General features: G+C 48.0%; 1 protein-coding gene across 4 annotated transcripts; it reads right to left on the bottom strand.

The window, feature by feature from the left end:
* Positions 1–25,484: 25,484 nt before the first annotated feature.
* CPLX2 (complexin 2) lies at positions 25,485–113,320 on the bottom strand. 4 transcript variants are annotated; one of them, XM_037823191.1, is made up of 4 exons: positions 113,061–113,320; positions 30,704–30,822; positions 30,392–30,567; positions 25,485–29,604 (listed from the first exon to the last, which is right to left on the bottom strand). In XM_037823191.1, the coding sequence occupies exons 2-4, from the start codon at positions 30,732–30,734 to the stop codon at positions 29,407–29,409; spliced, it is 405 nt and encodes a 134-aa protein (XP_037679119.1). In that variant the 5' UTR covers positions 30,735–30,822; positions 113,061–113,320; the 3' UTR covers positions 25,485–29,406. The 4 variants fall into 4 exon arrangements, with proteins under 4 accessions (XP_037679119.1, XP_037679120.1, XP_037679117.1 ...); XM_037823192.1 differs by lacking the exon at positions 113,061–113,320 and adding an exon at positions 57,444–57,653 and having other exon boundaries at positions 30,704–30,825; XM_037823189.1 differs by lacking the exon at positions 113,061–113,320 and adding an exon at positions 36,978–37,187.
* Between the last annotated feature and the right edge of the window lie 30,859 nt (positions 113,321–144,179).

Below are 144,179 nucleotides of genomic sequence, written 5' to 3' on the forward strand. Positions count from 1 at the left end.
CCCCATTAGATTACATTAAAGAACATGACTTTTGTAGGGGACATAATAGATTCAAACCAGCACAAATAGGTAGGCATTTTAACTTGGGCACCTCTTGGGCCATGCCAACTACTGTACTTCCTTTCTGATACTGTGCAATACTCCCCTGAATGCAGGCACATGCTTTGTTAAGCAGTCTACTATTTCTGGACACGCTAACAGGAGCTACCACTTAGTGGGTGCTTGATCCTGCTGCATGCCAAGCCGAGCACCATTCATTCATTCTCATTTAATCCTCGCTACAACCCCCGGTGGTAGGTACTGTTAACACTCCCATTTCACAGATGAGTAAAGCGAGGCTCAGAAAGGGGGAGGCAGCTTGCCCAAGGCCACAGTCTATAACTGGAGGAGTTGGAATGGGAAGCCACGTTGTTGAACCTGAGCCCTTTACACAATTTGTGTTCTTGTGGGTCTTCTGGTTCACATTTTACAGATGAAGAAAATGAGGCTCCGGGAGGCCAGTGACATGATCCAGGCAACATGGAGCAGAGCTGGGATGAGGCAGAATCCAGGTCTTCCAGTTCTGGATCTGTGCTTTCCTCCAGCCCATCCCTTTGCATCCCAGGACAGTGTCTGCATGCCTCATTTCTCCTGCACTGAGGACAGTAAGTAGCTGAGGAGGGAGTGGACTTCTAGTTTGCAGCCAATATAACAAGCCAAAGGCTCAAGGACAAGAGAAAAAAACTCATTGGTGAGCAGAGGAAACCTATCTCTACTCTGGAAACTGCTTTTCTTTCCCTTCCCCTTCTCCCCACTTCTTCCTACCCCCAAAGCTCTGTACCAATTAATCAGCAGACATCAGAGGCTCCAGCTGGGACCAAGTGGGCTGGACTCATTAGCGCAGAATGACTATATATATATATATAAAACAAATTGAGACACATGCAATGATTCAGGACAGGCGCCTGTGTGGGGCTGGCTCATAAGCCAGTGTGAGCAAAGGCACCATGATAAGAAGCTGAGACGGAACAGTCCAGACAAGGGAGAAGAACCAAGGCTGGGCCCCCAAGATGAGAGGAGCAAAGCAGTGTCCCTGTCCTCTTCTGCAGTCTGACTTGTCCCTCCTCCCTGCCTAGGAGACCTCCACGAGCCTGTGCCAAAAAATAATCCAGGAAATATAACAACCCTCCACCCCAATATGGGTCCCTGTAGCCTTGGACAAGTGCAAGAGGCAGCTCCTCATGGTGGCCTTTATTGTTGGAAGGTCTGGAGCCGAGTCCCAGCTCCCCCATGACTCATGGTGTGGCCTTTGGTAGATCACTCCATCTCTTTGGGCCTCAGTCTCTTCATCTGTACCAAGTGATGATAACAGTGGCACATACCTCAGGGCTGGCGAGAGGATTATGGATGTGGCCGTGCTTTGTAGAAAGAATGGGGACCAGAGGGGTGGGAATGGCATCTTCACAGTGGTCATCGTCATCAATCTTTTCCCAGCAGTGGGAAACATAAATGTTCTTTACCTTTAGGGACAACCGGAATCAAACCAGACCCTATGGGGAGCCTTAGAAATACATTTGCTTGTTTGCTATGCTATTCATTTCTTCACTCACTCACTCAGGCATCACACATTCATTCATTCATTTTCACACTTACCGAGCCCCTCCCATGTGCCCGGCCATTGGTGAGGGACTGAGGAAAAAGAGGTGAATGGGACCCAGTTCCCACCTTGGAGGGGCTCGCAGTCTAGCAGGAAAGCCAGTCAGAAGGACAATCACTATTACACAGGGTAAGGATGGCTGTCGATTTCAGGGACTGTGCAGTCCAGATTTTCTTTGCTTTAGGAAATGTGGCAAACACCCATGGAGTTCTTTTGTGACAGGGAAATGGGATCACTCAGGATAGGATAGGTGATGCTGGGGCAATGAACAGCCCCAACTCCTGGAAGCACAGCAGAGGGGTGACTTTCTCTGCCTGGAGGACACAGGTGAGAGCCTTATGGAGAAGGGGACAGTGGAGCTGGCTTTGTGGTTTAAGAAAGAGATTGCCAGGTGGCCTGGGGGTGGGGCAGTGGACATGATTTATTCAAAAGGTTTTTACTGAGTACCTATTATGTGCCAGGCACTACGAACAACGCAGATGAAAAATCTCTGCCCTTGAAGAGATGACCTTCTAGTAGAAGGTGACAAGTGCTATGGACAAAAACAAAGCAGAGTGGTAAGGGGGTGCCTGCCATTTTATGGTAGGGGGTCAGGCAGTCCTTGGTGATAAGGTGCCATTTGAGCAGAAACCCAAGCAGGGCAAGGGAGGGAAGCCAAAGGCCTATTGGGTGGAACCACTTAGAAGGCAGAGGGAACAGAAGTACAAGGGCTCTGAGGTAGGAGAGCACTTGCTGGATTCTGGGAGAAATGAAGAGCCCAGAGCTGCAGGGGAAGTGCTGGGAGACGAGGTTAGAGGGTGTTGTGGATCGAACTGTGTCCCCCAGAAAGACAAGTTCAAGTCCTGACCTCTGATCTGGTGGGTATGTGCCCATTTGTAAACAGGATCTCTGAAGATGCTGTTAGTTAAGGTGAGGCCAATATGATTAATCCAGTGTAACTGGAGTCCTTGTAAGCAGAGAAAAGCTGGGCACAGAGGTAGGAGACAGGAGACAGATGGACCTTGTGACAGAGGCAGTGATTGAGTTATGGATCCATGGCAAGCCACCACAAGAACTTGTGGCCTGGGCAACTGGAAATGTTGAGAAGATTGCAGGAGGAGTGTATGTGTGCTCGCATGTGTGCATGTGTGTACACGTTTGCATATATGCATCTGTGTGTACACGTGTGTGCATGCCCATGCACGTGTGTGTGGTTTTTGGACAAATTGTTAAGAGATACCTTCTAGACTCCCAGGAGGCGACACGAAGTAGACAGTTGGAACATGGGCCTGGAGTTCAGGGGAGAAGGCTGGAGTGGATTCCACTCGGGAGTCATCAGGATAGATGTCACTTAAAGCCACCAGACTGGCTGAGAGCCCCACAGAGGTGTGGTGTTTAAGAAATCATCCTACTCCAATCATCTGCAAAGACCTGGAGGCTGGAAAGTTCCTGGTGTGCTCAGTTCACGGTGAGGTGTTGGGTGTTCATCAAGGCAGTGTAGAAATGGGGCTGGGCTGGTCTTAACCAAGGAGGCTGATCTGGGTCTCTATCAGCAGGAAACCGTGGAGGGTTGGAAGCAGGAGAGAGATGTGGTCAGATCTCAGTGTCATAAACGTCCCTCGGGGGTAAGGGTGACCCCGGCTGGCAGCTGGGGGACGGGTTGGGAGACAGGGAGGGAGGGTGTGTGTGTAGCACTGATGAGACTGTGAGGCAAGATGGGGGTGGGGACCAGGAAGGTGGGTGTCCAGAGCCTTTGGGTGGCTCTCACCCAAAGCCTGTGGGGGATGGGGAGGGAGGCTGCTGTATTTGTCTCCGAGGAGCAGAGAACAAACCCCACCCCCACCCCGCAGCACCCCACGGCCGCTGTGCTTGTTAGCAAGGAACACTCCTCAGAGGGAACATATGTGGTGTTATTTTTAGGTGATTAGCCACACGTCGTGGTGGAGTGTTTGTTTGCCAGTCGTTGGTAAACAAAAGCCATTTGTCAAAATGAGATGTTCCAGCCTCGTCCTCCCCTCGCAGGCCAGTTGCTGTACTGTGAATTCCTGTTGCATCAGCAGCGAGGCTAATTAGATCCGCGACTCCTGAATAACAATGGCTGCATTTAGGGAGAGCTTTCCGCTTGCATTTAGGGAGAGCTTTCCACCTGCTAACTGGTGCAAATATGGTCTCCAAGAGGCCCCACGAGATACACGGGTGCATCTCATCAGTCCCATTTTGGAGGCTGAGAAACTGAGGCTCAGGGAGGGGGAGTGGCTTGCTCAAAGGCTCTGCAGCTAGGAAGTTGAGGCTCTGGGATGCTGATATCTCAACGGCCCCAAAGCCTGAGATGGGTCAGCAGCTGCTCTCTTCCTGATGAACATACCCCTCTTCCCCACCCCATGAGCAGGAACTCAGCAAAGTCACCATTGTGCAGCTTAGGTAATTAGACTGTCGCTCCTTATACTGAGCCCAGATCTGGCTGTGGTAGATTCCATCCAAGGGGTCTGCTCTGATTCTTCACTTCTGGGTCTTGCACATGCTGATCGTTTGGGTCTCCAGGTAGATGAGGCCCCTTGCTACAGAGGGAGGGTGGCAGTGAGTTTGAGGTTTGTCTCTGCCACTCAAGTTCAGTGTATGATCTTGGGCAGGTCTCAGATGAATCACACAGGGGGCTGACTGGAGAATGCTCTTGAGATCAGTGTCTTTGGAAGGGAGGGAAGAGAAGCAGAATTGGGCAAAAGGAGAGATCAAATTTTGAGACAGTCTCAGTAGAAGCTTCAGCCAACCCTGTGGGGAGTTCTGAGGATGGGATGGTTCCTTGGGGCTGTCCTGAGTTGAGGTAAAAGGACTGGAACTTTATACTCATGCTGACCCGTGATAACGTAGGTCATCCTGGGAATGGAGGGTGTGGAGCGGAGAACTGTCTGTGGGCCCATGAGCATGGGGTCATAAGTCCTTTATTCCTGAAGGCGGACTTGGGTGGTTCATCACAGCATCCACTATAGTCCACCCCTTGTGCTGCTTTCATCCACTTCATTTCGGTCTTGGGAGGAGTTCCTCTAGGATTCTGGTAGGAAACCTGATAGGTTAGTAGGGTGAAGTACAGTCCCTGCCTCTGAAGTATTTATGATCTCAGAACCACAACTGACACTCATCATCTCCCTCCCCTACTCACCACTGGTCATCTTCACCCTCAAGTGATATCTCTGTTGATGGCACAGCCCAGACCGTCATCCCTGAGGGATCAGAGTCCCCGGTCACCATGTCCTTTTCAGGTCAGGGTTGCTCTACTTTGTCAAGCCACCATCAAACTGGGCAAGGGAGTACCAAGAGGTAGTGGATCACCTGGGTGCCAAACATATTCCTGTGTGTTCCCACTGTGACCTCCTTCTGCTGACAGGGGTCAGTCATCCCAGCCAGGATGGTGACTCCTCTTCTTGCCTGCTGGTTCTTTCATACAATTAGCTCCCAGCGCCAAGGAGCAGCCACAGCTTGTAGTTTAAGAGACTCTTGCTGTGTCCACCAGCAGAAGTGTCCTCCCTTTGGGAACAGGGGCCTCAAAAACTACAGAGCCCAGAGTTGAGGGAAAGCAACCACAAATTCTCAGGAGGGATGGTGAGCCAGGACCACTCTGGCTTCCACCCCTTGGTTCCTAGGTCCATGCATTACCTACCGAGGACACAATACGTTTTAAAGTATTTGATTTAAACTGATTCTGCATTTTGGAGGATGGAACTAAAACCTTGTATTACCACTGAGCTGGCTTTTCAGCTGTGCCTGAACAAACCATTACAATGCTCCATTGCGGTCGCAGTTGATTTGTCTGGGGGGGGGGGCGGCCGGTTGCTGAACCCTCGGCTCTCAGGCGAGGGCGAGGCGGGGGACTGGGCCCTAGTCCCCGGCGGAGGCGTGCAAGGAGGGCGGCGAGAAGGAGCAGGCGGGAGAGAGAGAGAGAGAGAGAGAGAGAGAGAGAGAGAGAGAGAGAGAGAGAGAGAGAGAGAGAGAGGGAGAGAGAGAGAGAGAGAGAGAGAGAGAGGGAGAGGGAGAGGGAGAGAGGGAGAGAGGGAGAGAGGGAGAGAGGGAGAGAGGGAGAGAGGGAGAGAGGGAGAGAGGGAGAGAGGGAGAGAGGGAGAGAGGGAGAGAGGGAGAGAGAGAGAGAGCTTTATTAGGGGAGAGCACCAGCTTATATTGGGTGATTAGGGGGCGGGGTAGCTGTAGAGGTCAAAGGCTTGGATTGGTTCAGAGAGGGTGCAGAGGTTGATAGACAGGGGGCGGGAGTTGTTCCGGTAACTGAGCATGCTCACTAGAGGTGGGGGAGTTGCTCTGGCAACGAGGAGTGTCCGAGCAGGACAAGGGGGTGGGGAAAAGGCGGTTCCCTCCGGCAAGCCTCTCCCAACAGTGGTATTTTGGGTGAGGAAATGGGGCCTGCCTCCGGCCTCACTTTCCCAGGCCCGGGGGGCTGTGGAGGGCGCTGTCGCCCGTGCCCACCACCCTCCCCAGGGGCGGATCCGGTCCCCTGGCCCAGGCCCGCCAAGTTGAAGCACGTAATCAGTGTCCCGCACTCCACTGGGCCAGCAGCTTTTGGGTAATAGGGGATGCAATACGACCAGTGGGTCCCATGGTAGGGGGCTAGCCCACTCCCACACCCCACTGCTGCAAGATGGGATCAAACACTCCACAAGCACTTGAACAAAGGCCCTTGTGAGCAGGAAAGGCAAATCTATACCTGGAATATGTCTCTGTTCCTGGAGGAGTCCAGTGTAGAACCATCTATCACCAACTGACTGGTTGGTCTCCCTCAGGGATGGTGTTGTATCAGGGAGTCAGCATTGGTCTCTGATGTTTGGTGGGAGCAGTAGCTACAGCCTAGGTAAGTAGGCAGCTCATGCTGATAAGCCCGTGCTTGCTTCTGTTCCTGCCACCATAGCTACTCCATTCATGTGCTCATTGTGGCCAGCCCTGTGGTGACTGATAACAAAGGCTGGCTGGTGTCATCTGGCTGAGTCACTTAGTCTACCTGGTCATTCAGTGCCTCTTCTGTGGTGGATGTTCTCAGGTGAGCATTAGCACGTGAATCGAAGATCTCACACTTCATGCCTGCTCCCACATGTCCAACCTCATGCTTGTCCCACAGATCTCCTTGTTCCTGATGTTTGAGTCTCATTCCTTCCTTTGAATCCTGATCAGCTGCCTGGGCCTGTTGCCAATGTCCATAAATTCATATCTATTTTAACCTCTTGCCACATCTCCCCGCAAACAAACTAGATAACCAGATTCAATGTCCAAAGGTCTGCCCATTGGGAAGATTTTCTCCATTGCTCCTTCAAGGCCACCCCTGAGTAGCAGGGCTAGAGAGTAGCCACCATCTATTTTTGGCTTGTACCAATATACTGAGCTGAACCAATCTCAGGTTTCTTCCTCTTCTTTAGCTGGTGGCACAGGATCCCGTTTGGCCATCTGTGCATGAGCCAAGAGTGCTGGTGCAACCGTGGTGGATGGCCAGGGGGCTTGGGCTATCTGCTCATGTTGCTTGCTGGTGTCCTCAAGTCCTGGTCATGTTCGACACAGACTATACCCGCTTTATGACTTGGTGGGTGTGACAGAACCCAGTTCATGATGGGCAGTTCCGGTTGCATGATCATTTGGTGTCCCACTCTGTCTCTACAGAGGACTTGCTTTTCAAAAGGTGAATACTTCTTTGCTGCAAATTATATGGACTTGCTCTAAGTCATAGGGGTCTCCACTGTGATTTTCCCCGAGGCTTGCCATACTCCACATGGTGTCTTTTACTATCACTGTTACATCTGATGTTATAAGGACTGCTGAGTTATATGGCCCAAGGAATAGGGGTGATTGTATGAGTGTCCCAAGCCTTCTGCAGAATCCTTTCTTGCTCTGGGCCCTGCCAGGCTTCATATCACCTGACATATGAGGTTGAAGCAATACTCCCAGGTAGGCTGTATGTTGCCTCCAGGATCCAAAGAGGCCTATCAGGTATTGGGTTTTCCTTTTCACAGTGGGAGGTGAAAGATGCAATAATCTTTCTTTACTTTGGAGGGGAGGAGATGTCCTGGATTCCTAAAAACATTACTGATGTGGTGGGCCCCTGGATCTTCGTAAGTTCTCTCTTACCCTCTGGAGTGCCTGTGTCTCTGTTCAAGGCCACCAGCATGCTAGCTACCTCTTGCTTGTCTGGCTGATCAGCATGAGATGGTCAATGTAATGGATCAGTGATATGTCCTGCAGGATGTCTGGAGGCTCCAGATCTCCTTGGACTGTTATGACAGAGGGCAAGAGTGTTAACAGAGCCCTGCTCAAAATGATAAAGCTCTATTGTTTCTGTTCCATGTGAACATGTACTGTTTCTGATCTGCTTTCCAGGGTAGAATAGGAAAGAATGCATTCATCAAACTGATGGTACCATAATATGTACCTGAGTTCATATCAGTCTGCCCTAGCACCACCACCACATATGACAAGCAAGCTGCAATTTGGGGCTGCTACTTGTTGCTCTCATGGTAGTCTACAGTCATTCTTTAGGATCCATCTGGTTTCTCTGGAGGCCAGGCTGGTGAATTACATGGAGATATGATAGCAGTTACCAGCCCTGCATCCCTTAGATCTTTGCCATCCCCCAGGATCTAATACTGTTTTTGATTAACTATCTTAGCCAGAAGGAAGAGTTTCACAGGACAAGGGGGTTTGTACCAATTACTGTGTGTCTCATCCAGTTGTATATTTGGAGACCACTGGTTGGGACCATGGACCCAGTGGATCACTGTGAGCTGTACCTGGGCCAGCACTCCATTCATCACCTGGCCTCCTTGCTTTGGGCTTCCAGCTATTGATGAGAACTCCAATTCTGTGTCCAACAGACCTAGAAATGCATGGTTCTCTCCTTTCCCCAGTATACAGTTATCTGAGTAACTTGGGAGAAGGACTGGGGTTACCACTGCTGACCCTTCTTCCTGGGGATCCAGCCTTTCATTCAACCAATGAGATCCAGCTCCAAAAACTGGCTCAGGTATGGTAATGGGGTAAGGGATTGCTACTTTTTATTGTGGTTACTACTTCAGCCTCCTGATCATCCATCCTTGATCTTCCTTGATTATGCAGCTTGACAGTACTCTCCATGCCTGCCCATCTCATTTGCCCTAGGGATGCCATGTTCTATTAACTCCCTAATTCTTTGCAGGCCAGACTGCCTGGCTGCCCCTCCACCTCACCGTTCACAACATAATTGCATCTTCCTTCCTTCTGATGACTTCTGTTTTTCCGGGGTCCTATCACCCTCCACTGCTGTGACTGAGCCCGGTTCTGTAATGGCATGTCCTACTGCCAGCCCCAGCCCACAAAGAAGAGCCATCACTGAACTTCCAAGTGATGCTGGGAGCTCCTCCTCAGTGTATGCCTGGCAGCCTTGGTGAAAGTTGTGTCCTCTGGGTCCTCCCCTGGAGCACAGTCCCCTGGTGGTGCTTCCAGCCTTACAGAGTGTATCTGTCCCAGCAGGCCGACTTCTGAGCCTTTTAATCTCTTCTTCTGTCACCTCCAATGGCCATCTCAGTTGTGAGCTTGCACCATCTTCTGGGGCACTTGCTAGGATGTTAAATCCTGTATCCTGGGAGATTTGCTCCCAAACTGATGAACACTCCCTCATACAATCTTGTGTTCTGGCCCTCTTGATCGAACACTCTCATGTTCCTGCTGGTACGTGTTGACTAGGTCCTGCAGCTCCTTTATGGTAGAGCCCCCATCCTTTCTCACTTGGACCAACAAGGCCCCACTGGTTTATGTTGTGACTTAGCCCTAGTTATTGGCCTAATGGCCAGGAGGAGAATGGGGGCAGATCCTGAGCGAGGGGAGTGGGGGACATGCTGTCTTGTGGGAGAGAGGCCTCTGCATAAAGTCTTCAAGCAAGGAAGGTGTTTTGGTTTCCTGCCTGCTGAAACAAATACCATGCAATGGGCTGGCTTACACAATGGAAATGTATTGGCTCATGGATTTGAGGCTAGGAGAAGTCCAAATTGAGGCATCAATGAGGCGATGCTTTCCTCCCAATGACTGTGGCATTTTGGGGCTGGCTGCTGGCGATCCTTAGTCCTTGGTTTTTCTGTCACATGGCAGTAGCAGCCTCTCCTGGCTTCTCTCTCCATCTGACTTTCACTCTGTAATCTGGATTAAAGCCCAACCTGATTTAGATGGATCACACTTTAACTGGAGTAATATCCTAATGAGATCTTATTTACAAAGGGCCCACACCCACCAGAATGTGGAGCAAGCACATATCCAAATTGCGATACAAAACTCAGTCCACCCCAGGGGGAGTGCCACTCAAAGAGGAGGGACAGGCCACTTCTGCAGGCTCAGAGGGCTCAGGGAAATCTGGGGGGAATTCAATTACTCTTTTTTATTTCAACCCAGATGTTCCCATCCCATGTGTCTGAGTTCCATTCTTTCCCAACCAGCGCCCTGACCTTGGCCTAACACACTTGCCTTGGTTGGAGATGGGGCATAGTTTGCAGCTCTCTTTTCCCTCCCACTGCAGGAGATGAGAGCCTCTTTACATGCCAAGGGAAGTTCCTCTGGCTTCCGCATTTAGCTTTTAATTGCTGATTAATCATGCTGGGCTTTCTGTTATCTTTTTCAGATCAACTGGGTTTAACAATAGCTACCCAATTCAATTGTCCTTATGGTTACTCTTTCCCCTATATTCTCAAATGTCTTATTCTTCACACTGGTGAATGAGTTCCCTTTCACCGGTTTACATCCAGTTCATCATTCATGCCAGGTGCTCTCTGTGATGGGGTCCTCATTGCCAGTTAGGCAGCAGGTGCTCCAGCTCCAAACTCTCATCCAAACATCTGCTTTCTTGCCCCACTTGTTACCAACTGTAACAGCCTGGGTTCCCAAGAAGTGGACTCTGAGACAGAGTTTAGCATGTGGGATATTCATATTTGTATGTGGGGTAGTCTTTGGATCAACAGCTGTGAAGGAAAAGGAAAAAAGCAGGATTGAGCAGGGGGAAGCCTCAGTTGAACCTAAGGAGAGTTCTGGAGGTCAGATGACTCTTTAGAACTGTCCTGAGTTGGGGCAAGAGGATCTGGCCTTTATACTCCCAGGTTGATCAGCTGTTGGATGTTGGCAGCCCTGGCAACAGGGTGAGGTCTTGGGTGAAGTGGCTGTCTCCTGCTGGGACAATTCATGAAGTTGCTGAGAGCTGTCAGAAAGTGGCACTTTGAGGAGCTGGGGTAAAAGGTCCTTTATTTCTGAAGGAGGATCTGAGTTATATATCACTGTATATTCCACACCACCTATGAGTTCACTTATCTGTAAACAGGGATAATTAAAGTCCTTAGAAAGTGCCAGGCTAATGACAAAGACTCCATAAGTGGTATACTTAGGAAACTGGTTTCAGGAATGGATGGATCCAGGAGCTAAAAGGATATCTAAAAGGATATCATCAGAATGGGTCTCGATCCCTCTTTTTCCCTTCCTCTCTCCTTTTCTCTCTTCCTCCTTCCCTCTCTTTCCATCTCTTAGTCCTGATTTCCTCTGCATTGGCTTCAACCTCAGACAGGGTCTTCCTTTATGGAAATAAAGTTGGTCCCCAATAACTCCAGGTCTGCATCCTTCCAACTTTGCAACACTGGCAGAAAGAGTGGGCCAAGAAAACCAAACCACTGATTTATAGCTCTAGGAGAAATCCCAGGGACTGACACTCATTGGACAGGCCTTGGCCATATGCCCATTCCTAGAGGTGGGGGGATGTAGTCAGCCCCTCTGGACTGGCACTTGGGGAAAAGAAATTCCCTAAAGGAAAACTGAGAGGCTGTGAGTAAAATAAGGGGGAGCAGATGCTGGCAAAGAAAAAAACAGCCAGCCACTTCTTCTTGAACTTGGGAGACTTTGTCCGTTCCATCCAGAGGATGAAAGGGCATCAGACTGGCCCTGCCTGAATGGGGCATGTGCTAAGTTCAAGAATGTGTCTCACATATCTACATGTGACATGTGTCTGTATGGCTGCCTGGAAACATGCTGCATGGCCCATGTTATATATATATACATATATAAAGATTTTTGAGTGAGACAGACACAGATGAAATTCTGTGTGACCTTGGGGTTAGTTTCCTATTAACACTGAAGAGGGGAGCTGCTTCTCACTGTGAGAATGAAGTGGGAGCATGTGTATAAAGCACTCGGCACAGGCCTAGTGCACTGTTTGTTCTCAATACATTATCCAAGAATATTTTAAGTTGTGTTCCTTGGCAGGTGAGACAGCCCAGAGGGGAGGTGGTGGTTGCCCTGGAAACATGAGTTTTTTGCACAAAGGGTCAGGAACTCCATAAGGACTGGGCTCACTTCTCTGATTTCCCCTAGAGTGGGTTTAGTCTGTCCTAAACCTCTTTTCCTCCTTTGGCTAAAGCTATTGATCTCTCAAAGGTCTCAGTGGACAGAGTCATCGCCATTTGGCCCATGAATTATGAAAACTTGGTTTCTTTAATGACTTCTTGGCAGTGGAACTCCTTGCTGAGACAGCTCTAGGGCATGAATCCTCGTCCCTGGCTCTGAGGCAGAGTCCAGGCACATTGGCAGGTCACCTTTGACTCCAGTTTGTATCTAGATCATTCCCTCTGTCAGTCTTGCATCCATTTGATCACATCTAATAGCACCTACTTTTGCCAGACCCAAAGCTGACCCAGGCAGCAGGGGGCTGGTATAATAAGGGGGAGCCAGGCCCCACCCGAACCATCAGCCCAAGCTTATTCAGCCCTCAGAAGAACTCTCTGTGGTCTGTGAATGCTTAAAAACATTATTTTTTACATTACTGCATTATTTTATAAAATCTACTATGCCAATGATTGCAAGATGTGCTTCTATTTTATGTACCCCTAAAAAATGCTCCCAAACCCTGGCATGCCATTACTTATAAAATGTACCCTAACTTCAGTGATGTAAACATGTAAAAAAAGAGTGGGCTTCTTCATATTAATGAAATAGAGTGATTACCAACATTTAAAAATTGGGCTACTTCACATATTCCTGTATTCTAGTTTCTTTTGAGTAATTGCAAATTTGGGCCAACATAGAGCCAACATCTTTGCATCTTTGCATGGCAACCATCAGCTGGAGATGAGTGGGGCTTTCCTTTTTTGTTATTTACTTTTTTTTTTTTTTTTTTAGATAATACATTTGAAGGGCTCAAAAAGCAAAACAATATAAAACAGTAGAGAATTGAAAAGTCTAACTCCCACACCTACTGTCATTCACTCTGTTCCCAACCCCACTACACTTAAACCCTTTTTATTCGTTTCTTGTATATCCTTCCAGTTTCTTTATGCAAATACAAACAAATATGAATAGGTATTCCTTCAACCCTCTTTCATTTATAATGGATTCAGCCATTGCTTTGGCCACTTAATGATGTGCCTAGCAGATATTTCTAAATCTGTGGGGAAAGCTGCCTCCCCACCTCACAACCAGGGCTGGATTTTCCATTAGCTGCAGCCCCCACCCTCCCAGCTTTCCTCTTTGCATATCCAGTGGGCTCCTGAAGGCACTAGAGTTCAGCTCCCTGATATAGCCTGGGGAGACTCTTGGTGACTGCCAAGGCTTAAAAGGGGGGATAAGCAGGTTGGGGGTGAGGAGGTGGGATGAAGAGGAGGGGGTACTTGTGCGTATCTCTTGGGGGTTAGCACCCTTCAGTCTGGTGTAAAGGATCCTGCATGAGTGGAGAGGGATGCAGAGATCAACAAAGGCCAGTTCCAACATCCAGGGAGTTAATTGGCTCGTGGGGGAGAGAACAAAATGAAACAAAACGGACAATCCTGGGTAAGTTAAACTCTTTAGTTTCTGCTCTTATTTGCAAAATGGTATTAAACCCATTTCAAAGAAGATGCGACTGAATCTCGTACAAATGTGCCTAGCCAAGGTCAAGTATTCAGGAATGCAGAACACCCAGTTCTGTCTGACCCTGAGCCCAGTGGACCATGCTCACCTGAAAATGTGAGCGCTGTTGCTCATTCGTGCTGCAACCAGGGGTTTATTTAAGTTCAGTTGCAGAGAAATGTGCAGCGCCTTTGTCCTCTCAGTGAAAGGAGAAGATCGCCTGGCACTCAAGGGCTCAAAGAGGCAACTCACCACTTCTCAGCTCTGCTTCCCTCCCTATGAATTTCCCTCAGAGTGCCTTCTTCGCACAAGATGGTGTGGCAAGATGGCTGCCGGCAGCTGCAAGCCCTCATTCTACCGGTCCAGCCACTGCAGAGGAGAAACCGTGCTTCTTCCCACTGGTCTCAGCTAAAAGCCTGTGCAGGACTTCCATTGGTCAGGCTTGGGTCACATGACCATCACTAGCGTGTAGTCCTCTCACTGGTCAGAACTGGGTCACATGACCACCACAGAGCCAATCACTGTGGCTAGGGGAATGCGGGCCTCTCACTGGTCAGAACTGGGGCATAGTTAATCGCCCCTCCAGCTGAGGAAGCAAGGAATGCAGCTATGGATAGTGAGGAAGGGGGGTTCCACAAAGTACTATCAGGATTCTGCCCCCAGAAGAAGAGGAGAGAGCTGGCTGGCAAATCCAGCAGGTGCTCCTTACAAAACCTCCAGAGGAGGCCACAGCCCAGGACTGTGAGAGGGACACCTGTCGAATGGTCTCTTATGACCCTGGGCTGAGGAAAGGAACGTCTTGGTGGAGGAGTAGGAAAGCTCGTTCCATGGAGACATCATGGGTGACATGACAGACTTGGAGAGAGGAAAAGCTATGCAAATGGAGAGGGATGATCAGGATAAACTCCTTGGGTGGGGTGGCTGGGCCTGCCTGTCTCCTCTCCACCCCAATGAGCTTCTCATCCACGCCTCACACCTGCCGTGTGGAATAAGGAGGTGTGCTGGAAGGATCTGAGCTCCCACTGCTCCTGGGCCAAAACCTGGCTCTGTGTCTGACAAAGCCCTCCAGGGATTAACATCTTAAGCAAAGGCAGGAAAAGGGGTTTTGTGGATTAGTCCCAACCCTCGGGAGGGACAACACCAGCCCTACAGGAAGCCAGAGAGGTGAGCTCATCCCTGCGGCATTTGCTGACCCTTTGTGCAGAGAAACCTGTTTCCAGGGCAACCACAACATCCTGATTGGACCACCTCACCTTGCCAAGGAGTGCAATTTGAAACATTCTGGCATATAATTTATTAGGAACATTCTGTGCACCAGGCCCTGTGCCAAGAGTTTTACATACGTGATCTCCTTTCATTCTCCCTGCCAGAGGGGATATCGCTGTCCCCATTTACCGACGAGGGAACCAAGGCTCCAGGAAGTTAGGAAACTTCTTCCAAGGTCACTCAGTTGGGAGGCGGTGAAGCCAAGATTCCCCTAAATCCATTTGACTTGCAAGGCCCAATTCTTTCCATCTCTTCTGGGACGCTGGGGCTCCTTTGATGCTGGAAACTAGAGACCCAGTTATAGCCAGTGCACCCCAGAAGCGTGGCAGGTGGGCCATGCTGCCCGATTCCAGGAGCCACACAGCTAGCATTCTGCGGACATTCAGATATGCCCCAGACAGTTCCCTCATTTTGCAGCCTCTCCTACAATCTGGTGCTCCCTTTCTAATTTAAAGCCTGGCAATCTGGGACCTGGATGGAAGATCCTAGGCTTGATCGATTCAGTGGAGAGACTGGGAGGTTTAGGAGAGGGACAGGAGGGGTGGGAGTAGGCGGAGAGGGGCAGGGCCCAGAGTCCAGGGCCCCAGAAGAGGTGGGAGGCAGGGAGGCAGCTTCATTAGCCTGTCCCCAGGGGACTTGGCAGCCTGTTATTAAACGCTCTCCAGGATGGTGAGCTTGGCAGGCGAGGGAGGAAAACGACTGGTGGGAGTTGTGGGGGTTGGGGGTTGGCTCCACCTGGACCAGGAAATCCCTTTGTCTCATTTTGTGAGGAGGGCTGAAATTGGGGGCTCTCCAGGACCTAAGTCTGTACCACGGTGCCCACCACTTTTTGGTAACAGGGATGGTGTCAGGGCAGCCTTGGATGCAGGCAGGAAGCTGTGTGAACCCCAAAGCTGGCCCCTAGGATCCCTTCATGGTTCACCCTCACTCTGGGGGCTTCTTGGCTACCATGGTGGCTGGGCTGGGGGCTCTGGTGTCCGCCAGAACCTTATCCCTTGTTCTTTCTGTCACCAAGAGTCCTGCCAGTTCTATTTGTAGTCTTGGGCATCTTTCTGCTCTCCAGATAATACTGTAGACCATATCACGTTCCCCTTCCCCTGTACAGAGAAATCTGTTACCTGAGTGAGTTCCCCAGGCCTCTGTCCTGCATCCTCTTCTCTTCTCCCTCAACTCCCACCACTTGGGCCATTGGCTGGTGGGGCCTTGAAGCTCATAAGCAATGACCCGTATCCCTACCTCTTTCTTGAGCAACCGTTGTTCCTGGCCAGCTGCCTCTTGGACATCTCCCCAGGGTGCTTCTAGGTTCCACAGACTCAACCTGTTCCCCGAAGAGCTTCTCACCCTCTCCTCAAACCAGCTTTGCCTCCATGATGCCCCATCTCCAAGGAGGGCTGTACTGTCTGCCTGCTAGCCTGGGCCAGAAAACCAGGAATTATCCTCAACTCCACTCTTTCCCTGCCCCACCATGGGCAAGCCACCCCCCACCCCCATTGGTTCCACTCCTTCATTAGCTCTCGAATGCCTCTTCTGCTCCCTTCCCTACTTCCCCTAGCCTGGGCCACATGCCTTCCCTTCATTCCTGGACATTGGTCCCCAAGTCTCCAGTCAACCTTGCACACTACTTGTCTCTCCCCAGCCCCTTTGGATGAAATCCATACTTATCCTGGCATTCAAAGCCTCTTCCAGCCTGAGTCCTATCCCAGCCTCTGCTCTGCATCCCCCTCCAACCCTTTTCAGGCTGCACACTCCAGTTCCTACAACATGCCATGCTCCCTTCCTCCCATTTCTGGGCCTTTGCTCATACTGTTCTCTGCTTGGAATGCCTGTCCCCCTCCCCTCTGCTTTTACATCTCGGTTAACTGACTCCTCTAGGAAGTGCTCATTGAACATGCCTCTCTCCCCACTCCCAGCCGGCTCAGGTGCCTCAACATTGGGTTCGTGCTGTGGCCTTGTGGCATTTCTCACACCATATCGGCATTGATTATAGATCTACCATCTGCCCCCAGCTACCTGGAAGAGCCTAGAGGGCTGGGACAGACCGTCTTGTTTATCTCACTGTTCCTAGCATCCATCTCAGATTCTGGCTTGTGGTAAATGCTCAACCAAGGCTGCAGGAATAAATGAAATGCCAATCCATTTCACAAATGCCAATATCCAGCTCTTTCCATGTGTGTATTAGTTTCCCACTGCTGCTATAACAAATCACCATGAACGCAGTGGCCTAAACCAAATTTATTATCTTTCAGTTCTGGAGGTCAGAAGTGCAAACTGGGTCTCACCAGGCTAAAGTCAAGGTGTGGGCAGGGCTTTGCTTCTTCCAGAAAGTTCCAGGGAAGAATGCTTTTCCTTATTTTTCCAGTTTCCTTGGCCTGTGGTCCCCTTCCTCTGTTTTCAAAGCCAGCAATGTTAGAGCCAAGTCCTTCTCAAGCTGCCATTCCTTTGGTTCTCCTTCTTTCACTTTTAAGGACCTGCGTGGGATAATCCAGGATAATCCCCCCATGTTCAGGTCACCTGATTAGTAACCTTAATTTTATTGCATCCTTAATTCCCCTTTGCCATGTAAGGTAGCACATATTCACAGGTTTGGGGAATTAGGATGTGAATATCTAATATTATTCTGCCTAGCACAAGTGGAAGAAGCTAGAGAAGCCAGTGCCACGTGGGGAGAGGGACTCGATATAAAACTACAGGAGTGAGGAGAGAGACCAAGAGCAAAATCGGTGGGGATCAGAGAATGGAGTACTTGATGTGGGTAAAAGGGATTCTGGGGGAGCCGGAAAGGATTTCCCATCTGTACTTCTCAAGCCTGCAAGTGGCAAAACTCAGCCCAAACTGGCTTTAAGTACACGGGGGATTTATGTCTCATGGAACTAAATAAGCCTCAGGGAGTAACTCCTCCAGGTATGGCTTGGCCAAGGTTCAGCTTCATTTCTCAAATTTCCTCTCTGTCCTGGGTTGGCTTTATCCTCAGTTCACATGAGACAGCAACATGGCAATGGCAACTTCTGTCTCACAGGTTTAAGTGCTCTGGAGGGCAGGAACTGCTGGGCCTCAGCAGGTCTTGCTGCCCCCCTTGCCTCCTTCCAGTCCTGGTCTAGCCCCAATCAATCTCTGGGGTCAGGGGAATAACTTGTGCCCCGTGGATTGGCTCTCACTCAGATCATGGGTAGAGAATGGGGGAAGTGTGGACTGCCAAAGGAATTCTGGGAACTGTCTTAACAGATGGGTGACACTGCCTACTCTATCTCAGGGAAGCAGGGCAGGGTAGTAGAGCAGGCACTGAATCAGGAGGAGACCACAGTTCTGATTCTGGTTCCGCTGCTGTCTGGCTTTGCAACCTTGAGCAAATCACTGATGGACTCCTCTGGGCCTTGCTGTAAAATGAGGGGGCGAAGCTGGATGCTCTCTAAAGGACCTTCCAGCATCAACAACCTCACCACTCAGAGGCTTTTCCCATCTGTTTAGCCCATCTGTTTTCTTGTGCCTCTAGATCCTAGTAGTAAAAGTCCTTAGAAAACCCAGTGGGTATTCTGTGGGGAAAGTTGCGGAACTCAGAGCTAAGTTTGGGATCTGCGGCAGGCTGGGGAAGCTTAAGTTTTCACATGAAGTACTGGGGCAAGTGGGGAGCCCAGCAATCCCTGGGTTCATGGGAGCAGTTGGTTAGGGACTATCAAGACTGGTGGCTGTGTCTGCCACCAGGGTTACGGCTCATCCTGTGGCTGATGTCAGGACTTAGTGTGGTCAGGGTACAGAGTCACTGTGTGACCAGAGTTGGGGTAACTATATGGCTGAGGTGAAGACTCAGTGTGGGTCTGGCATGGGGGGCAGAGGCTCATCAACAGGAGATGGGACAGATGCTACGAACTGGCCTGTGGGGGACCGAGGTGGCATATGAAAGTGACTTGGGCTACATGTGACTTCTCAAGCACTCATTTTCATCAAACAGCTTATCTGTTTTGCTAACTCACTTGTTTCTTGGCTGCCTCCTTCAACTCGAAAGTCCATGATGGCAATGACTTTATTCTCTGCAGCACCTCCAGCTTCTAGAACAGTCCCCGGCCCATTGTAGATGCTCAGAAGATAATTGTGGCTTGGCTGAGTGAGTAATGCTAAGGGACATGTTTCCAGGTCTAGCCAGTGCTGTGTGCTTCAGGCTGGCAGATCCTCCACTTTGCTGCACGTTTGAACTACCTGGAGAGCTTTTAAAAGTCCTGATGCCCAGGATGCTGCCTGAGCTAATTAAATCAGAATATCTGGGAGTGGGAGGTAGGCATTGGTATTGTTTTAAAGATCTCCAGGTGAATCCAGTGTGCTGCAAATATGAGACCCACAGCCTTAGGCCACATAAAATGCAGGCAGGCACGGTTGCTTCGTGGGGACACACAGGCAGTGGGAAGGAGTGGGACTAGAGATGAGCTCCAGTGAGGCTTGGGTTCTGGGTGGTCGGATGGAGACTTTTTGTCACATGTCTCATCACATTCTCCGGACACCCGCCACAAAGGTGATTACTTCACTGTCACTGAATGGATTTGGGCCGAGAGTCAAGAAGTGCTGTTGCTTCCCAGCCAGAGGATGGCAAATCAGTTTGAGGTCTCGGCTGGAGCTGCTGATTAGGGCTGGCAGCCAGGGAGCCTCGGGCTGTTGGAGCCAAGGCAGGGCTGGGGAAGGCCTTTAGGAGGAGGGTGCAGGCAAAGCTGGGGGCTAGCCCTCTCTTGGGGTAAGGGGAGGCCTAAATGGGTTGCTCTTCAGGTTCGGGGATGCAATCTCCATTGATTGACTTCGTTATTTAGAATGGTAGTATAAGTGGTATATTGTCATTTATGGAGCACTTGCTATGGGCCAGGTGCTTTAATACATTTGTTGCAACAACTGGGTAGTACATGTATTAGTATTCCTTTTTTCCAGAGGCCTTGAGAGGTGAAATAACATGCTCCAAGGCCAAATAGCTCAGAACCTTTTCTCATTCTGCTCAGTTGCATCGTGGTTTCCAAGGCTGGACCATGAGCTCCTGTAAAAGTGTCAGATTCAGCTCTGAAAGGTAGTGGCCTAGCCTGGTGCTTGGGCTGGGGAGTGTTGCCAAAGGGAAAAATGGTTGGGGCAATGTTTGCTATCTGGATGGATAGGTGAAGGAGTGTTTGCTGCCTGGGGACTGAAGGGAGGGGCTGCAGCTGGACAAAGGGGTGCATTGTGTGGTGGGGTCCCCCCAGATGGGCTTCCCTCCTGCTAGTCATACTCTTGTGTAGGCCTCTCCCACACTGAATCGGAGCTGGTTTGTGTGACCAATAAAATAGTGCTGAAGCGAGGGAGTGTGATTTCCAAGGCCAGCATAGAAGACACAACAGCTGCTTCTCCTCTCTTGGATAACTCGGGCTGGGGGAAGTTGGCGGCCATATTATGAGGACACTCAAGCAGCCCTGTAGTGAGGTCCTGCTGGAAAGGAACTGAAGTCTCCTGCTGACAGCCAGCACCAATGTGCCAGTTGCCTGTGCCACTTGGAGGTGAACCCTTTAGAGGACTGAAATTCTGGCTGACTCCAGGAGAGACCCAGTGTCCAGAATTACCCTATGAAGCCACTCCAGAATTCCTGACTCACAGAAACTGTGAGAGCAATAAGTATTTATTGTATTAAGCCACTAAGTTTTGGGGTAGATTTGTTACACAGTGTTAAGTAACTAATACACATTGCTAAATCTCTTTTGAGCTGCGTGGCTGTAAGTGGGAGTTCAGAGGACGGAAGTGTCACTTGTGGGTCAGAGATTTGGGAGGGCTTCCTGGAGGAGGCAGTTACTCCCTTCTGTCTGCCTTCTCACTCCTCGCTGCAGTTGTGACCCTTGCCTCATGTTAGGGCTGAAAGATGTGAGCCGATTTGGTCTTAAATGCAGACTTCCCAATTTACGTGGGGATTTTTAATATATTTGTTATCCTTATCTTGTTCATTTCTTCTTTAAAAGTACTTACTATGGACCAAACACCATGCTAGGGGATCTGCAGATATTATTTTCTTTAATTCCTTAAGAATCCTGGTGTATGTGGGGGAGAGGGGTGGGGAGTGGCTGTTAGGCATCGATATACCCACCCATTTTTAAAGGCAGTTTAGGAAACCAAGGCTCAGAGCAATTGAGTTACCCACCCAAACCAGACAGAAAGAATCAGATTCAAAACCAGGTTCATCTGAGTCCAGAGGCTATGTTCATTCCTATTATATGCTCCTGCTTCTGGACCTCAGCTTTCTCACATGTAAAATGGGGATAATACCAACCTCACAGATCCCTGTCAGGATGAAAAGAGGTGGCGCCTTTAAAGTAATTAGCCCTTGTGCATAGCAGGTAGCAGGTGCTTGGTGCCACCCTTCTTCCCTCTCCCTCCCCTAGGTGCTTTAGCGCAGTCTGTCTTGGCCATCGGCTGGGCAGGCTCATGCCAAGTGCCTCTTGCAATAAGAGCTGCAGTGAATTGATGCAGCCGAGAGCTGGAGACCACGGGGCATGCTCCAGGATACAGTGGACATTCTGGGTCTGCAGTCTAAAGAGATGGGAGCCACAGCCCTGGCCCCACCCACTGAGTCTGCCCCACGTGGCAGCTCCATGCATGGAGAGAGGAAGGGCCCTGCACAGGTTTGCCCAGAGAGGAGGGGATGGGGACTACATTTGTACCCAGGTCTGTGCCTGCAGAGAGGCTGGGCATTTAGAGATGTCTCCAGTTAGAGAATCCCAGCTGAGAAAAGCATTGACCTCAGGAGGTAGTGAATCATCTCTCGGATCAGGTAAGAAGCCCCAATTAATTACAAGTGCTAAGTGAGTGGCCTGGAAGCAAGGTTTTGAAGTCAATTAAAGAGCCGCTGGGGGAGACTTCATTGACCCCCTGCCTCCAGGCAGCTTTTGGTTCAGGAGAAAGATGGAACCTGTCTGACTATATAATGAGCTTCCTGACACTGCGGGGAATGCAAGCAGTGGGGAGGGCCATCCACCAAAGATGGCACCAGAGAGATTCCTGTGTTACACAAGAGAATGGATTTGATTTTAAATCCTCTTCCCACTCCAGGTTTCTTGATTTCCTGCGCTTTGAGCCCTTTTGTGAAGCAAATGGTTAAGATACAGTTTTGAGGCTAGCCCATGAAAAGTGCTGTTGTGCTTTTCCTGGGTGAGCCAAAGTGGAGAGCAGACTATCCATTGGATTTTCTCCCCATTTGCTTCCAGCCCAGCAGCCCCAAACTGATCTCATTATCTTTCTGCAAATCTGTGTCCCACTGATATTCCAGTTCTTGGATCCACCCAAGATGGAGACACAGGCATTGGCCTAGACCCCTCCCTCCTCCATCCTCCAATGGGAAAGTGTGCCCATTTTCCTTCCTTTGTAGCCCTTCATTCTTCCTGCTTCTCTCCAACCCTTTGTCACTGGCCGAGGTCAGGCCTCACCATCTCTGACTTGACATAAACCAGCTCCTCCCTGGAGTTCTGGCTTCTAGCCTCTTACTCCCAGTTCACCCCCTACAGAGTCCTAACTGACCTTTCCTCGACAGGCAGATCTGATCAGGTCACACCCCTGCTCGGTAACCTTCAGTGGCTCTCCAATGCCTGTAGGAGAGCCCAAGCTCCATCACATGGACCTTGCCAACAAATCCAGTTGCTGCTGTTCGCTCTCAGCCTTTTGCCCGAGTTCAGTAAGTTCCTGCGGCTGTTGTCTTCTACTTCCCTCTCCCTTACTCCCACCATACCTCGGGCTACTTTTCTCTTCTCCATGCCTTTGCTCAAGCCAGTCTCTCTACCTGGAATATCCTCCTTCTCCATCATATTGACTCTTCCCTCTCTTTTTAAGATGTAGCTCAGATGCCACCTCCTCCAGGGAGCCTTCCCCCAATGCCTCTGGTTTACCTGTGTCACTGTGCATGCTGTGGTGGGTAATCAATTTGTTGATCTGCATGTCTCCTCCATCAGCAGGTAGATGCCTGCATGGAAGGGGCTGGGTGATTTGACCTAATACATGGTAGGAGCTCTGTAAGTGCTTATTTAATCAAAAGTGAAGACCTTCAGGACTAAAAAAAAATGTGCGGATGCTGACATTTACCAACCAGAGCACAGGACACACTGGGAATAGGCTGGTATTTTTGGAGGTAACTGAGTGGAAAGGAGAGGAGAGGGGAAGAGAGGAGAATCATCTGAGTGTCTGGGCCTGGCTTGTTTACTGAGGGAGGGACTTGGTCTTGGGAGGATAGTGCCTGGGGTGCTGGGAGGAGTACAAAGATGAACTCCCCAGGAAGCCTGAAGGCCTTGTGTTCATTTTCTCTCCAATCTCTGTCCTTAGGAGACCCTCAGAGCCCAGCCTGGGGGCTCTGGGAAAGATCTCAGCCTTGTAAAAGCCCTGGACAAACCTACCACTGGCTGCTGCCCCAGCCCTGGGCCACTTCCTTCACCATCTGGGGCCCTGGCTCCTCCAAGGTCCCACCCAACCCTAGCAGCTTTGTAGAGAAAGGGGAGTGTTGCCTCAGCCTCTGTAGTGGGAAGACTCTAAGAGGGTCCCCAATGATCCCCCGACTCTTGATATTAACATCCTTGTGTAATCCTCTCCCCATAAATGTGAGCGGATCCTGGAATTTGCTTCTAACCAATGGAATGTGGCAAAGGTGATGGGTTGCCACTTCTGTGCTTAGGTTACATAAGACTGTGATTTCCTTCTTGCTACTGGATTATTTATTGCCTTCTTGGCTTGCACACTTTGATGAAGCCAGCTCCCATGTTCTGAGCTGCACTGATGGAGAGGCCCTCAAGGCAAGGGACTGAGGGCAGACTCTGGCCAACAGCCAGTGAGGAACTGAGGCCCCCAGTCCAGGGGGAGTGCTGAATTCCTGCCAACAAGCACGTGAGCTTGGAAATGGATCCTTCCCCAGTTGAGCTTTCAGATCCTTCCCCCAGTTGAGCCTTCAGATGAGACTGCAGCCTTGGCCTGCTGCCCGATTGTAGCCTTGTGAGAGAGACTAAAGCAGAGCCCCCAGCTAATCCATGCCTGGATTTCAGACCCACCAAAACTGAGATAATAAATGTTCATTTTAAGCCACTAACCATGCGATAATTTGTTATGAAGTCGTGGATAACTAATACAGCCTCCCACTGCACACTCAGCTCCCTCTGACTCGGAGAGTCCAGGGACCTTGCTACCCATAATACATTAGCCAAGGGCCATGGGAAGATCTGGGAGGGGTCATGTTTGACACCCCTCTTCCGCCATTACCCAGCGGGTGCACAGAGCTAAAAGAAAAGTGACTGTGCCCACAAATAGATGGGACAGAGATTGATTGCTTGGTCCCTGAGTCAGCACTGGGGTTCCTCAGCTCCCACTGTGGGCCAGAGCATGTGCTGGGTGCTGGGAGGCAGCAGGGCCCAAGCCATCCTGCCCTTCCAGAGCTCCCAATCTAGTGAGCGAGACAGGTGCAGGGACATAAATTACAGTAGAATCTTCAGAGTGTTTGGCACACGGTGATGAGAGTGCATGCCAGCCCCTGTTTTGTCCTCACAGTAACCACCAAAGCCAGAGAAATTATGATTATCCCATTCTTGTGAGGAAACACTCAGAGGGGTTAAGTGGCTTGCTCAAGGTCACTCTGCTGGGTGGCAGAGCCTGGATGCAAACCCAGTGCGGTCTGAGTCCTCAGCTGTGGTGCTCTGTGCCAAGCAGCAAACTCTGCTTTGGTCGAGGGGAAAGGGTCTGTATCAGGGTGGGCATCATAGAGGAAGTGACATTTCACTTTGATCTTGAGTAGTTAAGAGGAGTACATCAAAGGGGATAAAAGCACCCTTCCTTCCAGGCACGGGGGCTTGAATATGTCAACATGAAACAGCATGATATGTTTGGGGAATGAGGGTGCTTAGTGGGGTGCTTGGCACAAAGTTGGGTGTGGGTCTTACATAACAGATTGGGGTCCTGTCATACAGGGCCATTTTGGCAATCTTGATATTATCCTGTAAGCAGTGGGAAGCCATGAAGGGTGTTGGGCAGGGGGGTGACGTGGTCAAGTTTGCGTATTAGATGTCTTCTGTACAGGGGTGGGGATGGTGGAGAGGGGACGGATGAAAGGAAAGATGCAGAAGCTGGGAGACCCATGTGTGGGGAATGGGGGGTGCCTAGAAGATGAGGCCTAACTTAAGGCAGAGCAATGGGGTGGAGCCAAGGACTTCTGGGCTGTTGGAAGTTCCCTTCCCTTCTGGGTTCCACCTGGTGCTGCCTCTTCATCAAGGCCTGGGAAGTGCCTATGGCCAGGGGGCACATGGAGGGGTGTCCTCTGTGTGTGTCCCACAAGCTGCCCATGGCCTGGCACACAGCAGCTCCTCCATCACTGTTAAGGATGAACGACTGACACTACTTTGCCCACCACGTGACCTGGATGTATTTCAGGGTGTTACACCCCAGGAGCTTGGTGGGGAGGGTGGTCAGAGATGGGGTGTGGGGCCATGTTCAACCTGGAACCACCCCAGGCCCTGTGGATGTGCAGCTGGCTTTGGAAGGCAGGGAGAAGGGGTGACCCTAAAACTCTGGGTCTAACCCTAATTCTGGCCTCAGGTGATTTCTGGGGTAGTTTCTCCAGTACCATGGCCAGAAGCAAGAGTGAAACCGAAGATTTTCTGGGGCTCTTGGGCAATGTGGGTTGTTTCCCACCCCATTCCTTCCCACCTGCTTGTGGCAAGCTGGTGTCTCCCATTGGTCCTGGTCGTGCCGATGGACAGAATAGGACAGACGGACCAAGAGCTGCTGTACAAGGTCTTTTTTCCTTTGTTGTCATGGTTGGTTTTGTACATCTGTAGTTAGCATTTGTGTCATACGAAGGGGGAGCAACAGCCATGGCTTTCGGTCAGGTTCAGGGGGGCATGAGGGGGTGCCCCTCCCCTCCCCCCAGGCACTGACACATTTAAAGGAAGCAGAGCGACAAGGACACAGCACAGATGTGGGAAAGGGGTTCCCCCGCGCGGGCAGGATGGCCGTCCACATCTGGGTCTTGCTGGAGTCCCCTCCCCGGGGCCAGCCCAGCACTTCCCATCTTCTCTCCAGTAGGAGAGCGGGGGGCAACAGGAGTGGGGAGGGGAGCAGGGGACATCTGGTGGGAGGCATGTCCTCAGGCTTGGGAAATGTCCCCTCATCTCAGCCTGTCTGCCCCCCCCCAGCCTTTCTGTGTAGTCAGGGTCCTGTGGGGCCCTAGAAGGATGGACCATGGGGCAGGGGCAGCCCTGTAGGCTGGATGCCAGGTTTCTCGGGACTGGGGAGTCCACCCCATCCTACTCTAACCACCTGAGAGGGACCTGAGTAGAATAAGTTTATTCTCTGTCTCTCTCTTTATCTCTCCCTTTCTTTCTCTCATACACACACCTGGGGGGGAGGGGGTCTCTTGACTTCCTGCTTCCTTTTGGAGGGGCTCTCCACACAGCTTTGCAATTAAGGACACCTTCCAGAAGCTTCTGGACCTGGAGTGGTGGGGCACTCACTCTTGGGAATCCTGGCTCATTTCCAGCTCCCAGAATGGGGAGATCCAGAGGGATTTCTGCAGCTCTTGTCCTTCTATCTGGTGGTGAATCCCCAGGCACACAATATGGCAGTGATCACCCAGCAAGTCTCATGCCACATTGGGTAGTGCACATACCCTTGCACCACGTTCTGTCTTCACCACGTGCAAATGATGGCTCCTGCTTATTCCCCTAGCTGGGGTTCCCTCCTTTGTAAGGCATGTGTGCATGCTGAATTGTGGGGCCTGCAGCCCCTACCTTCTGAGTGTGTTCCATGCACACTGCCCCATTGGTGTGTAACACACTCGTCCCCCTCCTATCCAATGGGTCACGTACACCTCATGCCCTGGTCACATCACACGATCGTCCCCTCCCCTGTTAGAGCTTAACACCCAGATTTTGTTCCTCCATGAGTGTGTTGCATACGACTTTCTCTCTGGGCCACCCACCAGTTTCTGTCCACAGTCAGGTCATTGTCAGGAATGACAGTCATCTTACTCCCCTGGACCTGAGAGTGATCACCTAGCAGTGGCTGGAAGCAGGTATACCCCAGGTGGAAATTCTTCCCCTGCTGCTAACCCCAGGAGGACAAGTCCTGCTCACCTAGACTAAGTCAGCCAGCCTGGAGGGCACTGGGGTGGGGCTGAAAAGCCCTGAGCCCACTTTGGGTGTAGGTAGAGGGACTGCAGAAACCACTGAGGATGCCCTCTAAGGACCTGGCTTCCCTCAGGTCCACCTGGGTTATCTGGGATGGCTGGGCCCCCTTGCTCATCTAGAACTCCCTGGGTTCCAGTCTCCACTGCCCACCTGGCACTCTCTGTGTCCTGGGAGCACCCTAGAGCTCTGTGGCCTCTGTCAAGGGGCAGATCTCTCTGAACACTCAGGATCCACCCCTGTGTCCAGGTGGGGCTCACACACAGGGTCTGGGGGGGGCCTGGGGCTCCCTGCCTGTGTCTACCCCAGGACCCCAGAGCTCTAGAGGATGACCATCCTGCCCAGGAAAACAGACACAGAAAGACAAGCAGACAACAGGGGTGCGAGGTGGCTCCCCCATTACAGACACAGGCACATACATGGGCCCCTGGGGGCTGGACACAGGGGCACAAAGGGATGGGGATGGGCAGGGGAGGAGGGTAAGTCCAGGGAGCTGGGGCTGGTTCCCTAAACATATGGATTGTTTTGTCTCGTCTTTAAAGTATTGCAGTCTAACCGATATGGCTTTAACTATTGGAAACGGACAGAGAAGACACACACGTCTCTCTGAAATAAAAGCATAAATCCACTAAAATGGAAAACCTGCAGAATGCAAACTGGGGCCAATGGTGCAGGGGCTTCAGGGGCAGGCAAGTCGCCCCCTCCCTGGCCCCTGCTTTGGGGTTAGGCCCTGATAGGGGCCCAGCATGGCTTCCTGGGGCACTGCCTGGGCTCATCCCAGTGGACTTCTGAGGACCTCAGGCAGGAACCCCCCAAGGGTAGGAGGACTTGAGGCCAAGGACAAGGTCTCCTCTTGGATGTGGCCCCCTATGACTGATGGTCTTGGAGCTGCGAGGGGATGTCTCACCCATGTTCCTGCTCCCCAAGCATACGTCCCTGCCCACAACTGCCTTTTTAGACCCACACACATATACACGACAGCCTTAGCACATTTGACAACTCCCTCCAAACCTCTCTCATACACATCCATCACTTCTGACACACATGCCATTTTGAAAACATGCATATACAAGCAAATACCTGCAATCTCTAACATACATGGGAGATGAATAGCATAAACACGACACAATCTCAACTCATATACACCACCTCAAACACATACACGTATGTAAGGCTGTCTAATATATACAATCCCTAACACATGAGCATGATGACTAACAAACACACACACACAATCCTAACATACATCTGGTCTAACACACACATAAAATCTTGCTGCACAAAATCATGCACTCGTGTGGGTCTGGACACATACTTTCCTCTCACGTTTGCTCTATCCACACCTACACCCTTGTCTTCCCACCTCCACCCCCAGTTCTCATACAATGGACTGAGTAGGCGGCCTTGACAATTTAGGGGAAAACAAATGCCAGGCCCAGCTGGGTCCTACACATCCCAGAGGAGAGTTTGTTCTTGGCCAGTGAGATGGATGGACAAGTGGGAACTGGCTTCTCCCCAAGGGTGTGGGGCTTTGGCTGGGAAGGGTCCTCCTGAGGACTGTGGGGCCCTGGAAGCACAAGGACAGGACAGGGTGTGAAAGGGGTGGGTGGATAGGAATGGGGGCAGCTTGGCCACACCAGTGGGGGGGGGGTCCCCATGGCATGGAACATTGCTGCCCAATGGCTCCAAGTGTTTTCTAGTTGGGGAGGAGGGGGGGCCTGGGAAGGCCCTTAGCTGGGCAAGCTGGTCCCAGTCTGGCAGTGGGGTCCCAGGACCTAAGTAGGGTGGGGAGGATGGGGAACAAAGGGCTACCCTACCCTGGGTCCCTCCGCAGATGAGCTGAAGTCCAAAAAGGATCCATTTGGAGGGACTGGCTTGGTTGGGGGAGAGGGATGCTCCTGGTCTGAGTGTCACCAAGGGGAGGGAAGAAGGAGAGCTCCAGCCTCCTGCCCAGAACTTGGCCTGGCCAGAATTCAGCAGGGCCTCTCAGGCTGTGCCCTCATGGGGGCAGGTTTACCCTGACTCCCTTCCTCAGGGCCAGGTCACTGGGTGCCCTTGCCCTGACCTGGAGGCCCACTGGGGGGCGGGGGTTCAGAGGCCAAAGGTCAGCATGCTGGGCAGGGCTGGAATGTGTCATTATTTTGGCTGGCTGGGGACAGTGGTCCTCCTGGCAGTGGGGAGCATGAAGGAATGTATGGGAACAGGGGGGCGGTTACCACACCAGCATAGACCCGAGGCCTCCAGGGCCTAACGCCCTGGCTTCTACACCCCCTGCCAGGGAAAAGCTATCTCCCCTTTCTCAATCTGCTTGGGAGAGGGATGGGGGGTGGGATACCCTGGGAAGAAGGGGGTGCAAGGGAGTACTGAGGGGGAGGAGCCCCTGGCCAGGGAAGGGGAGCAGAGGCCAACTGAGGTTTTCCCCTTCAGAACTGAGACTTAACTGAATAGAAAAAGAAAAGAAAGAACAACAACAAAAAAATCATAGGAACGAGTGGAGTGGGGATGGGGCAGGAGGGCCAGTTACTTCTTGAACATGTCCTGCAGCGGCCCAGGCAGGTATTTGAGCACCGTGTCCAGGATGCTCTCTTCCTCCTCCTCCTCTTCGTCCCCACAGCCTGCCGGGATGGCCTTCTTGGGCCGGGTCAGGCTCCCCTCACATGGCTGCTCCAGGGCCGCCTTCTCCTCAGCCTCCTTCTCCTCTTTCTTCTTCAGCCCGTACTGGGGAGGGGGAGTGGAGAGACGGAGCATGAAGGAGAGGAAGGAGCGGGGGCAAGGGGAGAACTGGGTCGTGCACACTTGGCTCAGGGCTCAGGAAAACTCCCTGAGACTCGGTTCCCTCATCTATAAAATGGGGACATGGAGACCTTCCTTGTAGGGTTGTACCTGGTCCTTAGCAGGTGCACAACAAAAGAGCGAGCCTGTGGGGGCTTTCCTCTAAAATTAATGCCTGCTCATAGTAACTTACCTGCTGTTTCGAAATCCCCAAAGATGTGAAAATTGTATGTTTTCCCATATGTTTGGAGCCAAATTTTGGTACCCAAACCTGCCCTGAACTGACGGGAGGCTATTTGGAGCCTTGATTTATGGCATCGCTGAGAGCAGACATGCATTAAACCGTGGCATAGGGTGCAGCCGCAGATGCACCGGGAGGGACGTGTAACACTAACAGGTGCTCCTTGCAATGCAGGTGTTTTCCCAAAACCCCAAATTTTGAATTCTAAACATATGTGGCCCCAAGGGTTTCAGGTATGAGATGGTGGACCGCAGCGGCAAACATTATGGAGCACTTCCTATGTACATTATCTCTTTGGATCCCCAAAACGATCCTTTTAGGGATGTGTCCCTGTGACACCCATTTTTCTGATAAGAACATCGAGGCTCAGAGAGAACTAGATTTAAAGTTAGAGCTGGGGTTCAGGGAGAGCCTGAGGCCGGGGTTTTCGGGGAACCTGTTCTACTCCTCTGACCCCCTAAGCACCGTGGGCCGGCAGGGGGCGGTGCTGACCTTGTCTCGGATCTGCTGCCGGACCTTCTCCCGCTCGGCCTCCATGCGCGCGTGCTTGGCCTTGCGCTCCTCCTCCTGCTGCCGCAGAGCTTCCTGCCGCTCCTCCTCCTTCTTCTGAGCGTCTGGGTCCTTCTCCTCCTCTCCCCCCAGCATCTTCCCCATATCCTTGGTGGCCCCTAGGGGGTGGGGGGAGGTCGGTGGGAAGGGAGAGGGCGGGATCAGCCCTGGGGCAGAGGCTGGGTAGGGGATGGAGGTCCGGGGCGCCTCGGTGACCTCTCCCACTGGGTAGGGACCCGAGGGCGCGGGCCTCACCTCCGAGGGCCTGCTTCATGACGAAGTCCATGCTGCCGGCTCCGGTTAGCGTACCCTAGCCCGCGGCGGAATTTGCATGCAGCGCTCCCGGCAGGCCCTGCGTGGGGAGATGTGCCAACCTGCAAAAGAAAAGTTAAGAGTCAGATGGGAGAGACCCCTGGGCAGGCAGGGCGGTGGCGTGAGGCAGCCTCACCCTGGTTCAGGCACCCGGGCATCATCAGAGGCACAGCCCCTGGGCACTGCTATCTAGGGGAAGGAAGATGAAAAGGGGACTATTAACTGATCACTTGCTATGTGCCAGGTGCATAAGTGTGGACAAACGGCTTCTGATCCCTTTTTAAAAAAATCTTCATCTTGACCAGGTTGTTCAAATTTGATTGAAGTCGGGATATTGGAAAGAGTGGAATTTGGAGTCAGGCAGAGCTGGGTTCTAAACCCATTCCCACTCCATCTATGTGAGCCTCAGCAAATCACTTAACCTCCTTGAGCCCCGGTTTCCTCCTCTATGAAACAGGAATGGCAGTGCTTCCTTTCCCAGGGCTACTGTGAAGACTGGAGAGAATTCCGGCCTGAGCAGATGACGGCCACTGAATCGATCCATAGACCATTTGAGCCTGTGCTTAGAACCCTGAGCAAGTCGGAGGCGGGTGAAAAAAAAATTAGAACGCCCAGCTTTGCTGAACATATCCAGATTTTGGAATTAGCCAAGTGGAGAAATCAGTTATTTTTATTGCTATATACATGTATGTTTTTTAAAAATCTTAATATTGATTTTTATTTTGAATTACATATGGGGTAGGGGGGATTGGAGGCATTAAAATCTTTATGGGGCTCAGGATCTATAAAATGCCTTACATTGGGCCTTGGGGGTGCTCAGCTAATATTAGGTTTCCTTCCCTCCCTCCCTCAGTCACTGACTTTCAGTTTTTATTAGATTTTTTATTGTTCTTTTTTGCCTCAGAAGATTTTCTTTTTTCCAAGTAAAAATCTTAATGGGAATCTCAAGACACAAAGTATGTAAAAGTGGAAATATTCTCATCATGTTCCCCCAACATCCCTGAGAATTTAAACCCTGATGCTCGAACTCTTATATCTTATATATCTTCTTTTTATTTTAACCCATTTGGTTTCACTAGATCTTTAATAGTCAAGCCACTACCAATCCCTTTTTAGGTGCTGATGGGGACATCCATGAGCTAGCCAAAGGGTGACATGGGTTGACAGTCAGCTGAGGCCAGACCGCTGCTCTCGAAGGCCTTTCTTCTCACAGAAGCTTGGGGGTCTTTATGACTTGCTAGGAGGAAAAAGGGGATCACAGGAAACGGTGGCAGAGAAGCTAGGCCAGGTATGGCAACCAAGCTGAGTTCAAAGTCATGGGCTGTTCACTGATGATGAATTTTCCTCATGTCTTTCAAAATGAGAAAATATATCAGTAGACTGAGATCTTTCTGTAATATGGGGCCCAAGAGCTCATCTGAGGACTTTTATGTGATCAGACCATCTGAAACACTGTTTTGGGGAGAGAAATCCACTGTGAAGTGGTAAAACATCTCCACGGGCTTTGGCATTAGACACACCTAGCTTTGGCATTAGACACAATCCTGGCTCCAATACTTACTGGCTGTGGGTCCCTGGGAAAGCTTCAGTGTGTCCCCTGCAAAATGCGAGGCTCTTAAGACCACCCTTGCACTGATGTTTGAAGGAAAAGAGAAGATACTGATCAAGTGCCTGGTTTGTAGCCAGAGCTCATAAAATGTTAGCCATTGCCGAATATGCATTCATGGAGACAAGCTAAAAAGAAGTAGGGTTTTTCAAGGAAAATGCAAGAGAACCCAACATGAGCCAGGATTCTGAGCTTGAAAGTTGCTCAGCTCAGTTAATCGAGATGTTTTCATTTAATTCAAGACACTGTGAAAGACTGTATTTCTAAGAACAGGAAATGAACAATTTAATAATCAAATGATTTCAGGAACCACTGGGTTCCTACTCCATGTTTACGTGGAGCTCAAGGAATTGCCAGGTGGTGGTGGAGGATGCAGAACTCTAATTTGAGATGCTTCAAATTGGTTGTCAGGACACCTGGGCTTTAGTTCCAGCCTGTTCCCTAACTTGCTGGGTGACTCTGGCAAGGCTGTTGCCTGGACCAGATGATCTTTTAGGTCCTTTTCAGTGCTTCTGCTTGAGGATTCCTGCAGCATTTGAACCGCTGACCACCATGCTATATCCTCCAATTCCTCTCCTTAGTTCTGAAGCTCACTTCTATTCTCCCCCACTCCCTATCTCCAAATATTCTCTCCCTGCTTTTTTGACTCCTTTTCCTCCTCTTGTTTCTTAAATAGGCTTATTCCCCAGAACTCTGACCTCAGCCCCTGCCTTTTTTTTTTTTTTTTTTTTTTTGCCTCTAACCTTTCCCTTGGTTAAGGACTTTAATGACCACTGACACTGATGACCTATATTCATTCATTCAACAAGTATATTTTGGTGTGTGTATGTATGTGTGTGTGCATGCAGGAAAATAGGCAATAAATAGGTCAAGAAATACATAGGTTTTTCTCTCGGACACCTCCCTCTGAATATCCCACAGGCAACCCTCAAACTCAACCATCTCTTTATCACCAAACCATCATCTTCTCCAGACTCCTCTGCTACCATGCATTCATTATGTCATCCTCTCCCCACCACCCTTGCCATATGCGGGGGCCGAGTCTTCTCTGTCACTCTAGGTAGCTCCTACTCCAGGCTCACTGGATTAATTAGCCAAGCTTCTTGGGTCCATCCCAAAGTCCTGCTGCTCAATTGCAGTGTGGCGCTCTCAGCTCTTCAGCAATCTCTCTGTTCACCCTGTTGAGACTTAACCAATTGCCTGTTTCTCAAGGTCCAACTTACCCCTTCCCCATCTCTTCCTCTTTACATGGGATCTACACAGGGTGTCCCCACTCCCTCACCTCCCATCAAGCCCTGCTGCCCCTGACCTGCCACTGTGACAGCCCTAGTCAGTCGCCAGAGTCCTCTTAAACACCAGTCCTGGTGGTGTTTTCACAACCGTCTTCTCTCTGCAGTGTCACATGTTGCTGCTGACACCCCTCACTTTTTTCAGTCTTCTTCTTGAATCTCCTCTTGAATTCCATGACACAGCACTCTTGTGGTCTTCATCCTGCTTCTCAGACAGGTTTCTCTCTCTCTCTCCTCTTCTGACTCCCATCCTTTTCTTTAAAATGTAGATGTTCCTCAAGCAATCTTACTCCTTCTTGTCCCACTCTGCCCTCTTAGGAATCTTATCTACCGCTATTGGTTCGGTGCCTTTCTTCAGCCACAGATTTCCCTCCATCCTACCCCTCTCCAAACCTGCACATTTAACTCCTTGCTGGATGTTGTCCCATCAATAATTTCAAATTCAGTCTGCCCAAAGATCAATGTCATCGTTAACTACCCCACGCAACGATCTTTTCCTTCAGCATGCCTTGTTCCAATTGCTTCAACTCAAAACTCCAGAGTCAGTAAATTCTTCATTCATTCACTCATTCGTTCTCTCACTCACTCACTCACACTACAAATATTCTTTGAGAACCTTCTCTGTGCCATGCACTGTTCTGGGTAATGGGGCTGTGGCAGGGAACAGGGGAGTCCCAGAACCTGCCCTCACAACATTCAGTCTGCTGGAGAGGCAGACACTGGACAAAAGATCACACAAAGAATTGGCGAGCTACAATTGGAAGGGGACTGCCACAGGAGAAGACCGGACACTATAGCTCTGCCATGCTTCCTGCATCCACACCCTTCTCTCTCCTGCTGCAGCTAACGCGTTAGTGCAAGTCCCCCAGGTTCTGGATTTGTGCATAACACAAATCAGTGTTCCTCCCCCAGCTCTCATCCATCCTCTACTTGACTGTCTGACTAATCTTCCTAAAGGGCAGCTCTGCTCATGCAAACATGCCCTGCAATGGCTCCCCATGGCCTTCTTAAATGGACTAGAGTCCTTGTGCTGACCTTCAAGTCCTGCACAGGCTAGCACCTACCTGCCTTGCCAATTCATTTCCCACCCCTTACCTTTGGATCTGCTTCTGCTAGACCCCAACACATACTCTTTCCAAACACTCCTGGGTTATTCTTGCTATTCATGCTATTCCCACAGCCTTGGAACCTGTTCATCTCTACCAGTTCAAATCTCAGCTCCACCACTTGTCAAGTGACCTTGAGCAAGTGGCTTAATCTTTTCCCATCTGTAAAATGGAGACATTAGCACCTGTGCCCAAGCTTTGTGAGGATTAGGTGAGATAATGCAATGAGATAATGCAAATAAATTTTGGCACATAGTGGGTGCTCAATGCATCAGCAGCGGCAGCAGCAGCATTAATTTTCTAAGATCCCTCTCAAGCATCACATCCTCCATGAAATTTCTCTCCATCTCCTTGGCTAGATGTGATGGTGTCTTCTTCCTCTGAGACCCCACAGCACTTTCTCTGGAAGCCTTGCCTGCCTCCAGCTTGTGCCTTATCTGTCCAGCTATGTGTTTTTCTCTTCCAGGTCACTCTCAGTCCTGCTGAGACAGGGGCCTGTTTCTTGCTCATTTCTCCTTTCCCCAGAGTCACTGTTATCTCCTTGTGCATGGTAGAGCCTCAGGACATATTTGCTGAGTTGAATTTCAGGGAGCCTGTGAGCATGCTCGAGTTCAGAGCGTCTAACTCTGAACTTAGACATCGTGTGAGTCTGTGCAGCGCGTTTGCAGCCTGGCCTGCAGCTCTTTTGCCATATGCCTGGAGGAAGGCTAAGGGCCCGCAGGTTGAGTGCTCTGGAGGATTTTGACTGGGCCGCCAGGAGGCGCTCCTCAGTGCTTTTGTAGGAAGCCCTAGTCGATCCCCTCGCGGGAAGAGGGGGTGTGGGCACGGGGATCCTAGGCTGGGGGAGGGGAGACAGCGTGGGGGATAGAGAGGGATACTGCAGCACCAGGTTTCCACGCCTCCAGAGTACCTGGGTCCCCGGAGCATCTATAGCTTCCCCTCCCCGACTCTCAGCCAGGCCATCCCTGCCCGAAGGCAGCGGAGACACTGCCGTCTGAGCCCCCAGGTGGCTTTCCGGACTGGGCCTGCCATCTGACAAGCAGACTCAGGCACCTGCAGTGTTTGTCCTTGTGGCTGTTTCTCTGTTTTTACTGGTCAAGTCTGGGCTATATACACCGCAACTCAACTCAACGCTCATTTTCTTTTTGTGGGGACCCTACCCTAGTGGCCGAGACAAAGATGCCTCTCTACCCCCCACCTTCATCCCACGCCCTGGGAAGGGAGAAGCACTGGAGGAGGGGAAGGGGCAGCAGGAGATGGATGGGAGGGGGTAGGCTTCAGCAGAAAAGAGGTAGTGGTGGGGGCTTCCCGTGCCAGAAGAGGGGACAGAAACCCAGGTGCCCCTCTCCTGGTCCCCTGCAGGGACCAACACATTCCTCTGGAGCTTCCGATGGCCACCGAGAGTGCCCCTCCCCCCCAAACACATAGCTCCAACCCCAAGACCCAGCCGGGTCTCAAACTTTGTTGGGGGAGAGGGCAGCGTGGGGCCGGCAGAGGGGAGCATAGTGGGGACCAGGACTCACCTTCTGACCCCAGGAAGCTGACACATGCTGCTGAAACTTCGGTTTCTCCAGGAGCGAGGACAAATGGTCCCCTTAGTACCCCGCCCCCAACAGACGCTAGGGTTTGAGCTCTCCTCCCCTTCACCTTCGGTCTGTCAGGCCCCCTCCCTCCACCCAGTGACTCACTCAGGGAACCCGAACTGTACCCCAGAGGGCGGCTCCCTCCTCAGAGGTGAAGAGGGCCCAGTTGGGCTCCGAGTCAACCATAGCCTGAAGTAGCTTAGATGGACGGTCCCTCACCCCCACCACCGCGAGCTCTAAGTTGTTCTCCAGGTTCAGACTTGAGTCTCCCGCCGCCCTCGGAACGGTCCTGCCTCCCCGGGAGCCTGGGATGTCTCGGGCTTCTGCCTGGGGGTCTCTGGCTAGGGAACCCACGACTTCTTCCCGGTCTGCTGCTGCTTCACCCCCTTCCTCCGCTTGCTAGGTTTCCCCTCGCGCGGAGCTGTCCTTTCAGCACCACGGCGAGAGCGCCCGGGTGGATCCCCGCCGTTTCCGCGCAATCCCTCATTCCCGCGCCCAGGCTGTCCTGGGGGCTGCCCCCCAAGACAGCCAGACTCCCCAGCTTCCAGGGCTGCCCTGAGGCCTCGAGGCGAGAGACGGGACCCTGTTGCCCACAGCCCGGCTCCGCCCTCCCGGCCCGCGGCCAGCACCGACCTGGCGGTCCCCGCAACCGTCTGAGCCACTGCAGGTCTCCGGCCCGACCCAGCGAGGCGGTTCCTTCTGCTATTCTAGCTCCCGCAGCCGCCTCGTGTAACTCCGCCAGGCGAGCTGGGGCCGCGGCTACTGCCGCGGGCGGCTGCCGAAGGCACCCTCCAATCACGCCCCTCGGCCGGGCCCTGACGTGCTACCGCTCCTCTTGCAGATGGGAAATTCAAATCTCTCTCTCTCTCTCTCTCTCTCTCTCTCTCTCTCTCTCTCTCTCTCTCTCTCTCTCTCTCTCTCTCTCCCCCCCCCTCTCTCTCCTCTGTTTTCCTCTCCCATTCTCTCCCCTTTCCATTGTTTCCCTCTCCCATTCTCCCTCCCTTCCACTCTTTTCTCTTTCCACTCTCCTTCCTCCTCCACCTTTCACTGCCCCCTTCCTCCTCTAAGACACCCCAGCCAATCACCCCGCAGCCACGTCATCCTGGCCACAGTTCTGAGGGGCACAAGCTTGCGGCTTCAATGTGCTGGGGAGCATTGAGGAGATGGGGTGGAGGAAGAGTTCTTTAAAGCAGAACTCAAAGGTCACCTCCCCTGGAAAGCCCTCCTTGATTCCTCCAGGCAGAATTGGTCACTCTTTGGTTCTACCACACCTAGCCACACCCTGGTTCCTGTCATCCATGTGCTTGCCTGTGAGTCCCTCCAGGACTTGATCACAACCAGATTCTCTTTTCTTCCCCTCAACCTAATGCTTGACCTCTGGGTACTCAAGAAATGTTGATTGATCAATATGGGGAAGGTTTGATCATGTGGACTCAGAGAGAGAAGAAGTCAGGCAGTGCTCCTTAGATGAGTCACTCACTAATCCCTTCTAAGAATAAGGAATCCCTCTGGCAAAGTTTATTCCAGAAGGTCATTTCTTCTCCTCCTATGTTCAGGAAAGCATCTCCCCCTACCCCCAGCTTTTGTTCCTCCTCTCACTTTCCTCTCTTCTCCTATTTTTTTTCCCCTTCCTCCTAATCAGCCTCTCCATTCTGCCTGCCATCTTTTGGCTCCAAAATGCTTCCTTTAATCAAGCCCAATGCGTAGGAAAATGGCTTTGGAGAGGAGGGGCCTTCCACCAGGTCTTTGAAAGATTTGCAGGAGTTTATGCTTCAGTCAGGGTTATGTCAGAGTGGAGATGGCTTCTGCTTCTGTAAGGGATGGCTCCCTTCCAAGGAAGGAATGGCAGAAGCTGCAGAAGAAAAGAATTGGGGAGAGGAAGGAGGTGGGTTTTTGTTCCAATCACACAGCTCATTCCTTTTCACCTGGTCACAAGACAGGCCTCAAAGAGAAGACCCACAAAATCAGAAGCCCAGGATGGTTCCCCCCTCATCCCCTGGAGCGTCACATTCTGAAGCTCATCTCTCTTCTCTCCTTACAGGCTGTGGGGCTTTGTGCAGGGAAGAACCTCCTTTTGTTTAACACTGTGCCTGGGTATCAGCAGTCTGGCTCTTTATTTTCCTTCCCTTTCCCACACAGACACTAAAGGGAGTGGTTAGGGGGAGGCTGTTTGATTATAGTGACTTAGACTTGTCCCTAAATCCTGAGCATCATGACATCATGTCATTGTGAGAACCACAGTCCCCACCCTCACCCCCTGCTTCTCCCTCCTTCAACCCTGCTCTGTGAGAACAGACGCTCGGTGAATGGGACCTGGCAGGCAACACTGTAGTTATGATTGGGGTTTTTCCACAACTGGCATTGCCTTTGATGCAGACTTCGACCGAGTTGGACCAAAAACACAACTCAGCTTTCAGAAAAATACTGAGCTAAGTTCAGGCCACTGCACTTTAAGGTGGACTTTGACAAGCTTGAGTATGCTTAGAAAAAAGAGAGGTGGCTTAGTGGTTGGTGTCTGGAAATCAGTTCAAATGAGGGAAGGTTGAAGGATTTGGAGCTGCTCACTGGAAAGAGAACATGGAGGGGGACATTAGCCCTTGAAGGACTGGCATGTCTTGCTCTATTCGTAATTCCAGCACTTAGCATGGTGCCTGTCAAAATGATGCCAAGGAAATGCTTGTTGAATGAATAAATGACCATCACAAGCAAGGAGAAGTACTATTGTTCTTGCTATTGCTGAAAAAAGAATTAGGGCAATGGAATAAAGGTAAAAGGAGGCAGATATAAGCTCTATACAAGGAAGAACCATCTATTAATTGGAGCTGACAAGCCACAGCTAGTCTCTGGGAGGTTGGGTGGGAGGATGGAGTAGGTGACAGCTAAAGCCCCATTGAACTCAAGCTTCTATGAGTCTATAAAAACTGCAAGAGCTGACATGCACCATGTCTAGCTGCAGAAACTCTTACTGGTGAGTAGCAGAAAGACAGCTCAGATCGAGTTTTGGTGGCTTCACCCTGTTGAATGGAGATGAATCGTGACATTTAAGCCATTGATTTTTCCCACTGAAGAAAGGTGGTGAAGAAATAAGTACTTGCTCCCTGTCCAGTGTTACCAGCTTAGACATGGTTCCCAAATACTCTTTTATCAGTGCAGAGAAGTTTCCAACTCTTACAAGTATTTCCTAATGATTACAGTGCTACTAATCACAGCAACCATCTCAGCTTCCATTATGTCTCAGATACTAACCCAGATGCTTTGTGTAAAATACATTCTCTCATTTAATTCACACAAAACCCTATTTCAGAGCATTTTTAGAGCAGTGACAATACTCTGCATGATGCCTTAATGGTGGACACATGACATTATGCGTTTGTCAAAACCCATAGACCTGAGCAACACAATGAGTGAAGCCTAATGTAAGCTATAGACTTCAGTTCGTAATAATGTATTGACATCGGTTCATCACTTGTAACAAATGTACCAATGAATACAAGATGTTAATGATAGGGGAACCTGTGGGGGTGGGGAGGGGGCATATGGGAACTCTGCTTTCTGCACAATTTCTTCTATAAACCTAAAACTGTTCTAAAAATAAAGTTTATCATAAAAAATTAAATCCTATTTTAAAGATGTGGTAGTTGGGCCACAGAGGATTTCCAGCCCAGGCCGGCTTGACCCTGTGCTCCGTGGTCCTTCCACCACCCTGGGCTGCTTCTCTTCCAACACGTCCTACAGTCTATGGAAATGTGACTTTTGCTCTGCAGATACTTTTTTTACATTGACATTTATAGTCTTCCCTGTTCTCTCCAGTTTCTCACTAAAAGGAAAAAAAAAAACCTGTCAGGAATTCACACCCAGATCGGGGTCCTCATGTCACGTGGGCTGTCAGCGTTTCCTTCATCTCCTGCATCCCTAATCCAGCTGCCGGCGAGCGAGCGCAAGAACAAGCATGAATGCAACCAGACCCAGCCTCGGGTCTTTGCAGAGCCTGCTCTGTAGGCAGCTCCTAAGAGTTCCCTGGTAAAATATGGATGTGGCTCTCCTTAAGACACTGTACCTTGGCTGGCACTGAGTTTCCATTTTATTTATGAGCCCTGTGGTTGGGGGAGGGGGCTAGATTTGAACCAATCTTTTAAAACGATGCATGCCTTGAATGTTCACCAGGAAGCCAGTCAAAAGAGCTAATGACAGTACTTTGTGTGAGGCTCGAGGAACAATGTGTGAGCCATGACAACTGTCACAGACTGTGAATGTGCTGATCAGTGAGGATGGCTTGCAGGGGGTGCTGGTCCGAAGCCCAGCCCGTTTCTTCCCTGCAATGGTGTCAGTCCCAAGGGCACTCTGGGTGACAAATGAGGGTTTGAGAAGGTTTCTAGGAAGTGTTGAGCAACCCCCACCCACCCACTCTGGATTTGGAGCTTGCTGGCTGGGCCAGCCCTTAGCTGGGAGTTTGGCTGGTGGGTGCAGGGAGAGATCTGACTGCTCCGGGCGCTGGCTCCACATCCTGCCATTCTAGCTTGAGCCTGGAGGGGCAGCGTTGGTCTTGGTTTGAGGAGGTGGCCCTGTGCCAGAGGCAGAAACAGAACTGCGGGGGTGGTACGCTGAGCAGGGCTTCAGGCCACCTTGCTCATCTGATGAGTGCCTCCCCCCTTGTCACCGAAAATGTCAGGGTGTGACGTGAGGGTCCCAGTCTGTCTCCTTCAACACGGAATGACACAGAGTGAAGACAAATCCATCAGCACTGTGTAACGGTGCAGGTGGGAGTGTGGCTGCACTTAGGTGGAGGGACACAGGTGCTGATGAAGTAGGACAGATGTGACTCTCCGTGGGTAGTGGTGTGAGGGTATCACTGTGTGTGATGGTGTCGAGCCAAGTGGATGGTTGTTATAGTGGAATATGCCAATGGCATTGCCTGATAGTTCGGGGGGTAAGGCAAGTCTACCCTATCCAGTTGTGCAGGTTGTGCACTGTACAATCCTAGGGGGTGCCATTTACATAGACCATGCAAGATTCAAAGGCTCTTGGGACACCTTACCATTTCTGTGTAGTGGTGTCAAGTCTAAGTGTTTCTGTCCATGAAGGTTGACACAGGTGAAAGTGTGTTGCCTCGGTATGAGATGCAGATGCACATCACATACTTTGTGTCACCATCAGTGGTAAGGGGGCAGACATAAGTGTGCCACATGGACTGGTGTATGTGTCACTGTCCTTGTATGGTACATTAGGGGTGTGAACGTGCAGCCAGGAATGTGTCACCCTACTGGCATGCAGGCAAAATGCCATCGAGAGTGACTGACCCCTCCTTTCCATTCTTCACTTACCAGAGAGTCTCTTAGCAAGCCAACCTGCTGACTTCTGCCCCACCCGGGAAGCCGCAGAAACTTCAAGGCCTCCACTCTCCACTTTCATTTCTCAGGAAGAGAGTACCAGGTTCTGAGAGTCTGGTGCCTGGAGTCTTGGTGGAAATTCCATGAAGAGCCCCTCTCTATCCCAGAGCCCTGCACCCACCTCAGGTTCCTGGAGCCCAGCATCCGCCTACCAGCTCCTCCGAGGTCCCCCGGCAGCCCTTCATCCTGTCCCCACCCTCCTGAATCCAGGCACTCATTAGCATGTCAAAGCAGTCCTCTTTCAGCCCACGCTTTGTACCCCGGGATATCCCCACACAGTCAGCTCCCTCTCTTCTGGAGCTTTCCTGAAACCTTACATTTTCATGTCTGCCGCACCAGTCTGCCGTCCCCCCACCATCCGTCACAGGGAGGATGTTTCGGTGATAAATCTTTCCTCTCTTGCTTCTGGTTCTTTTTTCAGCTCTCTCCCATGACTGCTGCCTCCCCTCCTCCAACCTTAGTCCTTCCAGCTCTTTGGGATGTGGATGGTTGATGTCCCCAACCATTGGGAACTCTTTTCTGATGACCCCAGATACACATATCACTCCAGAGTCAACACACCCAGCCAAGTACCTTCATTTCTGAGTCCTGGCTCTGGATTTGCTCAGGCACCACCGAGCAGCCTTGAAGTTGGCTTTCTGTGCCCTTGGGAGGCTCCCTTTCTTGAGTGATGACACTTAGTCCCTTCCCCCTCTCCCATGCTCAGAAAGGTAGTATTTACACCTTAGAATCCTTTTTTGGGGGCACATGGAGACAAGAAAGTAGAGCTGCAGAATACTGGACTCATAAGCAAAGGACCATTTTAGAATCACAGAATCTAGAATTATAGGCTCCCTTAGACACTTGATCCTAAAGAGTGAATCATTCCTACTCAGCCACTGGGGTGGGGGGCTTGTGAAAATATTGTAGACTCTTGGGCCTCATGCCACATGGACATAATTGAAATCTCTGAGGTTGGGGCCCAGCGATTTGCATCTTTCACCAGGCTCTTCAGGTAATTCTGATGCACCCACTATTGAAAACCCCCTGCCTTTGGGCCAATAGAATCTGAGAATCATATAATCTGGGACTCTGTGTCGCACAGAAGGACAGAATCACAGAGTCATAGAGTATTTTAACATAATAGAAGCTTAAAATCGATTAATTACATGCATTCACTCACAACTTCAGAATCTCAAATTCGACGAATCTTACACATCTAGAATTGTGCAGTTGGAAGTGACCCTGGAGTGTGATTTTTTTCCTGTTCTAGGAGAAAGTTTTATTTTTCAGCCTCGTTGTTCCTTTAGAATGGATGACTTTTCCCCCATCCCTTGAAGGGCTGCCCCTCCCAGGTTGCCCATATTTGTGGAGATGGGTGCTCGTTCCATATCGGCCAGCAGAGCCTCTGCATTCACAGAGCAAGCAAGCCGGATATGACTTCTATTTTCCAATGAAGACGGGTACACACTGTCCGGCAAAACAGATCTTGCTCTTTGATAAAATGGAGGCATTATTGCTGTTTTACTAACACAAGGTTATCTGAGGAACACGGAAAGCAGAGGTTAATAAGAATAAGCTCATGGGGTCTCTGGTCAAGGAAATGAAAGACAGAGGGCAGCCGAGGGGCATCGGAATGCTCTTTGGAAGATTGAGGGGCATATGTGTTGTATGTGTGTGTGTGCACGTGTGTTCATGTGCTTGTGTTTGGAGGAGGGACGGAGTGAGTGGGGAGGGTCAATAGGCATAAAAAGTCAGGGATGTCAAGGTACCTTTCTGGTCATCTAATCCAGTGTCCTCAATTTACAGATAGGGAAACTGAGGCCAGAAAGGGGGAGGGACTTTCTCAAGGTCACACAGCAAGTTAGTGAAACGCCAATCTCCTGACTCCAGAGTCAGTATGCTTTCTTCAGTCGTAACTCAGCACACAGCTCCACATTTCTCAAACACCTCCAGCTTGCCAAGCATTGCTCTAGGAACATCACAGATGTCAGCCCCTTTAGCCACAGGACAAATACCTCTGGGGTAGGTATTTTTCATTCACTCACTCATCCAGCCTCCATCAAGGGACTTTGACAGGCCAGACCTTCTCCCAGGGAGACAAAGGTGTATAAGTTTCCAGGTTTCTCTTCTCCCTCTATTCCACAGTGAGAGATGCAGATGCTCCACAGAGAGATGACACACAGGGCCGATTCACACACTCTCAAGATCCTTTCAGATCTGAGACTCTGTGATTTGAAGCACTCAGAAGCCAGCGCGTGGGGGAGCGCTGCCCACAAACAGTCGACAATAATCCAGCACGCTAAGTGCTGTCCTAGTGAAGAGGGCTCTCTGAGGAGGAGAATCAAAAACACACAGCTTGTGAGCCAGATGGAATTGGAAGCCTGAAGCAGGGAAGGGGCAGGGGCAGCTGGCACCTGCTCATGACACATGAAGTCTCTGGGGCTGCCCAAGCCATCTCCAAGCCATGGGCTCTGGGCATGGAGAGATGTGCAAGTTTAAGCCTCAACCTTCAGACCCCTGGTGACTATGTGACCCGGGCCAGGATCTTTTTTCTGAAATTTAGTTTCCTGATCGGTGAAATGGGGGGGATGATCCCCACTGCCCAGGGTGGTTGTGAGGCTCAGCTAAAGCAATGTTTGGGAAACAATGGCACAACCACAGGAAACATTAATTTTCACTCTCCCTCCAGTATCTAAGCCAGGAAGGGTATTCTTTTCTGGACTTTGGGGCAGTGTTACCATCAGCCAAAGCCTCTTTGAGCAATCATCTTGGTCAAAGAACTCTGCCTCATGATTTCCCTAAATTTAAGTTGGACTGAGAAAGAATTCAAAGCTTAGAGGAAAATGGGTGAGATGCTTTGTCTACTTCTTCACCCCTATTTTGACTTACTCTCCAGTACAGAAAGGGCTGGGATACTGTTTCCCCAAATGGGAACCACCTGAAGGAGGTACAGAGGGGGCTTAGACTTCAGGCCCAAGACCACGAAGGATTTTCCACCCACAAATCTAGAAATGACTGCTCTTTGCTATTCAACTTGCAGTTGTTTCTTGCCAGTGGAAAAACAAAACAGAACAAAATCCCTTTGATTTGGCAAACGAGCAAGGGCTGGGGGAGTGGGGGTGGTGGTGTGGAAAGGCCCTGGGAAGATGGAGCCAGGGAAAAGCTTAAAGGGCTAAAGAGGGAAGGGATTTTCATTCACTGAGCTTCTCACCACGGTTGGAGATTCATAATCTTTATCTGATTTAATCCCCACACCTACACCTCCTGTAACTTTGATGCCATTATGCCTGCTTTATTGATAGGGGAATTGAGACTCAGAGAGGTAAAGAGCCTTGCTCAGGGTGACACAGCTGAGCAGCAGCGGAATTGGCATTGGAACCCAGCTTGATGTGTGATGAAAGGTGGCCAAAACCCAGAGGGGTTTTGGATGGGTTTCCAGAAGCCACTTCAGGGCTACTTGCTGCAGAGTTTCGGTGACCCTGCCACAGGCTGGTTTGTAGTGGGACTTTGTGTTCCGGGTCTGAAGGTGAGCAGAGGTGATGGGGGCTGTAAGACAGGGCCAGAGGATGATGCCCTAAGAATTTAAATAACAGACGTCCCTCTTTGTGGCACCCCTTTGCCACTTTTGCTCAGTTTGGCTCAGTCTGACTCCTACCATCAGCCATCTAACAATTGCCCCTGCCTCCACACTTGCCTTCTAATTTACTCTCTAACTGGCTTCCAGATTGTGTAAGGGAATCATAGCTTTCTAAAACATGGATCTTATTACATTATTTTCATCCTGTAAACACATAGTGGGCACAACTGATTTTGCCACCTATAGCAGCCATCCCTTATGTGGCATTGGCTTTGGAGAAGCAGACCTGTGTGTTTCATTTGGACCCATGAATCTAGTGGATCATAAGACCTGGGCTAACCCAATCAGCACTCATCATCCTCCTGGTCCCAAAGTTTGATCCAGGGATAGGCACAAGATCAAAATCAGGCCAATCAAGACCAGAGAGACTTCCTCTCGAGCAAAGGGAAATGAAATCTCCTTTTGGATCCACTGTGATGTGAGCTGAGTTTCCGAGGAACCAACACATGGAGCCCCCAAAAGGGGACCAGCTCAGAGCAAGCATTGCTGCGAAAAGGAGAGCAAGAAAATGGACCTGGTGACACTGTTTAAGCCTTGGATCAAGCTGAGCCTGAAGCTCTCCTAGGACTTGTCATGTTGATGAGCCAATAAGACCTCTCTGCCCTTCTTGTTCTTGTTAAAGCCACATAAAGTTATTTTTTCTTTTACTTGCAACCAAAAGAATCCCAACTGATATACTGTCTTCCCATTGCCAAATGGCCTTCTAGACCCCCCACAATCAGACTCTCATGGGTCTTTCCAGGCTCATTCATAACTACCTATGCTCCATCAACCACAAATGACTTGTAGTTCATGGATACCCCATGACCTCCCATTTCTAAGCCTTTGCCCATGATATTTTCTCTTGGTGGAATACTCTTCTCTGCCCTTCATTTGACAAGCTTTAACACTGGTCATTATGGCTCAGCTAAAGCATAAAGAAATCTTTCCCAGGAAACAGGGCTGAGCAGTGTTTCTTCTGTGCTCACATGGCCTTTGTGTGGACCTCTTCATCATAGCGCCAAATAAACATTACGGGTAAGGTTGATTTGCTTGTCTGACTTTCCTCTTAATTTATGAGCTCTTTGGGGATGAGGACTAATGGATGATGAGGAATTCATTCACTCAACACACATGTACTGAGCATCTCTTATGTGCCAGTATTGTCTAGTAGGGGAAGGAGATACTACTCAGTAAACACAGCAGGCCAGGGTAACTTGAGAAGATGATAGGGCTATGACATAATAAGACAAGGGATGCCTGCTTTATATCTCTGGGCTCAGAGCCTGGAGTAGGGCAGGTCCAAAGCAGGCCCCCAGGAAATGATTGTTCAATGAACGATAAGGAACATCCCCAGACACCCTGGTGCCCATGGACCTTCTCTTATGCCTGTCACTCAGAACTCCACCAGAACCTCTTTGCTAGTGATTCATTCCTGATTTCCAACCTATTCCTCTGTTGGGGAGGTCATAGTTACAAAAATGACATTTTCGTGTGTGCACAGCACTCACTTACCTTTCCTGATGGTGTTGAACAAAGATACATTCTATTTGACTTCACGGTGCAGCCTCATTCCTGGCCAGGAAGTGGTGAGCCCGTCTGTGCTCCCCTGTCCGACTTTGATCAAGGCTCATTCGGGCCTTTATCTTCCCAGACTGGAGCCCTCACTCTTCCCTCTCCCCTGCCAGGCCTGTTGCCAGCCCTTTGATCATGTCCATGACTCTTCACTGGGTCTTATCTGGCTCCATTAAGGCGAGATGAAGCTTCGTCCTGCTCATGTCACCTCCCTGCTCAAAAGCCGTGGGTGATTCACCATTGCCTACAGCATCAAGTTGAAACCCAAGAGCTCCTCACTCCCTGCCTCCAGATCTGACCTCTGCCTCCCTTGCCAGAATCAATTACCACAATTTCTTATCTACACAGCACTCCCTGCTGCAGAGCACACAACGCTTCTGATACTTCTTCTGTTCCTTTATTCATTTATGTGACATTGGCTGTCTTCTCCCACTGGATCATAAGCTGCTTGGGGGCAAGGACCATGTCTTGCTCATCACTGGATCCCCAGTGCCAAACTCAAGACCTTCCCCAATGCAAATGCTCAACCAGTATTTCCAGAGGAGAAATATGGGCAAGGCATTGCCCCATCTGCTTGGGGGTTGAAGTTACTTTTCCTGGGCCATGAGAGGGCCCCTTCTCAGGAGTGGGACTGCAGATGTAGGCCTCTTGTTTGATCACAGACCACACTCGTAGCTCTGGAATCCTTGTTTAAGTCTTGCCCTTGCCCCTTCTGAAGCTATTTTCTTTTTGCATTTCTCAGACCACATATATAACACCACAAGTTGCTCCTATATTTGGGCCCCATCCCACTGGAATGTTTTTGATGTAATTTGTTGTGGTGATAGACCTTTTTGGCCTGTCCTGTATCTCTTTGGAGTCCCTCTCCTTCCCTAATCTCAGTCTTTATGACCCAGGTGGGATTGACTCCTCGCCCCACTTCCATGGGTGGACATTTGACCCAGAGCAGACTAGTTAGAACACTGGGCATCCCCTGGCCACAGTGATCGGCTCAGGGATGGTGAGTGACATGAGCTAAGCTAACAAGAGTCAGCCCTGGGACTTAAGCTGGAATTTGTGGGAAAGGGGCTTGCTCTTTCCATGGGATTCCCAGGACCAACAGAATGTGGTCCTGGAGCAGCTGGTGACTATTTTGCCACCACCCAGGGAGAGCTTGCCCAAGTTTGAAGCCAACACAGAGAAAAGCAGAGCCTAGAGAAGGGTAGGAGACAAGTACCTGACGATGGTGTTCAAGTGCTCAGATTCTGACATGCCTTTAAGCCTCATCTGCTCGTGTACTCTTCAGTTACATGAGCCAATAAATGCCATCTTTCTACTTAAGTGGGTTTGAATTAGGGTTCCATCTCTGCTACCTGGGAGAGACCTGCTGGAGTCTGAAACCTTGGAGCTGTGTGTCCCCTCCCGCAGAAAATTGCTAATAGAGCACGCCCTGATCTTGAAATATTCTCACATTCTAAGAAGGAACTCATCATCCTAGCCGAGGATGGTGTGTCTCTCCACTGCCTTTTCCCCTACTACAATATGGTCCCCACGAGGAGAGTAATTTAAGAAGTTAGCTCACAATGCTCAAAGCTTTGCCAAAGCCCAAACTTCCTACCCACAGATCCCTGTTCATATCTCCGCATCCCCTCAAAAATGCACATATTTTTGGCCAACAGGACCACAATTTCACCCTTGAGTGGCAATCCACTTTCTTGGGTGGGTGCCATCTGTTCCCTGCGATTTGTCTGCATCTAGTTTGTCAACTGGAGTTGGAACACTTGCCCGCCAGAGCAGTGCCTTCAGTGCCCCTGCTTCCAAAAGGCAATCTGGGAGCAGGAATTTCCCTGAGGTCCTCTCCAGTAGAGGCTGAGGCGGAGGCGTCGTCAGATCTTCCTGATATCTTTTTCATCTCTGAGCTCAGTCCCAGAGCTGCAATCATCAAGCATCTCACCTGTTCTTTATCTGACCCCTTTCCATTTGATGGATTTAAAACACCTCTTATTCTTGGCTCTTTGGTCCTTCACAAGGTGACTTTCTGAGTGTCTTTGGACTGTTTGTTTTTTTTGTTTGTTTTTTTTTTTTTGAGTTTTCCTCTTTTATTCATGTTTTGAATAAACATATGTTTATGTGGGAAAGAGATGGATGGAGTTAAGATGGAACAAAAATAGCAGCTTTGCCCTTTGTTCCAGTTTGCTAAAGCTGCCAAAATGCAATATACCAGAAATGTACTGGCTTTTACAATGGGGGTTTATTAGTTCACAAATTTACAGTTCTAAGGCCATGAAAATGTCCCAGTTAAGGCATCAATAGGATGATACCTTCTCTGAAGAAAGGCCGATGGCATCTGAGGTTCCTCTGTCACATGGGGAGGCAAATGGCCGGAGTCTGCTGGGCCTCTCCCAGGGTTAGCTTCTGGTTTCCGTTGCTCTCTCCAAAATGTCTCTGGGCTTCTGTCTTAGCTTCTCTCTCTCGGCTTCCGTGCATCCTTGCTTGTTCCTCCCAGGGTGTTTCTCTCTAAGCGTCTGGGAGTTCTCTCTTAGCTTTTCTGGGGCAAACTCTGGATTTCATCTCTTTGCTTCTCTCCTGGTTCTAGTTTCAACAGCTGTCTCCAAAATGTCTTTGGGATTTTCTCTCTAAATGTCTCTGAGCTCTGGACTGCCTGGTTTTGAGACTTCACTATCCTGGGTGGGCCTCAAGTCATTGGTTTTTAAAAATTCTCTGATAATGACTTTTCCTCACAATAGCTTCTCAGACTTCCCTCCTTAGCTCTTGTTGTTTTGTTTCTCATCATAAGGGTCAGACTGTGATGTGCTGTGGTTGGAGGAGGGAGGCTCTGTGCACGATTGGTGGGGAGGGGACTCCTGGAGGTTCCACCATCTCATGATGCCACCTTCTCCACATGGAGCTCCCAGGGTCACTGTGGCAGGAGGATAGAGCCAGAGCATCCCAGAGGTTTCAGCTGCCCCAGCTGGGAGGTGACCTTGTGGCCTACCCTCCGTTTGCCCCTCCAGATCCACCCTCCCCCTTCTCCACCTTGCTCTGTGCCCAGGAGGCTGACTCACATGGACCACAGCAACAGGCTTCTGGTTGGGGTTTATCAATGGGAGGGACTGGCAGGGATTTGAAGTCAGAGTGGCCCTGGGCTGAAGGCCATAGCACCTGTTGAGTGGTCCTTTCCAGATCGGTATCCTCTCATTTGCATACAGGCACACTCTCCTTTGCATACAGGTATGCTCTGCTCTCCATTGCATACAGTTACACTCTTCTTTGCACAGGTGCCCTCTCCTTTCCATACAGGTACACTTTCCTTTGCATACAGGTACCCTCTCCTTTGCATACAGGTAGCCTCTGCTCTCCATTGCATGCAGTTACACCCTTCTTTGCACACAGGTGCCCTCTTCTTTGTATACATGTGCCCTCTCCTTTCCATATAGGTGCCCTCTCTTTTCCATACAGGTATGCTCTGCTTTCCATTGCATACAGGTACCCTCTCCTTTGCATTCAGGTGTCCTCTCCTTTCCAAACAGGTACGTTCTGCTTTCCATTGCATACAGGGACACTCTCCTTTGCATACAGGTGCCCTCTCCTTTCCATACAGGTGTCCTCTCCTTTCCATACAGGTAGCCTCTGCTCTCCATTGCATGCAGTTACACTCTTCTTTGCACACAGGTGCCCTCTCCTTTCCATACAGGTGTCCTCTCCTTTCCAAACAGGTACACTTTCCTTTCCATAGAGGTGCCCTCTCCTTTCCATACATGTGCTCCCTCCTTTCCATATAGGTGCCCTCTCCTTTGCATACAGGTGCCCTCTGCTTTCCATACAGGTAGGCTTTCGAGGCTTGGCAACAGTGCCTCCCTTTCCCTTTGGGTTTAGAGGTGGTGATTTCCCACTGATGCTGACCTGGGAACTATACTGTCCCTTGGAGGGTCTGTCCCCTCCTCTTACCTCCTAATCAAGTTCTCCTTAAATTGCTTAGATGGAGTGTTCCATGCTCCCTGCCAGGACCCTGACTATCCACTCATCCCATCACTCTGCTCACCACTCATTGGCCAGACCTAGTGCCTTGAGCCAGTCGACTGCAAGAGGGCTGGGAAGGATGGTGCTCGTGCGTTCAGGATGTAACCTGGACGCATCTCGTAACTCCTGGGGCTCAGCACAGGGTCCTCCTGGCTCCAGGAGGTTCTTTCCAAATGACTTCTCACCCCTGCTTATGCATCCTGCTATTCAAAGCTCTTCTCTTCAGGGCACGGCAGAGTGGAAGGAGCTTGGCCAGGTACCTGCTGTGCAACTTTGGGCAAGTTGACTTCCCTCTCTGAGCCTAAGTCTCCTTTTTTACAAAGTAGGGGTATTGACACTTTCCTTGCAGGCGCTCAGCAGAGCTGAGAGATGTGTCTGCAAAGGCCCTGCCGTGTGGGAGACACATAGTCCCCGGCCACTGTTGTGTGCCATCGTGTCCCTGCCTTGGAAGGACTGGCACCCCTGAACTCACTGAACATTGCCCCGTGACCACATACTCTGTGCCAGGCATGCATTGCAGCTGGACCACGGGGTGAGCAACACAGACAAGCTCTGCCTCGGGGAGTGTTTCTGGTAGGAGCAGACAGGCAATGAACAAATAAATAGAAAAACAGACAATTCAGAGAGTTGCAAGTGCCCAGAAGAAATAAAACCAAGTGACATGAGAAAGAAAGATCGGGCAGGGGTGGCTGGGGGAGAGCCTCCTGGAGATGACGTGTGAGCTTTTGCTGAGCAACTGGAAGAGGCTGGCATGAAGATGGAGGGCAGAAGGTTTGGTCTGAAGGTCACTCCCCTGAGCTGGGAGTGAGCTTGACCTTCTCCAGGTACTGGGTGGAGACCATGTGGTGAGGACTGTGGGGAGCGAGGGGAGAAGGTGGGAGGTCATAGGGGGCAGGTGCCAGCCCTGGTGAGAGACCCAGGTATTATGGGATGTGTGGCTGTCAGGAGTTTTTAAGCAGCAAGTTGAGTCTGCAGTGAGTCCCTAGTTGAATTTTCCTCTGAATCCCACATTCTCTGATCTCATTTGCCTGGTCAATTTCTTGAGCAAATCAGCATTTTTGGAGAACTGAGGCCCTCGGTTAAAGATCCAGGCAGGTTCCTCTGTCACCTATGAGGAAACTGAGGCCCACAGTCCCCAGGGTCAGACCCTGGTCTCACTGACAAAAGGCCATAGCCATCCACCTCCCACCCCTGAGAACCTGCTGCTGCAATTTCATTTCATCGGCTCAATCTCCCATGGGACTGGCATCAATACCTCTACTTTATAGAAGAGGAGACTGAGGGCCCAGCATCTCCCACACTCTCCTCACCTCAGGACGCCTCTCTCTCTCAGGCACCAGCCCCCACACGGCACACGCATCCTGCAAATAACTGTATGTTCCCAACACCTCTCCTCCTTCTCCTTGGAAACCCGCGTTCTCTTTGGACTTGGACTGCAGTATTGTTAGATTCTCCAGCTTGGCTCAGCATGGAGTGCAGCGGGAGCACCTTTGAATCTGAGAGCCTGGGGCTGGGCACTGGCTGGGTGACTTTAGGCAAGTCACTTGACCTTTCTGAACCTCACCTGAAGAGCAGGGGTACAAAGAGCTAACGTCTGTGATGAAATGAGAATTTGTACATGAGCACTCCCTTCCCTCTTTTCCTTCTCTTTTTAGTTCTGCCTCCTAGATGTTTTGTTGGGGAGGGCAGTGTCCATAAAAGTGCGGAATGCTGCTGAACTCCAACTGGGGTGGACTGGAGGCATCTTTATTTGAAATCTCCTAATTTATAAATAAAAATTAAACATAATTAGCACTGTCCAGAGCAAAGAAAACCCACAACTGGGTCAGAATAGGGCACCAGATGGCCAAGGCTGGAGTATGAGGTTTTGAGTTTTACGTCAGGTGCATCCCAAACATTTATCTTCACTGTTTGGAGAAGTTCCTTGGAAACTTCAGGTTCAATAAGGGCATGGGAAGAAGCAGACTTCCTGGGAAGGACCACACAGAGCCTGCGATGTAAAAAACTCAATAGCTTAGCTGTTTTACCAGTCAATACTCTTTCAGATGCAAATGACAGAAAAATCAATCAAAATGGTGTAAGGGCCCAAACGGATTGTGTTATTTCAGGTAACTGAAAAATTCAAGGAGGGTGTTTGGATGTTAGGAAGGGTTTGATCCAGGAGCTCACACAGTATCATCAAATGGAAGGGAGAAGTCAAATGTGGCCTTTCACTGGATTTTGGTGGATGTTTTGGAAGAAGTGGGAAGGGGCTTTACCTGCGGGGAGGGATGAGTCAACACGACCTCTGACATTCAGAGCCTGGAGGGATGATGATAAAAATAGCAGCTAAATTTACTGAGTTGCTTTGTGCCAGCCAGTGCTCTACATGCTTTACATGTACAATCTCATTTAAGCTTCATAACAACCTTAAGAGGTGAATACTATTATTACGGTCATTTTAAAGATGAGGAAAGAGTTAAAGGATAGGAAATTTGCCAAGGCCACATAGCTAGATGGATTTGAACCCATCCTGTCTGGCCCCAGATCCTGTACTCTTTTTTTTTTTCCTTCTTAATTTGCCATTTTATCCATTTTTAAGTGTACAATTCAGTGGTATTACTTACATTCACAGTTGTTGTGCAACCATCATCACTACCTCCAAAACTTTTTCATCACCCCCAAAAGAAATTCTGACCCATTCAGCAATAACTACCCATTTCCCCCTTCCCTAGCCTGATAACCTCTAATCTACTTTCTGTCTCTATGAAGTTGCCTAGTCTAGACATTGCACATGAATGGAATCATAAAATATGTGTCCTTTTGTGTCTGGTTTATTTCACTGAGCTTAATCTTCCCAAGATTCATCCACATTGTAGCATGGACCTGCACTGCATTCCTTTTCTTGACTGAGTAATATTCCATTGTATGGATATGCCACATTTTGTTTATCCATTCATTTGTTCATGGACATTAGAGCTTGCACACTTCACCTCTGTTCTGCCGGGAGCAGGATGTCTAAGCAGAAGAAATGTCTGCTTGACCCAGGCTGTGGGGCACAAAGACGGGTGATGGTGCATGTGTTGTGATTGCACTGTGTCATTGCAGATGTAGGATGCAGTGGCATTGAGTGATATTTGGCACCATCAGCACGTGCAGGTCCCTCTGCAGTGTGCTTTCACTCACTGCTCCTACATGGCCACCTTGTATCTCTGTGTAATTGCTGTGGTAGACATGCATGGTCTAATTTTGTCCAGTAGCCTTTCTTCTGCACAGCACCTTAATATTCCTTTGGGGAAACACCCTTCTCCTGTGCTCTGGACATGTGGCTTGAATGGACTTGAATTCCTCCTCCATTAAGCTCGAGGGATTTGCACATAACCCAGATCTAAGATTTAGGGATGGACATATGATCCAGGATGATCCAGTGAGACTCAGTCATGGGGCTTGTCCTGGAAAAATTTGAAAAGGAAAATTTTCTTTCTGTTGGAGTTACTAAGTGGGGGAAGGTGTGAGCCTTGAGCTCCAGGGTCACAGGGAGGAAAGAGCCTGTCCAAGAGGGAAGTCAGCCCAGAAGGAAGCAGAGCTGAAAGACAGAGAGTCTGAGCCCTGATGATATTGTGTGAGCTCCTGGATCAAGCCCTTCCTGAAACCCAAAACTATCTCCTTGAATTTCTCAGTTACATGAGCTAATACAATCCCTTTGGGCCCTTACACCATTTTGTCCTTAGACCATTTTTGTTGCTTTTTCTGTCACTTGCATCTAAAACAACATTGACTGGTAAAGCAGCTAAGTTATTGAGTATTTACATGTCAGGCATGGGCTAAGTAAGTACTCCATGTATGTTATTTCACTTAATCCAATGAGGTAGTTGACATCATGCCCATTAGGCAGATAAGGCAACTGAGACTCAAAGAGATTTATTATGTTGACTAAGGTGTCACAGCTAGTACATGGGGGAGCTAGAATTACACTCCAGGAATTTTGACTCCAACTGAACTTTGACCACCTTCTAAATATCTCTTGTAATGCCTACTTCTCTTTTCTATGCTACACTTTCTTGGTCTCATCCAACTGCTCTCCCTGCTTCTACTCTCACCTCCTTTACTGCCCGCTTCTTTGGGGAAGATTCCCTGGCTACAGCCTCATCCTAGGTTGTTTCCTGGTGGACATTTTTGTGGTGTAACATACCTTTCTTCTAACTAGACTGAACTTCAATCATGACTTGTTCCAGCTTTACCTCCTTCACTTGTGGAAGTCCCATGGGAACAGAGATGACGTCTGTCTGGCCATTGTCTCTGCCCTTATGCCTGGTGCAGTGCCTGGCTGTGGTGGGTACCCAGAAAATGTTTGCTGAATAAATGAATTGTGCAATTTTTTGACTCCCACTGTGGCACTGGATTACTGTACAGCTATCTGCAGTATTGTATCGTTCTGATACAGTGAACTTCAATTGTTGCACCTCTGTCTTGTAGGATATCTTTGATCTTGGATGCTTACTTATTTTTTTATTCCTATATATGGTTTTCCATACAAGACGGTGAGTTCTTTGATGACGTGGGCAGTGTTTCCCACCATCATCCCTTGTGTAGCAGTAATAATAGTAACAGTAAAATACAAGTAAGAATACTAAATGAAGAATACTTACTCTCTGCCAGGCACAGTTCTAAGGCTTTGCATGCATTTTCTCATTTAATCCTTGCATCAATTTGGATGTACTTTTATGACCCTGTTATACCTAAGGGCAAACTGAGGCTCAGGTAGGTTATGCGAGCTCTTTTTGCCTAGCCAGTTTGAGTTGAGGTCTATCTTATGCTATCAAAAAAGTCCTTATTTTCCCAGTGCTAAATGAGGGAATGCCAGATTGGGTTGGAAGGCTGCAGGGACAGCAGGAAGGCTGACCCCATGGATGGAGCCTGCTGTCCTCTGTTGAAAGAATTGATGGAGGGATAAGCTGTGGAGTGGAGGTTGGGGGAGCTTCAGGCTTCTGGGGAAAGGGTGCTGGGCATGGAGCCAGAGAGCCTGGGCTCCAACCATTTTCTGGCTGTGTGTCCTGGGGTAAGGCACCATACCTCTCTGAGCCCATTTGCAGGGCCAATGCCAGGCTTGAGATAACACCTGGAAACTGCCTAACCCAGGGTCTGATGTACAGTCACGCAGGCCACCAGTGGGGACTCAAGTGACCCTCCCGAAAACCCAGTGAGGGGTCCCCTGACGATTCCACCTACAGGTGAGTGCAGCCACTTACTCAAAGTCGCTCCACCTGGAAGAGGCAGCTGGGAGCTGAACCTCAGCTATCTGGTTCCAGAACCTTCACTGCACCGTTCCTGTCTTCTCAAGAAGGGTAAGACTGTTTTCTCTTAGGGATTCCAAGTTTCCCTTTCTTGATTTTACCCTCGAGCGACCCTTTCCCTTCTCCCCAGCATATCTCAGTGGGCAATAGACAGAACTTTGTGGCAAATCTGTGGCACTGTGTGTTGTCAGCTCTGGGGCCTAGAGGCAAAGATGTTCAGCAGGGAAGCCCAGGTGGGATTCCCATCTGTAAAACCGTGAAAGACAGGGGCGCCAGGGGCAGCTCCCGGAGGAGGAGCTTTGGAGCTGGTTTTCTCGGGTTGTGGGTGGGGGGTCGTGGCTGCTCCTTCTCGGGATGCTAAGGAAGCTGGGGGCAGAGCTTGGGCCCAGGGCTGAGTAGCCCACGTGATCCCACCTCCAATCGCTGGAGTAGCACCTCCTCAGATTTCGCCACATCTGCATACCACCTAGGCTATTTACTTAACATCTCCCCCTAATTCCACTCACTTGCAAAAATAAAACCCTCCATTGCATTTATTTAGAAACTTGCACCACCACATTAAATGGGAAAAGCAGTATCGCTTGCTAAAAACAGAAGGTACCAATGCACATCAACTGTGTGAAAAGGAAATGTGGATTCAATGCTGGCTCCAGGCGTTTGAACCCCATTAAGGGCTGAGTCTGCAACTGGCCCTCTAGGCATTGGAAGGAAGATGGATTATAGACACGTTCCGGGAACACTGGCCTCAGCCCGAGGCTTTCTCTTAGACACACTGAAGTATTGAGAGAGAACTGAAAAAAGGAATGGGATCTGTGGAACCACCCATAGTAACCGAAGCGCAGAGAGCTGCACTCACCCCGCACTGTGGGAAACACCCTTGGACATCTGACGCCCCACCCTCCTCACCTTCCCAGGGGGGACCCAGTCTCACTTCCCCTCCCACTTCTGCAGTTCCTGGCACAGAGAGCTGGGACTTGGGCAATGCAGCCTTCCATCCTGAGCTGATCAAAGCTCAGGAACTCAGTTTGCAGCCATCTTTGCCTCAATTCCATTCCCTCTTTTATAGGCTCTTTCTTTCTACCTAGAGAGCCTGGTGACCTTGTGCTCAAATCTCATCCCCATCACTTCTGGGTCTGGTCACCAATCCAAGCCTCAGTATGTTCATCTGAAAAATGGGACTAGTAGCAGCCACCTCAAGGAATCTATGGGCAAGAAAAGGCTTTGTCATTTGTTAGACCTCATGCACACATAGACTTATTTTTCTTACTTGTCATCCTCTGGGGTTGGAGGGTTAGCCAAGTATCCGGAGGTTGGACTGCTTGCTCTCAGGGGAAATTATCTGAGTTTCAGCCCACACCGTAAACTTCCTGAGTTCATGACAGGCTGTGCGTTGATGTCTCTTTCTTGAAGGGGGATCTTGTGGGCTCCAGCTGAGGCAGCTTCTGTTTTTAGCTGGAATCACTTGCCTCTCAGCCCCCTGTGCGGAAAAAACGAAGTGGTGCAGAAATAGCCCATCTCAGGGGCTGCCCAAGAGAAGGGCTTATTTTGACTCAGGATGCTGCGGAAGCTGTGGCAGCCTTGTCAAAATACATCTGACTCTCCTCGGGCGGCCCACGGATCTTCAGACTCGCGCCAGGACCAAAGCATGGCTGCCAGATGCACACATCGGAACCCAGCCCCTGGGAGCAGAGGACAGCCCTGGATTTGATTCCAGTAATAACCATCCCAGGCTCCAGAGGGTAGGACATAGAAACCCCTTGGCAGCTGGCGGCGGCATAAAGGAGCCCTCCTTGGTCTCCAGGCTGGCACACGGCCTGGCAGGGTGCACCGAGTGGATGAGGGAGTGTCCATTAGTCATTCTCCCATGGATCTTGCAGAGGAGGCCATGATAGGGTTATTGCACCCATTTCATAGGTGGGAAAGCTGAGGCCCAGGCTGCAAAGTAGAGCAGATGGCCTTCCTGATTCCTGATGGTGAGCAATCACTCCAGCCAATGCAACTGCTTACTCTTCTCCCGGCACTCCCCAGGGCCTTTGCACTTGCCGTTGCCGCTGCCTGGGAGGCTATGTCTCCTCTTGTGACTTTTCAAGACCCAGGACCCACATCCCCTCCCCAAGTTCCCCGCATCAGCTTTGCAATGGCCCTTATTTCCCTTGGCACATGTCTTGCCCTGACAGAGGTTTATTGAAGGAGTGAAGAAGGTGGGTGCTGGACTCCCCAACTCAGTCGAGGAAGAGAGACCCCTGAGCTCCTCCCCAGTCCACAGCTCAGCCTCCTAATTGCCTTCCTCTGCCTAATTGCCATCTCCATTTGGCTTCCAACACAGGGCCAGCTCCCAAGTCCTCTGCACACCCAGCTCTGATCCTGCAGCTCTGACCTGCTCACAGCAGTTGGCAGCTCCCAGTGGCAATTTTCAAAGTGGATTCTGTGTGTCTCGGTAGGGGTTTGGTGAGTAAGGAGGTTGCTAGTCAAATGAGTGGGTATTGCTGGGCTAAATGAAGTCAAAAGCATTTTCCCCCTGCAGGACTTATCAGGACCTATAATGTGCTATTGTGCATTGTGATTCTCAGAGAGGCAGGTGACACAGAGGTGACATTCCTAGAACTTATTTGATTGTGGAAATTTTTTCATGTGGAGCACCAAGGGGTCCCCACTTTGGAAAATGCTGATCTACTGATCAGAGCCTGAATTTCTAAATTCAGTGGTCAAAGCCCTTTACAGCCTGGCTCCAGGCACCAGCTGCTACTCTGGCCAGTCTTCTAAACTACAGAATGTTCCAGCCAAAAACAGAATGTCTGGATGTTCCTTGTGCCTGCTGCGGCTTTCTCACTCTTGTCTCCTGTCCACGCATCTAGGTTCACTCTTTCCATAAACCAAACCCCCCGATTCTCCAAGGCCCAGCTCAAATGCCACCACCTCTGCCCCTGTGGCCCTGAAACCTTTCCAAGTGATAGCAGCATGCCCGCCTCTCGCCCCAGGGCCCCAAATCTGGTTGATGTTACATCATTCTGTGCACGAGCGAGTGTGACGTGATTATGGGGGAATCTTTGGATCCACTCTAATTTCCTCAGAGTCATTTGCAAGCTTTAGTATTCGAATTGGTATCAGTGGCAAATCTGTCATTCAGGATGCATCTTACCACAGCACATCTTGATGCAGGGGCTGTGATTCGCTGCATGGGCTGCACATTCCCCGAGGGCCACATCTGCATTTGTGTCCTCTTTGTAGCTCTGAGAACCCCCAATTCAGCAGCAAATAGACTCCTGCTCAGAGTCACGCTTCGTTCCTTGTCCCCTCACCCACCAAAAGGCAATTCCATTAGTGTTTGGGACAAGGGGGCTAATGTTTAATGGAAGATCACTTGGTGCAGGGGCACCGGGCTGGGTGCTTTACACATGTCGCTTCACCTGATGACAGGGAGCTTCTGCCCAGCCCTGCGCTGCCCCAGCCTCCTGGGCTTGTGCAAAGCCTCTGCTCACGTGCTTCTCTCCCCCACCAGGCTGGGACCCCCTCAAGGTCATGTCGTATTTGTCTTTGCACCTCCAGCATCTAGCTTGGGGTTTGACTGCACGCAGGAGTTGCATGTATGAGGGGAGGGACGAGTGTTTCTTAGCCCAAGTAAGATTCCAGGCCTTTATGGATATGATCTGAGGCCCCGTTCTTTGAAACTTAACATCCTACATTTGGAGGGAATCTGCAAATCCAGCTCCCTTTCCTTTGCTCAAAGGTGGCTGTCCTGATCATAGACTGCGGACGGTGCTTTAAGCCACAAACATCCAGCAGGAGATGGCTGGTGACAACTGACAGCTCAGCCCCACCCAAACAAGTGAACTGCCTAATGTTCTCTGCTTATACTCGCTAAAATGCGGATGTCCGTACAGCATGCACAGCAACCCCAGTTGGCATTAAAACACACACCAGCACGTCTTCTCCACAGCAGGCAGAGGCATCCTGAGAAAACATAAATTAGATCCTGGTATGCCTCTGCTGAAAACTCTCTGTTGGCTTAGAATAAAATCAACACACTTTGCTTGAAATCCAAAGTCACTTCTTGGGTCTCCAAGGCCTTAAGTGTGCTGAGCTCTGTCTTCTCTCTGCCCTCATTTCCTGCTGCTCTGCCCTTGCTCGCTCCACTCTGGTCATGTCGGCCAACTTGTGTTTCTTGAGCATGCCAAGCTTGTCCCTGCCTCAGGGACTTTGCACGTGCTGTTCCCTCTGCCAAGAATGTACCCCCTCCCCCGCCATCACCACACACGCACACACATCTTCACCTGCCTGGCTCCTTGTTGGTATTCACATTCTGGCTCAAAGATCACCTCCTCAAGGAGGCCTTCCCTGATTACTTTATTTAAACCAGGATGTCACTTTGTAGGACATTACCCTGTTAAATGGTCTTTAATAGCTTTCTCACTGTCTGAAATTATTTTACCTATACGTTTGCATGTGAGGGGAGGATCCCCTGTTCACTGCAGTGTCCCACCTCCTGTAACAGAGCCAGCCCAAGGAGGACAATCAAGAGATTTGTTTACGGAACAGAAAGTCAGAGAAGTGGTTTTGAATGCAGAGTCTGGAGCCTGAAGGCTGGCGTTCAAATCCCGGCTCTGCCCTCAGTAAGGTCCCAAATCTCATATCCCACATACTGGGTCCTGGTTTGTAACCCTAGGAGGATGATAACAGGGTCCCCTCAGAGGGCCACCAGGAGGATCAATGAGTTAATCACACAAAGCAGTATTCAGTAAGTGGTGGCTATTCGTCTCACTGCCAGCCCCACTTTACAGATGAGGAAACTGAGGCATAAGGAGGTTAAGTAACCCGTCCAAGCTCAGCTGAGAAGCGTGTTTGTTCAGAGTGCGATTTGCACAAAGTGCTCTCCTGCATTTGGGCCTTGCTGTGGCCCTGGAGTGGGGGCAGCGGTCATCTATCCCATTAGCTGAGGAGATGTAGAAGCTGGTTGCCCCCTTTATAGCCACCCCCTCCTCCACCCACCACCTGACTTGTCACCTTGTCCTGGTAGGCATCCTGCAACTCTGCTGCTTGCTCCCCTGCCACTCCCATGCGGCCAGACCCTCAGTGGCTGAACTGGACTGCTGTCCGAGTGCTCCAGCTGGACTCCCAGTTCTGATCAGTGGCACCCCTTAATCAAGAGCTCCTCACTACTCTGCCTTCCAGATAAAACCCCATGCTAGCTCCATCTGCAGCCACCTTCTTGCATCCCTCATCATGCCACAGCCTTGGTGCATGCCAGTGACACTGTCTGGGACCCTCCTCCCTCTTCCCTGGCTACCTGGCCCCACTCTGCTGATCTCCATGTAGGAACATCCCTGGGTGCCCCAGGCTGGACCAGGCACCTCCCTTGTGTCCTGCAGCTGTCAGCGTTTGCCTGCATCACAGCGTCCACCCCCAGTGCATCTCTTTGAAGGGTGGAGCCATGTGTGGGCATCATTGTGGCCCCAGGACCATGCCCAGGGCCTGGCACAAAGGAAGCATCAAAGATGGTTTGTTGAATGAATGAACAGTGGTCACCGAACCCAGTGAGGCAGCTGCCAGGTGCAGGGGGAGGCAGGAAGCAGCACTGTCAGCATCAGCAGCCAGAAAGCAGATGGCCAAGAAGGCTCGAGCCTTGCAGGGCACCACCAGTGGTATGGATTGGAGGAGAGAGGGGTTGGGGGTTGCCTGTCAGGGCCTCTCACCCCCAGCATGGTGGTTGCCTGTGGCTTTCTCTTCTCCCTGCTGACTGGCCAGGCCTGGGGAAGCCGGGGTTAAACTCAGTTGTGGTTGGTACCAAATAGTGGAGCCTGATTGTCACCTAGGCAAGTTCTGCAGCCCCTGATGACGCCAACCTGGTGCAAATCTCAGCTCCTCTGCTTTACTGCAGAGTAGGACGAGCGTGGCAAAATGATGCTTTATGCAAGCCGATGCTTTATGATCGAAAGGGGATGACTCTGCTCAGAAGGAGAACCTGTTTGTCATTCCCTGGAAGATCCCAAAGTCCCCAGGGTGGTGGATGCAGTCTGGCCCGGGGAGGGGGGACCTCTGGAGCCAGCCCTTGCTTCTCAGATCGTCTCAGATGCTGAAAAGCTGGGAGAGAGGGGGGCCTTATTTGCAAGCACATCTTCCAGGCCTAAACACTGCTTACACTCCTCCACACAGCTCCTCCAACCCAACCTGTACTCTGTTGCCAGAAAAATCTTCCTAAAATACTCCTCACATCACATCACTCCCCTGCTTAGAAACTTCCTGCAGTGGTCTCACATTGCCTGGGATGCACCCGAGCTCCTTTGCTCGGCCCCTGAAACCCTCCACAGCAACTTACTTCTTTGTTTCTGAATTCACCATCCAGTCTGGAGTCTTTCTTTGTTTCCTTGGTGCCACCACCACATTGATCCATCTCAATAGCCCCTCAAAGATGGGAACTAGTCTCCCTATTTGGTATATGAGGAAGCCGAGGCTCAGAGAGCCAGATGGATTTGCTCAAGATCACCCAGCTGGGATCTGTCTGCCCATGGGGACCTTTGGGGCTCCCTGAGCTCAGCAGGGGGTGGTCAGGGTTGACCAGAAGCCTTGCTGCCTGGAGGCCCTATAGCCGCCAGGTTTTCAGTGCAAAAGGCCTGACTTACAGGTGTGGGGGGAATGGGTACCGAGGGAATGCCCAAGGCCATAAAGGCTCTTTGAGAAGCTGGTGAAGATCTGTGGGAGTCCCAGCTCTGCCACTTCCCAGCTAGGAGGCCTTGGGCAAGTAAGTCTCTTTGTCTCCCTAAGCCTTGGAGTTCTTATCTATACAAGGGAATGAAGCCACAGGTTTGCTGAGAGAATAAAACATGATGATGGAAAACGTATGTGTTCAATAAATGCTCAGCATCTAAAAATAACCCCTGTCTTTTTCTTTGGAGCTGGAAGCTTCCTCAGACATTGTTCAGTCCACCCTGGTTTCATTATGCAGCTAAGGAAATTGAGTCCCCCAGGAGGAAGTGACTTGGCCAAGGTCATACAGATTGTGGACCTCCCAACTCCTCACCCAGCCCTCTCGCCTCTTTACCCCCCTGCAGGGCTGCCCACATGTGTCCTTGGGCTCCCAGGGACCCACAGGGCACGGAGCACCCATGTGTCACCCTCTGTCTGTGGACTCAGATTGAGATATTCTGACAGGACCCACCCCTCTTCCTTAGTGAGGACTCGGCCAGTCGTTGGGATAAGGCAAGATGTGTGTGTGTGCTTGTGAGTATCTATGGTGGAAGGGGTGTGTGTCAGAAGTGTCTTCCTTTACAGAGGGAGAGGAAAAGCCCCAGGAGCCACGAGGGCAGGAGGATTAACTGTCCCTTTGCTGAGCTCTGGCCCCCACTGATTTCGGGAGGGGACGGACAGAGGCAGACAAGGAACAGGTCACCTAACTTATCAAACTGCTGGAGATGAATTCATCAAGGCCAAATGGGGGAGGAGCACGAAGGATTCTCTTCTCCTGGGTCCCGGGAACACCCATCCTTGATTCCCCTCAAAGTCCTGGAGCCCAGGAGAGCACTATGGAGCCCAGGAAAGGCCTGGGTGCCAGTGACCTTGAGCCCATGACTCAGCCATCCATCCTACAAATAACCCCTGGACTCCTACTCTGGAGGTGTGCCAAATCCTAGGGACCAGCAGCAATAAGATCCCTGCCTTACAAGGCTCACAGCCTAGGAGGGGCAGCAGACAATACTTAAGCAAAGAAAACTTGAGAAAATTTCAGGCAGTGATAAATGCTCTGAAGAAAATAACACAGGGCAAGGTAATGGGGGGATGGAGTACTCTAAGTGGGAGCAACCACTAAGAAGAGGCACACTTGAGTGATGGAGGGATATGCCAAGGAGTAGAAAAGGCACGTGCAAAGGCCCTGGGGCAGGAATGAGCTTGGAGCTTTGGTGCAATGGACAGAGGCCAATGTGGTTGGAGCTTGGTAAGCCAGGGGAAAGCTTGGAAAGTGAGACCAGAGGGTCTGGCAGGGGCCAGGTCACACAGGGCCCAGAGGGTCCCAGAAAGGAGTGCAAATTTTGGTCTGAGGATAGTGGGTCCCTGTAGGGTTGTAAGCAGGGGCGGAGCATGACTCAGTTTCCTTTTTAAAAGACCCTCCTGGTTGCTGCATGGAGAATGGGTGGAGGAGCTGGGAGTGGGCAGACAGGCTGGGAGGCTTGTTTGCTACCCATGAGAGATGACGGTAGCTTGGGACTAGAGAGAGGAGACATTGAGAGGTGTTTGGTCTCTGTACCAGGTCAAATAGTGCCCCCCCGAATTCATATCCTTCTTGGAACCTCAATATGTGGCTTTATTTGGAGATAGGGTCACTGCAGATGCCATTAGTTAAGATGGGGTCATTCTGGAGTAGGGTAAAGCCTTAACCCAATATGCCTGGTGTCTGTGTGAGATTAGGAGACAAGACCCAGAAACAGGGTGGAGAGCGCCATGTGAATTTGGAGACCCCCAGGGAGAAGACAGCCATGTGAAGATGGAGGTAGAAATTGGGGTGATGCTGCTACGAGCCAAGGAACGCCAAGGATTGCCAATAACCAACAGAAACCAGACAGACAGACAAGGAAGGATTCCTTCCCTAGAAAGAACCTCTTAGAGAGCCTGGCCCTGCCGACATCTTGATTGCAGACTTCTAGTCTCCAGAACCATGAAAGAATACAGTTATGTTGTTTTAAGCAGCCCAGTCCGTGGTACTTTGTTATGGCAGCCCTAGAACACTAAGACAACCTCTTAGGAGCTTAAGCTCACTGGTCAGAAAATGGGGTCTGCTGTCTCCTGCACAGAGCTGTGAAGATAAAAATGAGAGAACACGCAGGCGTGAGCTGTTGCCATAGAACCCACAGGTGTGTACTGTCATGGGTGGTAGGGAAATGCGGATGCTGGGAAGCCTCCCAAGTTGACGTCCGGGCAGCCTGGAGTTTCCCTCTCTAAGAACAGATCCTTGAGGTGTGATGTTCTAGGCAGAAGGGTGGCTGGAAGCCCACTGAGGCTTGGTCACGTGGCTAGTCCAGTCTCTTCCTAGAAGCTCCTGCATGGCAACGTTCTTTTCTGAAGTACAATCAGCCTCAACACAGAGACTCATCTTCCCAGCCCCTGGAGTTTACAAACACGCCCAATGGATCCCCCTTGCAAAGTCTTACATAATCTGGTCAAAATCTATTTTTATATCCACCCACTCCTTTTTAATTCATTCACTTTGTTTCAGTCTCACGGGGCTACTTTCTGCTCCTCAAGTTATGAACAGCTCATCCCTGCTCCCCATTCACGTCACAAGACAAATCCAGGCCACCCCCTGAGAGAGGCTGTCTCTGACTTTTCCAGTCGTTGGGCTCATCCACCTGTCTCCTTGTTGACCATCTGTCTTCCCCTACTAGATGGAAACCCCTTGAGAGCTGGCTCTTGTCTGTCTCTGTTGGCCTCCATAACCCCTGTGACTCGTACATAGTAGCAGCTCAATAAAGGTGTGATGAATGAATGAATGACCACTACCATGATGTAGACCCTCATTTTCCTGATGAAGAAACAGAAGCTTCTTGTCTCCCTGAGCACCCCCATTTCTATCAGTGAGCTCCCCCCCCCCCGGCCTTAACACAAAGATTCAAAACCATTGCATGATCTTGGGCTCTGCCCTGACATGGGGCTGGCCTTTGATAACTCACATTTGGAGGGTGCTTTCAGTTTGCAAAATTCTCCCTAGGTAGTACTGCCTATAAACCCCACATGTCCTTTTTATAAGGACCCTTAGTCTTACTCTCCAGACCAAGTTTGAGAGAGATGCTGGGGTGTGCCCAAGGTCATGATGCTGGTGAGGGTCATTATTGGGGGGCTCACAGGCCTTCAGCCTTTAAATTTCCTTTAAAGACATCTAAATCTCCTTCAGCCTTTAAAACAGATGGCTGTGCAGGGAGATGCAAAGGGAGATCTCAGAGGTGGAGGAAGTTGGGGGATGGGGCTCCCCAGAGCTTCATGCTCCACTACAGCCCTTCCTTATCGCAGGTTCTGAGCTGCTGTTTTCCCAGCTTCTTGGCACCGGGGCTCAGGAATGCCCAGCAGCCTTCCCTCCCCACTGCATTCTCATCAGTTAGAGGAACCCAGGCAACAGGAGCAATCTGCATAATTTTGAAGGGTCACTGCTTAGCTGGGCCCCGCTGAGCCACCTGCTGCCTTGTTAACTCCTTGCTGATGAGTGGTCGTCTCTTCCTTGAAGGCTTCCTTAGCCCTTTGGGTGACACGGAGATGGCAGCTCCCTTGCTCAGGCACCCCCTCAGCAAGGAGGACCTGTGTGCCTTCATTACAAAACAGGGAGCAAGTGTGTCTGCATGGGTGCATGATTAAGTGTGTGCAGGTGCATGCTATTACACAATACACACACGTGCATGTGTGTGCGAGGACTATACACCCTCCTTGGGGCTATAGTTTACAGCAGCTGGCTCTCTGGCTGATGCTTCGAGGCACGAAGACGAGTTGGGGGGCCATCAGGTCATCATAGCGATGCATCTGAGATTGGCATGCTCCCCTAAGGCACATACGCAAGGCCACGTTGGAGAGAGAGGCTTGGAGAAGGGGGTGAGCCCCGGCCAGCTTGTTGGTGGTCGACCAGCTGGCCCCATCGGCTGACTCAGAAGCTAGCCAATGGGTCCTGGGTGGCTGATGCTGCTTGTCCAGCCAACTGACCCTCCCAGTCATTGACTGGCTGGTCCTGCTAGGCTGGATGATTCATCTCACTCAGCACCCCGTTGTCTGCAAAGCCTGCTTTAATCCTAGCTCGGCCTGTGGGCTCTTAGTCATTTGGAGCTGTGACTCTGGATTCCCATTGCTGAGACAGGAAAGAGTCTTTAGACCTCATTGCTTTCCCAGGGCCAACCATAGGGGACTCTTGGTGGAAGCCATTCTTCAGAGTTTGGGCATTGCCCTCAGCTCTGGGGGCTCTGATCTTAAGTTTCCTCAGTTTCCCTCTCCGTGAAATGGTTTTCACGGCTATGATGTATGGCGAGAGAGTCTATGAACAGTAGAGCTAGAAGATGGCAAGCTTGGGAAAGATTGCCTCGACACCCGGAGGTGCAAGCCAGCCCCGGGACTGCTGCAGAGCTTCTGTGCAATTGCAGGAGAACCAGCAAGGCCACTGAAGCAGAGCATCAGGCCAGGGCCAGAGGAGAAGGGTTAGAAGAACCTGGAAGTACTGACCCCATGGCCACGTGGGTCTCCTAATGTGTATGTGTGCCATCTCCATATGCGTGACTGCTCCTGGGGTGACACTCACACGGTGCTGAGTGTTTGAAGTGATGTCTGAGCCAGGAGGATACAATTTGGCTTCCCAATGATCCCTGGGAAAAAAGTACAACCAGGAGCTAGGGACTGTGTTACAGCAGCCGAGAAAGGGGAATATCAGGAGGAGTGCAGGATTTGGACTATCTAGCCTGACCCTGATTTCTGCGATTTCCTTTTCTGTAAGATGAGATAAAAATAGCTTCTTTGCAGGGTTTTGGGGGAGCATTGATTCATTAAACAGGATCATGTATGCAAAGTGTCTGGCACATAGCAGGTGTTCAATAAGTATCGACATTGGGAATGGTCAAGGGAATTATTACAAAGGGCACTAGGAGACGCGCTTTTCTCAATTGATCGGTGGCCCCATGGGCCCCTCTTGCAAGGCCGGCTCGAGCTCCCCCTCCTGGGACCATCTGCTCTGCCACTTCCTCCTCTGGGCAACCACAGTGCCCTGTGTCCCCCTTATTCTCAGCATTTCCTGATGGACAATCAATATCTGCGTATATCTCCAGCTTCTCCGTACTTCTCTGAGCTCCTGGTGGGGAGGGACTGCAGCAGTAATCCCTGTGGCTGGTTGAAGGCTATCCATCAGTCTGTCTGCCACATGGAGCAGCATGGAGCACAGAAAGAGTAAGGGCAAGGAGAAGGTTATTAACATTTATTCAGGTCTTACTAGATGTTCTACCTACTTTGTCTCTTTCTCACAAAAACCTTGCAAGGTAGATATCATTACCCCCATTTTGTTGATAAGAAAATCGAGGCTCAGAAAGAAGAGAGACTTGCCCAAGGTCATGCACAGCTGGGCAGGAGGGGAGCTGTGCTTCTAACCCCTGTGCCATTCCAGTTCTAGGGCAGAGAAGGGAGAACCCCTGCTCCAGCCCTTCTGTTGTCACACATCTAAGGATGCCTCTGCAGCAGAGGTGCCTGTGTGTCCCTACTGCACTGAGACCTCGATCTTCTGGAGCCTGCAAGGTGGAGGAGGGTTGGGGGGGGGGGTCCCTGGAGAAATGTGATTCTCATTGGCAGCAGGAGTATAGATCCTGGGGTGCCCACTTTGCAGAGCTGGCACACTGCAGGTTCCTGTTTAGGTCATGATCACAGTCAGTGGGTCTCCTCGTGTGTACGTGTGCCATCTCCAAATGTGTGACTGCTCCTGGGTGGGCTTCTGCTCTTTGCTCCATGATTGTACTCAAGTAAGTACATGTGTAAGCCACTGGGAGTTTGTACAAAGTACACATCTGGGGTTGTGTGCAGCTGCCAGTTCTGACCATGCCCCTGAACATTTGTATCTGTGTGTGAGTTTGTGTATGGGGGGACATGCCTGCCTGTGTGGAGGGCTACATGTAGGGTGAGAAACTGCCAGAGAGTACCTATGGGGACAAGGCTCTCCAGTAGCCTCCAGGAGCCACTGTGTCACTCCCCTTCCCCCAACAGGGTCTCTGCTTCTTGAATCATTCATGTAACACAATTCAATGCTCTCCTTGTCTTTCTACCTTAAAACATTTCTGGCATGGCTTTTCTACTTAGAGAGTTCTCAGTTCAAATCCAAGCTCCACCATCTGCTAGGCATGAAACTGGTAAATTACCCACTTTTCTGGGCTCGCTTTCTTCTGGGAAACGTGGTTAATTGGATTGTTGTGAACATTGGAGATGGGACTTGTGTGCCCAGCACGGAGGAGGTTCTTAGAGTTGCGTGTGCTATAAAAGGAAATCTTGTCAAATCTGCTTGCTTCCTCCATGTGTATGCAGGGGATGTTTTCTTGACACTCTTGCAAGTTAATCTCCCTACTTCCTGGCCATGCCTGTCTTCTTCTCTGGCACCAAATAATCCAGAAGAGGCAAGACCCTCTCAGATCTGCTGCATGACTCAGAATAACTCCTTGCCTTTGCATCAGGAAAATGTCACTTGTGAGGGCTTTCTTGACTTTGCCCTGTGATAAATTGTGCTAACTTTTCACCCTCTGTGGGAGGCTAGACATTATGCTCTTAAACTAAAGAGAGAGGTATCTCCTATTTTAAAAAGAATGGAATACACAGAATATTTGAAGCCATAGGCTTGGTAAACTAAAGTGTGACTTTATCTTGCAGATTTTATGGCATGTCAGGCAGGCTCCCCCTGATGGTGAAGTTGGATTCTACAACCCAGCTCTACTGTACCTTGTTGAATTCCCAAGGAAAAGATGCAGATGAAAAAATGCTTATTGAGACCCCTACCAAGCTGAGCATTACACTTGATTTGTTGCCCATGTGAACCTCATTTCCTCTGGTGAAATGGCTACACCATTTTTCAGGTGAGGTGCCCAGCCTGCTCAGGGTTACCCGTTATTAAGCAAGAGTGCTAAGATTTGAATCTTGATCTCTTAACTCCAAGTCACCACACAGACAGCTATTTTTCAAGCTCTTTTAAAGGACTAGAACCCTCTTATCAGATGAATTTGGTGTGGAAGCCAAATGTAGAAAGCGGCTGTAGTGAAGCTGCACTGGCTAAAGTGATGGTGGGCCAGGAAACCCCTGCACGGAGTGCCTCTCAGCTCCAACATGGCTTGTGCATATTGTGGAATCTCAGGACTTCACGGGACACAACTAGAAACCATGTGGTCACAGACTCCAATTCCACGAGTAAAGCCCTGCCCTGCAGCTTGTGAGAGGAGAAAGTTCCCAGGCAGGGAAAATGTCAGAAGTATAAAGGTGACTGATGAAAGAAGGAAAATGTGGAAAATTCTAGAAACAGCCAACCCCTCCATGGGAAAGGAAGGGCAGGAAGCTACTGGTGCCCTGTATTTCCCAGGATATGCCCTCAACAAAATTCCTGAGTCCATGATTCTTTCCACTGTGGCCACTTCCTTCTCTTTAGGAACACATCTTTGATTTCTGAATCAATTTATAAGAAAAATAGGACTCTTGGTACCACCAGAAGCATTTCTGAGGTGTATGGGGGTTTAAAAACTCATTTATAAAAGTGTTTTCCGATAACCTCACTATCACAAGCTGTCATCATCTTGCTTATTTAATGTATTTTCTTGCTATTATATGTCTCCCCACGGGAGCAGGGGCTCTGCCGTGTTCAATGTGTCCTACTGGTGCCTGCTCAGTGCTGGCCCAAGGTGGATGGTCAGCAAGTATTTGTAAACGACCAACCAAACCAACTGGGAGCATTATTTCCATTTTACAGGGAAGGAAACCAAGGCTCAGAGAAGTTAAGGGGCTGTGCATGATCAAGAAGCTGGTAGAAGCCAAATCATTTTGGATTCAGTTCCCTGCTTCATTGTTAGCTATAGAGCAGCAATGGATTTAATGAATTTACTCACCCCGCCCCCATCCCCATGCGCCGAGGTGGAGACGACCAAGCTCTGGCAAAGGCCTTGCCCACAGAGCAACGAATCTACACCCCAGCCACCTGGTCTGGCTCCTGTCAGCCTGAAAGCCACCAGCTTGTCTGCAGAATGGGGACACAAAGACAGGGAGCTCTCTCTGGGGCCTGGGGAGGTTTAATCAGCAATTAACGTGCAAAACACTTTCCAGACAAATGTTGAGGATTATTAGTATTTAAATTTAGTTTCATCTTTCCCTGTATCCCGACAAAAGGGAACAGATGGCCCTGGCTCCAGGTGGAGAGGGGGAGGGCGGGGCTGATCAGTGTGCCAGGAGGGAAGTTGTCCTGGCTACGACTTCCAATTAGCCCCTGCCTGATGCCGGAGCCTCGAGTGGTGCTGTGGGTTGTGGGGAGGCCTTTCTTGTAAAAGCCGTGTGAAAGTTGTGGGAAAGCCCTGCTTGGAGTCTTAATTCCCCTTCCTAGCTGTGTGACCTTGGCCGAGTCACCGCCCCTCTGGAAGCCTCAGTTCAATGATATCTGCTTGCAGAGCTGGAGTGGGGGAGAAAACATGGCTGAGCATAGAAAACACTGGCCCAGCTCCAGACCACAGTGAGCACTCAGTAAACCATGACTTCCTTCTTCCTGACTCCTTTGGGACACCCACGTTTGGGTCTGGTTTTCTCTAGAGAGGTTTTCTGAAATTTAGAGATGCTCCGCAGACATGGAATCTTGCAGAGCCCAATACAAGCAATGGCTCCTTCACCTGCATAGTTTTCTCCACTCTGGACCTGAAGCGGCTTGTTTGGAAAACGGGTGTGACATTGGCACCTGCTTTACTTTGAAGGATGAAGATCAGCCCAGACGATGAGACAAGGGATTGCGAATGTTTCCTTCCTTTTCTGTGCCTCAGGCTGTCTGTCTTTCTGGCTGTGGAGGGGGTAGCAGGAGATGGAAGCTTGGACAAGACCCACGTATAACCCATCCTGACTGAACCCCAATTCTGGGCTCCATCCTACCCCCTACCCCCTAGTTCAGTCAGGGGACTGGAACCCAGAACATGAACATTTCCAATGCCTAATCTCACCTGGGGACTGGGAAGAATCCCCACATGCCTGAAATATCTGGGGCCCGAAGGAACCAAAGGGGCAGTTGGGATAGCAGTGAGCAAAGAGAGTGGGCTTTGGAATCTAGAAGCTGCCACTTCTTAGCTCTGGGACCCTGAACAAGGAGCTTTGCCTCTCTAAGCCTCAACTTTCTGATCTGTGAAATGGGGATGATCATACTCACTAGAAAGGCCATGGCAAGGATCAAATTAAATGACAGGAAATATGGAACCCAGTACAATGACTGACCCAAAGCTACTTGTCAGTAAATTCTTCCTGGGGTTACTTTGCACTTTCTCAGAGCAGAAGAGAAAGGAAAAGAACTACTGATTGGGCGCTTTTCTTTACATGCCATTATTTTTACCTCCCTGCTTTCTGTTTGCTTTGCAAATGCCTTTTTTTTTATTGTTTGGGGGAGCTCCCATTCTCCTGCTGGCGGCCCGAGTCTAGCCTATCAGATCATCGCATCCCTCTGGTTTAGGGAAGGCTGAGTTACCCAAGCCACGCCCATCAGAACAAAACCTAGGACTTTTCTGGGAGCTGCCAGGAAAGCAGTTCTCTCTCTCCAAATGACTTGGAGCTGGTTGGGCAATCACCTGGCGCTAATGACAGACACCTTGTGGTGCCATGGAGAGAGCCTGCCTGAGGAGGGGACAACCCACAGGAGAGCAGAGCTGAAGGATGGAGAGAGCTGGCTTCCTGATGACATCTGAGGGCCTGTGTCCAGCGGGGCCTGAGTTCTCAGTTGCACCTCGATCTGGCAATCTAAATTTTTCTTTGTACCTAAGTCAATTGGCGTTTTTAAAAACCGTTTACAACTGAGACTTTTCTTACTGACTCAACGACATGAAATAATTTGATTCTAGCCAAACCTTTGGTTTTAACTATGGGGATAGCTCAGATTAGAGTGTTGGGGAATAAGGTACAGTTATTTGGATTCAGTTTGCTAAGATTTTGTGAAAAATCTTTTGTCTATGTCCATGAGGTATAGTGGGCTATTATTTTCTTGTAATATCTTTGTCTGGTTTTGATATCGAGGTAACACTGGCCTCTTAAAATGAGTTGGGAAGTTCTGCACCTATTTTTTGAAAGATTGTATGGAATTGGTATTATTTTTCCTTAAGTTCTTGGTAGAATTCCCCCATGAAGGATGATAAAGAATTTTGATGCTATAAATTACTAAAAAGAAAAATGGAGCAGTTTTGCTCACGATTCTTGTCTATGTGTTGATTGAACCATTTCTCAACATTTGGGGACCCGAATTTGCATTTTGGGCTGCATCAGGTTCCACCAACTGGTAATGTGATCTAAACTTATGTGCTATGATTTTGTGGCTTTTAATTTTTAAAAAATCAACAAATCATTTGCAATCTGTTTAGAAGACATTGATGGAATATGGTTAACTTTTATCTTACAGTTGATGTGCACTGCTGGCTTTTTCAGCCTCATCTCTCACCCTTTCTGGAACACCAAATTGACTCCTTGGAACATTATTCTCTTGGTCCTGCCTCTCGCATTGCCTGGCTGACCCCATTGGGGTAACATTTCTGGGAAACTTTTCTGGACTTCTTGAGCCAGCCTAGGTGGCTCCCCTAGCTTCCTAACCCAACATAAATCACATTATATTGAAATTACCTCTGTCTTCCTCTGTCCCAGACTGTGAAATCCTTGAGGGCAAACCCTGTTTCTGCTCAATTCTCCATTAGATTCCAGCTTGGAGCACAGAGCTTGGCTCATGGGCCGTTGATACATACTTGTTGAGTGAATGAACATTTATTGTTATTCCTGATCACAATTAGAGTTATAACAACCACCTGTGTTGTTTACAAGTGGTTTTCACCTGCATTGTCTCACTTGAATCTTCATCATAACTCTGTGCAGTTGGTGTCATAGTTGTGGATACTGAGGCCCAGAAAGGTGTAGAAATTTGCTGAGCTACGTGGCAGAGCTGGCATTCAAATGCAGGTCTTCCTGGCTCCAGACCCATCTCAGTTAGATGCCAAGATGCTGTTGGTTTGGAAGATGTTTTAGGATTTACCCCTAAGAGAAGTCTTGTGCTAAAACAGCAGTTAGAGAGGGTGCTCCAGGGAGGAGGGCTGGGCTGTGCTGAGGGCTGGAGCCAAGGGGAGGAGTCCTTGGGATGCTGGTTAGATGGATTTGCAGCCTACCGGGAAAGGGCACATGAGGCAGGGAACTGGAGCCAGCAGCAGAAGCTGGGCACCAGGCCAGCCCAGGGTCTGAGCTGGGTTCCCAAAGAAGGGGCCTGGTCATGGTAGAAAGGGGAGCCTTCCAGTCTGGGGGCTGACTGACTTTGGAAGTAGGATTATCTATCCCTTCCCCAGACTTCCATCCTAGAACCTCGTTCCAGAACCTCTCCAGATCACACCTGTCTAAAGGATTGTGTCACATCAGGCCACTAAGAGTCCACTGGGTGGGCTTTGGACTGGAATCTTTCATCTATTGCTTACCTATCATTCCTTCCCATTTCCATTTGACTGACTGACTTGAAATCCTCCTCAGGTCTTAGATTAGATGTCCCCTCCTCCAAGAAACCTTCCCTGACTCTCCATGCAGGAAGAGGAGTCCCCCATGTACCTCTACCACCCATCCCCATGCTTCTTTTTATCACAGTCCTGATCACCCTGGAAGATCAGGCTATAGTCATGCTTCTTGACCACAAGTTCCTTGAGGGCAGGGATGTGTTTTATGGATCTCCATGTCCCTAGCAGTCAACATTCCTTATCTGTAAAATGCAGATAACAATTCCTAGTAATAGGGTAGATTGTGAAAACTCAGCAACAGATGAGATTTCAAGAAACTCCCAAACTTTGGTGCTGACATGCAATATAAACTAATCATTTTTCCTTGGCTGATGTTTAGGAGAGCTTACTCTATGGCAAACTGTGTACCAAGGGCTTCCCACATGCGGTCTCCTTGGAGCCTCTCAGAGCACAGCTACCAACTTTTGGCCTGAGCAGCCGAGATCTGGGCAAAGATGCTTCCCCAGAAGGCATGGAAGTTGACAGAGGGGCCCAGCCATGTCCCCTGGATCCTCCTTCTGACCCCACTCTGACCTCAAAATGGCTAAGCCCACACTGGTTCCTGGAAGAGAAGTGGTTTGATCCCTTTTCTTTGAGCCCAAGTGCAGACATTCACCCCACTGCCTGGGGATGGGGGTCCCTCAGCTTAGCTGAGATTTCCAAAGGAGTTTAATTGAAAACTTAGGGGTCCATTAAGAAGCTGGCTACAGAGAAAAGAACAACAGAAACAACAATTTCCAAAGCCCATGCTTTTCTGATCTTGCAGGCAATCAGCCCAGAATGGCAGAAAGAACCCTGACTCTGGAGTCCCACAGACCTGGTTCAACTCTTAGCACTGTGTATGTAATGTCAAGCAAGTCAGTTCATGTTGCTGAGCCTCAACTTCCTTTTCCGGAAGTGAGATCACTGGAAATGAGACCTGTGCCCAACAGGCCTGGGTGTCTGTGAGCTTGTTTCCCCATCCCCAGGGTCCTTTCCAAGCCTCACTGCACTGAGCACATGTCCAGGCATATGGAAAATGAGGAGCTGCAGTTTGGTTGACTATTAACCCCTCTTCATCTCACACCCTTGGAGCCTGAGACCATGCTCAATCCACAGCTGTATCTCCCATAATCCTTGCAGGGCCAGGTGCCTTTTAATTGCCCAGGACACATTTGTCAAAATAATGAGTAAACTGCAGATGGTAGAAATAATAGCAGCACATTCAAGAGATGTGTAAGACAGACCAAGCAGAGCCTGAGAGTGTTCTGGGAAGGAGCTGGATTGCTCTAGAACAAAGTATCAAGAAGTGGATAAGATGCCTTTGCACAGGCTGTGCCCACAGCTTGGAATGTCCTTTCTCTTTCCATGTCTGGCATACTCACTTGTCACTTAAATGCCAACTCAAATGTCATCTCTTCACTACCTCTGTTTAACCCTCTGGGCAGAAGCAGTTGCCCCTGCCTCTGTCTCTGCAGGATTCTGTTCAAACCTCTGTTGGACACTTTTCACAAGATGTCATAGCTTTTGGTTTACCTGCATTACCTACTGCCAGACTGAGGGCTTCTTAAGGGCAGGGATAATGTCTGGCATCTCTCCATGTACCCAGGGCTGGGCACCCAGGAGGCTCAGCTCATATTCTTCCCCCTATGGCAAAGGTTGTTGATTTGGTGAATGTTCTCCTCAGAGTCCGTAGCAGATTCACTTGTGTCTGGACACCTCCGTTCTTTAAGCAGCCAGACTTTGTAGCCAGGGGAATGGAATGCGCTGATTAGCTAAACCTCATTCATGTGTCCTCAGCTGAAGCTCCAAGCTGGGGGCAATCAGCCTCACCTAAACCACATGGAAGGAGACTGGTGGAGGGGTAGTTCCTCTAAAGGAAATGGGGTGCTGCTACTAAAAGGAAGAGAAATGGATGCTTGGAATGCAAAACCACCAGCAGTCCCCTTCACCTCCTTTCCATGGCAGCCTGGGCTGTCCAGAGTGGCCACCAAACCTCCCAGCTTTGGCATCCACATCAGGGTCCTATACTGGGAGCCTCCCATTCACCTCTAAGGTCCAAGAGATGGATAAATGAGCAATGAGATGGACTTGACCTTTTGCACATTCAAAATGACAACCAACTGGAACCATTCATTCATATTCTTATTTGCCTGGGTCCAGTTGGCTCTTTTGGCAAGGAGCTAGGGAGGGAGCACCTGCTGACCTTGGAAATGGAGCTTGATTGGTGCAACTGGATAGATAAGTTCTGGGTGCAAGAAGCAAATCCCTACTGCTGACCAATCTGGGCAAATCCCCTTCTCTTGCTGAGCTTTGATTTCCCCTTCTGGGCCTTGAGGGTGGAGAGAGAGGGGGTGGAGCTCCGGAGATACCCAAGGACCCTCCTAACTCTAACGTTCTACGCATCTATTTCCTTTGCCTCTTGGAGTCTGACAGACACGCATAAACATTCCTGTGTACACACACCTACACACATGCACACAGCAACAAACAAACACAGATGCACAGACACATACACACATAGGGGTGGACTCACATCAACACACTGACTTTCAGAGACACAAATGCACACAAAGCCACAATTGAACAAGACAGGGAGGCCTCAGGCTGCCACACACATGCACACTGAGATACACATGGCTCAGCTCTACAACACACACACACACAATCTCCTTTGTACTCACAAGTGTATGAGCACAGGCGCACACACTTTTCCTTTGGAGCACCGGAGGCCCTTCCAGCTGGTTGAGTCAGGGATCCTTTGCAGCTGACACACTTCTGTTCCCCGGGCAGGTGAGGTGTCCCCCTCCCCTCTCTCCTGGCCCTGGGCCAGGTGGAAGAACTTCTTGGCTTCTTGGCTGAGCCATAAGCAAGGTGAATGTCACCCCCGGCCCAGAAGGGTGAGGTCTGTGATGGGAACTCATCTCCCAGGTTACTGCCTACGGATGCTGCTTTTAAAAATAGCTTCCTGCTGTTTCTAGTTAAGCTCTGGGGAACGAGGATTCCAGACATGGGAATCGACTTCTTGTTCACCTGCCTGCTGAGCTGTGTGTGAGGGTCTTCCCAAAAGCCCACTAGTGGGTCAGCCAGAAGGTTGTTTCCTTGGAAGAAGAGGCTGAGAGTGGTGGAGAGCTCCCAAGAGGGGAGTCTGACTGCTATCCCTTCCCCTCCTCAAGGAAGTGGGCATGGCATGGCCCCTGGAAGGTAGCAGTGTTTATACCTGGGCTCTGTGACAAACTGGCTTTGCAACCTTGGGCAAGTTGCTTAATGTCTTTGAGCGCCAGTGTTTTCAACTGAAAAATGGAGCTAATCCTCTCTCTCTCTCCCATGAGTTGTGAAAATTAAGCCATATAAGGTCAGCAGGATGTCTCTCTCCTGCTTGGCTGTGCCTCCCCCAAGGGCAGAGACAAGGGTGGCTCCCTTTGGCATCTCCAGGCCTTCCTGCAGTGCTAGGTCCCTGGCTTCTTGTCCCTCTTCCACAGCCTCCTCTGCCCACTTTGCTCCCCTGGTCCCCATCTGCCCTCCCTGCTCATATCGTCTCTCTCCTGGATAACCAGGCACCATGCGTCTGTTTTCAGGACCCTGGAGAGTGCAGCAAGGGCTCCAGCCTTGTCCACGAGTTGGAGGGACCACTAAGCAGCAACCTGGGATTGGCTCCCACCAAGGGCAGGAGGTACAGCAGCTTTGATGATGCAGAAATCAGGCTTCAGTGAGGCCCTGGGAAGCAGGGAGCTGGTAGCTGGCAGCTAGTGGGACCTGGGGCTGATAAACGTGTCACCGGCTGAATGTCGCCTCCCTAGGAAACCCATGGCTGCAGGGAACCTGGGCTAAGTCTCCACAAGAGTGCTGGGTCAGCTCTGTCACAGTGCAAAAGGTCTGGCTCTGGCCTCAGGGACTTTGCACACAGCTCTGGCTCTGCGCCTTTTTTACTGGTTGACCTTGGACACAAGACACAATCTCTCTGTTTCCTCATCTGTACAGTGGGACCCTCTATTGTCCATGTCACACGGTCATCTCAGCACCGATGAGTGGTAGAAGATGTTTGTTAGACTGTGGAGGGCTAGAAGTTTTCATCCCAGGCCGGATGGAGACATGGAGGTGAGGAGACTTAGAAGATGGAATCCTAGATCGTTAGTGCCCCCTCATTTTACAGAAAGGGAAATGGAAGCCCAGAGAGGGCAAGCAGCTGCTCTAAAAAACCCAGCAGAATTTGGAGGGTAGGAAGAGCTCCAGTCCCCCTAAATTCCCCTCCTTGCCCTCTCCTTCGGCAAATACTGACGGAGGGATTTGGGGAGTGAGTCTGGCTCTGGCTGACTCCTGGCCAAGACACACTTTCCAAGAGGATTCAATACCTCCTTCTGGAGGGTGAGCCTCTGAGCATCCTCAGGGTGGGAGCCTGGTTTGATCGGACAATTTGATCAGACAAGACCCAGCTCAATTCCTGTTTCACCACTTCTTAGTCTCTGACCTCTCCAAGCCTCAGTTCCCCCACCCCCACCCCCAAGTTGGGGGTGGCAGTGCCTCCCCTGCAGGGCTGTTGAATCAAATGAGGCCACTCATGAAGAGACCTGTGGGGGAATGCACTTTCCAGCTCCAAGGGGCTATTATCCTCCACCTCTGTAGCTGCCCTTGACGTCTTGGACCTTTGCTTTATTGGCTCTCAGGATGTCTGTAGATCAAGGGCCAGTCAAGGGAAGACCCAGGCAGGTATGTGTGTGTGTGTGTGTGGGGGGGGGGGTTGCATCCTACCCAGTGGCTGGTTTCCTCCCACCTGTCAGATGGGGAACATGTCCCCCATGGCTATGAATCACAGCGTCTCTAGGAACAGGAGGTGCAAACAGAAGCTGCCTAGCACCTGTGGTTTTGAGGAGCTGCTTTCCTCAGGCACGCGGAGCTTCATTTAAAATGTGCATGGGACAGAAACTGCCTGAATGTGCAGAGGCAGGTGTGAATGCTGGAGGCGAGGCAAAGCATTTAGGAGAGGAAAAAACTTCAGGGGTTATCTAAGTCACTGAAGTTCAGCAAGGGACAGGTCCTCACCCAAGGTCACACAGCAAAATACTGACTGAGCTAGAACTGAAAGCCTAATCTGGTTGGAAGAGGCTGAGGTCATTTGGTCCAACTTCCCATCCAAGAATCCCTGCTTACACACCTCCAGGGATGAGGAGCTCACTGCCTTTCATGGCAAATTCATTTCATAACAGTTCTGGTTCTTAGATATTTCTCTTTCATGCTGAGCTACAAATCTATTCCCAATTACTCTGACTTCTGCCCTCAGGATCACCATACATTGCTTCCACATACAGATATTTGACAATAGAAATCACAAGCCTTCAAGTCTTCTTTTGTCTATGATTTTGCATTCCCTGTTCAAATAGGATGGTTTCCAGGCTCTTACCCTCTTAAGGAACCACCACACCTCAGGGCTCAAATCCAGATTTCCAAAGAATAAACCCTGAAACCACTGCAGGCTGCCTCAACGAGGAAGTTCAATAAAAGCAATAACAATTAGGCATTTTTATTAGTGAAGACAAAATTGACTCAGAAGTAAAAGGGGAATTTTAATGGCCTTTTCAATTCATGTGAGGCAGTTAATCTAAAAGCAAATAAAAATCTCCAAGCGCCGGAAAAAAATATGCAGCAAAATTTATTTTTTGGAGAGTAAAGTCTGACTCAACTAAATTACCAGTGAATCATACCTAAAATAGACTCGACTGACTGAGAACTCCTTGGGGGCAGAGTCTGGGTCTTTCTGTAACCCATGGTTTCCAAAGCTGGCCAGAGCTGGCCAGGGCACCTAGCAGGCAAATAAGTATACAAATGAATAGTTCCAGTTGGTTGTCATTTTGAATGTGCAAAAGGTCAAGTCCATCTCATTGCTCATTTATCCTTCTCTTGGACCTCGGAGGTGTATGGGGAGACCCCTGGACATAGGCTGCTGCTGTGAGATATGGTGGTCACTCTGAACAGCCCAGGCTGCCATGGAAAGGAGATGAAGGGGTCACTGGTAGTTTTGCATTCTAAGCATCCGTTTCTCTTCTTTTTAGTAGCAGCACCCTTATTTCCATTGGAGGAACTACCCCTCCCCTAGTCTCCTTTCACGTGGCTTAGGTGGAGCTGCCCCCCCCCCCATCCTGGGGCTCCAGTTGAGGACACATGACTGGGGTTTGGCCAATCAGTGCATTCCATTCCCCTGGCTACAGTGCTTGGTTCAGAAATGGCCATATGACCCAAGCCAGGCCAATGAGACTCAGTTCTGGAACTTTTGCCGGACGTTGGGAAGGAGAAGCCTTCCTTCTGTGAGTAGTTGCCAAGTCTGGAGCTGCAGAAGCTACTGCATGGAAACAACCTGCTTGAGCAGGAAGCTGACACAGAAAGAGGAGGCAAGACATGGAGAGAATCTGAGACCTGATTTCATCATTTCAATCATTCCTTGAACTTCTCAGTTATATAAGCCAATAAATTGCCTGTTTTGTTAGTCACCTTGGGTTGAGTTTCTTTCACTTGCAAATGAAAGTATGTTGGCCAGTACAGGAGACAGACTACCTCTTCAGTTTTGAGGGAAATAGCAGACAGGAAGCCTCCCGTCTCCAAGCTTCCCCTGGGCCCCCGGGAGGGCGCGGGCATTGGGGGATCCTCTCTCCCCACCCCAAGCAGGGTAAAGGGACAGGAAAGGACCAAAAATCAGGGCACCAACCTGGGAGGCTCCTCCCTCTCTCTCGTCTCCACATCCAATCAGCCTTAACAAGGCCAATCTGTTCACTCTCCAGAAAATCATCCAGCTCACATTACTGCAAAGGAGAGGCTAAACCTACTTATAAGTGTACCTAAGAGTCTCCCCCCGAGTGCCTCTTTGTTGCTCAGATGTGTCCCTCTCTCTCTAGCTAAGCCAACTTAGCAGGTGAACTCACTGCCCTCCCCCCACGTGGGACCTGACACCCAGGGGTGTAAATCTCCCTGGCAATTCAGGGTATGACTCCCGGAGATGAATCTGGACCCGGCATCGTGGGACTGAGAAAATCTTCTTGACCAAAAGGGGGATGGAAAATGAATCAAAAAATTTCAGTGACTGAGAGATTCTAAATGGGGTCAAGAGGTCACTCTGGTGGACATTCTTACACACTAATAGATAACTCTTTTTAGGTTTTAATGTATTGGAATAGCTATAAGTAAATACCTGAAACTGTTGAACTGCCACCCAGAAGCCTTGACTCTTGAAGACGATTGTATAACAATGTAGCTTACAAGCGGTGACAGTGTGATTGTGAAAAACTTGCGGATCACCTCCCTTTATCCAGTGTATGTAGGGATGAGTAGAAAAATGGGGACAAAAACTTAATGAAAAAATGGGGTGGGGGGGATGATTTGGATGTTCATTTTTTTTACTTTTATTTTTTATTCTTATTTTTACTTTTTCTGGTATAAGGAAAATGTTCAAAAAAAATAGATTGGTATACCGTGAACAGTTGATTGTACACCATGGGTGATTGTATGATATGTGAATATATCTCAATAAAACTGAATTTAAAAAAATCTATTCAGCTCCATTCAGGACCAATTCAATGGTTCCTGGACCATTTTTCCTGCTAGGGAACATCTGCCTCTGGCTTTGCCTTTGTGAATCATTTTTTTTCTGCAAACAGAGAGAGCTTTCTTAAATGCAGTCTGGCCACAGACATCCTCCTCACCATGGCTCCCTGTGGTTGAAGCATGGGGTCCATTCCGTTGGCAAAGGCATTCAAACCCCTTGACCATCTGCCCAATCCAGAGTACCTGCTTTTGGGAATTGAATCATGTCCCTCGTAAAACATGTTCAAGTCTTGATCCACACTCCTGTGGGTGTGAACCCATTTGTATATAAGACCTTTGAAGATGTTATTATGAGTTAAAGAATGGACTTATTTGTGAATAGGACTTTTGAAGATCCTATTAGACGAGGCCAATTTGAATCAGAGTAGGCCTTCATCTTTATTACTGGAGGTTTTAAAGGCAGAGGAAATCAGGATGCAGTCAGTAAAGAGAAGTCAAAAGTCAGAAGCAGCCAGAGAATCAGGTGGATCAGTATGTGATGGAGGCAGAGATGCAAGCCAAGGAACCCCAAGGATTGCGGCAAGCTAGCACCAAAATGCTACAGACTCCAGGAGAAAGTGTGGCCTGTCAAGACCTTGGTTTTGGACTTTTAGCCTCCAAAACCATGAGACAATAAATTCCTGTTGTTTAAGTTAACCCATTGTGTAGTATCTGTCATAGCGTCTTGGCAAACCAAGACTTTTTGTCAATGCCCTAGCATTCAGACAACCCAGAATCCTCCTTTAGGTGCTCTCATGAGGTGACACTTTTCTATTTGTCCTCACTATCTGAAATTGCCTTTTCTCAGCAGGCTCAGCTCAAAGGTCCACCCTCTATGAAGCCTCCCCATGCTTCCCTCTCCTGGGCTCCCACAGTGCCATGACCTACCCATCCCTCTATCACTGACCCCAAGCTGGGTGGTCCTAGTCTGTCTCCTAAACAATCTCTCCCCCCAGGCTGGAAGTTCCTTGAGAGCAGAGCCAGGACCCATTCATCTCTGGGTCCTCAGTGCCCAGCCCACTCCTACCACCCAGAGGCACCTCACAAGCATTGAATTCATGCCCAAGAAATTGCTTAATGCTCCCTCCCATTTACCAAGTTGTTTGCATCCATCATTGAAAAATCACTTCTGGGGGGAAACTCAGTCTCCACTCTGTCCAAGGAGAAAAGCTATGGCAAATCCAGCAGGATACCCCCCTCCAGCTGCGATGAGTTCAAGCTTCCACTCCACCTTCTTTAAACTGCCTTTGGGAAATAGATGGGTCTTCCAGGAGTGTGGTGGAAATTTTCAAGCCGTCCAGACCCAAGGTGAACAAAACCAGACATGGGAGCAGATGGTGGTAGCCAGGAAAGCATTCTTGCTGTAGCCAGAGATCCTTCTCCCACCCTGACTCTTGTCTTAGAATTATTGGACCAGAAGAAAACAGTACATTATAATTGATAACAGAGGGAGAACAGGACAATGTTTTCCTGAGCCACAACCTGGGAGATCCCCCAAGACACAAACAATCAGGTCTCAAATCATGGCTTCCTCCAGTTTGGGGGATTTTTTCTCCAAGAAAAGAGGAGAATGTGGAGAGAAGCTCTTATATCTGCACAAGTTCTGTGCTGGGGGTTTTAAATCCATTTTCTCTTCTTATCCTCCATGCTCATGCAAGGAATATGATGCTATTACAGTAGGTAAATGAGCGAATGGAGGTTAAGAGGGGTGAGATCATTAGCCAAGTTCACACAGCTTGTAAACGGCTAAGCAGAACTTCCCACCTGGTCTTAATGACCTCCTCACTCCAACCCAGCCAGGCCAGTGAGGTGGAAAGAGCGGGAATTTCATAGTCAGTCTGCTGAACTGAAATCCTGATTCTCCACTTCCAAGCCCTAGGGGTTTTGTAAACCACGGAGCATCTTTGACATTCAGTTTCCTTTTCTGCACATTTGAATCGAAATCCCACCTCTGAAGGTCATTGTGTGAGAACAAAGTGGGATAATGTGTCCATTGGGTCTGGCACATAGTAGGAGCATAAAGATGGTACTGGCTATGACGACTCTCTTTTGTTCCTGCCCTTGACTTTCAGATCCATTGGATGACCTAGCTTATTGTCAAGTCCTAAATCAATTAAGACTGGAGAGGTGGGGCCTCAATCTTTGGATCCCACTGACCCTGTAACCTCAGGGATGTCCATTTGCCTTTCTGAGTCTTGGTTCTCCTCTGTGAAATGAGAAGGCTGGACTGTATCCTCGCTCCCTAACCTGGGGTGCTTGTATCTCTGGAATTTTTCCAAAGATGGTGATGGATGAGGGACAGGCAGAGATCGGGCATTTTCTGGCAACAGGGTGGGTCTGGATACCAATTATGTCATATTTCTTAGCTTTGGGTTGGAGTGATACCTACTCATAGCTTACTTCTTGCTGATCAAAGCTCTGACTGGCAGTAAAGTGTCTTTGATTAATAAAAAATGGGGGGAATGAATTAATCATGACTTAAATGCAGTGTGTTTGGGAAACAGAATCTTTAAAAACTCAAATCCACTGGAGCCAAGAGGAAAAAACATGTGTCCTTGGTAGCAAAAGGTTGAGAATCCCTGGAGTGGACGTCCAGAGTCCTCCAGTTGTGGACAGAGGACCTGTGTGGGCCAGGGGTGCTGTGGGTGCTGCTGCTAGGGAAGGGAGGCTCTGTCCCTTTAAGGTTCCTCTCCCCCCCACCAAGCCCCAGGCCTCTGCGGAGGATGACATGCATTATTGAAAGCGCATTTCAATACCTATTCACTCTCCTCCTCCTCCTGTGGGTGGCAATCACAGTTTACATAATATGTCTCTCTGTCCTCCCAGGCAGCTGCTCCCTTCTGGCTGAGTGGTTTGAGGAGGGGGAGGGAGGGGAGAAGGGAGAGACGTTAACTCTGTGCTGCCACCTTGAACAGTGGCCAGGCTGCCTTGGTGAGAACAGGCTTTGCCATCACACAGCTCCTGGTTCAAGTGTCACTTAAATGATGTATGATCTTGGGGGGTACCATGTTTTCCCCTCCCCAGTGATCTCAACCCACCTCCATGGCCTCCATTACAGACTCCATGCTGATAGGTCCCACAGCTCTGCTTCCAACCCAGATCTCTCTCCTATACTCCAGGTCCATCTAGTAGCAGCTTGAGGGACAGCTCTGTTTGCATGTTCACAGGCACCTCAAGCTTAGCACATCCCAAACTGATCTCACCAGTTTTCTCACAAACCATCCATCTATCTGTCCAACCATCCATCCATCATCCATTCATTTAACCACTCATCCATCCATTCATCCATCCATCCATCATCCATGTAACCATCCATCCATCCAATCACCCTTCCTTCATTCCTTCTTTCCTCTATCATCCACCTAACCATCCATCCATCCATTAAATTTCTAGCATTTGTCAAAACTGGGGGTACAGAGTACATAAGACAGACAGTAAGTTGTCCTAGAGTCCTGTATGGGAGACAGACAAAAATAGAAAACTATATTAAGAGTGATAAGTATAATGATAAGGGAAGTATAAAGTGACACTGGAGTTAGAATGGGGCACCCAACACAGCCTTGGAAGATCAGAGATGGCTTTTTTTTGAGAAGATGACTCCTAGACTGAAACCTGAAAGATGAGAAGGAATGCATCTTTCCTCTGCATCTCGTCTCCATTATCCAAAGGGATCGACACCCAGCACCCTTACCCCCTTCTTATGATTGTACGTCTCCAGGAGGAGCTACTCCTTGCCCAATTACGGCTCTTGTGGATTGGGTGGGAAGATCACATCAACACCAACTCCAGAGGAGAGCACATGACCCAGGCGTGGCTACAGGGATTGACTGAGAATCAACCCCAGGACTTCAAAACCATTGGGAAGGAGGTGCCCTGTTTTTATTGGAGCTGCTCAGCTAATAGAAAGGTGGCAGCTATGAAGCTACTTGGAGAGGAAAACCTGCATGAGAATGATACCAACATTGAGGAGAACAGAATCAAGAGATTTAGACAGAGAGTCTTGAGCTCATCATTTGAACGCCTGGATCCAGCTCTGCCTGAAGTCTGATAATGTCACACTTTTCATTTTTACATTAAGCCATTTTGAGTTGGGCTTCAAGTCTCCTTAACAGTAAGAAAGCATTTCACATCCTTTGTCTTATTTGGTTTTCACAGCAGCTTAGAGGCTATTTACAGATGAAGAAACGAAGGATCAAAGAGTTGTATCAGTGGCATTCACACCTAGGTCTACCAGACTCCAAAGCCTGTACTTTATTCAGGATACCTTGGTGGTTATGTAGGAATTGTGCTGTAGAATAGGACTTAGATTTGAGAGGAGAAGTTGGTAGGAAAAAGAAGTGGAGGGGAGAGCTCAAAAGCGCAATCTTCTTGTCTGCAGGAGTATGAGAGGAAGGTTAAGGGGAAAGAAATATGGATGGAAGGTGAGAGAAGAAGGGTGGAGAAAGAGGTGAGATTTGTGAGGGAGTTAGAATCAGAGAACTGTAGAAGTGGAAGAAAGAAAACATCCAAATTCCTCTCCTTCCACCCAAATGAGCCGGCCTCTGAGGGACTGGATATACACCTCAAGCTTTCCCACCCCCAGCTCTCTGTACCTGCTGTTGCCCCCAGTGGAGAGGACCCCCCCTTCCCCACAGTCACCCCACATTTCCTTTCATGACCATGTTTCAGGGTCTGACTAAAATTGTCACTTCCTCCGTGAAATCCCCAGGCGCCCCCTCCTTGATGCGCCTGAACTCTCATCCGTATCTCCTTTGTAACATCGGCCACCTTCAGACCCCCCCCTTTCAATGCATGACTCATCTCCCTTCCAGGGAAGTCCACGCTTTACTCATCTTTGATTAGACCCAAGCTCCTCACCCCATGGCTGACACCCAGGAGGGACTCAATCCATTTTTAAAAAAAATAAGTGTTTATTTAATATCCAACTTATAAGTAAGTTTTGAAAGTCAATTAGAGTGACAGGCAGATAGAGAAGGAAGAGTGAGATCAAGACAGAGAGAGACATGTGAAGTACAGAGACTGACAGTGAGGGGGTGAAATGAAGAGGGAAGGGGTTTCTGAAAGGAGATACTGAGAAAGTCCTGGGAGTAGAGGACTGGAAGGGTCTTTCAGGCTTGTCTGGGCTTCTGGTGTCTGTCCCTGATGTTTCATGAGGGAACCAGCTGGAAAGGGGTCAGTTCCCTCAGAACCCATGAGAGCTGGAAGCAAGAAATCATCTGGAGTGGGTGAGAAGAACCTGGGGGACCAAAAGAGGATCTCCCATGACTCTTCTCCCTGTTGCTGGGGGCAGGAGATGCAAGATGATTACGAGTTGCTAGCAGGACCAGAAGGAGCTGGTAGGGTTCTGCAAGGAGGGAAGGATGGGGACAAAATAACTGGGGGTCAGCAGCAGCGAGACCTTCTGGTGCCCCATCCTGGGACCTCCCCCAGTGGTGGTTGCATTGCGACCCTCCTCTCCAGGACCTGATCCAACCCAACCCAAAGAAAGTCCAACCCTTGCAGGCAGCAGGCTTAAGATTTTTGCCATTCTGTTCTGGGACTGAGCGGTCGGTGACTGTCCTTTGCCACCCCCCATTCGCCTATTCCATCTCCACAGCCCTGGGTACCATCTGAAGCCGTCCTGTTTATTTCATCTATCTGCTGGTTTATTGTCTGCCGCTCCCACCACAGGGGAAGCTCCATGAGGATGGGGACCTTGTGGGTCTCCCCAGGCCTTGCATGGTGCTGGCAAATGCTCATCAAATCTGAGTGGATTAATGAGTGGAAAGGCAGGCAAGATGTAATGCAAATTGTGTATGTATGTGGTGGCGGGTGCGGGAGCTGCTTGGAGGTGGCGTTGACGAAGCACTTTGCCAAGCCAGGCTCCCAAAATAAAGGCATCTGGGCTCTGAGACGAGAGCCCTTGAGAAGAGAATGGTCCTTCTGGGGCTAATTGTGTGGTTGTCAGACTGAGAGGGCAGCTGCCAGGAGATGGAGGTCCTGGCAGGGAGGGACGCTCTGCCCACCCGGCCACACTTGCTTTCTGGCAGCGGAAAGGAGTCTCGCTCACTCGGGTCATAAGACAAAGGATTCTGGCCCCACTACTCAGTGGGTTGGGTAGCCACAGCCTGGACCCTGGGCAGGACTGGAACCCTGCAGTCCTAGAAGTGTGAGTGGAAGGAATGAGTATAAAACCAGTAAACTGAGGGCTGCTTTATGCCAGGTGCCCTGCTGGACACTTCAGGACATTGTCTCACTGGCTCCCCTCCATTAGGCTCTAAGGAAGGGATTCATGAGACAGATGAAGAATCTAAGGCTCAGAGAGGTTAACTAATTGGCCCAAGGCCACATAGCAAGTAATGGCAAAGACAGGGTCTGCCCAAGGTTGAGCCGACTCTCCCATTCATATCACCAGGCATCCAACACGAGATGGGGTTTGTGGGGCATCCTGGCTGCCTGCCTTTGCTAGAACTTTCCATGTGGTTGCAGGGAGAGGGGAGGGAGAAGAAGGAAGGAAGGAAAGGGAGAGAGGATTTCCTCTTTTGTAAAATAAAGAATAAGATGAATGTCCTTACAGCTGATTGTTTATCTTCCTTTCCTTCCTTTTCTGTTTGATTCCTTCCCACAGGTGCTTGCTCCCATCCGAGACTGGTGATGAAACGACTCAGGCCCCAAAGCCTCCACTCTTGGGCTCCACTCCCAGCTCCAACTGTGAGACCTTGGGCAGGTCATTGTCTTCTCTAAGCCCCATCCCCTCATCCGTGAAGTGTTGATAGCAATTTTAAGGTAGCTGTGAGTGTTTAAAGAAGCAAAGAAGGTGCATAAACCCCAGCACACAAAGTGGGGTGCCACAGGCAGTGCCCACAGGCTCCAGACTGCCTCCTTCCATAGTCCCACTCATTTCCACTTGGCTGCCCAACATGTCTTTCTAAAATGAAATGTAGACTTTCTTCATCCCCTTTGAGGGATTTCAACAGACACTTCAAGAAAGAAGATGCCCATATGTTCAATTAGCATATGAAAAGGTATTCAACCTTTTCTAGTCACCAGGGAAATGCAAATTACAACTAAAACCACTATGTACTCACCAGAATGGCTAAAACGAACATGACACAAAATGCCAAGTAGTGGCGAGGATATGGAGCAACTGTAACTTCTTACAATGCAAGTTGGGGGTGTGAATTAGTGCACTCATTTGGAAAAACCATTCGACAGTATCTGCTAAAGGTGAACCTGCATCCCCCATGACCCAGCAATTCTAATTCTTGGTATAAAGTCAACTCTAACACACACACACACACATGCATATATTTTTTCATCAAGAGACTGTATGAGAATCCTGATGGCAGCACTTGTCATAAGAGCACCAACCTGAAAAAACCCCAAAGCCCATCAACAATAGAATGGAGCAATTACATTTTGGTATAATCAAACAATGGAATATGATATAGTAATGAGAATGGATGAATCATAACCAAATGCGTCAACATGAAAGAATCTCAAACACAACGTTGAGTGAAAGAAGCCAAACACCCAAGGGTACAATACCGAATGATTCCATTTATATGAAGCTCAAAAACAAGTCAGCTAATCTTTGGGGTTAGAAGTCAGGACAGTGGTTTCTTTAATAGGAAGGGGAAAAAAAGATAATATGGTGATGCTGGCAAGTTCCTGTTTCTTAATCTGGGGCTACTTAGATGATTATGTTCACTTTGTGAAAATTCACTGAGCTGTGAACTTACGATATGACCCCTTTTGTGAACATAGCTTATATTTCAATAAAACGTTTCTGAAGGAAAAGCCCCACCCTTCTTTGGCTCCCTCTGACTTGGGACGGGGTCCCAGCTCTGTGGCTGTCATCCAAGGCCCTCCAGTTGTGACCTCTTCTGTCCACTGAGGCCCACCTGCCATCACTCCTTACTTCAAATTTCACACTCCAGTAACAGAGGACAGTGGCTGGGTCCTTCTACACCCCAGGGTGGGCCTTCACCCAGGTTGCCCCCTTGCTCTGGCATGCCCTTCCTTCCATTTTCCCTTCCTCCTCATCCTTTCCTGCACACCCCATCCCCAGGCAGGCCAGGTGCCCTTCCTCTGAGCTCCCACAGTGCCCCACCCCATGCTTCCCTTTATCTCAGCAATCCCTTTATGGTTTAAAAATTATCACCTCCTGTCTGCCTCACTCCCCAGAGATTGCATTCCCTGAGATCAGGGCTGTATGACTGAGTCATCTCTCTGTCCTCAGCAGTCAGCATGGGGCCTGGCTCGGTGGACAGTGAATGTTTGTGGATGAGGTAAGGACAGCTCGTTCTTATTTTGAGTTCCCTTTTGCCCCTCTGCAGCTCGCCTCCTTTAATCCCAGGCTGGCCCTCCTCCATTGCTGTCTTGTGTCAGCCTTCCAGAGATCTCTCCTCTCTGGGATAAATACTCCCACATGATGGGTTTCTCTGTCTTCTCTCTGTGAACCATAAATGGACACAAAATCCCTTTACTGTGATACCCTCGTCTCCTTCATTCTTACCACACTCAGTTCCTTGGGACGGCTCCTGGTCAGCCAGAGTGGGAAGTAGGGCCAGGCACCTTTTCCTTAAATCTTAGTCCCTGGCGACATTTAATATGGGTCAGATCCTCTTATCACAGACATCATGAGAACAAAACTACCGTTAAGCATTACTTGCTAATATTGGAGTGGATCAGGGTGCTTTGGGGGTGGAGGGTGGGTAACTTCCTTTTCACCAGAGGTATGCAAATGGGACTTGGCTGACTGCAATCAGGGGTGCTTTTAGTGAGGGTGGTGGGGTAGACTCAGTGTCTTCAACCCCAAGGACGAGAAATGACAATCCCAAGGATTGCGATCCTACTGGGCGCCAGGCCCTTGAAACGTTCAACCCCATAGACTTTGCAGTATTGTTCTGGGAGGAAAGTGTCATCATTATCCCACTTCAGAGATGATGCAAAGGAAGCTCAGAGAGGTAAAGGGTCTTGCGAGTAATTTGACTTACTAGGAAAGAGCTAGAATTTGAATCCAGGTCTTTCTGGTTCCCAAGTTTGTGCTCTTTCTAGAGCATGTCTGAGACCCTGTGATTGCATTTCAAGAAAACATCTGCTGTCACGTCATGCCCAGACTGACAAGGGCAAGACAAGTGCCTCTGAGCATCCTTGGCTGGAGCCTGTTGACACATCGCCAGCCGTGGTTCTGGCCGAGCCTGTTGACACATCGCCAGCCGTGGTTCTGGCCGAGGCTGATGGGGCAGTGAGGGTCAGGACGCTCCCAGTGCACCGGCTTTTGACCATGGGAGAGAATCCTCCCAACAGCCGCCATCCCTTCTAAGTCATCACGGCCCTCAAATGAGATGTCAAGGGGGGCAGGTGGCGATTTCACTCTAAATGTTTTGCTCATTGGCATTTGACCTCTATTTTCCACCAGCTTGATTTTCATGCTCTGGATTTTACTGATTGGAAAAATAAGGGAAGGTGAGACACTCAGGCTAATGAAATGCTCTCCCCTCTCCTTTCCCACATTTCAGGACGTCTGTTTGTTAAATGTGCACGTGATGATGGTTAATTGTACAAATGTAAGAAATTTTTACATGAACTGGAACAAATGTATGTCACTATCACACGGTGTTAATAATGGGGTGGTATATGGAAAAAAATACATTCAATACAAACTAAGTTCTATAGTTAACAGTAACATTGTAATGTTCTTGCATTAATTGTGACAAAGGCACTATACCAAAGCTAAATGTCAATTATAAGACGATTAAAGGGCGGGGCATGGGATCTTTTTTTTCCAGAAGAAATGGGAATGTTCCCATGTTGATTGTGATGGTGAATGCACAACTATGTGATTATACCAGGAGTCACTGATTGTACACTTTTGTATGGTGTGGGAATAAAACTGTTTTAAAAAAACACCCAAACACCTTAATCTATATGTTCTAGTTTGCTAATGCTGCGGAATGCAAAACACCAGAGATGGACTGGCTTTTATAAAAAAGGGGGTTTATTTGGCTACATGGTTACAGTCTTAAGGCCATAAAGTGTCCAAGGTAACACATCAGCAATCGGGTACCTTCACTGGAGGATGGCCAATGGTGTCCAGAAAACCTCTGTTAGCTGGGAAGGCACGTGGCTGGTGGCTCCTCCAAAGTTCTGGTTTCAAAATGGCTTTCTCCCAGGACGTTCCTCTCTAGCCAGCTTGCTCTTCAAAATGTCACTCACAGCTGCACACTGAGTTCCTTCTCTTTGAGTCAGCTCATTTATATGGCTCCACTGATCAAGGCCCACCCTGAAGGGGTGGGGCCATGCCTCCATGGAAATATCCCATCAGTTATCATCTACAGTTGGGTGGGGCGCATCTCCATGCAAACAACCTAATCCAAACGTTCCTACTTAATCCCCACTATTATGTCTGCCCCACAAGATTGCATCAAAGAATATAGCTTTTTCTGGGGGACATAATACATTCAAACAGGCATGCTATATTAAGAAGTTTTTGTATTTCGAACAATTTCTATTTTTAAGAAATACAGTATTGCATTCGAATGATAAAAAGAATAACTTCCGCTAGTCTTTCTCAGAAATCCATTTATGCAAACATTTAAAAATATGTAATGGATTCAGAGTGAGTCTTGCACTAGCTAGGAAACTTGGACAAATCACTTAGCCTCTAGAAACTTTCATCTGCTCATATGTAAAATAATGTAAAATATTAAAATGTAAAATAAAGGTGTCAGATGACCTAAAAAAAAAAAAAAAAGATTAAATGAAAGAAATCTTCAAAAAAAAAAAAAGGTGCTTCCATATTCTGGGGCCATTGTAAGTCCAATTACCATCTGTGAATGTGGGTCCCCCAGAAAGCACCCCCAGGACTGCCAGCTACAGCCCAGGGTCCCTGTGGCAGGGACAAGGACATAGTGAATGCCCATGTGCTCCACCAGCCCTTTGTAGTTAGACAGAACGTGACTAGTTCTGGCCAATGGGCTGAGAAAAGAATCAATGAATGTCACTTCTAGGCTGAGTGACATTAAGAGTGGGTGTGGGAGATCCACTCGCTTTCTTTCCCCTGCTGCCCTACTGGTGGAGGCTGGCCTGGATCCCTGGGTCACCACTTGGAAGGAAGCTGCCCTGGAGGGCGGCTGACCCCACAGCAGACTTCACATGAGTGAGAAATAGACCTCTGTTGTATCAAGCCCAGAGATGTCAGGACTAATTTGTTACCACAACCTAACCCAGCCTATTTTGACAAATGCAGTCCCTACTGCCCTGAATCATCAATGCCGCAACAGCTAGTATGTTCCCAGCTGGAGAATGAGACATGGGTTGTGTCCCCAAGGAGCGTACGGTCAAGGAGCAGCAGACAAAAGCAAATGAGCATTTACAATACAGAGTGTCGGAGCTGTGGTAGGAGGAAACATGGGGTCTCTGGAAGCCCAAAGAAAGGGTGGCAAGGCAGGGGGAGAGGCAAGTCACAGAAGGCTTTCTGGAGGCAGTGACATCTCAGCTGAGTTGTAGTGGATGAATAGAAGACAGTTCAGTGATTGCAAACTGGCAGTATGTACTATTTTGTCAGCACAAGGTTTAATTTTTTTGTTAGTTAATAATATTTTAAAATGAAGAGTTTCACACACATGAAACAGAGTTGGGCCTTCTCTTAAGGAAATCCAGGCATCAGTCAAACAGGAGCCATGTGCCTGCAAGGCAATGGAGGGCTGGAGCTGATGGTGGCTGTCCCCTGAGATGGTCATGGCACCACTGTCCTTTTTGTGCATTTGTTCTCCGTCCTGCAGGCAGTTGGGTTTGCAACCCCTGAGTAAGTTGATTCTGGGATCTTGCAGGATTGGCTCCGGAAGATCCTTTTCAGCCATGGGACCAATGACCAAGCTTGTCCAGCCACTCTCCTTTCCCCATGGCCCCCAGCCCACTGGTGGATCCAGGAGCCACTTACTGGAAGCCTGAGAGGGCCTCTGTCCTAGGGGTAGCTGACCACTGGGCCCCTATTGAGGTGGTGGCTCTGGGTCCAGCCAGGGTGGGAGAAAGGAGGCCCTGGGGGCTATCTCACAGGGTCAGGCCTAGGGCCCTGCTTGTCTTTAACTGTCTGGGCACCTCATAATAGACATTTATTGGTTTTGGCTGTGCAGCATCCATTCCTCCTCCTTTTGGTAAAAGCCCCTTGATTTTCTTTTTGGGAATCACCCCTTTCTCAGTGCTCAACCAAGGGGTATAATCAAGCCTCTCTGTTCTCTGCTGGCCTGGGACCCATGCCAGGCCAGCTAGTCTCCCTCCTCGGGCTGTGAATCACCAGCAGAGTGATGCGAGGAGGAAAAAACCAGTTGTGGCTGATGTGCCCCAGAGGGGGAGCTCAGAAAAACTGGCTTTGGTTCTTGCTCCCAGACGCCTGGGTGCTGCCTGCATCTGCCCTTTCCTGAGCCTGATTTCCAGCCTTCACTCTGATTCCGGGTGCTGCCTGACAACCTCTCATTAAACCTCTTTTCTGTTTTTAGTGAGACAGAGCTGGTTTCTGTTGCTTGCAATCAATGAATCCTAACTTATCCACACCCCTTCTCAAAGGGTGATGTGTACTGTGGAGTCAGACTCTGCCTGGCTCCTAACTCACAGCTCCTTCCTCCTTCTCTGCTGGAGCTTCTTGATCATCTCCTGAAGATCCAGCCTTGCCAGAAACCAGAGGCTGGGAGGCTTTCCCTCTAGGGTAGTCCTAGCCATACTGACTGCCGACCAGGCCACTGTCTGGGTCCCTGGACAAAAAGCTCAACCAGGCAGCCCTGCCAAGTAGTCTCGTTCCTTCTTAGGATGAGGTCTCCTTTGTCCCCACCAGAACTAGGCTTGTCCCTAAGCTTTGTGGCTGGGCTAGAGATGTCTCTGCTTCTGGGCTCAGCGTGGGCTCTGGAGCCACGGACTTCCACGCAGAGCCTCTGCCAGGCCGGAATGTCCCTCACTCAGGGACCACCTTTAGTGGCTTTTCTCATGTAACATCTGCTTGTACTTTATACTTAGAAAAAGTGATAGATTCACTTTTTCACCTTTAATATGTGTATTTGAAAAGGGAACACGAGATCCTCTTCATAAACAGGAAATCGGTATCATGTTCCGTAAATGGAAGGTAATGGTAAAAATAAATGTCTCGGAAATAAAACATTGTTATTCAGTTCTAGCTAGATGCTGCTACCAGCTGAAGCCTGAGCCTCTGTTTTAAAAAGGAAGATAAACAAATGATAAAGAGGCCTTAAGGAGATAGTCACCGCCAATGGAGACTTTCTCCTTGATGTATTAACTGGAAAGGAAGTGGTTCTCCCCAGTTGTATTTAGCTCATGTCCGAACACCACCCAAAAAGGTCTTGGGAACCCTCGATGGTTTGTGCCCACTCTGTAGAAAATGTTGTCTCAAAAATCTCTTCTGGCTTTGAGGTCCTGTGGCCAGCTGCCTGCTGCACTTGACCCCAACTGCCTGCGCCATGCAAACCACACACCGTGGCCTGGGCGAACCCTGCCTTGGCTTCTGCTTTACCCTTTGGATGAACTCAGTTCTGGGTTCAGCCTTCTCAAGGGAGTTCAAATAGGGGGAAAGGGACAAAAACTAACCTCTGAGCCCTTCCTAAGTGACAGACACTGTGATAGGTGTTTTACAGAGAGTATCTCCATTTTCTCCAAATTTCATTCACTCAAGTACCACCTCCGTGATTTCCACCATATCAGTACCATTTGTTTACTTAAACATTTTCTTTAAATTGATTTCCCTCTCAAAACATGCACAGGTTTATTTTTAAAGGAAATTCTATATTAGTTCCATAAATCATAGGGTTTGATGTACTGTTTATATTTTTCTAACATGCTCCAATTGTGAGCTATTAAAATATTATTTGTTCATCCATATATCACCTAAAATCATCTCACAAGCTTTCAGCTGCATATGCACCAGCACTTGAGAAATACTGTAGCATCTTAATGTTTACATGTCCCTGTGAGGAAGGTATTCCTAGTTTTGTTTTATGGAAAAGAGTATGGAAATTCAGAGGGTTGCTTGCCCGACATCCCACAGGTGGAAAGGGCTGGGGCTAAGGTTTGTTTTTTTTTAAATTCATTTTTATTGAGATATATTCACATACCATTCAGTCATACAAAGCATACATTCAGTTGTTCACAGTATCATTATATAGTTGTGCATTCATCACCAAAATTAATTTTTGAACATTTTCATTACCACACACAAAAAAATAATAAGAATAAAAATTAAAGTGAAAAAGAACACTGGGTGCCTTTTTTTTCCCCCTCATTTTTCTACTCATCCATCCATACACTGGACAAAGGGGAGTGTGGTCCATATGGCTTTCCCAATCACACTGTCACATTGTCATAAGCTACATTTTTATACAATCATCTTCAAGATTCAAGGGTTCTGGGTTGTAGTTTGATAGTTTCACGTATTTACTGCTAGCTAGTCCAACTCCTTAGAACCTAAAAAGGGTTGTCTATATTGTGCGTAAGAGTGCCCACCAGAGTGACCTCTCGGCTCCTTTTGGAATCTCTCTGCCACTGAAGCTTATATCATTTCCTTTCACATCCCCCTTTTGATCAAGAAGATGTTCTCCATCCCACGATGCTGGGTCTAGATTCCTCCCTGGGAGTCATACCCACATTGCCAGGAAGATTTACTCCCCTGGGTGTCAGATCCAGGGCTAAGCTTTGAATCCAGGAAGTTCTACTTCCAAATGCCTAGAGCTTTGCAAATGTTTTCTTAAAAAAGCCAAAGAATCCTTTAAAAATGAAAACTTATGCAGAAGTCCAATATCTAAACAAATTATTGTGGAGTTTTTTTATTGAAAAAGGAATTGGTATCCAGAGCTCCTTCTTTGGTGCCTTCCCCTTCCCCAAGCCCTGTTATGGCCCTTGAGAACCCTTCTTAGATGCCTAGAACTCTGAGCAACATTATTTAAAAACAAGACAGCACCTCCCTGCTCCTTGACTCCATCTGGTCCAATTTTCCCTGTGAGCCAAACTCCTGAGGGACAATTTCTGGGTCTATGTAACACTTCCTGGTTGGGTATCTCCATCTTGGATCATTGCCATCCTAAAATCTTCCACTGGCCTTCTAAGCCTTACTCTGACTTAACCATTCATACATCAAACACTGATATCTAACTGTGCCCAGCTGTATAGAGAGCACAAGGAGGACTGAGAGAAATAGAAGTAGTTCTTGCTTTTGATGGGTTCCCCTCACTAGTGTGGAAGGTGGACACAGACACAGCCAAGTACAAGAAGGGTTTGAGCTCATCTGAATCTCATTTCTTCCCTCATTCCTGCCTGGCTGGGTCCTGTGATGGGCGGTGTCCTGAGATGGTGCCAGCCAGTGGAACTGGCTCCCTTCCCATAGTGTGATGGCAGAGGTTTTGCCTGACTCCCCACCATGGTTCCTGGGTCACTGTTTCCTTCTGCAGCCACTTCCTGATGTAAGTCTGGAGTTAGACTCATACCTCACTCAGACTCCCAAATCTTCACTCCAACAGGAAGACCAATTTACAACTGCTCCACCATCTTCAATACACATCTCTGCTTGGCTCCTGGCCCCTCATTGCTTAGTCTTTTTGATCCCCCAAACTTAGATACAATCTCCCACTGAAGTGGGTACTCCCAAAGGGTCCTTCTTTGCCAGGAAGAGAGAAATTTATCACCCTGAAAGTATGGAAAGATCCTGGCTGAGTTCCAACAAGTCTGAAGAATCCTAAAGGACCATTCAGCTTTGGGGTGCCCCTGACCCAGTCAAGACTGCCACCCTTTCCCCCTCCATCCTGGCTATGGCCCTGGCCCTCTCTGAGATGCATCCAACTTTTGAAGGCCCTGAATTATCTCTAGAACATCATCCTTGGGATCTTCCTTCTGTGCTGTGGGGCCAGATCTTAACTAAGCCCAAGTGCTAGGAAGCTTTTCCCTTGGTAGGCCTTGGGGCTGGGCTCATTAGTAAACTCAAGACAACTCAAGTCAATTCAAGTTCAGGTCAACTCCACTCAGACCAAGTCATCTCATTCAACTCTATTCCCCTCCCCTCCACTTCACCCCACATCATGTATATATACTAAGTTTCTCTCCTCTTATTCCATACCAGCCTGAGCCAGGCTCCAGTTTGGGGAAAGGCAGAATCCAACAGCTAACAAGACACAATCTTTGCCCCTAGGAATTTTCCATTTCAAGCCTAGATTCAAAATTATCGTTGAGCTGAGAGAACCCCTTGCACGAGGTGCTGGAGAAGGAGCCTCCTTTTCTGGCCTGACCAGCAGCCTAATTTCTGTTGTCTGCTCCCCAAGGCTTCTCAAGCCATGTTCCCTGGGGTTTCATGATCTCAAGAGCTCAGATTGCAGAATCAATTGGTCTCTCACCCTTTAGGATCATAGGGTTTCTGAGTCATTCATTCATCATTGATTCATTCATTCACAAATCTGCATTGAGCACTTACTATGTGCCAAATACTTACAGACATTATCTCATTTCATTCTCACAGTAATCAGTATAGATGCATAACCAGTAAGTGGCCTGCTAGAACACTAACCCAGCCCTAATTCCAAAGCCTCTGCTCTTTCCATCACATCCCACTGCCTCTTAGAACAATTGGATAGAACCCACAATAAAGGATAGAGATTGCTGAATGCTTAAACAAACACATTCTATAGGCAGGGAAGAAGTGGATTAATGAATATTTTATGTAAGGCAAAGTCCCACCTGACCAGTTTATTAGAATTCTTTGAGAAGTGAACTATATTGGGAGATAAAGGGTGACTTTCACAAAAAGCCTTTTCAAGTTTCCCATCCCCAAGCCTATTAATAAAATTGATTCATTATAGAATTGGGCAGAGGTGGGTGGTGAGTGGGAGGGAGTCTATTTTTGCATGGATAGAGAACTGGCTTAGAGACAAGAAAGAGAGGGTAGAGATAAATGGGGGCCTTTTTCTAATGGAGAACTGGGGTTCTCCAGGAGCTGGCACTAAGTTTGGTCTTATATGAAACTCAGTACATATCCATTGAGCACCCAATGTATTTGGGTCCTGCACTAAGTGTGGGGGATACCAACAAAAAGTGGGACCCAGACCCTATCTTAGAGGAGCCCAAGGAAGGAAGTACACAGAGATATCTTGAAGTTTTTGGAGGACAGAAAGCACCTCAGGGGGCTAAAACGCCAAGACATTGGCGATGAAACTGAAGAAGGTGATCAGGAGCATGCTAACAGCCCCAGATAGCAATCAAATTTGAGCTCCAATCCCAAGCTCTGCCCCTTGTTGTGTGATGCTGGGCAAACCCTTTCCCTCTCTGGGTCTAGTTTTCTCTTCCAAACAGTGAAGGCATTGGACCGGATCATCTCTAAAGGAGTGGAGCTCTGGTTGGATGACAATTACTTGAATGGGATCTGGTTATGAGAAAGTCTCCATTTCATGTGGTCAAAACATCTCCTTCTACCCATGCACTGCAAAGGGGGCCACTTCCTCTCTCTCTCATTTGTGATGAGAGATGATGGGGACCAGGCACAGAGCCATGAGGTCTGTGAGGCTGGGGCGTGAAGCCCAGCCTGGAATCCCTCCGTGGCATTCACTGCTAGTGACTCAGCATCATAAATAGCTCCCATCTGGATGAGCCATGATATCTATAGCGATCGAGCGCTCTACAACCACACACATTTTTTTCTGTGCAAATATGTGGCTCACTGTATGCTAAATATGAGGTGGCCTGGAGACGTTCCTCCTCTTAAGAGATTATTTGGTATGAAACTCAAGACTATAAACAGAAACAAGTTTACAACTATGCACGTTGGATGACTGGGAGAGGGTGATGGGGAAACAGGCTATGTGGACACTCTGTGTGATCTGAGCCTGGTTGACCACCCAGAAGAGGAGCCGAGGCTGACAGCTCCCTGCTTCATCTTTCTGTCCACAGCAAGAGGGGTGACCGGACACCACACACGAGATTGGGGTGGAGAGGGGAGGGGATGTGTTGGGCTCATTAGCGCAGGGAAACTGCAGTTCAGCAGCAAGAGCACAGGTCCTGGCCATGACAGGAGAGCTAGCTTCCAGCCCTGCCCTGCCATTGATCCAGGACAGTTCACTCATTCACTCCTTCATTCATTCATCAAATGCATAACAAGCAACCTACGATGGGTTTGGGAAGACAGACAAGAAAAAGTAGACTGGAATCCAGGCTTTGCCACCTACCAGTCATGAGTCTTTGGGTAAGTTCTTTCCCCTCTCTGAGCTTCCTCACCTGTAAACTGGGGATAATAATATACACCTAAAGTTTTTGGGGGGAGCATTGAAGAAGATATTGCATGAGAAAGTGCTTTTCTGTTGTAAGCTGTCTGGAAATACAAGATAGCACCATTCTACCACTTTGCCTAACTGATCCATCTCACTTCAGTAAGAAGTGTTCTTGGTGGTCACAGTTCTTGGTGGTTCATCAGGGACCCAGAGGTGGGGACACCCTGAGCACCATCCATGAGTGTGGCCCTGAGCAGAACCCCAACCTTTGCTTCCTGGCCAGGCTGGGACATAGGTGCCTTTTGTCAAGGAGTAGGGCAGATGGCATATTAGAGATGGCCATATCTCTAACATGTTGAAGGGCCACGAGAGCTTCTGGGGGAGGTGGTTTCCCAAATGGGTCCTGAACCCTGGACCCAGTGAGGGCATGACTTGCCCAGATGCCCTTACCTGTCCTGAGCCCACCACTGCTTTTTCCTGGTCCAGCAAGGGGCTGGGCTGGATGGGACCGTGGCTCAGCATCAGATCCATCCCCAGCCCCCACCTCATCTAATGTCCTCTGACAACAGTTGCCACTGTTGTTTTTGCCTGTTCAGGCAACACACTTTTATTGTACAAATGACCACATTGGTTTTTTTTTTTTTTTTTGGTGTTAGATCTGGGTTATGATGGGTATCGATGGCCAGGATGTGTTGTCAGTCATATCTGGGTTTGAATTCTGGCAATGGGGAAATTCATTACATCTCTCTGAGGCTCAGCTTCTGCAAATGTAAAATGGGGCCTCTAATAATACCAATTTTATGCAGTAAGTGCTATATAAGTGCTCATTATTATTGTTGTTGTTGTTTAATAAGAATGTCTGTGAAGGCATCTCTTGCATTGCAGCCCTGCAGATTTTAGTTACCTTCCTCTGCTTTCTCCTAGGAGACACCAAGCATTCCTTTTAAGGCAAGGATTGGGTGTCATATGACTTTGCTCCCAAAGCCTTGCACAAGGCCTGACACATAGCAGGTACCCAGGAAATATCTGTTGACTGAAGCAATGCTCTACAAGTTTACTACACATGCTTTCACGTTATAGAATTGGTGAAGTAGATGCTCCATCCCCATCGTATAGATGAGAACACAGGTGCAGAGAGGGGAAACGACTCCTTCAAGACCACACAGAGGGAAGCATGGAGCTGGGACAGAACCCACAGTCCTTGCTCTTTCCACCCCTGTTCTCACTCTCTGCTGCAGCCTGGACCTCTTTCAACAGGTCACCAAGGACTCAACGACCAAGGGGACTGCTTGCTGGGGTCCCTGAGTCTAACCTGCCACCTCCTCCCCCTACTGCCTCCTCCAGTAACCACACTCCTGCTCACAGCGGCTCCAGGAAGCTGATATTTATGGGTCCATTTACATGGGTGAGAATGGAGGTTCAGAGGAGTGAAGAAATGTGCCCCAGATCACAGTGATGGGATGGGGGCAGAGCGGGGATTCAGACAGAGATCAGCCAGATTGCAAACCTGGCAGCCCCCCTGGGCCACCCTGGATAAGACAGCAACTTGCCCCTCACTTTCTCAACCACACTACAGTGCTTCATGGCATTATTACCTCCTGACAGCACCCCCAACCCTGTCCCCCACCACCCACCACCACCACTAAATAAAAGCTTCATAAAGCAGAGCCCCTGCTGTTTCCCCAGACTTAGCAGGACTTGAGAACCATGTGTTGACTGAGTGAATGAATGAATGAGTGGAGAAGTGGGTGACTACCCATGCCAGGCCATGCTCTAAATGCCAAGAAAAGGTCAGGCACCAACCCTGCTCTCAGGGAGCTGATGACATTCGAATTTAAAACTAGCAAATAGATTGGAAACGGGGCCAATGGTAACTGTTTTCTGACTGGCTGGGTGAAGAGATGGGGAGAGAGTGGAGGGGGGTGAGAAGGGGAGCTGCTGACTGCCCAGGGAATGGGCTTCTCAGAGCAAACAGCAGTGTCCCCGTCCTCAGGCAGGGCTGCCTGTGTGCTGGGTTGGGGAGAGTCTGACCTTGAGGGAGGCAAGGAAAGGAAGACAGGGGATGCAGTAATATCTGCCTACTCCTAGCACATATCTGGGCACACAGTAGGTGCTTAATAAACATTTGTTGAATGAATGAAGGTCAGGCAGAGGGCATACCTGGGTGACTTAGGTATAGGTGCTTGTGGGGGATAAGGGGTGTTACCTGTCAGAAGTATTATGCTTATACTTCAGCAGGGCTTCACTGTTTACAGAGCCCCCAGCCACAGGTTTTTATTTTTCCCATGCAGGGGGGAGATCCATTGAGCACACATTTATCAGTGAGCACTGAGGCTGGTCCTGGCGGTGTAGACACAAATACCAGGGCAGTGACCAGCATTTTCAGTTTCTCTACTGTGGTAGTTTGGAGCTGCACATACCTCAGAAAAACGTGTTCTTAATCTTAATCCATTACTACGGGTGTGAACCCATTGTAAATCGGACCTTTGGATGAGGTTACTTCAATTAAGGTGGGCCTACCTCAATCAGGACATGTCTTAATCCTATTACTGGAGTCTTTTATAAACAGAATGAAATTCAGACACACAGAGAAAAAAGCCACAGAGGGAGCAGCCAGAAGCTAAAATCAACAGAACCGGAAGACAAGGGAGAGACCAGGAGACGCTGCCATGTGCCTTGTCATGTGACAAGCTAAGGACCAAGGATCGCCAGCAGCCAGCCCCAGGATGCCACAGTCTTCTGGGAGAAAGGTTCACCTTGATGACACCTTGATTTGGGCTTTCTGTTAATCCCCAAACCTTGAGCTAATACATTCTCATTGTTTAAGCCAACCCATTGCATGGTATTTGCTTGAGCAGCCAAGAAAACTGAAACATCTGTGGAGTCCCAAGCCTTTCTCATCACAATATCTAATACTCTCATTCACCTAGCAAGGCCAAGGTTATAATCCCATCACACAGAGGAAGACACCGAGGCCCAGAGAGGTCTTGAACTCACCCAATATCACAGAGGAATCAAATATCAGAGCCAACGTTGGAACCTTCTTCTTACCTGAGGAGGGAGATGGAAAAGGCTCACAATCTAATGGGGGCACAAACAGGCCAGCAGATAATTAAAATAGAACCTGCCACCCATTCTAAAGCAGGCTTGTCAAAGGTGCCTCACTCTGCAAGGAGAATCAGAGAGGGCTTCTCTGGGAAGGCGAGGCACCTGCAGAGGCTTCAAGGGGGCCAGGTGGACAGTGGAGCAGGAAGGGCTCTGCAGAAGGAACAGCCTCTGCAAAGCCATGGAGGTGGGATAGAACATGGTCTACTCAGGGACTCCAAGGAATTTGGTCAGGCTGGAGCCCTGGTGCAAAGGATGAGGCTAGGAGATTGTTGGGCAAGTTTACAAGGGAATTTAGAGGAACTTAGGCTTCACCACAAGGGTGATGGGGAGCCATTGCAAGGGTCAGATTTGCATGGGAGATGAGAAAAGGGAGAATGAAGGCAGGGAACTGGAGCTCCTCTTCTTACAGAGAGGTGCTAAGGCTATGAGTCAAAGGTAGCAAGGATGGGAAGAGTAGGCAGCAGTGCCTTGGAGGTGGGGTTGAGAGAAAATTGGATCTCAGTCTCTTGGCTTGGGGGTCTTGGAAGAGGTTGAAAGGGAAGAGTCTGTGAAAGCCAATCTTGTTGGCTGAATCTTGACCCAACCTATGGAGTTGGAAGCCCTCCCCCAGCCCCTAAGAAAATCACTGGGGAGGTCCTGGTCCCTGCCCTAGTCCCAGCTCTAGAAAAGGCCTCCTTTGCCACTTGGCCATTCCCAAACTGTGTCCTAGCAACCTCACAGCTCTCACTTTGACAACACTAGCTTCTGCACTCTCCTCTGATTGAGCTGGAAGGAAAGGTGGAGCACTAGACCTGTCCCAGTTACCAGCCCAGGGCTGTACTGCAGCTGCTCTCCTGGGTTCATCAGGTGGGAAGCTGGCCAATCTGATGAGGGAGGTGGCGGTGGACAATGGGAAAGACTTTGGACTGGGGGTCTTGTAGCCTGGGTTTGGACTTCAGTGCTGACATTCTCTCTCTGACTGACATTGAGAAATTCTCTTCCCTGCCACAAGCCTCAGTTTTCCCATCTGTAAAATGAGGAGATTGGAGAAGGTCATCCCTAGAGTCTAATATTCTTATTTCGTCTTGGATCTTGGTTATTGATTGGTTGATCTGCTGCTGACATGGATTTTGATATCAGACTCCAGGGATTTAAATTCTGGTTAACAAGGTCAAGTCATTTTACTTCTCTGAGTCTAGATTTTTCATTTGTAAAATGGGTGCAACTTGTATTACTTAACCAATGGGGTGCCATGAGAGTCAGCTGAAATGGTATAAACTAAAGTGCTTTATAAATGGTAAAAAAAAACCACACAAATGTTGCCTATTTCATTTTATTTATCACATGGGCTGTGCTCAGTTTAAAAAAGTCATTGACCTACTACCACCACCACCAAGCATTTATTGAACACCTACTATGTTCCAAGCATTGTGCTAAGTTGTTTTACTCATATTATCTATTTTATCTGTGCAACAACCATATGAGGTACTTGCTATTGTTATTTCCAGATGAAATAAAAAAAAAAATAGAGCCCTATATGGCTAAGTATATGAAGAGCTCAGCCCAGCTCCCAGGCATCAAAACTTGAGCTGTTAAATGTTAAAGAGGTGGACACCTCAGGATCTCTTCTCTCCATCATGGGTCCTTCCTCTTGTTTGAAGTCGGAATCTGACTGAGGGTCTGATGAGCAAGTGGGTGCAGGGGTGGTATTTTTATGTCCCAGGAAATGACCAGTACTTCCTGGGCTTTAGGGCACCTGTCAGTCACCTGGGGATCTTGTTAAAATGTAGATGCTGGTTCAGTAGGTCTGTGGGTGCAGCCTGGGATCCTCCATTTCTAATGAGCTCCCAGGGGATGCTGAGGCTGCTGGTTTGTGAACCACACTTTGAGTAGCAAAGAGCTAGTGGACTTCAGATGTTATCTTGCTGAGCCCTGGAGCTGAGGTTTTATCAGCCTTGGTGCACAGATGGGGAAACTGAGGCTTGGGGGGCAGTATAACTTACTCAGGGCCACACAGCATACAGCAAGGGGTGGGTTGGAACTCAGGCCTGTGTGACACATGCTGAGCCCAGGGGATGGGGGTCAGGCATCAGTCACCTCCGGGCTGTTCAGTTCCTGCTCTGGGCTTCTGTCTCTGAGGCCCCACCTGGGAAGATTAATTTTGGTTTGTGCATGAACAGACTGGCTCTGGCTGCTCACTCCCAGAGGGACAGGGTCCTGACCCATGGGCTGTCCCTGCAGCTGTGTCCCCTGCCCATACATGACTCAACGTGCTCACCTCACTCTAATCCCAGCTCTTTTGGATTCTGTCTTTATTTAAAACTTTAATATTTTATATTCAGTTTTTTATATTCAATATTCAATTATAATATTTTATTTTTCCTGCAATTTCTTTGTACTGATTTAAAAATATATATTGCATACAATATTGTTCATCTCCATTGCTGATTTTGCATCCGAGGCAAATGCCTCTCCTCCTCACCTCACCCCAGTCCCAGCCCTGTCTTCTCCCTCCCCTTCCCACTTTGAGGCATTAGGATGCTGCCTGCAAGGCACTGCGGTGCCCGCTGGAACTGGCTGGCCAATGGATTTATTTCTCAGCAGGGAAATCCTGCAGATGCATCACTGCGTCTGCCCTTTGGCTGACCTGCTTTAGAGATGGTAGCGGGGCTCCAGGGCTCGAAGCAGGGTTCTGGGATCACTCCGGCATGGGCTCCATCCCATCTAGCCCCACGCCAGCTGGGTGACTAGGGGAAGTGACTTAGCCACAATTTAGATTATGCCACCCCTCTGCTTCACAAACCTGCTCCTTCAAACAGCCTTCAAGGCCTGCCTGATCTGGCCCCTGCCAATCTCTCAGCCACCATCTTCTACCACTGTCCCCCTTATTTACTTGGTTCCAGCCACACAGACTTTCTTTCTGCCCTGCAACCCTGTCTGGTTATTTATTACTCCAGGACCTTTGCACATTCTGTTCCTTCTTCCTGGATGCTTGTCCTGGAGCTGGTTTCTTCTCATCATTCAGATCTCAGCTCTAATGGCTCTTCCTTGCAGGCTCCCCTTAGCCACCTTATGGAAATTGCCTCTGTCCTGCTCCAGCACACTTCCCTCTTGTATTTCCTTCCTAGCACTGAGGTGACTTGGTGAAGTCATTCTATTTGTTCATTTGCTTCTTTTCTGCTTCCCTCCCCAGTATGTGAGCCCTGCGAGGGCATGGGCTGTATCGGTCTTATTCTTCATTGTCTCACCAGCTCCCGGCCCATAATAGGTGCTCAGTGAGTACTGATCAATCAATGAGCCATTTCTCCGGACTTCAATTTCCACCTTTGTGAAATGGGATGACAACTCTACCCCCACAGGGTTATTGTCAGAATCAAAAGCAGGTTTGCTGAGCACTTGCTGCGTGCCCATCAGTCCTCAAAATGATCCCCCTGGGGTCAGGAGTATCATTCCCATTTTACACATGATGAAAAACGAAGCCCAGAGAAACTGGAACTCACCTAAACTCACCCAACCAGGCATGCAGGGGCTGGGCTTCTCTCCTGTTTGGAGAAGCGCCTGGCCCTCTGCCCTGCTCTGAGGAGGCGTTCAGCAACGTGAGAGCTGCAGCTGAGTTCCTCTGAGTCTCTTGCCATCTGCTGCTTGAACTGCAAGACCCTCCTTGCCCGCCTGGCTGTCACAGCTTCCTGACAAGTCAGCTTCCTGACAAGGAATCCTAATGGCTGGTTTTTTTCGGAACACAAAGGCCTGCCTCTTGCAAATGGAGAGATACATTTTCTCTGCATTGGCAATTACTGTGCTGACTGTCTGGGGAACATTTTTCACCTTCTAAGCACTTTACCAAGATTAACTTCTGAACTGTAGGCAGCGATGCTTGTGGCTTGAGGGGGGTCTAAGGGAGCATGGGTGATGGCATCTTCTGTCACAGAAGCTGGGGTTTGGAAGGACTCTAGGCCCCCAAGTTAACTCCTCAAGAAGTTTGGACTATTTTCCTGAGTGTAGTTTCTCTGTTGCCCACACTGTAGGCCTAGTCGACCTCCTCGAGGATTCAAGATTTCTGACTTCTCCTGCCCCATCTGATTCAGTGATGTATTCCACAAGTATTCACTGAGAATCCCCTAGGCCTACTTCTAGACCCAGAGGATGCAATGGGGGAGCAAAATTTACATGGTCCCTGATCTTAAATAGATATTGAATCAGTAAGAGAGACGGAGGACAAAAACTTGCCAGTAACTGGCTGTGTGACTTTGGATAAGTGCCTTCTAGTGCTGGTTTGAATCTGTTATGTAACCTCATAAAAGACTATGTTATTTTAATCTAATCTTGTAGGGGCAAACCTATTGTTGGGTGGGACCTTTTTACTAGATTATTTCCATGGAGATGTGACCCCGCCTATTCAAGGTGGGTCTTAATTCATTTACTGGTATCCTCTAAGACAGGATAAAAGGCTGAGATAATTTGAAGAGAACTCAGAGATGCTTAGAGAGAAAATGCCCAGAGACATTTTGGAGACAGCTATTGAAATCAGAGCCAGGAGAGAAGCTAAGAGATGAAATCCAGAGTTTGCCCCAGAGAAGCTAAGAGAGAACCCCAGACACTTAGAGAGAAATGCCCTGGGAGAAACAAGCAAGGATATACAGGAGCTGAGAGACAGAAGCTAAGACAGAAGCCCAGAGACATTTTGGAGAAAGCAACAGAATCCAGAAGCTAAACCCAGGAGAGGTCCAGCAGACTCCAGCCATGTGCCTTCCCATGTGCAGATGAACCCCAGATGCCTTCGGCCTGTCTTCAGAGAAGGTATCATCCTATTGATGCCTTAATTGGGACATTTTCATGGCCTTTAGAACTAATAAACCCCATTGTGAAAATCAATCCATTTCTGGTATTTCGCATTCCTGCAGCTTTAGCAAACTGGAACACTTCCCCTCTCTGGGCCATTGGGTTTGATTGTATTCTCCTCCCCTAAACCCCCCTCATTTGATGGCCCCTTATTGCTTGCAGAGGAAGGTGTGAATCTTTGCCTGATACTCAAGGTCCCTGAGCTTGAACTTGCTCTAGCTACGTTTTCCAGCAGGTACTTTCTGATCTACTCCCTCCCCCATTTTTATTTAGCCAACACTCATATGGCACTTTCTAGATGCCAGGCACTGTCTCAGTGCCTCACAAATTCTAACTTGTTTAGTCCTCACAGAAACCCTGTCATTTATTCTCATCATTTAAAAGATGAAGAAATTGAGGGACAAAGAGGGACAAAGAGGACAAAGAGGTAAGCAGCTTGTGTAAGTCCACAAAGCCGCTGTTATTTGAACGCAGGCAGCCTGGCTCTGGGTCCATATACTGCACTGCTAGGATATACTGCATCTTTGTACATCCTGTGCACCAGCTCTACTGTTCTAATTTTTCAAGTACAGCTCATTGTCCACACTGCTGCCTCCATGAAGCCTTCCTTGCTGCCTCCCAGGCTGAATTGATTCTATATGTCTCTGTGTTCCCACAATGCCTTGCACATCCCTTCACCAAGGCAGCCCTTACCATGGATGACTGGTACACTTGTACGAGTCTTGGGTCCTCTGCTGGACTCCCAGAGGGTGGGGGTGGGAGTGAGGGGTGAGGGTAGAGGCTGTATCTCACCCTCTCTACCTCCTCCTGGGTACCCGGCCCAGCATCCCCTTATCATCCATTCTCCACGGGGCAACCAGAGGCATATTTTAAAGAGCAAAACAGTACTTTCTCCTTCCTTTTAATCATTCTCCTGCTTAAAACCATCCAGTGACCATCCATTGCATTTAGAATATAATCTCAAATCCTGGCCATGGCCTAAAGACCCCGCATGAATTGGTCCCTCCCCGCTCCCTGGCTTCATCTGCTACCACTCCCTCCCTCTCTCACTCTGCTCCAGCCACGCTGGCATCCTAGCTGTCCCAATGCAGCTTGGGCTCATATTTGGGTCTCTTCCAGGGCTAGTACCTCTGCATGGAATGTTCTGCCCCACATCCTCTCATGACTGGATCTTGTTATTTGGGCCTCTGTTCCACATCACCATCTCTGACAGGGCTTTCTCGTTAATATGCTTAAATTTCTTTCATGCTTACCTTTGAATTGACATTAATGAGTGTGTCCACTGCGAGTCTATAACACCCATGAGAGCAGGAACCCAGGATGCCTCGTTCTGCTTTTATCACCTGTAGCTGGGACAGTGCCTGGTACTGAGTAATCACTCAACGAATGAGTGTGGAGGGAAGGTCCCTTTGCGACCCTCCATATGACAATTCAACTAGGCCCAGATAATATAATACATCTAAATAGGTCTCATCCCAGGCTAATAGCTGGAGTAATTTCACAAGATGAAATTCACTATCTTTGTCACATTCCTATGTCTTCTCTGCACCTACACTCCCCCAGATAAGGCAATTTTATTGGCCACTCTCTGCTGGCTTCCCATTACCAGGGATACTCATAGGTCCTTACATGTGCTTTTGTTTGTCCACTGGAGATTTGGGGGCATTTGTGAGATACTGCCATCTTCATTGGTCAGGCAAGGAAAAATGCTGGCTTGCAAAGTGCACAGAGCCTGACTGGGGCACACCCTTCTCCCCCAAACACAGCTGTCACATTTCATCAGTAACTGGAGAGACTTTATGCTTTACATAGACACAAGAGCTCTGAGTCTTGACAGGGCCTGGGCCAAACGCTACTTATTTAAGGACTTGTGCTCTGTGGCCGAGAGAGAGGTGCAGCCAAATTCAGGGCAAATGGGAAAAGGGAAGTTTCATGTTGCATGTGGTTAGAGCAAAGAAGACTGGCAAAAATACACAGAAATGAGGTCTGGGCATCTGACGGCAGAGCCCTTTGCTGATGAGAACCAATGGGCCAGCCAGGAGATTAGTCCAATGGCCAGAAGGTAGGTACACCAGGATCAATCTATTTCAAAGGGATGTGGGAGGGAAATTTATCAAGGGGTCTCAGAGACCAACTGTCATACATTGTCATCCTCCTGAGAACCAGGAAGGACATTTCTTGCCCCCACCCCCACCCCCTCCTTCCTCCATTCTCTTTGAGCTAGGGGAGGAATTGTCATCCCAAACTTATGGGCTGAGAAACTCTTAGACCTAATCTTCTAGGCAAAATGGCGAACTGAAAAGAACTCAGCACCTTGGAACTCTGTGTAAATTTCTTCCATCTCCCTCATCTGTGAAATGTGTCAATTGGACTTGATGATTTCCAAATTAATTACTTCCATAATCCCAAGCTTCTGTCTTTATGGCTCATGATTTAGATGACTTTGAAAGGAAAGCTTTCATTTTTTTTTCTTTCCTGGGCTCAACTTGCCTTTTGGTCAGCCTTGCCAATAATCACTGGCCTATGGCACAGGGTAGATACCAGAGATAATTCTGGCCTGGTAAACATGTTGAGGCTTGATGTACCCCTGGTTTTTTTTTTCTGAAACAATTTCTTCTAATGCATGTGGCTCATCACCAGTGTGTGGCTTATGTCTCAAAATGATTTGCTAAGGACGGGAATGTTCAGGACAAATCTAGAAGAAAAGGTCATGATTCGAGTTGACTTCCAAGTTGACTTCCAGGGTGATCTAGCATCTGAGTGGCAGGAGATGTCATTGACATTAAAATCCTTCTGTGAGAAATGATATGATGTCTTGGGTTTACTTCAAAATAGTTCACCGTGTGTGTGTGTGTGTGTGCATGTGTGAGATGAGAGTGGGTGTGGGATAACAAAATTGTTGAGGCTGGATCATGGGTATGTGGAGGGTTATTATACTATTCTTTCTATTTTTTAATATGTTTGAAATATTCCATAACAAGAGGCCCTCTGGAGACTGGTCCTGGCCTTTCTCTCCACCCTCATTTCACAGTCCGCATCCTGCCTACCTTCTGGCACAGTGACAGCAGGCTGGTGGCTGTGATTTCACACCTCTAGGCCTTTACACACAGTTCCATCTGCTGAGGTACTTTTCCTCCTCTTTCCCCACAGTTAATATCTCCTGCCTCTGAGCTCACACAACCTCTTATACATACCTCTATTATAGCACTTATCACATCTTATTGCAACTGTTTTCTTCTCTGCATCCTCTGCAGGACAAGTCTCTGTCCCCCCAGTGCATAGTCAGTGCCTGATACATAATAGCCCTTAGCACATGCTAAAAATAGCAGTAAAGATAGCTACATTGTTTTAAGCACTTACTATGTGTCAGGTGTTGCCCAATGCTCTTTATATAGCATATCTCATTAAATCCTCACCACAAGTAGGCATTATTAACCCCCCTTTATAGCTGAAGAAACAGTCTCAGAAGGTCACTTGTCCAATGTCTCATGCCAGTAAGTGACAGAGCTGAGATCTGAACCCAGAATGGAAACCACACTGCTCTTCTCTTCCCCTCACTGAGAAAGTTGTGTTTTCTTTTCATCACCGCATCTGGCATTTCAAGAGACTTTTCTCTATCAATGTTACCCAAGAGGCCCAGGAGTTTGAGAGCCTGGGTTTTAGGTCCAACACTGCTAGTAAATTGCTGAGTGACCTTGAGCAAACCACCTCTGCCCCCTAGGCCTGCGTCTCCCGGTGAGATAGATCCTCGTGATGGAGAGTATCACGTGATCCAAGGGCCCTCCCAGCTTCAGCTCACAGAGAAAACCTTCCTCTTCTACCTTTGGTTTCCTGCGGCTAAACTGGCTTTTCTGTTTGGGAGCCTCCCAGCGTCTCACACTCCCTCAACCTCTTTTCTTGCTAACTGCAACCTCCCAGAACCAAGCCATGTTCATAACCTCTTGCCTGGGTCACCCCTCCCCCTTCCTTCCTGGCGGCTGGGATTTCTCCCGAGATGGGGGCGGAACCCTGGGCAAGCGGGAGGGGGAGCATGCAGCTGCCCGGTTAGTGCGGCTTCCCCGCGGTTTCTCGGCCCCCTCCCCCTACGGAAACTCAGCCTCACACTTTCTAGGGATGTGCCGGGGACAACCAGAGTCGGTGATTGCAGCTGCCAGCCGCGGGGATCTGTGCTGGGCTCTCCGAAGTCCATGCTCTGAGCTAGAGTGGGAGTGGATGTCTGGACGGAAAAGGGGGCGGCGCACTCCTGCCTCCCAGCAGGGAGCTCAGCTTAGGCCCAGCCCGTCCAACTGGAACCCAGGACCCTCCTTGCCTGTCCCTCCTCCCAACCTCCTTCCGACTCTTAGCTGGGACCCGCCATTGCACGGCCAGGCCTTGGCGAACTACAGACCCAAACCAGAGACGCGCGATTGTAACTAGGCCCCCTCCCCAAGACCGCCCCTGACACTGCTCCGGAGGAAGCCGAAATCCCCCAATCGAGGCAACCACCCACCCCCACGAAACGCGGGAGGCCCCAGCCCCGGGCTTTGTTCCCGGCTTGCTCGGTGAAGGCGGCCAGCAAGGGCTATTCGCCACGGCGGTGCTGACGCGGGAGCAAAGCCCGCGGAGACTAGGACGGTCCTGGGCTGCCGCGGCACTGAACCGATACGGAACCGGGAGATGAGCCCGCGGAGCGGCAGCTGTCCGCCTCTGCGGTGCTGACAACCGGGGTTGGACCAGCCGGCCACGGGAGCTGTCCCCGAGGTGGTGCTGAAGAGAGAAGGTTCACGTAGCCCCTCCTCCTCGCCCCTGGAAGAGCCGGCGGCGGCTGAGAGCTATACAGGACAGCAAAGGAGGGCCGGAGGGAGCCGCCTTCCCGGATCTCCGCGGCGCGGGGCCTGCGGCTAGGGTCTCTCTGGCGAACCGGCTCCCGCGGAGGAGGTGGCGGCTCAGCAACAGAGAGCGAGCGCGCGTTCTACGAACCTGTTGGAGGCTGCAGCTCCTCTGTGGCCGACCAGGGCGCCCGGGACCGAGAATCTGGCGCGAGTCTCCCTCCCCCTCTTCCTTGACTCCTCCGCCGAGGCACTCCCTTCTGCCTGGGCTAACACATGTGCACGCGTGGGGCGCAGAACCCCTCTTCCGTCCGCCCCGAATGTCAGCAGAGCTGCAGGGAACACAGCCGAGAGGCCTCCCCAAAGAGTAGACCCGCTCCTAGGGAGACCCAAGCTTCCTGAGAAAGGCGGGGGCTGGTGGCGGGGACGAGAGAGGGCGCCAGCCGAGTTGGCTGCGAAACCAGAGGGAGACGTGGAGGAGTCCCCATACAGGTAGTTCTGTCCTGAAGTTTGAAGGACTTAGGGGTCTGTCACTAGGGGGTCTTGCCATGGAAATCTCTCTCTCTCCCTCTCCATTTCTCCTTTTCTGTGACCAATAACCAAATGCAGGTCTTGTACTTGCTCTCTTGCAAACCCCACTCACTGGTCTAACAGCTTCTCCTTTCTCATTTCAGTCCATCATCTACCATGCCCCAGAGAGTGAGCTTTCTAAAACTCATGTATATATGTATGTGTATGCATGTTGTGAGTGTGTATGTATTTGTGAGTATAATAAAATGCAAAGTCTTTGGTGTGGCATATAAGGTCTTTAGCCAGCAAGACCAGGGCCTCCTCCCCAGCTGTGCTCCTGCCCTAGTAGATGACCACCCATTCTGAACACACTCACCCCAGTGCCTCAGCATCCACTATTCTCTTAGGCTGGAGCATTCTACCCTCTTATTACTTATGCTTTAACTGAAAGTGAAAGTGTCATCTATCTTAATGAAAATTTCCCTGACTCCAAGGCAAAATAAGTCACTCCTGGGCTCCCTCCGTCCTTTATATCCTTCTGCTAGATTTCTTACCACATCATAGTATAATTACTTAAGCATCCATATTCTCAGTTACCATGCTTATAAAATAGGCTCGTATTTTATTCTTCCATGTATGTCCATCTCCTAGTGTGATGACTGACACAATAGGTGTTGAATTATGTCTGCTGAAAGAATGTACACACAAGAGGCAGAAGTCAAGGTAATTTCCTTTCTTCATGTTATTGCTCATTTGATTTCTATATTTGTATCACATGGGGGCATCCCTGACTAACCCTCTTGCCTCATTATCACAACTCTCCCCTGACTCAGTAACTTCACCTACAGTGACCTCTATTTGTATCAAGATGCTTCCCCACATATTTGCTGTTTCCTCAGCAACTTGATCGTCACATCTGATTTTCTTGTCATTTGCATGTCAGCTCAGATGTCACCTCTTCAAAGAGGCCCTCTCTGGCCACCCTATCTTATGCCCCCCCCATTACCCTATAACATCATCTGTTTCATTTTTACTTAGTACATATTACTCCAAATTATTTTATTTATGTGTTTATTTGCTTATTGCTGGGTTTCCCCCAACTGGAAATGAAACTACTAGGGCAAGAATCATGTCTACCTTGTTCACTGCAATATTTTCTGTGGTTAGTGGTCTGAGAACTTACCTTACACCAGTGCACTTATAGCAGTGCACCAGTAGTCCCTTTCTCCTTGGAAAGGCTTGAGCCATTGTGCAGGTCTTTCCTGAATCTCCTGTTAGGTATAAATCAACTAACATTGTTCAAAGGACGAGAGTCACAATGATACTCTATTGGAGCGGGAAGGAGAGGAAGGAGAGAGCCACAGATAAGTGGCCGTGAGGTTACAGGTCCAAACTACAGCCCCTTATGATCTTCAGTGGCAAACCATAACAACTCACTTCTCTACACCATTCAAGGCACTTTCACATCCATGATCTCATATGGTGTTCACAACAACCCTATTTGGTAGCATCATACTCCCGCTTTACAGCAAAAACAATGAGACCAAAAGAGGCAGACCGACTTGACCAAGGTCACATGGCTTGTAATTGGTGACATTATTCTTGGTACTGTGCTACTTGCTTGGGCTTTAGAACAAGTCTTGTCTTCTGCCCTCCTGGATATCACATTAGTAAGAGACATAGGTGCATAATCAATGAAATTCCATGCCATTTGATAAATGCTCAGAAGTGATTCTAAACCTAGAGATGGGTGAAATGAGCAGGGAAGAAATGGGTAGGTTGTCAGAGTCAGAATAAACTAACTCTCTTCAATAACTATTAAAATTTGTCGAGTACTTCCTAAGTGACAGGAATTGTGCTAAGTGTTTTATGTCATTATCTCAACTAAACCTTCCTGCCTGTTTCTGGCCCTATATTACAAATAGGAGACCAAGGCTCAGGGAGGTCAAATACCTTGGCTAAGATCATGAAGCTGGTAAATATCTTGGTTGGGACTTAACCTGGGTTTGTTTAACTCATAGCAAGAACTCTTCACCACTTTGTATCCCAAACCTACTGAATCAGAATTTCTGGTGAGCAGGCATGAGCCTGGGATTTGAAGATGATTCTTAGATCATTCTGAAATATCTTCTTCCCTAATGAGAAACACTCCCATAGAGTCCTATAGAGGAAGGGAGGCAAGAATGGACAAATCTGTTGGATTTGTTCAAAGAAGTTACAGGAGGTTGGAAGAAGTTACAGGAGGTTGAAATTGGACTTTGAAGGATTAAGTGGGGTTTTCCAGGAAGGTGAGGGGAAGAGGAAACAGGGGTGTGAAAATGAAGGGACTGTTTCTGGCTTGTTGTGGATGGAGTGTAAGCTGATGTAGGGATTTGGTTTGCACTTGGCTGCCATGACTTTATCCTGCAGGCAGTGGAGAGCCACTGAAAGGCAACCGCTCTGCTTTAACAACTACTATCACCACCTTGATCATTCCCCAGTAACAACATTGGATCAATCCTCTACAACTTGCAAAGCATTTTTTACCAACATTGGAAATATTACTCGAGTGATGTGAGCCTGAAGCTACAAGAGGTCACCATACCTGTGGACTTGTTCTTATTGTCCCTACTACCCAGCAGAGAACCTGGAGCAATGTAGGTGCTCTGAAATTATTTGTTGAAGAGGAAGACACTGGATGCAGGGACTCCAGGTTAAAGGCTGTTGTAATAATTTGGGTAAGAGAGAAGTGAAGATTCCAGAAATAAAAAATCTACCCCACCTCCATCCCCACCATGAGCACCTTGGGGAAGATGGAATTCAGCTCTCCAGAATGGTTACTGAATAACAGTAACAATTTTCCTTTCTAACATACAGAAAAGCATACTGGCATCCAGGCAGCTAACATCAGCCAAGTCAGGATTTCCTCTATTGTATGAACTTTGTATCTTTTGGCTCCTGGATTTTGGTCCCAATGGTCTCTATTATGTGGCAGTAGCATTATATGCCATCATTTGTTTCAGTGTTTTAAAGGGCAATCACCATGCTAATGAAACTCCAGTCTTGGCTCAAGAACTGCAGTCTGCCTTCTGTCTCCCCATCCCTCTGGGTAGTCCTAATAATGGCTAACTAGTGGCTGACTTGTATCAGGCAACTTTAAAGCAACTTTAAAGCCCTTGACATGTCTTACCACTATAAGGTAGGTATGACTCCTATCCCCGTTTTATGGATGAGGAAACTGAGGATAAAAGAAGACAAAAGACCTGCCCAGGATCTCACCTGGCAGGCTTTCAAACCACGCCGTTTGACTCTTGAGTCTGTGTGCTCCAATCACCATACCAGATTGCCTGCAAGTTAAATCTTTCCATTCTGTTTCCTTTCACACCTGTGTAACCCTAGAAAAATCATTTCATTTCTACAAGCCTTGGTTTCCTCTTCTGTGAAATGGCGATAGAAAATGCTACCAAGGAAGGTTGCTGGGGGAAATAAATGAGGTGTCATTTGGATGCACCTAAATGGTGCCATCCATGTGGTGCTGGTTCCTTTCCTGGTATGTATCATCTTGACTACCAGCTCCAGCACCTGTCCAGTGGCTGGGGCCACAAACCCACTGTTCATTTCTTTCCTTCTCTCAACATCCAGTTGATCAGTGAATCATTTAAGCTCTTCTGCCAAAATATATCCTAGGCAAGTCTATTTCTATCCTTCTCCACCACAACGTCCATAGCCCAACAGCCCCTCAACTGGTCTCTCTTGTTCCACTCTTGCTCTCCATATAAAAATATATATGCCCATACAGAAAGGTACACAAATCATGTGAACAGCTTGTCACAAAGTGAGCAAAACTGTGTTACCAGTACCGAGATAATGAAACAAACTTCACCAACCCCCTCCTGTCATCTCAATTGCTAGTCCCTTACTCCTTCTCAAAAGTAACTATGATTCTGACTGCTGATACTATAGATTAATTTTATGATTTTGAACTTTACAAAATGGAATCATATAGTATGTATTCATTGCTGTGTAGTACCCCACTATATACACATGAATATACCTCAATTTGTTTATCTATTGTATTATTGAAGGGTATTTGTGTTGTTTCCAATTTTTTAAGTAGGGTCTTTATTTTTTAAAAATCTTATTTACAATCACTCCCTTTCCACCATGCATACCCTCCCCTAATTTTTGTGTAGCTTTTTTGATATGTATGTATAAGCATTTTTGCTGGATATATTCCTAGGAATGGAATTTCTGGGTAAGTTTGCATATATTCATCTTTAGTATATACTCCCCAATAGTCTTCCAAAGCGACACTCCTATAAGCCATATATGAAAGTTCCTGTTGCTCCACAGTCTTATCAACACTTGGCATTGCCAATCTATTTTGAATACAAGCCCTTCTTTGAGTATGCAGGGATATCTGATTGTGGTTTTAACTTGAATTTACCTGTTGACTAATGAAGTTGAGTACTTTTCCACATGTTTACTGGCTATTTGAAAAAATTCTTTTGTAAAGTGCCTATTTATGTCTTTTTGCTAGTTTTTCCTATTGTGACATCTGTCTTTTTCTTATTGATTTATAGGAATTCTTTGCATTTTCTAAATATGAATCCTTTAAGTTTATAAGTATTGTAAGTATCTTCTCCCATCCTGTGGCTCACCATTCTGCTCTGTTAATCATGTATTTTGATGAACAGAAATTGCTAATTGTATGATAGTTCAAGACATCTTTTTCTTTTTCTTTTATAGTTAGGGCTTTAGTGTTTTGTTTAAGAAATTTTTGCCTATCCCAGGTCAAGAAAATATTCTTCTTGTTATCTTTTATAGTCTTTATTGTTTCACTTTCATATTTAGATTTATAATTAATTAATTTAATTTGATGTGTGAAGTGTGGGTTAAGATAAAATTTTTTAATCATTTGGCTACCCAATTGACACAACACCATTTATTGAAAGTCTATTTCCCCTTCACTGTTCTGCATGCTATCTTTGCCATAAACCAAGTATCCATTTTTGCGTGGGTCCAATGTGGCTTTTAAAAGTATGAGTCAGGATGGATTGTATGGTGTGTGAATATATCTCAATAAAATTGCAATATAACAAGAATGAGTCAGATCAAATTACTAGCCTCTTGATACAAACAGGCATCTTTCTTGTTGAACTTAGAGTGAAATCCAAAGTTCATATCATGGCCTTCAAGGTTTTATGTGATCTGACCCAATCTATTTTTTGGAGCCACCACTTATTTTCTTGTTCTCTCCATGCCAACCACAGAGTTTCCTTTCATTCCATGAATGTATACGTCTTATTCCTGGCTTAGGGCCTCCATTCTTTTCATGGCTGGCTCTTCCTCAACATCCAAGCCTTTGTACAAATGCCTTCTCCTCAGAAAGGCTTACCTGGCCCCGTTCCCTAAAATAGCTCCTTCTCTCCCCAAGTTACTCTATATGATACCCTGTTTTATTTTTTATAACACTTGGTGCTCTTTGAAATACCTTACTTATTTATCGTTTATTTTCTATTTCTCTCACCAGAAGGTAATCTCCATGATAGAACGGCCCTGAGCCACGGTGCTGGGAGGATGGCTCAATAAATGTTTATTTATCAGTTGAGAAAAACACACTTTCTCCACCTTCTCTGGTGTCCCTGCAATGCACAGCATCTCAAGGTTCCCTGGCATCTCAAGGGTGCCTGGTTCTCTCCCCTGGATTCTGAAACCATAGCTGCTCCCCCTCTCCATTGTGTCTACCGCAAGGATAGAGAAAATCCACAGATAATCCCTGAACCTCAATTGAGGCCAATAATCACATCCATTCATCTCACCACCAAGCTGCTTATCACAGCGGTGGACAAGAGGCTGATCAGGGTCAGCAGCTCCTCTGAGCTCTGCTGGCTGGGGAGAGAGAGTGTTCTAATGACCGGGTGGGAGGCAGAGGAAACAGCAGACAACCAGATTCTGACTCACTGTCTCAGGGTGGCATCCAGGGGCCAAGGACAGCAGTACTCCTTGAGCAATTATCCAGTCTCAGAGGCCAGAGAAGAAGGACTCTGAGTCTCAGTTTCCGTATTGGCAAAGTGGAGGGAAGAACATCTGCCTTGCAGGGTCCTTATGAGCCTTCAATGACACGATGAAAAACCAAGTTGGGCCATAAATAAGGCATAAATTGCTGGAGTTAAAGAAAGAAAGAGAGAAAGTTTCTTTGGAGTTAGTGGAGTGCTGGGTATTGCCCCATTCTGCTGCCATCAAGGAGGAGGGAGAGGAGCTGCTTCCTCACAACCTCAAGCTGAGAAGGGTGTAAAAGGAGACCTCTGGAGAGTCTCATCTGGGTCTCCTGACAATGGCAGAGGGGAACTTAGGCTGATGCCACCACATCTGGAAAACCCTAAAGGCAACAGAATATGGCTAGCTTGCTATTTTGATAGACTTCATTCTTTCAACAAATATTTATTGAGCACCTACTACGTGCTAAGCACAGTCCAAAGTACTTGGAATTCATGAATGAACAAAACATGCAAGGGTTCCAGCCTTTGAGGCATTGACCTCCTCATGGGACCAGGAGACATACAATGAATACATGAATATATAAGACATTTGTTCCAATAAGATTTACGGAGAACATGAAAACAGAAATGAGGCTATGGAGGGCTGGGGAATGTTGATTTTTTTCCTGGGGTTCAGGGAGGCCTCACTTATAAGGTGATATTCCAATGAACACCTGTAGGAAGGGAGGGAGTGAGCCATGTCAGTAGGGAACAGGGGCTCCTAAGGTCTCCAGGTGGGAGGGTGGTTGGAATATTTGAGGAACTACAAAGATTCCACTTGGCTGGGGTGGAGTGAGTGAGGGGAGAGTGATTGGAGGGGAGGTCAGAGAAAGAGAGGTGGGGGTAGATTTGAATGTCATGGTAAGGACTTCTGGGTTTAGCAGGTATTCATTAAATGTTTGATGAAGAAAGGCAAGGGCAGTGGGAAGAAGAGAGGCACAAAGCAGGAGGTGTTTTCCAAGTATCTCTGGAATGCAGAGAAGTTGTAAATTCCAACAGAGCTGGATTAGATGTAACCAGGGAATCTGCCCATTGGGAAGAAGTAGTGCTGCCAGGGGCCTGAGGGTGGGCCATGTCATCACCCAGACTCACAAATGATGGAATTCACACTGTCCAGAACCATGAGTGGCATCAAAGAGCCTATCCTGGTGGGTGGATTTATGTGCTGAGTGGGGGACCAAGAACTTGGGCTGGGTCCATGTTTTGCCTTGAGGGGGGCAGCTCTGAGTTTGTATTTCTGGAAACTTTCCTAGGAAGTCAGTGGAAATATTATGAAAAACATATAGACTTGAGGAATTCAAGTTCAAGAGATGCCACTGAACAGCTGGATGTCCTTGAACTTAACCTCAGTTTGTTCATCTGGACATCAGAGTTGTAGTTTCCACCTTTCAGATAAAACGTGGAGCTTCAAGGAGGTAATAGATGGAGGAGAACTTGACAAACTGTAAAAAGATGTGCAGACAGACATTATTATCCCCAGCTTGGGGACAGCTAAGTGCCCTAACATGCCCTCCATCTAGGAAGCCTGTGGAACTTGTCCATTTCTAGCCTCCCAACATCCATTTCCCCCTTCCAAAGAGTATCTTGCATTTCTCATCCATGTGGCTCGGTTAGGATTAACTCCACCCCCCAGAGCGTAGACCTGATTAGTTTAAACCAATCAGTGTCTCTCGTCTCCCTGCCCATAGGGATTACATGAAGACCATCCTATGACATATGATCTAAATCAGCCAACTGGGGTCAACACAACTCAATTCTGAGACTTGTATTGAGTGGTTGGTGAGTTGACTTTTGTAACCCTTGCAGCTACCAGCATCCATCTTGTGACCAGGTGAAGCCAGCTTTAGGAACAGTGCAGTATGTTGGAAGGAAGAAAGGTGAGGTGGAATGAGTTTGCACCCTTGGTGGTATCATTTGAGTGTCTGGATCAGGGCTCACCTGAAGCCAGGTCTACCTCTGCCCTTTTCAAATATGTGGCAATAAATTTCCCTTACTGTTTAACTGGCTTGAGTTGGGTTTTCTGGTACTTTCAACATAAAGAGTTCTAACCACTATCTAGGGGTTCTGAGCCCTGAACGATTGATGAAAGAAAAGACTGGCTTTGGAATTTCCCTAATGTAAAGGTCTGCCATAAGCTCTATGCCCTAATACCCAGCTCCAAGGCAGTATCAACTTTGTCAATCTTAGGTTTTTCTGAGTATGGTATGGTTAATTGCTGCTTGGTTCTCTTGGTGATAATTGGGGACAATATGGCAGAAATGTCAGCATCATGGGCTGGCATTGGGGACCAGATAGAACTGATCTGGATTATTTCTTGGAACGGGCTGATGTAATTAAAGTACACTCCTAGGATGAAGAGGAGAGCCAAGGGTAACTCAAGGGAAGGGGGTGAAGAAAGATGAAGAGCCAAGGAGGTGGAGACAAGTGGAAAATCAGAGCGGGATGCAGGATGAGGTAGTACAAGTTATTATGTGGACTTGGAATTAATTGAGCAGCTGTCCTTGTTGCTCTTTCTCAGTGTGAGCAAATAGGGGCTGGATATTTACTGAAGGATGTATAGAACTGGAGATCCTGGGAGGCTGGGGAATATCCTCCTCTGGTTCTAACGAAAACGCAAATCTAGCAGGCAGAATACCATAGCCAAAGGACACAACAATTAACAGATTATGGTCCGGGCATATAGAAGAGGTTCTTGATTTCCTAAGAATTATTGGGGGGAGGCGGGGCAAGATGGCAGACTGGTGAGCTGTATGTTTTAGTTACTCCTCCAGGAAAGTAGGTAAAAAGCCAGGAACTGCGTGGACTGGACACCACAGAGCAATCTGTCTTTGGGCATACTTCATACAACACTCATGAAAACGTGGAACTGCTGAGATCAGCGAAATCTGTAAGTTTTTGCGGCCAGGGGACCCGCGCCCCTCCCTGCCAGGCTCAGTCCCGGGGGAGGAGGGGCTGTCAGCTCCAGGAAGGAGAAGGGAGAATTGCAGTGGCTGCTCTTACCGGAAACTCATTCTACTGATTCAAACTCCAACCATAGATAGACTGAGGCCAGACACCAGAGACTCTGAGAGCAGCCAGCCCAGCAGAGAGGAGACAGGCATAGAAAAAAAACAACACGAAAAACTCCAAAATAAAAGCAGAGGATTTTTGGAGTTCTGGTGAACACAGAAAGGGGAAGGGCGGAGATCAGGCCTTGAGGCGCATATGCAAATCCCGAAGCAAGGCTGATCTCTCTGCCCTGGGCACTTTTCCTTAATGGCCCTGGTTGCTTTGTCTATTAGCATTTCAATAACCCATTAGATCTCTGAGGAGGGCCGTTTTTTTTTTTTTTTTTTTTTAAATCCTTTTTGCTTTTTCTAAAACAATTACTCTAAGAAGCTCAATACAGAAAGCTTCAAAGAATTGAAATTTGGGCACGTCAAGTCAAGAGCAGAACTAAGAGAGCTCTGAGACAAAAGGCAATAATCCAGTGGCTGAGAAAATTCACTAAACAACACAACTTCCCAAGAAAAGGGGGGTGTCCGCTCACAGCCACCATCCTGGTGGACAGGAAACACTCCTGCCCATCGCCAGCCCCATAGCCCAGAGCTGCCCCAGACAACCCAGTGTGACGGAAGTGCTTCAAATAACAGGCACACACCACAAAACTGGGCGTGGACATTAGCCTTCCCTGCAACCTCAGCTGAATGTCCCAGAGCTGGGAAGGGGGAGCAGTGTGAATTAACAGAGCCCCATTCAGCCATCATTTGAGCAGACTGGGAGCCTCCCAACACAGCCCAGCAGCCCAGAACTGCCCTGGGGGGACGGCACTCACCTGCGACATAGCACAGTCATCCCTCAACAGAGGACCCGGGGTGCACAGCCTGGAAGAGGGGCCCACTTGCAAGTCTCAGGAGCCATACGCCAATACCAAAGACTTGTGGGTCAGTGGCAGAGACAAACTGTGGCAGGACTGAACTGAAGGATTAGACTATTGCAGTAGCTTTAAAACTCTAGGATCATCAGGGAGATTTGATTGTTAGGGCCACCCCCCCTCCCCGACTGCCCAGAAACACGCCCCACATACAGGGCAGGCAACACCAACTACACACGCAAGCTTGGGACACCAATTGGGCCCCACAAGACTCACTCCCCCACTCACCAAAAAGGCTAAGCAGGGGAGATCTGGCTTGTGGAGAACAGGTGGCTCGTGGACGCCACCTGCTGGTTAGTTAGAGAAAGTGTACTCCACGAAGCTGTAGATCTGATAAATTAGAGATAAGGACTTCAACTGGTCTACAAACCCTAAAAGAACCCTATCAAGGTCAGCAAATGCCACGAGGCCAAAAACAACAGAAAATTATAAAGCATATGAAAAAACCAGACGATATGGATAACCCAAGCCCAAGCACCCAAATCAAAAGACCAGAAGAGACACACCTAGAGCAGCTACTCAAAGAACTAAAGATGAACAATGAGACCCTAGTACGGGATATGAAGGAAATCAAGAAGACCCTAGAAGAGCATAAAGAAGACATTGCAAGACTAAATAAAAAAATGGATGATCTTATGGAAATTAAAGAAACTGTTGACCAAATTAAAAAGATTCTGGACACTCATAGTACAAGACTAGAGGAAGTTGAACAACGAATCAGTGACCTGGAAGATGACAGAATGGAAAATGAAAACATAAAAGAAAGAATGGGGAAAAAAATTGAAAAACTCGAAATGGACCTCAGGGATATGATAGATAATATGAAACGTCTGAATATAAGACTCATTGGTGTCCCAGAAGGGGAAGAAAAGGGTAAAGGTGTAGGAAGAGTATTCAAAGAAATTGTTGGGGAAAACTTCCCAAATCTTCTAAACAACATAAATACACAAATCATAAATGCTCAGCGAACTCCAAATAGAATAAATCCAAAAAAACCCACTCCGAGACATATACTGATCACACTGTCAAACATAGAAGAGAAGGAGCAAGTTCTGAAAGCAGCAAGAGAAAAGCAATTCACCACATACAAAGGAAACAGCATAAGACTAAGTAGTGACTACTCAGCAGCCACCATGGAGGCGAGAAGGCAGTGGCACGATATATTTAAAATTCTGAGTGAGAGGAATTTCCAGCCAAGAATACTTTATCCAGCAAAGCTCTCCTTCAAATTTGAGGGAGAGCTTAAATTTTTCACAGACAAAGAAATGCTGAGAGAATTTGCTAACAAGAGACCTGCCCTACTGGAGATACTAAAGGGAGCCCTACAGACAGAGAAACAAAGACAGGACAGAGAGACTTGGAGAAAGGTTCAGTACTAAAGAGATTCGGTATGGGTACAATAAAGGATATTAATAGAGAGAGGGAAAAATATGGCAAACATAATCCAAAGGATAAGATGGCCGATTCAAGAAATGCCTTCACGGTTTTAACGTTGAATGTAAATGGATTAAACTCCCCAATTAAAAGATATAGATTCGCAGAATGGATCAAAAAAAATGAACCATCAATATGTTGCATACAAGAGACTCATCTTAGACACAGGGACACAAAGAAACTGAAAGTGAAAGGATGGAAAAAAATATTTCATGCAAGCTACAGCCAAAAGAAAGCAGGTGTAGCAATATTAATCTCAGATAAAATAGACTTCAAATGCAGGGATGTTTTGAGAGACAAAGAAGGCCACTACATACTAATAAAAGGGGCAATTCAGCAAGAAGAAATAACAATCGTAAATGTCTATGCACCCAATCAAGGTGCCACAAAATACATGAGAGAAACATTGGCAAAACTAAAGGAAGCAATTGATGTTTCCACAATAATTGTGGGAGACTTCAACACATCACTCTCTCCTATAGATAGATCAACCAGACAGAAGACCAATAAGGAAATTGAAAACCTAAACAATCTGATAAATGAATTAGATTTAACAGACATCTACAGGACATTACATCCCAAATCAACAGGATACACATACTTTTCTAGTGCTCACGGAACTTTCTCCAGAATAGATCATATGCTGGGACATAAAACAAGCCTCAATAAATTTAAAAAGATTGAAATTATTCAAAGCACATTCTCTGACCACAATGGAATACAATTAGAAGTCAATAACCATCAGAGACTTAGAAAATTCACAAATACCTGGAGGTTAAACAACACACTCCTAAACAATCAGTGGGTTAAAGAAGAAATAGCAAGAGAAATTGCTAAATATATAGAGACGAATGAAAATGAGAACACAACATACCAAAACCTATGGGATGCAGCAAAAGCAGTGCTAAGGGGGAAATTTATAGCACTAAACGCATATATTAAAAAAGGAAGAAAGAGCCAAAATCAAAGAACTAATGGATCAACTGAAGAAGCTAGAAAATGAACAGCAAACCAATCCTAAACCAAGTACAAGAAAAGAAATAACAAGGATTAAAGCAGAAATAAATGACATAGAGAACAAAAAAACAATAGAAAGGATAAATATCACCAAAAGTTGGTTCTTTGAGAAGATCAACAAGATTGACAAGCCCCTAGCTAGACTGACAAAATCAAAAAGAGAGAAGACCCATATAAACAAAATAATGAATGAAAAAGGTGACATAACTGCAGATCCTGAAGAAATTAAAAAAATTATAAGAGGATATTATGAACAACTGTATGGCAACAAACTGGATAATGTAGAAGAAATGGACAATTTCCTGGAAACATATGAACAACCTAGACTGACCAGAGAAGAAATAGAAGACCTCAACCAACCCATCACAAGCAAAGAGATCCAATCAGTCATCAAAAATCTTCCCACAAATAAATGCCCAGGGCCAGATGGCTTCACAGGGGAATTCTACCAAACTTTCCAGAAAGAACTGACACCAATCTTACTCAAACTCTTTCAAAACATTGAAAAAAATGGAACACTACCTAATTCATTTTATGAAGCTAACATCAATCTAATACCAAAACCAGGCAAAGATGCTACAAAAAAGGAAAAACTACCGGCCAATCTCCCTAATGAATATAGATGCAAAAATCCTCAACAAAATACTTGCAAATCGAATCCAAAGACACATTAAAAAAATCATACACCATGACCAAGTGGGGTTCATTCCAGGCATGCAAGGATGGTTCAACATAAGAAAAACAATCAATGTATTACAACACATTAAAAACTCGAAAGGGAAAAATCAATTGATCATCTCAATAGATGCTGAAAAAGCATTTGACAAAATCCAACATCCGTTTTTGATAAAAACACTTCAAAAGGTAGGAATTGAAGGAAACTTCCTCAACATGATAAAGAGCATATATGAAAAACCCACAGCCAGCATAGTACTCAATGGTGAGAGACTGAAAGCCTTCCCTCTAAGATCAGGAACAAGACAAGGATGCCCGCTGTCACCACTGTTATTCAACATTGTGCTGGAAGTGCTAGCCAGGGCAATCCGGCAAGACAAAGAAATAAAAGGCATCCAAATTGGAAAAGAAGAAGTAAAACTGTCATTGTTTGCAGATGATATGATCTTATATCTAGAAAACCCTGAGAAATCAACGATACACCTACTAGAGCTAATAAACAAATTTAGCAAAGTAGCGGGATACAAGATTAATGCACATAAGTCAGTAATGTTTCTATATGCTAGAAATGAACAAACTGAAGAGACACTCAAGAAAAAGATACCATTTTCAATAGCAACTAAAAAAATCAAGTACCTAGGAATAAACTTAACCAAAGATGTAAAAGACCTATACAAAGAAAACTACATAACTCTACTAAAAGAAATAGAAGGGGACCTTAAAAGATGGAAAAAAATTCCATGTTCATGGATAGGAAGGCTAAATGTCATTAAGATGTCAATTCTACCCAAACTCATCTACAGATTCAATGCAATCCCAATCAAAATTCCAACAACCTACTTTGCAGACTTGGAAAAGCTAGTTATCAAATTTATTTGGAAAGGGAAGATGCCTCGAATTGCTAAAGACACTTTAAAAAAGAAAAACGAAGTGGGAGGACTTACACTCCCTGACTTTGAAGCTTATTATAAAGCCACAGTTGCCAAAACAGCATGGTACTGGCACAAAGATAGACATATAGATCAATGGAATCGAATTGAGAATTCAGAGATAGACCCTCAGATCTATGGCCGACTGATCTTTGATAAGGCCCCCAAAGTCACCGAACTGAGCCATAATGGTCTTTTCAACAAATGGGGCTGGGAGAGTTGGATATCCATATCCAAAAGAATGAAAGAGGACCCCTACCTCACCCCCTACACAAAAATTAACTCAAAATGGACCAAAGATCTCAATATAAAAGAAAGTACCATTAAACTCCTAGAAGATAATGTAGGAAAAACATCTTCAAGACCTTGTATTAGGAGGCCACTTCCTAGACTTTACACCCAAAGCACAAGCAACAAAAGAGAAAATAGATAAATGGGAACTCCTCAAGCTTAGAAGTTTCTGCACCTCAAAGGAATTTCTCAAAAAGGTAAAGAGGCAGCCAACTCAATGGGAAAAAATTTTTGGAAACCATGTATCTGACAAAAGACTGATATCTTGCATATACAAAGAAATCCTACAACTCAATGACAATAGTACAGACAGCCCAATTATAAAATGGGCAAAAGATATGAAAAGACAGTTCTCTGAAGAGGAAATACAAATGGCCAAGAAACACATGAAAAAATGTTCAGCTTCACTAGCTATTAGAGAGATGCAAATTAAGACCACAATGAGATACCATCTAACACCAGTTAGAATGGCTGCCATTAAACAAACAGGAAACTACAAATGCTGGAGGGGATGTGGAGAAATTGGAACTCTTATTCATTGTTGGTGGGACTGTATAATGGTTCAGCCACTCTGGAAGTCAGTCTGGCAGTTCCTTAGAAAACTAGAGATAGAGCTACCATTCGATCCAGCGATTGCACTTCTCGGGATATACCCGGAAGATCGGAAAGCAGTGACACGAACAGATATCTGCACGCCAATGTTCATAGCAGCATTATTCACAATTGCCAAGAGATGGAAACAACCCAAATGTCCATCAACAGATGAGTGGATAAATAAAATGTGGTATATACACACGATGGAATACTACGCGGCAGTAAGAAGGAATGATCTGGTGAAACATATGACAACATGGATGAACCTTGAAGACATAATGCTGAGCGAAATAAGCCAGGCACAAAAAGAGAAATATTATATGCTACCACTAATGTGAACTTTGAAAAATGTAAAACAAATGGTTTATAATGTAGAATGTAGGGGAACTAGCAGTAGAGAGCAATTAAGGAAGGGGGAACAATAATCCAAGAAGAACAGATAAGCTATTTAACGTTCTGGGGATGCCCAGAAATGACTATGGTCTGTTAATTTCTGATGGATGTAGTAGGAACAAGTTCACTGAAATGTTGCTATAGTATGTAACTTTCTTGGGGTAAAGTAGGAACATGTTGGAAGTTAAGCAGTTATCTTAGGTTAGTTGTCTTTTTCTTACTCCCTTGCTATGGTCTCTTTGAAATGTTCTTTTATTGTATGTTTGTTTTCTTTTTAACTTTTTTTTTCATACAGTTGATTTGAAAAAAGAAGGGAAAGTTAAAAAAAAAAAAAAAAAGAAAAAAGACAAACAAGGAAAAAAAAAAAAAAAAAAAAAAACGATTGTAGTGCCCCCTTGAGGAGCCTGTGGAGAATGCAGGGGTATTCGCCTACCCCACCTCCATGGTTGCTAACATGACCACAGACATAGGGGACTGGTGGTTTGATGGGTTGAGCCCTCTACCATAAGTTTTACCCTTGGGAAGACGGTTGCTGCAAAGGAGAGGCTAGGCCTCCCTGTATTTGTGCCTAAGAGTCTCCTCCTGAATGCCTCTTTGTTGCTCAGATGTGGCCCTCTCTCTCTGGCTAAGCCAACTTGAAAGGTGAAATCACTGCCCTCCCCCCTACGTGGGATCAGACACCCAGGGAAGTGAATCTCCCTGGCAACGTGGAATATGACTCCCGGGGAGGAATGTAGACCCGGCATCGTGGGATGGAGAACATCTTCTTGACCAAAAGGGGGATGTGAAAGGAAATGAAATAAGCTTCAGTGGCAGAGAGATTCCAAAACGAGCCGAGAGATCACTCTGGTGGGCACTCTTACGCACACTTTAGACAACCTTTTTTAGGTTCTAAAGAATTGGGGTAGCTGGTGGTGGAAACCTGAAACTATTAAACTACAACCCAGAACCCATGAATCTCGAAGACAGTTGTATAAAAATGTAGCTTATGAGGGGTGACAGTGGGATTGGGAATGCCATAAGGACCAAACTCCACTTTGTCTAGTTTATGGATCGATGTGTAGAAAAGTAGGGGAAGCAAACAAACAGACAAAGGTACCTAGTGTTCTTTTTTACTTCAATTGCTCTTTTTCACTCTAATTATTAATCTTGTTATTTTTGTGTGTGTGCTAATGAAGGTGTCAGGGATTGATTTAGGTGATGAATGTACAACTATGTAATGGTACTGTAAACAATCGAAAGTACAATTTGTTTTGTATGACTGCGTGGTATGTGAATATATCTCAATAAAATGATGATTAAAAAAATAAAAATAAAAATAAAAATAAAAATATATGTATATATTTAAAAAAAAAAAAAAAAAAGTTAACTGGTTTACTGCTTATAATTGTGCCTAAGAGTTTCCCCCTGAGTACCTCTTTGTTGCTCAGATGTGGCCCTCTCTCTCTAGCTAAGACAACTCAGCAGGTGAACTGCCCTCTCCATATGGGACCTGACTCCCGGGGGTATAAATCTCCCTGGCAACGCAGGATATGAGTCCCAGGGGTGAATGTGGACCTGGCATTGTGGGATTGAGAACATCTTCTTGACGAAAAGGGGGAAGTGAAATGAAACAAAATAAAGTTTCAGTAGCTGAGAGATTTCAAACGGAGTCGAGAGGTCACTCTGGTGGGCATTCTTATGCACTATATAGATAACTGTTTCAGGTTTTAATGTACTGGAATAGCTAGAAGTAAATATCTGAAACTATCAAATTCCATCCCAGTAGCCTTGACTTTTGAAGATGATTGTATAACAATGTAGCTTACAAGGTGTGACAGTGTAATTGTGAAAACCTTGTGGATCACACTCCCTTTATGCAGTGTAGGGATGGATGAGTAGAGAAATGGGGACAAAAACTAAATTAAAATAGGGTGGGATGTGTGGGATGATTTAGGTGTTCTTTTTTCTTTTATTTTTTATTCTTATTCTTATTCTTTCTGTAATAAGGAAAATGTTCAAAAATAGATTGGGTGATGAATGCTGAATGCACAACTATATGATGGTACTGTGAACAGCTGATTGTACACCATGGATGACTGTATGGTATGTGAATATATCTCAATAAAACTGAATTTAAAAAAAAAAAAAAAAAAAAAAAAAAAAAAAAAAAGAATTATTGGGGACCAGAAAAAAATCCCACTCAATATGAAACACTTTAAATAAGGACGAAAATTTTATAGTAAATAGAGGCAAAGAGATTTGATTTGGACTTTGCCAAAAATTAAAAACATTAAATAAAATTAGCAATATCATACATTTAACAAAACATAGGTCATAACTGAAACTATGTGCTGATTTTAAGAACAAACAAGAATTGAACCAAGTGTTGAAGTTTTTGAGGATATGTGTTTTTTCCAGTAAAATTGCCGGACAGCTCATTATGACATCTTTATTTTTTCATTTGACTTTTGCTGTACATGCATTAAGGAGATAATTTTTGCACAAATATTTAAAAATTTTCTCAAGGATCTCTCATAATACTTTTTTAAATGCAATTTTATTGAGATATAATCACATAACATACAATCATTCAAAGTGTACAATCAGTTGTTCACAATATCATCATATAATTGTGCATTCATCATCACAATCTTTATACATTTTCATTACTCTCTCATATCACTTTGATATCAAAAGTATTCTTTTTTTTGAAGTGCCTTTGCATCCATTTTCATGGTATTCCAGTTACTTTTGCTACATAATAAACCACCCCAAAATTTAATGGCTTAAAGAAGCAAAAATCATCTATTTAGCTCACAGATCTGCAATTTGGACAGGGATTGGTGGGGAAGACTAGTTTCTACTGCATATGGCATCAGCTGGGGATATTTGACTGGGGCAGGCTGATCCACTTCCAAGATTGCTCACTTACCTGGCTGGCAAGTTGGTGCTGACAGTGAACACCTCAGTTCTTCTCCTACCTGAGCCTCTGCATGTAAGCTTCTCCATGGGCTGGTCACACTTGGTGTTTGGTTTCTAAGAGTGGTCATCCCAAGAGAAGCAGGCAGAATCTGTATGGCCTGTCATAATCTAGCCTCAAAAGAAAGAGAAATGGACAGTGGTGATGGTAGCACATTGTGAGAATAACTAACAGTGCTGAAAAGTGTGTGAAGGTGGTGGAAAGGGTAAGCTCAGAGTCACATATGTCACCATAAGGAAAGTTGGAGGTTAAAAGATGGGAATGTATAAAACAGTGAATCTTGTGGTGGACAATGTAAGTGATGAGCTATACAAATATTAGAAATGTCTCTCACAAGCTAGAACAAATGTATGACACTATAACTAGAAGTTAATAATAGAGAGGCATATAGGGAAAAAACATATACCTATTGCAAACTATATACTACAGTTGGTAGTAATTTAACATTCTTTCATCAACAGTAACAAATGTACTATACCAAAACTATGAATTAATAATGGAGGGGGGCGTGGTTAGTGGTATGGGAGGATTTGAGTTTCCTTTTTTTTTGGTCTTTGTTTTCTGGAGTAATGAAAATATTCTAAAAATTGAAAAAAATTAATTGTGTTGATGGATGCACAGCTGTAAAATGGTACCATGGGTAACTGACTGTACGCTTTGGATCTTTGGATAGTTGTATGGTATGTGAACAATCTCAATAAAATATATATATATATGTATGTATGTATGTATATAAAGTAAGAAGAAAAAGTAAAAATCAAATAAACAAACAAAAAACCTTTTTAAAAAAGTCAAATAATGTCACTTTTTTATAGTCTGTTGGTCAACCAATCACTAAGGTTGACTCTAATTCAAGGGAAGTGGACATAGACTCTTCCTCTCTATGGGAGAAATTAAAAGTATTTCCTGGCCATGTTTTAAACCACCACAGTCCACTCTCTGGCTATAAATCATTTATGTTTTCCCCATGTGAAAAATACACTCACTCCTACTAATACTTTCCAAAACTTTCATCTAGTACATCATCAGGTGGAGGCACAAGGTTTAGAATACTCTTACCAAAGTCAGGTTCAAGAGTGTATGGGTTCCTCAGGTGCAATTCCTTGGTATGGCTCCTTGAGTACCATTTGTCTTCATCTAAAGACCAGTGGACAAAAGAGACAAGTTATGAGCCACCTCACAACCCAACCTAAATGATGAGACAAACACACAATAATTGCTTTAAAAACTTCCATTCAAAAAGGGAGAAAACAGGTCAGTCACTTTCCATCACCTTGAAAGCCTACATCCCATATTAAACAATGCGGTCGCTGAGACAGGAGATGGCCCCAATATGGAGGTGTTTATTTTAGAGGTCCCATCCCTTAATCTTTGTTTGGAGTTCCTTGATATGTTTTTTATTTTATGTGAATCAAAGCTCAAAAGTTCCTCTTTGGACCACAGTGCTACCAACATCCTGGCCAAGTTGGGCAAATTTTCCCCAATTCTGATCATGCCTGTAGCGAAGATAAGGCAAATATCAAAATTATATGAATCTAACCTATGGAAGCAAAAGACGGAGCGGGTGCACTATTTATAACTCTATTTTTAACTTTTTCCTTGGAAATAATTTCAAGCTTACAGGAAAAAAAAAATGAAAGAATAGTACAAAGAACCCCAATATACTCTTTACCAGACTCCGGATGGAGAATTTCAACTAACCACCTCCTAATTCTAAAGGAGAATTTATATAAGAAGAGAGGGAAGGGTGTTTCAGAAAATACAAGATAAACTTTGGGCCAACCGCCAGGTACAATTTAAGCATGACTCTTAATCCCTGATAATGGGCATCTTTTGACAGCTGGCCAGGAAAATTCCCCCACATTAGTGGTAACAGGATTCCAAAATGCCCTTGGGAAATCATTTCTCCCTCATTTTCAGACATAATGTTTGCTTGGGATTGACCCCATCATGGTTCTTGTGGACTTGGGACCTAAAATGGTCCAATCAGAGCAAATCTGTTAAAAATATGCTGGGAATTTTGGATCAAAGAGCTATTCTTTCTTGCTGTACATGAAAATAGAAGCATTAGCCCTGAGAACTTCTAGAAGTCATCTTGGCAACAAAGAGGAAGTCAGCCTTGGGATGAAGCCAACACATGCAAAAGACAGAGCTAACAGAGGGACAGAAATTAGATCGTTAGTGATGTCATTCAGATACTGGGTCTAGCTTTTCCTGAAGCCTAAATTACCTCTGGGTTTTTAATGTCAATCTGCCAATAAATTCACTTTATCATATAAAGTCAGTGTGAATGAGGTCCTCTGTCATTTGCAGCCAAAAGTTTGCTAATATACGTATGCAATGAAGATAACCAGACAGGGACTCAGGATACAGAGCTAACGATAGATTCCAGTGATGAAAACAGGTCTCAATGTCAGGGCCAGAAGAATGATATGGTGAGTGATGAGCCTTAGAGAATGGGGCTGGAGTCCTTTCAAACCTCTTATGTTTGTCCAGAATTGGGACAGGACTGGGTCTGTAAAGTGTGGTGGTCACAAGGACTCAGCTATGAGGAAGTGAGGGAATAGAGGCCAGGCACCAATACTGGGAGGGAGCAGAGGCACATATGGAGCAGATACATCTCATAACAGAGAGAAAGGATGGAGGCAATATCAGGACAATTTCCTGGGCTAGAAGAGCAGGGGAGCCTCAAATTTTAGGAACACTGCCTGGGTCTCCAAAGAGTCCTCTTCTAGGCACAGAATGGTAGAAGAGACCACAAGGGGAGCAGTGGCTTGTAGTACCATTTGTCTTCATCTAAAGACCAGTGGACAAAAGAGATCAATTTATTAATCACCTGTGATGATGATGTGATGACAATGATGTTGATGATGATGATAAAAGTGATGGTAATGTTGATGCTGATGACGATGGTAGCATTTATTGAAAATTAACCCCTACATACTTTTATCATAGATGTCTGTTGTTTCGGCATGCCCAGTATCCATTTCTTCTTTTATCTATACTAATATCCTGACTTTCCTTTGGACACTCTCTCCTCTCTATCAGTCTATGTTAGTTGGGTGGGGCTGAGCCAACTTCCTGGATTCCAGGATTCCAGACAAACAACCCAAGCTTGGCCAGTGGGAATATGGTAACCCCCTGGTCACAGTGATTGGTTGAAGAGTGGGCACACAACATAAAGTGACCCAACAAGAGCCAATGGAGGCCAGTCTTGATATTGGGAAAGAAACACTCTCTGCTGGTAGAACATAAGTCTAAATGCTGATAGCCATTTTGTTACATTGCAGGGAAGGTTTATCTGAAAACAAAGCCATCCCAGAGGAAAGGAGAGAGAGAGAGAGAGAGAGAGAGAGCTTTTGTTTTTAAGCTGTGCATGAAGTTAGAGCTACTCTTAAATTTTTCAGTTAAACCTTGAACCAATAAATACCCCTCCTCTTATCTTTTTTGCTTAAGCTTGCATGAGATGGGGGTGTGTTACTTTCAATGAAAAAAAAATTTAATAGTATATATCCTATTTATTTTTATAGACGAGAAAACTAAGGCTTACAGTGAAAAGTCACTGCCCCAAATCATCTAATTGGTAAAGAGTCAGACTCTGCTAAAAATTCAAGCCATTTCCTGGCTCCAGGTCCAGTGAACTGTGCACTCTGTGCCCTTGTTGAGTTCCATGGTCCTTTCCAACTCACAGATCCCATCTCTCTGTCCTCACTGCCTCAGAGTTGGACAGATGCCCATTCGGGGGCAGCAGGTAGTGGACCAGCTGCTGCCTGGGTCAGGAGCCCAGCATGTTCTCAAGGACACAGATGGGCTGGCAGCCTTGTGCATGGGCAGGAAGCCTGAGGCGGGGGTGGATACTGGTTCTTGGAGAAAAAGCTCATTCAAGACTCACTGATGCCCAGCAATGGACTGTAAGCCCCCTAGGGACCAGGCTTGGCCCAACTTCTCTTTGCACCCAGTGCCTGGTGTGGAATGTCTGTTTAACTCAGCTCTCAAGGAGCAACTAGGCAATTGGGTGGAAACCCCCTCGGTGATCGTGACTGTCTGCTTGGATGTGTGTGGGGAGAAAGTATGACAAACTCTGTAAGCTACTCCTGAATTCCCAGGGTATGTCACAGGAAAGCCTAGAAAATCTCACTGAACTGAGACGAATAAATTTCTGCTTCTCAAATCTCTTGGAGTCACTAGACCCTCCCCTTGAGGACTATAATTCTATTTTTTGTAGCATTAATAAAATAATAAATGGCATTTTATAAATTAAAAAGAGCACACCAGTACTAATTCCCATTTATCACTATTTCTTAAATACCTACTGTGCTGGTTTGGATATATTATGTCCCCCAAAACACCATTAACTTTGATGCAGTCTTGTGTGGGCAGGAAATGTATTGGTGTTGATTGGGTTGGAGACTTTTGATTGGATGTTTCCATGGAGATGTGATCACTCAACTGTGGCGAGATCATTCATTGGATAATCTCCATAGAGGTGTGGCCCCGCCCATTCAAGATTAGTTCACTGGGGCACTATATAAGCTCAGACAGAAGGACAGAGCTTGCTACAGCCAAGAGGGACACTTTGAAGAATGAACAGGAGCTAAGAGAGGAACTGCAGTTTACAGAGACATTTCGGAGATGGCCTTTGAAAGCAGGCTTTTGCTCCAGAGAAGCTAAGAGAGGACAAATGACCCAAGGGCAACTGAAAGTGACATTCTGAAGAGGAGCTGTGGCCTAGAGAGGAACGTCCTGGGAGAAAGCCATTTTGAAATCAGAACTTGGAGCAGATGCTGGCCACGTGCCTTCCCAGCTAACAGAGGTTTTCCAGACACCATTGGCCATTCTCCAGTGAAGGTACCCGATTGCTGATGTGTTACCTTGGACACTTTATGGCTTTAAGACTGTAACTGTGTAACCAAATAAACCCCCTTTTATAAAAGCCAATCCATCTCTGGTGTTTTGCATTCCAGCAGCCTTAGCAAACCAGAACACCTACTATGTGCCAGGCACTAGCTTGGCACTTTACATTGGATTGTCTCATTCAATACTCATTATAGTCCATGAAGAATGTACTGCTATTTATTCTCACTTAGTAGATGAAGAAACCAAGGCTCAAAGAGATTAAATCACACCTCCAAAGCCACACAGAACTCATATCAGCAGAGCTAGGAATTTTTACATAGAGCTGGATTACTTCAAAGCCATGCTCTTCCCTTCTCTCTCTTCTGCTGCCCATTATTGTATAGAGCAACTGGGAATCCTCAAGGCTGAGGGGGTTTTCATCTGGTTCAAGCAGCCAGAACAGCTCCGTTTGCTAAGGAACCAGTGTCCATGCTACTCCTTGCCCTCGTACTGGTGACAGAAAGCTGTAAGAACATATGTTGTCAGGGGGTGGCCAGTGAGGAGGGCCTGGGGGGTGATGAGGCTGGAAAAGTAAGCAGGGAACAGTTTGTGAAGATCTCCAGTGCCAGGCAAAGGCGTCTGGACTTTATCCTATAGGCAATGAGGAGTAGTTGCAATTGAATGTGCATTAAAGGTAGGATATTCAGGCAGTTGATGTGCAGAATGGATCGGAGGAGAATGGAGGCAGGGAGACCAGTGAGAAAGCGGGACAAGAGGTGAACTAACAGAGGGAGGGTTGGAGATCAAATCATGTCCCCTGTGAAGACATCTTCAAGTCCTAATCCCTGGTCCTGTGGGGGCAAACCCATTTGTAAATAGGGCATTTGAAGATGTTATTTTTAGCTGAGGTCTGGATTTATTTGTAAATAGGTTCTCCAAAAACCAATTTAGATGACGCCAAATTGAATCAGAGTGGGCCTTAATCCATATTACTGGAGGCCTTATTAGCAGAGGAAATTTGGGTACAGTCAGTCAGCAGAAGCCAGAAGAGGCCAGAGAATGAGGCAGATTGGCATGTGATGGAGGCAGAGGCAAGTCAACGAACCTCAAGGATTCCAGCAAGCCAGCACCAGGACACTGCAGACTCCAGGAGAAAGGATGGCCTGTTGAAACCTTGATTATGGACTTCTAGCCTCCAAAACCATGAGACGATAAATTCCTGATGCTTAAGCTAAGCCATATGTGGTATTGGTCATAGCAGCCCTGGAAAACTAAGACAGGGGCCAAGATGGGGATGGAAGTGGGAAGATGGTACCAGAACTTACAATGAACTAGACATGAGGAAGGAAAAAGAAAGTCTTTGATGATGCCCAGGCTTCTGTCTTGGCCAACTGGCCCTACCCTGTGAGACAGAAAGACAGGAGAAGGAGCAGGTTTGGAGTCAGGAAGATGATGGCTTCTGGGTTGACCAGTTGAGCTTGTGCTGCCTGTGAGGCATCCAGATGGAGAACTCCAGAAGCCAGAGATGTTCAGAGGAATTCTATTGCCCAGGTGACTACAGCAGCCACTGCAGCCCCATCATTCTCTATACCCCCTAACCTGCTATCTACTCATGATTTATGCTCTGGCAAAGTTCTATCACCATTACAAGCCAGGGGATAAGAGATGAAAGCCCTATCGAATGAGAGAAATGATTGCGACTACAAGCTGCTGTTTTTGAGCTCAGCCACCCTGTTGACTGGTAAAAAGAGTCTCGTCAGTGCTGTAGAATCTGGTAGTTAGAATTGCAGTCACTCCTCTTGGGGAATGGGGAGAGGCCCAGAGTGTGGACAGGTCCCCACCCCACATGGACGCTGTTCGGGGGCTCAGAAATATAAAATAAGTATAGCAGAAGTTTTTTAATTGGCCTCCACTTAACCTTCTCACTGAATAAATGATTTCTTTTCATCTGGAAACCCATTGCCTAATGCCAGTGGCAGGTCATACATCAGGGACACTAGGTGACTCTCCAGTTGAGTTGGCCCGAGTCTTACACTCCGATCAGTTGAATTGTGGCTTTGAAGGGATCAGCTGTATTTGTTACTTTGTAACAACTCATTTTTATAGGGTCTTTTCAAAGCATTGAACATACCTCTCTCTTTTTGCACCCACATTCCATTAATTTGCATAATATTTAATTAGATAACATTATTATAATAAGTCAAGTTGAATACAAGTAAAGGAAAGCAAGTTATATTTCTATGAGAACTAAGTTAAATGTTCTGGAAACACTCCATAAAGGTCAGTTGCTAAAAAAACCCATTTCTGTCCAGTCATGTGTGGGTGAGAGACCCATAAAGTATTACACGGGAAAAAGCATAAAAATCTGGAAGGAATCTGCACTCAGGTTGCCTTTTTTTTTTTTTTTTTTTCTCTTTTGGCTCCACTTTACAGATGCCTGAAGCATGAATCTTCTACACACTAGGGCTGTAGTTTATGTAAAAAAAAAAACACAAAAACAAACACACAGAACTCCATTAACAGATCTATTCTTAAAAACCTCAGAGGTCTCCGTCTAAAGGTTGTCTTGGTACATGCACATTTATATGCTCTAGGTTAAAAATAAGATGTTCAGGCAGCATATAATTCATTATTTAAGTAGTTTCCTGCCTTAACGGACTTTTTTGATTAATCACTCAACTCCTGAACCCAATTGTGTGGATTCAATTATAATCATCACCCAGAGCAAAGAGCAGAGCAACAATTTTGCTCAGGGAGCCCAGGAAATGGGAGACCAGATTATAGCTACAAATTTGGACATAGGTATAGAGACAGAGACAGAGATAGTCACACATAACCATCTTCCTGGCTTTGCCAGCTCATTAGAGTTCTCCTGTGTGACACTTTCTCCAAAGCCATTCACTCTCTCATGTTTGCTCTTTGATTTCACATTGAACATGACATGGTAGCTGTTTTCTTTGGATATCCCCATCAGAGATAGGCTTGATGAAGTGGAAGGAGCCCAAGCTTTGAGGTCAGACAGACTGGGGTTTGAACCTCAATTCTACCTCTTTCTGGCTGTGTGCTGTTGGGCAACTCTCAGACCTCTCTGAACCTGAGCTGTGACCTTAAGCAGGAACACATATAAAGTGCCAAATCAATGGCAATTGTTAGCGTTATTCTTTACTGTGGGACATCCTATTGCATTGTAAGTTTCTGTTGATGCATCATTTTCTCTGGAGATCACCAAGAGCAGGGACTGGGTCTTACTCAACTTTGTATTCTTGATGCCCCTCCCCTGCCATCAGGGTGAGAATGCACTAAGGTTTGTAGAATGAACAAACCATCTTGTACATTATTTGATGTTCTTAGTGATTTGGGATCATCACCAGAGGTGAGGAGCTTCTTCCTTGAATGTTTTGGGGTGGAGGAAGCAAAGGAGAGAGGACTCACAGTTGGGAAAGGAATGGGGGAAAGGGAGAAGGACAAGAATAAGGAGAGAAAGGTAGGACCTGGAGGTTCTGGGCTGGGACATGTCTCCCCTATGGCCTCATTAGCTCCTGGCACCCAGGAGGTAGGATGCTGCTGTGGGCAGGTGCCTGGGAGGCTGGAGCTGGTGGACGGAGACAAAGCTGCTCTGTCAGCCAGAATGTCAGGGCAAGTCAATCACTCAGGCTGGGGATGAAGCTGGTGCCAGGAGCCCCAGGGGAGGCAACCATGGGGCAGGGAGGGAGAGACGGCATTTCCTGGGCACCTGCTGTGTTTCTGGCATGGAGCTGGACACTTCAACACCCATCCTCATTTCCTGATCACACCAACCCTGAGGATTGGTTAATTACTGCCAAGTTCGAGATGAGAAACCAAAGCCCAGAGAAGTTAAGTGCTTGGGCCACAGTCACACAGCTGGGAAGAGGGTGTGGCTAGGGTTTGAAACCACTCATTTAGGGAGCTTTCACTGAACCCTGACTGTGTTCTAGGACCTCCAGTGCTGATTATTGGGGTTTCTGAATCTTAAAACAAAACACTCAAGGAGCTCATTTTGGATTTGGCAGGGATAGCTGTGCATCAGATCTGGAGCCTGTCAGGAAACATGCAAGTAAAAACAGTATCAGAAGAGGGTCCAGAGAAGGGAGCATTTTTCAAGGCACAGGCCAGGTCAAGGATCCTAAGGAGGGGTGATGGCTTGGGCTGTTTTCACAAGGCATCTTCCCATTCATTCTCTTGGGGCAGAGCTGGCCAGGGCTGCAGGGTCATGTTGAATGAACAAACCTTGGGACCCCTGTCACAGAAGGAGAGTCAGGAGTGGGTGAAGGTCCAGCCTGCCATTTCCTGGCTGTGGGGCCTCAGTCAAGCCACATCACCTCCCTGAGCCTCACTTCCTGTGTCTATAAAATGGGGACAGTGATCCTTACCTGACTACCAAGTAGGCATGTTGGGGAGATGGAAAATATTAAAAGTTTTGAAGTGCTTGTCTGTAACAGGCACTGTGCATGGTAAACCCCTCACATGTATCATCCCATTTTAAACTCTAGGAGAAAGGAGTTATTGTTCATCTCATTTAAAAGATGTGGGGCATGTCAAACAAGAACAAAAAAGAAACTGTACTAAGCAATGTTAAACAGGCAAGGATGGTTTTATTCAGGGGCTGCTGTGGCAGAAGAAGGAGAACAGAAGTCTGAAATCAACAACTCTGTTGCAACAAAGAACAGCAAGCTTCTTAAGGGCTGAAGTGGGTTAGTGACAAAGCACCAGAGGGTGACAGGGCTTTGACTTACTAAGGTTGCAATGAGGCCTCTTGGGCTGTGTTCCGGTTTGCTAATGTTGCCCTTTTGCAAAACACCAGCAATGGATTGGCTTTTATAAAGGGGGTTTATTTGGTTACACTGTTACAGTCTTAAGGCCATAAAGTGTCCAAGGTAACACATCAACAATTGGGTACCTTCACTGCAGGATGGCCAAGGGCTTCAGAAAGCCTCTGTTAGCTGGGAAGATACATGGCTGGCATCTGCTCCAGAGTTCTGGTTTCACAATGGCTTTCTCCCAGGACGTTTTTCTCTAGGCCACAGCTCCTCAAAAATGTCACTCTTAGTTGCTCTTGGGGCATTTGTCCTCTCTTAGCTTCTCCAGAGCAAAAGTCTGCTTTCAAAGGCTGTCTGCAAAATGTCTCTGTAAGCTGCAGCTCCTCTCTTAGCTCCTGTGCATTCTTCAGAGCGTCCCTCTTGGCTTAGCAATCTCGCTCCTTCTGTCTGAGCTTGTATAGTGCTTCAGTAAACTAATCAAGGCCGGAGCTGAATGGGTGGGGCCACGCCTCCATGGAAATTATGTAATCAGAGTTATCACCCACAGGTGGGTGGGGGGCAACTCCATGGAAACACTCAATCAAAGAATTACAATCTAATCAACACTTATATGTCGCCCACACAAGATTACATCAAAGATAACGGCGTTTTGGGGGACATAATACATTCAAACTGGCACAGGCTCCACCAACATGGGGGAGGGATATACTTGAGGTTGCAATTGGGGCCACTTGGTTCGAAATGTTTTTCTTTGTGGTAATTAGGCCACCGGAGCCTGAAAGCGCAGGGAGAGAGGAAAGGGAGAGAAGGAGCTTTCTAGATGGATGCCTAACAGGTGCCGGAATCATGTAAAGGGTGGGGTGAGAGGGGCGTCTGGAGAAGCTAGCTAAAGTTTGGTTAAGCTAAGGGGACATGGAGGCTGTCTGGGTCAAAAATAAAGACTCTAAAAGGTTACATAACTTTCTCCTGAATCACGAATTAGTTCGAGTTGGAGCTTTATAGAAAGGGCTTTATAGAAAGCAAAGGGAGAAAGGAAACCTATCGTTTATTCTGGCTACAATGTGCTAGGCCTTCTGCTCACAGCTTCCACATAATCCCTGCCTGCCCTGGAAAGCGGGGCTCTGGCCACTGCGGCTCCGAGAGGTTAATTTACCTGTCTAAGGTCACACAGCCGGAACTGACAGAGCTGGGGAGTGACCAGGTGTGCCTGACCCCGAAATGCAAGCGCGGATGTTTACTACAGTCGGTCGTTGATGATCGTGGAGATTCGCCCAGTGGGTCCCCCGGGGACTGAAATCCCGCAGGGGGCGGAGCCAGCGGGAAGCCGCCCTTTCCTGAGTTAGGATCCTACCTTGGCCGAATCCTACCTTGGCCCGATCCCAGCCAGGCGCGCTGCTAAGCGGTACTCCTGCGCCTTCCGCCTCGAGATGTCCCTGTTGATGCTGTTGTTTTGTTTTCCATTCTGTATTTTCACTAATGTTTCAGCTTGGCTTTTCAATCCCGAGGCGCTTTAATCACCCAGGGCCCGGTTCCAAACGTGCTGTGCATAAATAAAGAAATAACGAAGGAAAATAACTAATGCCTACTGCTTCCACGACAAAGCCAGCTCAGCGGGGCCCCGGGGCGGGGTTGCGGCGGGGAAAGCCGGGGTGCTGGGTGGTTGCAGAGATTTCCCCGGTTTTGGAGCCCAGCTCTGCCTCTGTCCTGCTGTGTGACCTCCAAGAGATCTCCTAAAACCCGCCGTGGTCCCGTTCCCTAATCCTAACGGGGATTGCCAAATCAGAGTTCTGCAGGAATGTTTGGAAGAAGATGAGAAAAGGGGAAATGGCTGGAGGAGGAGGAAGTGACATTGATGACTTTTTACTATTCTGCAGCTTAGCATTTGCTCTTTGCCATAAACCAGCAAAAAAGCAACGTTGTCAGGCTATGATGAGGGACCATGCCAGGTGACTCCAAAATCGGTGCTGGTTACTCTACCCCTTGGGGGAAACCCAGGAGAGCAAGTGCCTGAGTCTGCTTTTCACAACCCAGCAATTCTCCTGAGGAAGAAGAGCCTTTTCTTGGGAGCAGAAGCCAGCAGCCCTGCAAAGCTCCTGCTGGCTCTAGACATAAACAGGGGTTTGTGGACTTGTGGTGGGAGGGGCCTGGCGCCTCCCTGGGCCTCACACGTGCAAACCGGGCCCCCTCAGAGACACTGGGTGTGGCCTCAGATGGAAGTGCACTGGGACCAGGCCCATTGAGAAAAGTACAACAGCCACCCAGGTCCTGGGAGCCGGGAGAGAGCATGGGCCAGGGGGGGCCCCGGGGAGCTTCCCTGGGCAGGCAGTTATGGACCTTGGGGATCTTGGAGTAACCCAGTTACACCCCAGTGCTGTCAAGATTGCAGGCTCTGGAAGGCGGGCAGTCCTGGGATTGAGTCCTGGCCTTGTTGTGTCTTATCTGTGACCTTGAGCAAGTGACCCAACCCTACTGAGCTTCTCTTCCCTCGGGATAAGGATGCCTCCTGCCTCACAGGCTGGTTATGAGGACTGAGAAAATGGATATAAACAGCTGGACAAGCAGTGCACACTTAAGGAATTTCAGCTGTTATTAATGTCTGCCAAAGCAGAGTCTTTATGTCCACAATCCATCCATCCATCCATCCTCCATCCATCCATCCCTCAATTCTTCATCCACCTTCACTGAGCCCTGACTATATTCTAGGTCCTGCCAGTGCGGACCATTGGGGTTTCTGAGATTAAAAACAAAACAAAACAAAAACACACAGTTCTTTTACTCAAAGAGCTCATATTTGAGTTGGAAGAATGGACGTGTGCATCATCTCAGGGACCTGTCAGGAAACATTTGGGAGGTTTCAGTGAAGGGACCATTTACAAGGGGGCAGCATTTCATGCCCACATTAAGAAACTGAAGAGAGT

This window comes from Choloepus didactylus (assembly GCF_015220235.1).
Source record: "Choloepus didactylus isolate mChoDid1 chromosome 11 unlocalized genomic scaffold, mChoDid1.pri SUPER_11_unloc1, whole genome shotgun sequence".
NCBI classification, from domain to species: domain Eukaryota; kingdom Metazoa; phylum Chordata; class Mammalia; order Pilosa; family Megalonychidae; genus Choloepus; species Choloepus didactylus.

What these genes read in the sequence shown, in the direction of transcription:
- CPLX2 (XM_037823191.1), bottom strand. Translation starts at nt 30,734, where the DNA reads ATGGACTTCGTCATGAAGCAGGCCCTCGGAG. An exon ending in CATGAAGCAGGCCCTCGGAG is followed by an intron (nt 30,568 to 30,703) that starts GTGAGGCCCGCG and finishes CCCACCCCCTAG; the next exon opens with GGGCCACCAAGGATATGGGG. An exon ending in GGCAGCAGATCCGAGACAAG is followed by an intron (nt 29,605 to 30,391) that starts GTCAGCACCGCC and finishes CCCCCTCCCCAG; the next exon opens with TACGGGCTGAAGAAGAAAGA.